This window comes from Vipera ursinii (genome assembly GCF_947247035.1).
Source record: "Vipera ursinii genome assembly, chromosome: 6".
NCBI classification, from domain to species: Eukaryota; Metazoa; Chordata; class Lepidosauria; order Squamata; family Viperidae; genus Vipera; species Vipera ursinii.
The window spans coordinates 46172202-46316380 of NC_139515.1; positions in this window are offsets into that span (position 1 = coordinate 46172202).

Below are 144179 nucleotides of genomic sequence, written 5' to 3' on the forward strand. Positions count from 1 at the left end.
CATAGCAAAAACTCTTTTCCAACAACCCAAGAGACGGCTCTACACATGGATATCACCAGACAGTCAACACAGAAATCAGGTTGACTATATGCTCTGCAGCCAAAGATGGAGAAGCTCTATACAGTCAGTAAAAACAAGACCAGGAGCTGACTGTGGCTCAGACCATGAGCTTCTCGTTGCAAAGTTTAGGCTTAAACTGAAGAAAGTAGGGAAAAGCACTAGGCCAGTCAGGTATGAATTAAATCATATCCCTGTTCAATATACAGTAGAGGTGACAAATAGATTTAAGGAATTAGATCTGATAGACAGAGTGCCTGAAGAACTATGGACAGAGGTTCGCAACATTGTACAAGAGTTAGCAACTAAAACCATCCCAAAGAAAAAGAAATGCAAGAAAGCAAAATGGCTGTCTGAGGAAGCTTTGCAAATAGCTGAGGAAAGGAGGGAAGCAAAAGGCAAGGGAGAAAAAGAAAGATACGCCCAATTGAATGCAGAATTCCAGAGAATAGCTAGAAGAGATAAGAATGCCTTCTTAAATGAATATTTTTTGTTCCTTATAGATTTATATCGGAAGACCATCAGGACCCGATGCTTTCTTATTTTTTTGTTTGTTAATGGCCGTATTCACCTCTGTCATCCTAATTTCTTCATTCAACATATTTTTAATTTCATCTGTAACCTTTGGTAGTGTTGCTTTTTTGAAACATTCCTCCACTTTCTCCTCAATTTCCTGGTTATCTTCCTTGTATAATTTCTCATAGAATTCCTGGGCTATAATTTTTTTCTCCTCTTCTTGATAATGTATTCTCCCTTTGTCATCTCGTAATCTACTAATCCAACTTTTCTCCTTTTGTTTTTTCAATCTATGTGCAAGCCATCGACCAGGTTTATTTGCATTTTCAAAGAAATTCTGTTTTATCTGTTGTCCTAAATTTTCTTTTTCTAAGATGTTAAGTTTGTGTTTAATTAAGTCCATTTGTTGTTTTACATTCTTTTTTATGGTTCTTTTTGTTGTTGTTTATATTCATTTTTATTTTTCCATTTCTTCCACAAACAAATCAACAAATACTGTATACCACAATACATAGATACATACATGTAAGTTTGGGTGCTGCTCGTCCATTTCCCCTTTCACTGTATCCACCCTCCTCCTCTCTCTTTCTTCTTCTTTACTTTCTTTCTCTCTTTCTCCTTTCTTTCCTACTTCCCTCTTCTTCCCCTCCCTCCTCTTTCCCTCACCACTCCCATCCCATTTCTCTCCACTTCTCCTCCTCTTTTCCTCTAACCTTCCTACTTTCCTCCCCCTCCTCTACTCTCTTCCCTCTCTCCTCTCCTTTCTTCCCTCCCATTCCTCTTCTGATGCAATTCAGGGGTAATGTCCGAGCAGCTCCTCTCCTTAGATTTTCAATATCTATATTAGGTATGATAACATTAATTTTCTATTACGTAATATTTCTATAAATCTGACCTTCTCGGTATATACTTCTATAATTTTTTATACTACCTCCAGTTATGCAATACTGTGTCACCTGGGTCTCCCTCCTTATCTCCTTGTTTTTCTTCCATCTAAATTAGTGTTAGCCATCTTTTAAGCATATTCTCTTTTTCACCCACTCATAAAATTTTCCCCAAATTTCATAATACTCTGACTCTGTCTTATCTTTAATTATCATTGTTAATCTATTCATTTCCACACATTCCATTATTTTCCTGATCACCTCTTCTTCTGGAGGAGCATTCAGTGCCTTCCAGTTTTGTGTAAACACAATCCTAGCTGCAGTGCTTATATGAATAATCATATATGTGTTTTCTTTACTATATTTCTCTGGTAAAATACCCAACAGGAATATTTCTGGTCTTAGTTCTATACGTTGTTGTATCATCTTTTCTATCCATGATCTGATTATATTCCAATAGGTTTTAGCTTCTGCACACGTCCACCACATATGATAGAAAGAGCCTGGTATTCGATGACATTTCCGACATTTCATAGATCTGTCCTTAAACAGTTTAGCTAGTCTTTCTGGAGACATATGCCATCTGTAGAACATCTTGTACATATATTCTTTATATGCTGTTGCCATTGTCAGTTTGTAGTTTCTTTCCCATAATTGCTGACATCTATCTAATTCAATCGTATATCCAATCGTCATATCATGAATTGCCAATTCACGTTATCGAATGCTTTCTGCGCATCCAAAAAATCAGTGCCATCTGTTTTTCGGGATGTGTTTCATAATATTCTAATGTGTTTAATATAATTCGCATATTGTCTCTAATCTGTCTTTTGGGCAGGAACCCATTTTGATCCAAATGTATAGATTCGTTTAGGAACTTTTTAAGTTTTTTGGCCATGATTTATGTAAATATTTTACAGTCCACATTCAGCAAGGAAATCGGTCTATAGTTCTTTATTTTCTGTATTTCCATTTCTTCCTTTGGTATCAGGGTAATAAGTGCTTCCGACCACGAATCTGGTATCTTAGCTTCAGAGAGGAGTTCATTATAGAGTTCCAGCATTACAATGTCTAACAATTCCTGCAATGTACTATATAGTTCCGCTGGTAGCCCATCTGGTCCTGGTGTTTTGCCATTCTTTTGTTTTTTAATTGCTTCTGTTAATTCCATTATTGTTATTTTCCCTTCTAATAGCTTTTTAAATTTCTCCAGTACTTTAGGTATCTCTGTTTTTTCCAAGAATTGTTTTATCCTGTCATCTGAAACTGCTTGTTGCTTATATAAATTCTCATAATATTCCCAAGCTATTTTTTTCTTTTCTTCATTCCTGTGTTGTAAAGTCCCCTCGGCATCTTCCAGTTGTTTAATCCATCTCTTCTCTTTCTCCTTTTTAATTTTATACGTCAACCGTCTCCCTGGTTTGTTTGCATGTTCAAAAAAGGTTTGTTTAGCTGCCTTTATTTTCATTGCCACTTCTTCATTTTCTATTAAGTTCATTTTATGCTTGTTCAACTCCATTAAATTTTTTATCTTTTTGTTTTGTGTATCTTTCTGTAATTCTTTCTCAAGAGTCTTATATTCTTCCTCCAGTTTTTCCCTAATTTGTCTTTTCTGTTTATTCTTTTTCCCCATATAAGATATAGCAAGTCCTGTCATGTATGCTTTCACTGTATCCCAGACATTTTGAAGTGAGGTATCTTCTTTTTTGTTTTCCTTGAAGAAGAAAGTCATTTCATTTTCCATATATTGCTGGAAGTCTTTTTCATTCAATACAGTTTGATTTAATGTCCATCTTGTTCTTTTTTTTTGTCCTTTCCATATAATTGTGACTGGGTTGTGGTCCACCCATGTGTTTGTTTCTATGTTTATATTTTGTGTACTTGTGAATAAGTCTATTGATGTCCATATCATATCTATTCTCGACCAGGACAGGTGTCTGTTAGAATAGAATGTATATTGCTTCTTTTCCGGGTATTTTTCTCTCCAAACATCTAATATGTTTAATTCATCCAACATATTATAAAAAGATTTTGGAAGTGTTCTCCTTAGGGTCTTGGTTTTTTTTGTCGTATTATAATCCAGCCTGGCCTTTACGATGGCACTGAAATCTCCAATCATACATATGCTTTCGAATTCCAATTCTATTATTTTCTGGTATAATTTTGAATAGAAATTTTCTTCGTTTTCATTTGGGGCATAAATCGCTACCAATAAAGTTTTTTTACAATTCATAATTACTTCCACCATTCAAATTTGCCCTTCTTTGTCTGAATATATCAATGTAGTTTGTATTGCTTTTTGACTATATACTACCACACCTCTTTTACTCTGATCTGCAAGTGAGGTATATAATTCTCCCAATTTTGGATATTCTAATAGATTTTTATGTTGTTTCTTAATATGAACTTCTTGTAAGCAAATTATGCCCATTTTTAATTTCACCAATTTATTTAATGTTCTTTTTATAGCCGAATTTAGTCCATTTACATTTATCGAAATTGCTTTTATCTCTTCTTCCATGATTATTTATTTGAAGTTTTAGTTGCTCTCGTTATTCTCATCTCTCTTTGCTCTTTTGCCTCTTTTACTCTTGTCCCTTCTCTCAACACCCTTTCCTCCTGTTCTATGCTATACTTACTCCATTGCTTCTCTGTCTCATCTCCTTGCTGTCTGATTACTCTTTCCCCTCTCAGCCTTTCTTCTTCTTGCTGCCCAAAGTATTGTTCATAGAAAAGTTCTGCTTTCTGTAATGTGTCCAGTCTATGTCTCTGTTCTTGCCAATTTATCATTACTCCTGGTATTAACCATCTAAAATTTATCCCTTTTTAAATTAAGCATTTCATCAGAAATTGATATTCCTTTCTTAGGTCTCTCACTCTTCTTGGGATCTGTTTTAACATCACTATCTGTCTTCCTTTGTATTTTATTTTAACATTTCTCAGCTTCTGTAGTATATCTGCCCTTAATGCTTTTTTAGTAAATCTTATATGCACCTCTCTGGGGAGAGTATTTCTTGTTGCATATCTAGTATGTCTTCTAAATATCTCATCTATATCATTAATTACCTTTTCCTTGCTTTTCTCCAATGCTTCTGCTAATATTCCCACCATTACATCTGCTAGGTTCTCTCCCTTTTCTTCTTCAACATTCTGGAATCTTAAATAATAATCAGCTCTATCCATCTCTAAAGCGATAATCATTTTTTCCTGATTCATGTCTGTTAATGTAAGTCAGTTATCAATCTCCTTTAGTCTCTTATCTGTTAATTCAATTCTTTCTTCAGCTTGTTGCAGTCTTTGTTCATTTTTCTCCATCAGTTCTTTGACCTCTTTTAGGTCCTCTTCTAGTTTGCCAATCCCTTCTTTGAAGTCTGTGTATAGAGCCAGTACCATATTTTTCAATTCTATGTTAGATCTATCTTTCTGCATTGTATTGTCCAGTGATTTCTGTGCCACCGGACTCTCTGATATTAGGGCAGCTGTTGCTGGGTGTGTTGTAGTCTTCTTCATTTTCTCCAGTAGTTTGTAATCCAAATGTCGATGGGGTATTATGATCAGAATGTGCTCCAAAAAAATAATAATAAATAAAAAAATAAAAAATAATAAAAAGTACAAAAAATTTCAGTGACAAGAAAAGGTGAGAACAAAGGGAAAAGGAAGGAAAAAGGGAAGGAAAAAGCCAAATATCCTTATATCTAAAAGAAAAAAGAAAAAAAATTAATCCATACAGGTTACACTCTTTGTTCGTTTCAGAATCTCCATGCCTTAGTCCAAAAGAAGAGAAAATCAAAAATATGGTCTCCAAAGTGAAAAACAATCCACCATTCCACAAACTAAAAAACAGACTCTGTAAACTTCTTATCAGTGAGTCCAGCAGATGTCATTGAAGGTCACTTACTCTCCCTTATTCTTTCATAAGCTTCAAGAGTATTCTCAGCCGAGATACTTGATTCATTGCCTTCTTTTGCCTTCCATTGTTGTCTGCTGCTGCAGTTCCGGAAGAGGAGCAGCTTAAAAGTCTGCTCCCCCCCCCACTTATCCATGGCTTCAAATTCTTCTTATTTTTCCCCCACAATTTCCAGCATTTAAGGTCTCTCAATCGTCTCACCCAGGCAGTCCTCCAAACTTACTTTCCAGATCTTCCAAGTGGCCACCCCAGAGTGTGATGGCTCGCAATGGCCGTCTGACAGCTGTTGGTCCAGAAAGCTTCCGTCATCTCTCCAGGAGGTTGCGATCCCTCCTGTGCTGCCAAACTGTACTTCCCCTCTTCACCGTCCCTACAGGATGGCTCTGATCTGTCTGGAACTCAGACAGAACCCCCCAAACAGCTGAAAAGCAACAGTCCTTCGGGAGCTCCCAAAGGATGTGTTGTCCCACCATGGTGCTGGCCCTGCCCCTCCCTTTGTGGTTCTTGTTGGAGTATTGTTTCTAATCTTTTGTATTCCCCTTCTAACATTTTCTGTTGTTTTTTTTTCTCCTTATTGTTTTTCGCAATATATGCTATAGCTACTCCTCTCATAACTGCCTTAGCTGTGTCCCAAAGATTTTGGGCAGAGGTGTCTTCTTTTTTATTTTCTTTGAAGAAGTCCAGTTCACTCTCCATCTTCAGCCTGAAGTCATCTTCTTTTAATATTGACCTTTGTATAGTCCATCTAGATCAGACGTGTCAAACTCGCAACGTTATGTGACGTCGCACGATGTCTTGGAGCTTTTTTCCCATTGCCAGTAATGGGGTGGGCACGGTTTTGTCATGACGCATCCGGCCCACGGGCCGGCAGTTTGACACCCCTGATCTAGATGATTTTTTGTTTACTTAAGGTTAAAGGAATGAAGTATTTGTAAAGAGTGGTATCAACTGAGTAATGTCTCGGGGGTTTGTTTGAATTTATTAATATCATAAAAGTTATAATAGATTAGAGATAGAGGGTAGGGTGGCTGTTGATCTCGATATATCTCCCCAAAATTAGGAAATAGAAAAGGAGGAAGTGGTGGAGGGAGATAGAGGGGGGGAAAGAAGGTGGAATTATCCCATAAATATTATTTTTATAAAAATCTGGTAAAATATGACAAAAATCCTGAACTTAACAAAGATCATTGCAGGATAGAGGGCAGTGCCACAGGGGTTAGGGATGTCTTCAAGCCCTTCTAGTCAGAAGTCCATTGATGACATGCTACAAAGAGAAAGTCAAATTCCTTTAAAAATCTACAAGCTCTTCTGCAAAATATGCAAGAAGCAATGACTAAGAACCATGAAGAGATGAAAAAAAGAGATGAAGAAAGATAGGCCAAGTGAGAAATGATACCGGTGAGCTCAAGGAAAAAAATACAAGAGACTGATGGTAAATTTGAGGTGATCCAACAACAATAAAAAATGAGCAAAGTCTACAGGAAATGGAAGTAAGAATGGAGAAGGAGGAGAAGAAAGTAGAGGAATTAAGCGAAACACTAATCCAGGTGAATAGAGAGTTCGAAACAACAGCGATCTTCCTGGAAGCAGAGAAAGCCGCCCATTACCTGCGCTTTCAAAATGTTAAGGAAAAAAAAGGTGAGGACTTGCCGGATATGATGGCGGACTTAATGGTGAAAGCACTAGGCATAGGAAAAGATGAAATGTTGGCGGAAATAGATGAGACATATAGGATCCAAACTAATTATGCAAGGAGGCATCACCTTCCAAAAGAAGTACATGTGAGATTGGTTAAAGAGCCGCTAGATTATGGAGGACAACAAATAACAATCCTCAAACAAATACCAATGAGAGACTTGAGATGAAGCTACCAATTTTTAACATCGATTAGGTACAATGTGAACTTTAGATGGCTAACTCCAGAAGGCATCCTAGTCATGTGGCAAGATAGAAGGTAAAGATTAGACTCGATAGACAAGGCAGAAGATTTTTATAAGCTCCATTTTAACAATGAAGATGAAATAGAAGACCAAGATGGAGGGGAAATAAGAAAGGGATGCAAGACAGATGCTATAGAAGGGAAGGTACTAGGAACAGAGGATAGAGGAAAGAAATCTGGAGAGACTACAGAGAAATATGAAGGCAGAGACAAAGAAACAAAAGAGATCCGCACAACGAGAAGCACAAGACCCAGATACAAGTAAAATAAAGGAAGAAGAATGTAGAATTTTGTCATTGAATATTAATGGTTTAAACTCGCCAATGAAAAGATGGAAAATCTTCAATAAACTTATTCATCAAAAATTAGATATAATAGCAATTCAAGTTCATATAAAAGAACAACAAACATACCTGTTAGACCAGCCAAAATTAGGAAATATACTTGTATCACTAGACCAACAAAAAAAGAGGGGGGTGGTATTATACGTGAATGAGAAACTGGTAGCTAAACAAATTTATAAAGATAGAGAAGGTAGAATATTTATGGTAGAGGTAGAAATAAATCATAGGAAAGTTGTGATAGTAGAAATATATGCCCTGAATGGAAACCAAGAACAGTTTTTTTAAATGTTACATAACAAGATACGTGATATAGATTACAACGAAATCTCTGTGTTAGGAGACTTCAATGCTATTATCGATAATAATTTGGATTACAAGGGTAACAAGAACAGGAAAAGGAAAAGAAGAATACTACCAAGATCCTTCTTTAAATTGGCCAAAGAACTAAACATTCAGGATATATGGAGAGAATGGAATCGTGAGGCAAGGCAGTATACATACTGCTCTAATCGACATAGCTCGTGGTCTAGGATCTACATGGTGTGGATGTCAAGGGAAATTAACTCTGAAGTTGAAGAAGTGTGTACAGAGAGAAGCACCTGGGCAGACCACAATCCCGTGAAATTTAGCTGGAAAGGGACCAATGTTATTTCTCAAGTGCAACAATACTATAAAGTCCATGTTGTTGATACTACAATGTCCACACTGTGTTCCCTTCATCCTAAAAGTCCAAATGCCAAAATAAACTCAAATGAACCATGAAAACAATGCAATGAACCTTGGGAGAGATGGATTTATTGTAACAATGCAACTAAAAGGTTCTCCACACCTCCCTGGACCTCGTCTGCACTTCCTTAATGAAGATCTATGGAGATTCTCAGTCATCCACGTCAGAGCTGAAGAAGCTTCTTGGATGAGAAGTGAAAAGTTGTCAAAGAAAAACAAGAAAGTCCAGCTTCCTCTTGAAAGCTGGGTTCATTGGGTTCCTCAATGAAGGTACACCGCACATTTTGAGAAATCTTGATATAAAGTATACATTAAAGAAAAGCCATTCAAAGTGCTGTTTGATAGCGATATCATGGAATTATCTCATCCCTTTTTTCTTTCAATATTTTTTGCTGGGACATGGGCAAAAGTACAACAAAAGAGAATTTAAAAAAGCCGACATACAATTGCTTCATAGCCAAATCTAAGGATCTTCTTGCCATTCTCCAATATGGTATATCTTCCTCACTTTCAATACTATTTCTCCTTTAGTTTGACCATCAAAGAAGTGACTTCCTGAAATGGCATCATTCTATTATCTCTCCTTTTCAGTAGTGCTTTTACGCATGTTTTAGGAGCTCTTTTCCAGAAAAATGTTCTATATACGGTACTGTGAACATTGGGATGTGCCTGTTTAGAGAAAGACTCCATTCTTATATGGAGTCACTATATCATTATTGCTGAATTTAGATTAATTTATATAATTATGAAATGTAAGGAACCCATGTTATATAGCTGGATAACAATGCCAAAAACTAAACCATTTTAAATCTTCTTTGATCCAGAACTCTATGTAATCAGTAAATTGATGAGAGGCTGATGAGCTTGCCCCTTTCATATTTAAGGGGAGAGAAATATTTCAAATATGCAAATACAGTCTCTATTCTGTATAATGAATTTCCCACTTTCACAGTAAAATTAGGGAACTCTTCTGTATAATAAAACTCTTCTGTATAATGAGCTTTCCACTTTCATTAGAAAACTCTTGTGTGGACATTTTATTCTTGACAAGACTCCTGCTGATTAGGATTAACCAGTTCTATACTATTTCTAGTCTTCCAATGGCTTTTTCAAGCTGAGGCATGAACCCATGGCTATATTAGGAGGTCTCATAATATAGCCGTTTATATATGTGTTCAATTATTTGGCCACCCATCATACATACATGACTCTGGGTGATGCACAAATATATATATATATACTGTATGTGTGTATATATGTATATGTATGTATGTATGTGTATGGGTGTGTAGGTGTGCATGTACATGTATACATGCAGCCCTACACATATCCAGGAAATGGGCTCTGTCACATACCCAGGGGAATGCAAGGCAAGCAGGGTGGGGTCATCTAATCTCAAGAGAGATGATATTTCAGTGGGAAGATTCCCTGCCAGCCAACAGACCTTAGTCAATGATGCCAGCCATTTGGTTAAGGAAACCAAAATTATGAATGCTAATACTACTTTTATTATAAGATTATAGTAACAGATTCTATCAAGTCTGAATACACTTCCCTTCTCCCTCCTTTTTTCTTCAAGAGAATTAGGGAAAGTCAAGGCTGAGACACTTTCTCAAATTATATTTCTGCCTCAAACTCACATTTTTTTTAACTTGATTGTTATTTTAGTTGTACCTCTTCCTGTTTCTCAAGGTTATTCCTACTGCCCATTACAGATGGTACCCACAATAAGCCATTCCTGCTGGGTGAGATGGGATGGGTAGAAACCATATGTTGTGTATGTAAATAGTTAGCAATAAGCCATAAAAGATATTGCAAACACTGTGCAGCTTTGCAAGGTTTAAAGCGGGAAAATAAGGTGCAATCATTGGACGCCACAACCAAGAGCGGGAAAACAGACTGTTTGTATTGGTTACAGTTCAAACGCTTTCTCTATAAAAGGGTTGCAACATTTGACATTTGACAGTTGACTTTGTGTATTCAATAAACTCGTTCAGTGTTAACTACTCTGAGTCCTCGTCAATTCGAACCAAACAACTGGCGACGAAGGTGGGATCGACAGAGACCAGAGATTAGGAAGAATTGTCGTGAAGGCGGCAAAGTCTGAGCGAGTCACAGTCAACCGAGCGGCCGCGGCAGAATAGGAAAAAAAAAAAAAAATTCTCCGAATGGCGCAAATCGGGTCATTGAAGGAATTTGACCCTAACTTCCCCGAAGATTGGGAAGAATATATTGGTCAGGTCGAAGGATTCCTGTTAGTGAACGGAATCACCGACGACCGAAAAAAGGCAGCGGCACTTTTGACAATTTGCGGCACACCGGTCTACAGAGTCGCTGTCGGGCTGTGCCAGCCACAACCAGTCTCCAGCGTGCCCTATGCCGACCTCCTTGCAAAACTAAAGGTGCATTTTACTCCCCGAAGGTCCGAACTTTTTTGGCGGCGCATCTTCGAGAAGAGAAATCAGAGACCGGGGGAGTCCATACAGAAATTCGTCGCTGCCGTTAGGGAAGCCGCAGTTCGTTGCAAATACGATAATTTAGAAATTAGGATTCGGGACAGAGTTGTGCTAGGCTTACGCGATGAACAATTACAAAACAGAATAATCGCCAAACCTACTGGCGATTTACAGGAAGTGCTCGACGAACTCCTAACGTATGAGTCAACCGGGTATCGCGACCCCCCCCGCAGTAGCATGGCGACAGCACCTGAAATTAACCAAGAGGGCTATGTGGACTGCGGGGAGGTGGATCAGCAGTGGGAGGAAGAGATCGCCGAAGTCTCCAGGCGATTTGGGAAGATGGCACCCAGACAACTTAGAAGCGAAGGGCCCGAACCCGGCCGCCGGCAACAACCCGCAACACCGCAGAGACCACCGACCGGGGCACAACGACCGTGGCGGGACACAGCAACCAGACCGCGCGACAACGACACCCAGAACCGATGCGGCAGCTGTGGCGGCAACCATCCCCGCGCTTCCTGCCGATTCCGCACCGCCAAGTGCAGGGCTTGTGGCAAGACCGGCCACATCCAGGCCATCTGCAGAAACCGCGTCCGGGACTCCCGTCTGAATGAAGTCGATGTGTGGCCAGAGGGTAAGGTAACCCCCAATGTTAGTGGCAAGGAGACCCCTAGATCCCGGGCGAAAGTTTCAAACCCAGGGGAGGTGGCCCGAGTCAATCGCAAAAGGCAGGGAAGGGGGCACAATTTTCCGGACGGAAAATTAAAAATCACAGTCCTTCTGCAAGGGGTTCCTTGCAGAATGGAAATCGACTCTGGGGCTTCAGTGTCGATAATTTCCACTGAAACCCTGAAAAAAATTGAACAACTAAGTGGAAAAAGAATTCCACTTAGCCCAACAAATATTCAACTAATGGACTTTCAAAAAAGTCCAATAATCGTAAAGGGAAAGACCAGCCTTAGAGTTAATTTTAAGGGATTTAAGGGGGTCTTAGATGTGGTAGTTACGGAGGGGAATAGGACTAGCTTAATAGGGCTTAATTGGTTTCCTGCCCTGGGAATTTGGATAGGGGGAATAAATTCTGTGATTAGAAATAAGACCCTCGAATCCGTCTGCAAAGAATTTGCAGACGTATTCGATGGATCTCTAGGCAAGTACAAAGGGCCCCCCATTAATTTTAACCTAGACCCCTCAGTAAATCCAATCAGGCTAAAGGCCCGGAGGGTACCTTTTGCCTTAAAAGAAAAAATCGAGGCCGAGCTCGACCGGCTTGTAGGCCTCGGAGTTTTAGAACCTGTTGAGGGCGGTTTATGGGAGACGCCGATCGTCACACCCCTCAAACCCAATGGGGATGTGAGGATCTGCGCCGACTATAAAGCGACCCTCAACATTGGAATGAAAAAGCATGCTTACCCGGTCCCGACGGTGAAGCAGGTCCTCGCCACGATCCAGGACGCCGCCATCTTCGCCAAGCTCGACTTGGCGCATGCGTACTTACAGTTGACTGTTTCCAAAGAGGCTGCAGAGGCGCAAACAATTGTTACCCACAAGGGGGCGTTCCGAGTCCACAGACTGCAATTTGGGATTGCAGCTGCTCCAGGCATCTTCCAAGAAGTGATGGAGAGGACCTTAAAGGGCATACCTGGAGTATGCCCTTACTTTGATGATGTCCTAATAGCTGGAAAAGATGAAGGAATGTTAGTAGAGCGGCTGGAACAGGTACTGGGTAGATTTAGAAAGGCTGGATTAAAATTAAAAAAGGAAAAGTGTAGCATAGGGGTTAAATCCACTGATTTTTTGGGGTTCAGGATTGACAAAAGCGGAGTCCACCCTACCCCTGAAAAAATTAAAGCAATAAAAGGGGCCCCTGAACCAAGGAACAAGGCTGAGCTACAGGCCTTCCTAGGCTTGGTAAATTTTTATCACACTTTTGTGCCACATAAGGCTGCCATTGCAGAACCACTGCACAGGCTTTTAGATAAGAAGACCCCTTGGCATTGGCAAGACAAGCACAAAGTGAGTTTCCAGACCTTAAAAGATATCCTTTCCAGTAGCTCAACTGTAACCCACTTTATAGAAAATAGACCAATCTACCTGGCGTGCGATGCTTCGCCTTATGGCGTCGGGGCAGTAATCAGCCATTTAGACACCCAGGGAATGCAAAGACCCATTGCTTACTACTCCCGCACACTAACCAAGGCAGAGCGGAACTATGCTCAAATTGACCGGGAAGCTTTAGCCATAGTGGCAGGAGTTAAAAAGTTCCACGACTACCTGTATGGCAGGAACTTTACAATACTGACAGACCACAAACCCCTGCTGGGACTGTTTACCACAGATAAACAGACTCCCCAAATTATGTCTCCCAGGATGCTGAGATGGTCCATTTTCCTCTCAGCATATTCATTTTCCCTCCAATACCGACCAGGTAAAGACATGGGTCATGCAGACGCTCTTAGCAGATTGCCCCTTAGCACAACAGAGGAGGACCCTGCCCCAGTGGGACAAGTAATGTCCCTACAAGATATTCCTGATCTGCCCCTAACTGCTAAAGACATAGCTGAGGCAACCAATAAGGACCCCATCTTAAGGAGAGTAATGGCCTGGGTCATGAGCGGTTGGCCCAACGCCAACCCAGACGTAAAATACAGTCCATTTTTCCGAAGGAAGGATGAACTATCAGTTCATATGGGTTGCTTACTTTGGGGAACTCGTGTAGTAATCCCAGGAATCCACAAATCAGCTATTCTATTTGAATTGCATGAGGGACACCCTGGAATAGTAAGGATGAAGGCCCTAGCTAGGAGTCACTTGTGGTGGCCTGGATTGGACCAAGACATTGAGGAATGCGTTGCCAATTGCCATCTGTGCCAACGTTCCAGGCCTGAACAACAACACATCCGCACACATAAATGGGAGCTAGCTAGGAATCCTTGGTCCAGGATTCATATTGACTTCGCTGGACCTTTCCAGGGGTTAACGTTCCTTGTAGTGGTCGACAGCTACTCTAGATGGCTAGAAGTAGTACCGGTCAGTTCAGTAACAGCAGGCAGAACAATACAGGCATTAAGGGGCCTCTTTGCCACTCACGGGTTGCCGGATTTAATAGTGTCTGATAACGGGCCACAATTCACATCTATTGAATTTCAGGATTTCCTCAAGGCCAACTCGATTAAGCATAAGACTTCTGCACCCTTCCACCCCTCCACCAACGGATTGGCTGAAAGGAACGTGAGGACCACGAAGGACGCGCTTAAAAGAATCATTCGAGGTGACTGGCATCAGAGGCTAGCTGAGTTCTTGTTGGCTCAACACACAACCCCTTGTTCGGCTACAGGGAAAAGTCCAGCTGAAATGAGGTGGGGAAGAAAAATCTTGACCAAGTTGGACAGACTACACCCCGACCGTCTCCAACCAAACATTGAATTAGACATTCCTAACAGAACATTTGAAGTGGGGGACTTGATTTGGGCCAGGAACTACGCCCAAGGGGATAAATGGATTCCTGGGGTGGTAACTGAAATCTTAGGTCCCCTATCATACATCATTGAGGGGGAAGGGAATAGGGTCTGTAAAAGACACATAGACCAGCTGAGGAAAAGATCTAGTGGGTGTGTGCCAGCTGAGGGGGACCAAAGCTCAGTTAGGGCAAACAGTACAGATAACATTAGGCCTGAAAGTGGTGTAGTGGTGGGGCAAGATGACATATTTCCTGATGCCCATCAACAACAATTCAGTCCAATTGATTGGGAAATACCCCTGCGAAGTAGGCCAGTGACAACTGAATCCCAAACACAACCTAATACACAAGGCAGTACATCTGAAGCCAGTAACCCTGAGCCCAGGTCTAGCAGTAACCAGCATAGTAACCAGCAGCCAAGCAGTCAACCAGGAAGTAGGGTCCCTAGCAGCCAAAGTAACAGATACCCTTCTAGAATACATAGGCCACCAAAATACCTAATGGACTTTGTAAAGAAATGACACCAACTGGGGGGTAAGGGGTGTTGTGTATGTAAATAGTTAGCAATAAGCCATAAAAGATATTGCAAACACTGTGCAGCTTTGCAAGGTTTAAAGCGGGAAAATAAGGTGCAATCATTGGACGCCACAACCAAGAGCGGGAAAACAGACTGTTTGTATTGGTTACAGTTCAAACGCTTTCTCTATAAAAGGGTTGCAACATTTGACATTTGACAGTTGACTTTGTGTATTCAATAAACTCGTTCAGTGTTAACTACTCTGAGTCCTCGTCAATTCGAACCAAACACCATATATAGTTAAAGGTGACTACTAGCACCTTGAATTGCAACCAATAGCAAACTGGTAACCAGCGCATCTCATGGAACAGTAGAGTTATATGTACAGAATAACCAGTGTCATTAAGTGCCCATACCACCACATTCTGTACCAGCTGAAGCTTCTAAATGTTCTTCAAGGGCAACCTCATGTAGGTATAATGCCATTAGATGGGACTTCCGGTGGCTCCGCGGCGACGGAGGGAGCCTTCCCGGGCTGCCCGCGGCTCAGCTGGTGTTTTTTCGCCCGAAACAGCGCCGATCAGCTGTTCGGGCGAATCTGAAGCCCCCTCCTCGGGAGAAGAGGAGGGGGTGAGCCCCCAGGTGGGGGTTGAGTTCTCCGGGGCCGCCTGAGCTTGGAGCTTGGGCGGCCGAAGGATTGAACTCCCCCGTAGCCTGGGCTGCTCCCAGCTGACCAGCGTCTCTGCTCCGGACTTTATGGAGCAGAGCCAGGCGTCTGCGACCATCCCTGCTTGAAGGAGAGACTATGAAAGGGAAAGAGCAGGCAGAGCAGTACAAGAGGGAAAGATGAAGAGATGAAGAAGATTTTATTTTACTCTCAAGCTTGATGGATTTTGCTTAAAACTTAAAGTGAAAGTGCGTCACAATTGTAAGTAAAAGATGGCGGCTAAACCTCCCCCTAGAACTTTTCGGAGTGCTGGAAATTCTCCGGTGCAACAACAATCATTGCTGCAGGCGTTGCATTCTCCTGATGTATTGACATCGAAGGATCTTGAAAAACATACCCAGTTAATTTTGGAGTCAATGGGTGTTAAATTTCTACAGATGGAGGAGAAATTGGAGAAATTGGAGCAGAGAATGGAAGAAAGGATGGAACAGAAACTTAGAGAAATGAAGGTAGACATTTTGTCCTCAGTGCAAAAAGTTGCTAAATGTGTGGAGGTGCTGGATGATCAAGTGCAAGACTTGATTCAAAAGAATGCTTTATTAGAAGCAAAAGTATTGGAAATTGAAGATTTAAAAGACAAAATCGACAGTGAACAGAGCTTGGCCCAATTTTATCAGATGCAGTTTGCTGTGAGAATTAGAGGCCTAAAAGAGAATATTAAGGAAGATTTAAAGCAGCTGGTTTCTGAGGCTTTTGAGGGAGTATTGAACCATCCAGCATCTGAATTAAAACAAGGTATGGACAAAGTGTTTCGTGTGAATTCGTGGATTGCTAAACAGAGAAAGTTGCCTAGAGATGTGGTGGTTTATTTTGTAAAAAGAGAAATTAGAGATGAAGTTATACAAGCTGCCTACGATACCAAAGTTGTGATTGATGGTCAACAAGTTTTGGTTCTAAAAGAAATTCCTCCAAAGATTTTAAAGAGAAGGAAGGATTTTATATTTCTTGTGCAAGAGCTCAAGCAAAGAGATATAAGGTTCAGATGGGAGATCCCAGTTGGGTTGAGCTTCATGTATGATGGCAAAAGGTATTGTTTGAGTAATGTGAAGCATGCGCATGATTTTTATAATAATGTCTTGGAAGTAACCCCATCAACACTTCTGGAAGCTGCAGAGGGATCTGGAGAAGGAGAACATCAAGAGGATGAAGATGCACAGATAGACGAGAAGGGTACAGGAGGAGTTCAAGCTGCAACTCTTTTGGATGATCTTAGAGAACAGAGGGTGACGCGTGCTGCCTTAAAACGCTCAAAAAAGAAGAAAAAATAAGACCAGTAGAAATCTATGGAACTTCCACAAAATATTTATAGTTAAGTGGTAGTTGTGTTTTTTAAAAAAAAAAAGTTTTGGGATGCTATGTATGGTAATAGGTTTTGTTTTTTTTTTTAATTTGGAATTAATGGACAACTTACTACAGAGGAAGAGGAAGAAAGTTTTGTGGGTTAATGTGGGTTAATTTGTGTAAGAACTATTTATTAATGTGCAAATGAGAATATGTTAAGGTAATAGTGAATTGTGGAAGAACATAGATGGGAATGATGCTAGTTTCTTTTATTTTAGTTTTTTATATATATTTAGTATTATTAAGGATTGGTTTACTATATACAAGCTAGAGAGTGATGGATTTTAGAGTTTATAATTGTTAGTATATGATTGTTTATGATTGCCTTTTAGATATATACCTTGTATTTTGCTCTGGGAAGTCGGGGGGGGGGAGGGGGGAGGAGGGGAAGTGGAGGGGGGAGGTAGGGGAGGGAGGAGGGGGAGGGGGAGGGGGGGAGATAGGGGGGAGGTAGGGAGGGGAGGAGGGAGGGGGAAGGGGGGTTTTTTTAAAGGGAAATTGTATTTTATAAAACTTTTCAATAAAAAAAAAATGCCATTAGATGGCTATCCACAGTTGAAATAAGACTATAAAATATTAAGGTTTTGCTGCCATGAGGTAAGCTCCACATTTTTTTAGTATATGGCATTACATAGCCATTGAACTCTACAATGCTTTTTACCACAAAGTAATTCTGGCAGCCTAAGATTACTAGTTCACATTGTTCACACACGTGCACTATCCATGGTACATCACAGGAGGCGAACTAGCTTTGCACCAGCTGGCTAGCTGCATTCAAAAAATGTCAAGTCATCCAAGCTTTCTTCTGCCAACCTTGCCTCACATTCCAGGCAGGTCTGGCTCCCACTTCCTCACAGAACACTGCTAGCTTTTTCCAATGGAGTGGTACCTATTTATCTACTTGCATTTTTGCATGCTTTCCAACTATTAAATGAGCAGGAGCTAGTGCAAATGACAGGAGCTCATTCCGCCTTGGGGTGCTGGAACCATTCTAGTGCTGACCATTTCTGGCCGACAAATCCAGAGTCCTTAAGCTGCTGCACCACTGCACACCCTGTGGTAAACCCTACTCTAATTGTGGCTCTAATTCATGTTTGATTAGATTCACTCCTTGTTATCTACCAGTGGCACTCTGTAAACCAGGCGGAAATCTGGCATCCCTGAGAGAGGAGAGGTCACTTGGGCACAATCCAATTCAATCCACAGCCCCAGCTACACTCTCATTTCAGGTGTCTATCATGATATTAGTAGTTTTACAATATGTCATATCTTTTACTAATGATTCCAATATTTTTACTAAAGATAATATTGCAGCTAGGCATTTTCATGGAAACTGCATGCTGGCTTCACCTTTCACTACATCCCCACTGTTTCTTTCCAAATGTGTCCATGCCAGCATAAGGAATAAGCAAAAATAAATTGTTAAATTTGTTTACTCCCACTCTGTAATTTTCCTGCCTTATTTTTGTTCAATTCTGTTTCTCAATCAGGTGTTGTTGTTTTTTAAAAAAATTGAAAAATAGCAAAGATTTGGAAACGGTTTAAAAATAGCAGAAGACACTTGCCACCAACTGTATACATTTTGGTTGGAATTTTTCTATAATATAAAGCATTTTGTATTTGTTCTCAAATATGATGCATTTTAATACATTATGTGAGTTGTGAAAAAAATGAATGTTGATGTATACAGGCAATCATCAGCTTACAACAGCAGTTGGAACCAGAATTACTGTTACTTGAGTGATGCAGTCATAAAGCATGTTGCTTAGCAATTGTAATTCTGGCAGTCCTGCTTCCTATTGTTAAAGAACATGAAGAGGCAAGGTATGTTATAATGCATGTGAAGATTACGTGACTGGTTAAGTGAGGGCCGCAACTTCCAACTTCCCGCTGGCTTTCTCATTGACTTTGTTTGTGGGAAGCCAGCAGGAAACATCAGAAATCACAACTGCATGACTGCAGGTCCCTTTGACATCAAAATTGCAAGCTGGTTGCCAAGTGCCCAAATTATAGTCATGTGACTACAGGGACATTACGACAGCCAAAACTCTGAAAATCATTCATAAGTAACATTTGATCAGCACCATCAAAATTTTGAATACTGAACAAATGGTCATAATTTGAAGATCACCCGTAACTGAGTATCAATTTCTGTATAATTTTAGAAAGTTTCTAAACCAAATGGTCTGAATTCCTATTTTCTGACAGTCAAGAGTCTCCTAGAAAGTTTTGCTTACTTTGAACCATATCTCCCACATGAATGTTCCTTGTGGATCCATTTTCTTTCAGCCATCTATAATTCAATGTTACCTGAGCACTAGATCATTTATGAATACGCCAGTTTCAGCAAAGTTGCTCACCATTTACAGTTTCCATTTACAAAATTGTATCTTACTAATGCATTCATAAGGGAGTTTTAAGGAAAGCAGATGATTGTATAGACTAGATAAACTTTCCTCACATTTACATGAAACTTTGTGCTGCTAATCCTTGACTTAGAAGTTAGTATGTCAATATACATTGCATTGCCCTCATGCCCAAACCCTATTCTGCTCAGAAACACAGTGGAAGGTGGGTGTGTTTTTCCTTCTTTCATTATTTTTAGTTAAAGACATTTAAATCAATATTATGTATTTTTATCAGCATGTACAAAAGGCATTGTTTTGGTCCAGTTTTTTTTTACATCCAGCAAACCAAACATGCCACCAAACTGTTCTGAAAAAAAAGTTGAGCTTTCTATGTCTGTCAGAATTTCTCTATGATATACACAGTGTGAATATATACATACTATAGTTTTGCACAATAATTCAGATGCATTGTACAAAACCATGGCAGAATAATCTATCAGGATCAATAACATGCCTAATATTAGTGCATTGTTGAGTGTTTCAAATTTTATCATGCATGCAAATGTTACACAGCTCATGAAAGCTAAAGTTATTGGATCAATTAACTGGTACAAGAACTATTAGGTAATTTTACATTCAGAACTAAATTTTTGACTATATATTATTCAGAAGCAAAAGTTGAAGTGATTTTCTGTATACAAAAAGTTTACCTGCAGTCTTAAACCACTGCTCTTATATCTTGTTCCCCCCCCCCCAAAAAAAAATCTGAAGCATGGGTTAGCAAGAATGGTTTGACAAGAACATGCCTAAAAATCAGCAAATGCAGATGACAAGTAGCTATGTTTCATTCTGATTTTATTCTGGTTGAAATTTCAAATTTAAAGCCTATTTAGATGGAAAGAAGAGATATGTGGTGGGAAGGAGAGAACAAGATCACAATCATTGTAACATTAAAAACTGAAAATTGTTTCTTTCTCTGTTTTTTTTTCCTTAGGTTTTTAGTGACTGACATTTTGAAAGTATAACAAAAGAAGTGATTTTGTATTAAATAGACAAGCACAGATAGATTTAGCAGCCTGTTGTGAAACTCATACAGCACATTTTTAAAATGCACAGAGGATTTCTTTTGATATTTCAATGAATAATTCATGAAATATGTTGATGAATTAATGTTTTAGTTTGGTACCAAATATTCAAGAATAAGAATGATGGGACATATAAGAAACTGCTTAGATACTGTAACATTACTTGACTCTTTATGTTGCTTTTTAAAATGAAAATTTGGAGCCTAATTCATACTTAAACTCCATGCCACTTCTAAATTGACAATTATATATTAGAAAACACAGCATTATTATCTGAGTAGATGGGTTCATCATGTAGTTTTCTAGGATATTTTTCCATCTTCTTCACCTACCCTCAGCACTAGGATTTCCTAGTGATTCAGACCTAATTTGATTTTTATATATCAATCTAGGTTGGTCAGAGATTAAATTCCATTTTTTAAATGGAATAAAAAGGGTGCATGTATTCTTCAATAAAAAGGGTGCATGTATTCTACAATAAAATTATGAGGAACACTAAAGGAGTAAGACTGAAAGCTGAAATGGATATTAAACTGGTTAGCAAATCCTATTAAGCTTATGCAATGTTGAAGAGTGTTCATGGACATATACATAGCACTAGCCAGCAGATCATTAAGCAAAACACCACTTTTGCCATGGCAGAAGAAAGTCATGTGATCCTAAGAAAAGTTGCAGCTGCTTTAAGAATTGCCTAAAGGTTCCATGTGAAAGTTCATGTGTGCTCCAAACCATGTTTATTCCTTATAATCAGAAATCCTATGCTGCCTTAATTCAATTTCACTTTGAATGAGTTTACTTTTTTTTAAAAGTGCGGTCTAAGTAACACTTGGAGGTCCTCCAGGAGTCCATGAAATAAAAATTGCTTGTCAAATATTGAAGATACTTACAAGAATGTAAAATAATGTCAGTCTTCCCATTCATATTTTATCTGTTAAAATTGTTTTTTTCCAGGCAAAATATTTTATTTATGTGAATATCTAATGGTTTAATACTATTTTATATTATTTACTAAATATTAATATTAAAAATTAACCCATACAAACAAAAGCTCTTTGGGGGTTCCCCATCTATTTTTATACCACTACGAATCCTTCTTTCATGACCTTTAACTGGGCAAAATGGTTCATCCTAAATAAATAGTTCTAAGATGGCGGCGCCTGGAATGGCTGCGGCTGCATTGGGTCTTGAAGGCGAATAGTTTTGGGAGGGATAGTAAGGGCTATAGGCCACATGATCAGGAAGATTTTAATGTGTTTGAGCAACGTGGTGGAACTAAGGTAACATACGACATACGACCGACAATCTTTGCTGGCCTGGCAAGTTTCTAGTTGCTTTGGAACTGTTGGTGAGACCGTTAAAAGTCGTTGGCGCTGTTTGAATTTGTTCTACCAGCAGCAAGATCTGACTGCTGGCCCAGTGATGGATTCTACTGCAAATCAGGGCTATTTCCAGAGGAGGAGAGGACCTGGAGCTTATGGAGCAAAGGAACTGGATGAGGCTGTCGGCAGGCCCAGAGGAAGAGAGAGAGAGGCTTTTGGAGGAGTTGGTGGCGGCGGCAGCTGCGTGCTCCAGGGGCGAAAAGAAGCAAGGCCTCTTAAAGGAAAAGGTGGAAGAGTCAGGATCAGAAGATGGTAGAGGACAGGAAGGCCTGGAGGAATGTTGTCCATAGGGTCGCGATGGGTCGGACACGACTTCGCAGCTAACAACAACAAATGGCGAATTTGTCAATGCCAATGGTGTTCAAGTGGCGCTCCAGTTGTTTTGGGATTGCACCCAAGGTGCCTATTACTATTGATACTACCTTGCTTGCCTTTGCCACAGTCTTTCTATTTCTATTTGTAGGTCTTTGTATTTTGTTATCTTCTCCAGTTCTTTCTCATCTATTCTGCTGTCTCCAGGCACTGCCACATCCAGTATCCAGACTTTTTTTGTCTTTCTTATCGACAATTGTTAAGTCTGGGGTGTTATGTTGCAGGGGCTTGTCTGTTTGAATTCTGAAGTCCCAGAGCAGTTTAACTTTATCATTTTCTATGACTTTCTCTATTTTATGATCCCACCAGTTCTTGCATACAGGCAAATGATATTTCTTGCAGATCTTCCAGTGCACCATTGTTGCTACTTTGTCATGCTACTGCTTGTAGTCAGTCTGTGCAATCTTCTTGCAGCAGCTTACCAGGTGGTCCACTGTTTCTTCAGTTCTTTGCATAGGTGGCACTGTCTGTTGCTGTCTTCTCAATTTTGACTTTGTATGCATTTGTCCTTAAGGCTTGGCCTTGTGCAGCCAGAATTAGTCCCTCGGTCTCTTTCTTCAACTTTCCTTCTCTTAGCCATTGCCAGGTCTTGTTATGATCTGATTTCCCAGCTATTTTTTTAATGTACTGGCCATGTAGTGCTTTGTCTTCCCATGCCTCTATTCTGTTCTTCATTTGGTCTTTCTTGTAAGGCAGTTTGATCTCTCCAGTAGTCAGTAAGCCTTCCTGATATACAAATTTCAGTGCATGTTCATCATTGTCCTTCAGTTATTCTTCCAAAGATATTTTGTCTCCTTCAACCATCTGATGTACTTGCAGCATTCCACGTCCACCTATTTGCCTTGTTAGTCTGTCAATGTCACTGTGTGGTTGAAGGGCATGATTCATTGTCATTATTTTTCTGGTCTTCCTATCCATTGGTTTTAGTTCTGTTTGAGTACAGTCCACTATTCCAGCTGTCTATCTAATGACTGGAATTACTCAGGTGTTGATTGCCTTCACGGTATTTCCTCCATTGAGTTTGGACTTTAAGATCTTCTTCACTCTCTTGATGTATTCACCTCTAATCTTTTTCTTGACTTCAGTGTGCTTGATATTGTCAGCTTGAAGGATACCAAAGTATTTGTAGTAATCTTCCTCATCCAGACTCTTAATGTTATTTTCGTGGGGCATCTTGATTTCTTCAGTTTTCACTATTTTTCCTTATTTGAGAGTAAGTGTGGCACATTTGTCCAAGCCAAACTCCATTGCAATATCTTGGCTATATATACGGACAGTGTTCAGCAGCAATTCTATTTCAGATGATGTTTTTCCATATAGCTTCAGATCATCCATGTAAAGGAGGTGGGATAGTCTGGCAGAAGTTTTTGATGTTTGATAGCCATGTCCTGAGTTGTTCAGTATTGTTGACAGAGGAAACAGTGCAATAACAAATAGTAGTGGTGATAATGAATCTCCTTGAAATATTCCTCTCTTGATATTAACCTCTCCCAGTCTTTCACCATTGACCTGCAACTGTGTCTTCCATTGTGCCATCGATCTTTGCACAAATTTTCTGATATTTCTATTGACTCCTGTTATTTCTAGGCACTTGATTATCCAATCATGTGGCAGAGAGCCAAATGCCTTTTTGTAGTCAATCCATGCCACATTCAGGTTGGTCTTCCTTTTCTTGCAGTTTTCCAAGATCATTTTGTCTATTAGGAGTTATCTTTTGTTCCTCTGCTGTTGGGGCGGTTTCCTTTCTGTTCAGGTGAAAAGAGATTGTTTTCAACTAGATGCTGTTGGACTGCATCAGCTACCACACCAGTTAGCAATTTGAAAGTTGTTGGTAAGCAGGTAATTGGCCTGTAGTTGCCTGCTGTTGCCCCTTTTGTTGGATTTTTCATTATTAGGTAGGTAGGTTTTCCCAGTTGTTAGCCACTTTTCAATTTCTCCTCCTTGTAGTATATTGTTGAACTGCTTGGCAATGAGTGGGTATATAACAGTTAGATGTTTCAACCAAAACCCATGCAGTTCATCTTCACCTGGTGCTGACCAATTTTTGATCTTCCTTGCTCTTTTTTCTACCATTTTTGTTGTTATTACTAGTTCTTTCATTTCAACTTCTGTTTTATTTGCATCCACCTCTTTTAACCAAGCTGCATCCTTGTTGTGTTTCTTTGGATTATCCCATATCTGCTTCTAGAACTGCACTGTTTCTTCCTTGTCAGGTACTGACTGATTCATTGCAGTTTCTCCCTTGATGGATTGGTAGAAATGTTTCTGATTGGATTGAAATTGCAGGTTCTGCCTAAAATTTGCAATTCAAGCTTCATATCCACTGATTTTCCTGGCTATAGCTGTTATTTGCTGCTTTATTATTTCCAGTACTTCCTTGATCTTCCTTGTTTCTAAGTGGTATTTCTTGATTAGGTATTCTTTGGTCTTCTTGTTCTTCAGCTTCTTTTCTTTCATCTGTTCTAGCTTGCTTGCATGTGATCTTAACTTTGTGATCTTATTTTCTAGTCTAAACTTCCATTTTTGTGATGCACTGTTTGTTTTTCTTTGTTGATTTTGTATCCCAGGTATTCCGTTTTAACTGCAGCTGTGCTGTACATTAGTTGATTTGTTTCTTGCAGTGAATTGGTGCTTATACTTGATATTCCAATATTTGCATCTGTTAATGCTTGTGCTAGCTGTTTCTTTGGAAAAAGCTTCAATGCAGGCAGCCTTATTTTGTTGTTTTTGTGCTGTTCTAGATGCTCAGTTATTCTTTCTTTCAATTCTTTTATTTCTTTAGTTAGAGGGCTTTGTTCTTCCTGAGGAAGAGGTGCCTGGTTTCCAAATGAAAACAGTTGTATATCTCTGCTGGATTCCTTCACTGCCAACTCCTCTACATTCTGAATTACTTCTGGCAAGGCTTTGATTTCTTTGCCCTGGGTAAACCTTTGCAGTTTGTGAATACTTTATTTCATATTATAAATTGGCATTGATCTGCTAGTCTCTGTTCTGTTATTTCTGATTCTGGATGTTGTTCTTTCCAGAACTAGTGCATTCATTTTAGATATCCTCTTCTTGTTGGACTTGATCTGCATAACAGATCATTATTTATTTGTTTTCAATCACTGTGTATTTGCAATGGGTAAACACCTTTTCTTCCAATAGTTCTGCAGCTGCTGGCCCTGGTTGCTCAGCTAACAGTCCTGAGTCCTGTAACCCATTTTTTGCCAGATATCCAGGAACTCCAACATCTGGCATGGACCTTGTTAACCCGGGCGACATCCGAGCTGGTATGACATTCTGAAATTTATGTCTCACCATATTTTTTATGGGAGAGACACTCTTTGTCTGACTTTTCTGATGAGACCTGTCCAGAATGGTTGAACCTCAAGCATAGCTCTCATCTTCCTCAGAGTACACAAGCATCACAACCACATCAAGGTAGTGCCTCACTGGGGGATTATTACTATTCATTAAGCATGAACCTCAGTCAACTGAACACTCAAATTGACTGGCACTAGTGGTTGACACGGGTTGCTGCCAGCATCCTAGGTATCAACCAGGTACCTCCTTAAAATGTAAGATGTTCCAAGTAGCACAGTTTTTTGTAGCATTACTGGAGTTATTGTAGGAAGCTGCAACTTCTTGATGTATTTTGCAAAGCTTTTGCACATAGTTCCCAGCGCCCCAGTGACAATGGGTATCACTGTTACACATTTCATCCATAATCACGCAGTTTCGATGGTCAGGTCATGATATTTCACAATTTTTTCCAGTTCTTTTCCTTTGACTCTGGCATCTCCTGGTACAGTGATATCAATCTACTGTATGCTTCCGTTCTCTACGACTGCAATATCTGGCATGTTATGTTCCAAATGGTGATCTATCTGTATTCGGAAGTCCCACAAGATCTTCACCCTCTCATTCTCAACAACTTTTTCCACTCTATGCTCCCATGACTTTTTGGACACAGGCAAGTTGTATTTCTTACACATTGCCCAGTGTATTAATTTAGCAACTCGGTCATGTCTAGCTTTGTAATCAGTTTGCGCGATTTTGCTGCATTCACATATCATTTTATTTTATTTTATTTTAATCCCATTTATATCCCGCCCTTCTCTGAAGACTCAGGGCGGCTTACAATTTAAAGCACAGATCAATGTGCTTAGCAATAGCCTTCATTCTATGTATATGCCTGCTTATTAGGGCTTTCGCCCCCCCCCAAGCAGCATTATTACAAAGTCAGCTTATTGCCCCCAACAGTCCTCATTTTACCTACCTCGGAAGGATGGAAGGCTGAGTCAACCTTGAGCCTGGTGGGATGCGAACCTGCACTAATTGCAGGCAGCTAGTGTTACTTAAGGAGGAATTAGCCCACTGCTCCACCAAGGCTCTTAGATGTGAAACAGTTTCAACTTTGTCATTGCAAAGTCAGCAATTTGGATTGGCAGTGGATTTTTGTATCTTCGCTTTCATGGCATTAGTTTGTAGTGCTTATTCTTGAGCAGCCAGTATTAAGCCTTCCATTTCTTTCTTGATGGTTCGCATCTTAAGCCATGCTCATGTCAAATTGTTATCACATTTTCCTTCAATATTTTTCAAATGCTGTCCATGCAAAGCTTTGGTTTTCCATCTCTTTAATGTGTCATCCAGCCGTTTTTCCTTATATTCTGCCTTTGTTTCTGTTATTTATAATGCTTTCTATTATCACAGCCTGCAGCAATTTTTCTGTACTTTGATTCACATAGTCATTCAAACTTTGTTTTTCTTCTTCTACAGTTTGGTGGATTTGCAGTAGCCCTCTGCCCCCTATTTTTCTTGGCAGGTACAACCCGTCGATGTCACTTCGTGGATGTAGAGTGTAGTGCATATTCAAAAGTTTATGCATTTTCTGGTCTAGGTTTTCCTGTTCAGCTAAAGTCCAGTTGATAATTCCAGCTGGATAGCATATCACTGGGACTGCCCATGTATTAATGGCTTTAATTATGTTTCCAGCATTCAGCTTTGATTTTAATATTTTGCAGACTATCCTGATGTATTCCTTTTGCATTGACTCTTTAACTTTTCCATTCAAGATGTTATCTGCTTCCAATATGCCCAGATATTTGTAACCATCATCCTTTGCTAGTGCTTTCACAATACTTCCATTTCCCAGTTCTATTCTTTCTATTTTTCCCATTTTTCCTCATTGCACGGATAATATAGCATATTTTCCAAGTCCAAAATTCATTTTGATATCGCTGCTAAACAGTTGAACTGCACTGAGTATTGATTTAAGTTCAGTGTGGCTTTTCGCATACAGTTTTAAGTCATCCATGTATAGTATATGGTTTATCTTGCCATGTTGGCTTGAGATGTGATATCCCAGTTTTGTGTTTCATAACATTATTGTCAATGGAATTAATGTGATATTGAACAGTAGTGGTGAAAGTGAGTCCCCTTGGAAGATTCCTCGTCTGATATTGATTTCATCAATGTTTTCCCCTTTTGCTGTTAAGACTGTTTTCCATTTTGCATATTTGCTTTCAAAAATGTACAGACATTTTTGCTGATTCCAAAATTTTCCAAACACGCATTAATCCAGCTATGGGGTAATTAGTCGAATGCCTTCTTGTAATCTATCCATGCAGTATTTAAGTTCATTTTCTGTCATTTTGCATTGTTCTTGTTGTTTTTGTTGTTACCGACCCGTGGCCATTCTGTTTAGGTAAGAAAATTTCTCTGAAACAATGAACCAAGAGATCACATCTTGTCTAGTAATTTTTAAAAGTGGGAAAGGTTTCTGAGAACAAAAAAACTTAAGAAACACTGGATTAAAAGGTTAGGATTAGGTGAATTGATTCTAAGATATTGAAGGATCCTGCTCATGATTTTGCTAAGCCTTTATGCTCTTTTTTTCAGAAATTACGGGAGTGAATGAAGTGGCAGATTATGGGAGAAATATAGGTACCATTCTGATTTTCAGAAAGGAAGAAAAGGAAAAGTTAAGAAACTACACACCTGTCAATCTGACATCAACATCTTAAAAGATTTTAGAGCATAGCATAAAGTGATCAAAATGAAAGCACCTTAAAAACAATGCAGCAACCACCCGAAGTGAGCAGGGATTTTTCAAGATCTGTCAGGTTATCTTCATTTTTTCATTAGGAAATTTTCTTACTAGAAGGTGGAAATTCTACAGTTATATCTTAGGTTCTGCAAAGTATTTGCCAGAATACCCTGTGACATCTCATTAGCATGCTAGACAAGTATGAGCTGAGTCTCATGGAAATTAAATATATGGCTCAAACACTATATTCTATCTGGGATGGTCATCCTCTTCCACCGAGCGTGCAGCTTCGGGAGGGATGCACATGGAGTGGTGAGGGAGGAAGGGGACACCCGCCTAGCCAGCCAGATCAGCCAAATCAACCCTGGAGATCAATGGGGTGACAGATGTCACAGCCAGATCGCCCTCACATCCACGGTGTATTCAAAAATACAATATTTAGTGAATTGCTGTAAAGTTGCAGCCAACAGGTTTATTAATTACTTTGAGATGCTACAAAACTGGATGGAACAACATTTAGAATGATTTTAATAGATTGAAAGGGTTGTTTAAAAAGCAAAATAAAATTAAACAGCGACAAATACAAACTTTAGGAAATGGATATCAAATGTATTTATAGAAGTAGAACGAGAAATAGCTAGTAATAATAGTGAAAATATTATTGTAAAAAATACTTAATTGCAAATGGAGTATGAGTCAACAGTGAGATATGACTACAACTAAGGTACAACCAATTTTGCAGATTCAACTGAAGTAACTTTAGGGTATTTTAGGAGACACAGAAGAGTGTTACTTAGCTAATTAGGAAAGGAGGATAGGCAATCAAAGGGAAGGGATGGCTCCCTCCCCCACCCAGCAGCAGACAATTACCAGCCTGCTGGGAAGAGAAGGTAGAGAAGGGAAGGGCAATGGGGAAGAAGGAGCAATAGCTCAACAACAGGAGTTTCAGAAGATGGCAGTAGTTGACGTTGCTTTAGAAAAAGATCAGAAATGGCAGCAGATGAACGGGAATAAATAAGAACTAGAGACTGTCCTAAGTCAGCTACAGTGAAGATTAGGGGATAGTGAGGCAAACAGCAGATTTGAGAATGGACTTTGGAAGAAGAGAAGATCAGAGTATTAAGGGGACTAGAAGATGAAATCACGGAGGTCAAAGGAATTGTCAAAGAAAGCAGATAAGGTGCGAGAAAAAAAAGCCAGATCAAGCAAATGAACATAAAAATACCCAACAGCAAGAGAGATGAGAGGATCAAAAAGAACGAATGGACCAAAAAAAATGACTGACCCCAAAAAAGTGTTTTTCCCATCTCCTTTTTAGTTGTAATGGTATGTGAGAATGGCCTTTTGCAATAGACCAAAGAGACCTAGTTAAGGGAATGGTCAGATAAAAGGCAGATGCCTTCCCAGCAGGAAAGTGGGCTGGGCAAATGGCTCAGAAGGTCACTAGTTCCATGAGCTGCAAAGGGGATGAGGAGAAATGTACTTTGAGTCTTTGTGTAATTTTACATGAAAAAGTAGAATTGGCTCATCTGACCTTGTTTCCAATCTGGTCTATTTCACAAGCTTGATAGTAAGTGAAGGCGAAGAGCAAGGAATTCATCAGCAAATGGCAAAAGAATAAGGGCTAATTTGCTATAGTCACCATTTAGTCCCTAGGAGTGTGCATGGTCTGGCAGTGACCTCTGTACTGAGAAAAAATTGCAGTCAGTGAATAAATTATTTTCATTCTGGAAATAATGCTAAAGTTTTAATTTGTTTTATAAATTTGTTTTATGAAGACCTGAAAAGTGCTAATAGTAAATTTTGGTTCTATTTACAATCATGTTGATCGTTCTATTATTTTTAATTAGCTTGCCAAGGGAAGAGTTGGAAACTGAATCACTTAGACCCTTAGGCACCATATTAACATGGGTATTATTTAGAGAAAAAAGTGCATAGGGATTGGAAAAAGTCCAGCAGGATGCTTGCATAAACTGGTTAAGAAACCCAGGAGTCTCTGTTTAATATGCTAGAAGTATAATTCCTAAAATATGAAAATAACCATTTCATTTATTCTGTGTTAATTATATCCCACCTCCAATATTGATTCATATTCCAAGCATTACTCTTTAAGAAGCTTTCATACAAATAGGATAAAGTTCATAGAAGGACACAGGAATCAAAGAACAGAAAAATAGTATTTAAAAAACTTAGAATTGTAGCCTTGAAATGAAGAAACTAAAGAGGGATATGAAGCACTATTCAGAATAATGAAAGGCTGTCATTCAGAAGACTTAGTGGCATGCATTGTGACTCAATGGCACAAAGCCTACAACATGACATTGGAACATAATTATGAAAAGTTGGGTTTCCCACTGTGATACATATTTTGCCTTTTTTTTTCATTTTTGAAGTTGTACTATATGCTAATGCAGAGGAGGCCAAAACCTGCATGTTATTGTTCTTAAAAAGGTAAGAAACAGAGTAATGGGTTTAAACTGAAACATGCCAAATCCTAGTTGAATGTTCTAAGAAAGCTTCTGATGAGTACAACTGGATGCTACTCTATTGTATATGCTTTAATTGGCTATCTGCAAAGAGTAGGTTGGAATTGCTGACTTAAATAGTTCCTTTTTAATGTATGATCCTATGATTCTCCAAAAAGAATCATACCTTGAAACCAGCATGATTCTAATATTCTAGTTTCATTCTTTTTTTCTTTTAACCTATACATTTGGTGGAATTTACTTCTCAGTCTCTGTAGGTTTATAAAGTTTGTCTGCAATGTCATATAGTGTACCTGAAACTTAAACTTAACTGAGAATGCAAGAACTTATTTCTAAGTAACACCAGGCTATGTTTGTGCCATTCCCAAATATATCATAAAATGCCACTTTAATAGGCCTGTGCTGTCAAGGTTCTTAAATATGCAAAAGACTGTGAGATGAACCTTTGAATTCTCAGAAGTCCCAGAACCTAGAACACTCAACTTGCCCAATAAATATCTTCTGTACCAAGGCTCCTTGTAAATTCTGTTAGGGTGTATATGTCTTTCTTGTTCTATTGCCATTGAGCTACTGTACAATGATAACAGCTGCATTAAACTACTTTAAACATATAACCAATTCTTTAAAATGTAGTAAAGTGTGTGTGTGTGTGTGTGTGTGTGTGTGTGTGTGTGTAAAACATATACATATACATATATGAATAGTTCATAATGAATTGTCCAAACATTAAAGTGACACTTAAAATCAAGAATGTGGCTTACATTTTGCTTTTGTTTTTCTTTAGTATTTTTGAACTGAAATACTTTGAAATTTGCATCTCATCTAGATTCTAAACAATTCTGGACAAAGTGAAAGGTATTTTTAGCTTCACTCCTTTTAGCTTTTTAAGTTTCACTACTGAAAATGATCTGTCAGTATTGGAATGAGGTTTAAAGTATAGATAGCAGCAACACAACACAAATATCATTCTAGTCACCTAAACTAGCAATTATCCAAAATCATCTACATGGTTACAATTTATAGGAAACTTTGTCTGTTAGCTGGTGGGATTTTTTACTGTTTCTTATTTTTAATGTTTTTCATTTCATGGAGTCTTAAAACTGAACATTCTTTGATAATAGAAGAATCAGACATATTCAGTTGGAATTAGGTTGATTTTACCATTCCTAGCTATCCAAATATTACTACCGGTAATTAAGAAAGTCTCAGGTGATTCCAAATGAAAACTATTATGATTCTCAATTGTTTTTAATTTTTGTATCAATGTTTTAAGTTCCCTGTAAACTGCCCTGAGTCCTTCAGGAAAGGGCGGTATATAAATTCAATAAAATAAAAAATAAAAAAAATAAATTAAAGTAGAAGAAAAGGAAGTGGCTCCTCACTCACTGAGGATGAAATAGGTCCTGGGAAAATTAAGGTTCGAGAATTGCAATATCCAGTCACTCATGAAGAAAACCAGTTCTATCCTTTGTATTTTATTGTGGCTTTCATCTGAAACAAGAAAAAGAGTGTGTTTTTATAATATTTTACAAAATATTATTTTATAAGAATAATCAATCAGGAATAATTACAAAGAGATACAAATACATTAGCATTGCCTCCTGCTAGCAGTGAAGTGAAAAATTGCTACTAAAGAGTGTGCAAAAATATGAAGCATGTATGTGACTAGAACACTAGTGAACTTGAAATATACAACAGATTAAAACTTCAAGGAAATTTTTTAAAGCAATTTTTCTTTTGTTTTCACCAAAAAGCAGTTGGTAAACAAGAAACAACCAATACGTCTTTCAGCAGAAAACTGTATTTCTACTGGACAATTATTGTACAACAGAGTACTGCTTAATTTAAGTCTTTGCCTCTGTTGTAAAGGGTAGATTTTAAGGGAAAAAATAAAACAATTCAGTTTATGCTGCACACCCTCCCTTTATATCTTGAGGCAGTTGGCTAAATCAGCTCTTGTTCAGAGACCCAGCATTTAGGGAATGCTGGCTGCAGTCCCAGTTTTATTTATTTTTATCATTTTACTGCTCATCCTGATTTGATTAACCCTGTTGTTTCTTATTGCTTCCAAACATTATTTTTACTTCCACTTTTAATTCAGATTGCAAGCTAACTCATAAAGAAATGGCAAGGGGAATAGCCAACAAATCTGTTTAGCGGAAAGTACATGTGGAAGTAGATTAAATTAGGCAAACATGCAAGTTGCTAATTTCTGAAGGTAAAAAAGCATACCCTGAGGCAAAACAGATTGAATCAGGACTGGTGGAAGATTCAACAAGAGAGGACATAAGTATTTTTTTTTTAGTTATTCACATGATGTATATGTTATGTAGGCCAAAAAATGTAACAGAAAAATGGAGCACGTTATAATTATTCACTGGTGCAATGGTGACATCCTCAGCCAAAGTGTCATGTTCCTCGTTAATTATGTTGTCACTGGAACCTGCATCAATGTATTTATAGCTAAGTATTTTACAGTTACTGTACTTATAAATTATTCATTATTTTCAGAATGCATTGTTCTTTGATTCCACAGACTATTCTAATAATATTGAAGCATTGGATGAATTCTAGATTTTATCAGATTTCAGTCATTTGGCAACATGATAAAGCTGTTGACTTTTTAAACAACAAATGCTCTAGCAGTCAACAATGGACAGACTTACTCTTGATTTCTTCCTCCGAATTTATTGTCAAGTCTGCATAACCTTTTAGAAATGACCACAAAATGACAAGCAGACTAGGAGGCTGCACTTCAATGAAGAAATACAGAAGGTAAAAATGGTTTGCCAGATCAGGATAGAGCCAAACTTGATCCAGCATTTATTTCGCATAGTAGCCTAAAAGACGTCTCTCAAGCAGAAGACAGACATGTCTCTTTCCCACCATTGTTCCTTGAAACTGGTTATTTGGAAGCATGCTGGTGGTGGAATGTTGCTGAAACTTTCATTTATTCGCCCATTCTAATACAATCTCATTTTCTCTCTCTTCTTTTACTTGTGGCTCTTAAAAGACAATTTTTTTGTCAAATGTCTGAGCTGATTATCTGCTTTTGAATTTAGAATGAAACTGCAGGAAATTAGATGGAAGACTACATGTTTTCCTAGGCCTACGATTTCCTTGCTCCCATGTTGCACAATAAATATATTATCAGCTTTCCGTATGTAAATATCACCCACAACTTCCCAAGGCTAAGTTACTGCCATGTTCATGAATTGAGTCACTCTGTAATGCTTGCAAAAGTCTTTCGTTACTGTTTATTTTTAATCTGACATATGTAGAAATTGTCTCCAAAGAAAAGAATGACTCAGATACAGCCAAGAGAAGAGCCAAAAAATTGGTCACAGGAATTATGAATACAACTTTAAATCACCTGTTTAAACCAGCTTGAAATAGAATAGTATAAGGCAGAAGAGATGGGCTGAAGATAAATTTGTCAAAAATCCCTCATCCCAACCTGTGAAATAACCAACCATTGGTCATTTTGTTAAATAATGAGCTATGAATTTATAGGGAAAAATGTAGACAGAAGTGCCACAAGGTGTTAGGCATATGGTGTTAGCCTACAATGTTGGGTTGAAAATATATTAACCATAATGCTATGTCTTTAAGTGTTAATTGGTCAATGGGTGTGTAAGTGTTCTCATGGCCATAAGAGGAAGCTAGGAATGTAGCTTCTCTCTCTCTCTGAATTCACTGATCTCTATTGTTACTGTTTTTGCTCTGCTGTTAGTTTACTACTGTTGTAACCTGAACTGTGTATTGACCTCTGGACTGGTAAGAAGACTTTGTATTTGGATTACTCTTTGGACTGTTGCTATTGTGTATGATCTTGGACTGTTTATTTTTGACTGTGCATTTTTGTTCTTACACCACCTCAAAAGTAAAATATTTTTTGCTTTTATAACTCAGTGTATTCTTGTGTGACTTTTTCTACTCTCAGTACCATTCCTTGTCTGTGCAACTCTTTGGTAGCACAAGGAGACCTCTGCACAAACAAATTCCTTAACACTGGTTATGGGCCCAGGCCTGTACTGAGAGTTAGTACACACAGTATTCCTAGCTGAGTTTGTGTTTGCTATTTGGTGTAAAATGGCACAGGAACTGTTGTCAGGCATCTCCTGGATAACCCTTAACACAAGGTATCCTGATATCATAAGATATTCCATATATCTGTTCAACCACCTTCATGCTTTTCTCATAAAACTTCAGATTTATGGCTTTCTCTTTTGACCCAGAAGAATCTTACCTGATTCCCTGGTTTGCTGTAGAAAGAGCTTGATAACATATCGAAAGAAACTAAGAAAATGTTCTTTGTATTGCTTTAATGCAGTGCATAAATTCAGAGATATGCAAAGCAGTCCTCAGGATACCCATAAATCCTGACATCTAATTTTATTCTCTTAAAATCAATTTATCAGATGTAAAGGTATCTGTTGTCAAATCAGTAAGATATATTGATCTATGAAAATATAATGTTGAATTCATATATCTATATAACATGTCTGTTTTGTACATATGCAGATTCAGTGTATACTTAGCTCATTTGTATTTTTTTTTAAAAAAACTCATTGTGTTATTTATCTAATTAACCAAATTGTCTCTTTTCTACTATGGGCTTAGAAAGCAGCTTAAAATTGGTAATAAAACAATCTTTAAAACCATCCACCTAGTTAGCCTTCTCCCACTCCTCCATCTCTGTAAAACAGGAATTACTATCCTATCTCATGGCAAGATAAGCATAAGCAAATAATAGACTACAAGACGCTTTCCAATTGCAGGGCCTAAGCTTGTTGCTTTATACCTGATATTTCTAGCATATAGACCAAAATCATATGTTAACATATGTTTTCTTTGGACCAGGAAGAACATGATTGCTCAAGCCTAATTTTCCTCAGAAGAAGTTCTAATAGAAGAGAATAAATGTAGCTCAGGGTTGAACCAAGGAGTCCTTGGTGTTCTTGGAGCCTGGCTGTTCTTCTTGAAGCAGAAAACAATATCTTAATCAGGAAACGACCAAGAAGAAAACTTCACACCTCACCAAAATTGGCACCTAGCTTGCAGCAGGCTACTGTATATAAACAGGGAGCAAATCTCACACTCACTGGCACTGATGATGTTACATAGTTGGGTAAAAAAACATCTGCAAGCAATCAACCTAACTCAGAGAGCACCAAGAACTCTACCTCAGAGGAAGCTTTAAGGATGATAGCATTAAACCTATTTTTCTCTTCTCTGATAGGAAGGATATTCAAGCTCTTTATTCTCTACAGATCCTGAAATTCCAATCTCCAAATCTGTAACTTCTGAATACAAAGCAGCATGGTTGCTTGATAGTGAGATGGGTAGCATATAAACAAACAAACAAACAAATTAAATAAATAAATAAATTTGGACAACTAGGACAAGAAGAAGAAAGCTGAAGACTGCAAGAATACTACCTTTCAAATATGTCACCTTTATGTAAGAGTCTCCTAATATAAGATAGAGCCAGAGAGTCACATTAAAGTGACTCAATATATATTCTTCAATATGTGAGCTGGCAGTAATTTATACTGCATAAATTGTACTGTCCTCAGTGATGATCCCAATTCTGCTTCAGTTAAGACCTGTGACTGGCACTGTCCTTTGTGTTTTAATGTGAGAAGGAATGGATTTCACTAGCTTCATTTCCCTGCATACCACGTATTATATACCAACAGTCACCATTTGCCTTCTGTAAAATGTGGGAAAGGATGGTATATATAAGTGGATGCTTAGAACAGTTGGTTTTGCCACCTGTCAAACTGTCTGGCTAACAGGTGGCAGGCACAGAAGAGTACTGCATCTGTGATCTGTCAGTTGGACTATTGGATTGGTCCTTGTCTAAATGAGTAATAAACAAAGGTCAAAAGCTGACAGGTAATGGAGATAGAGGACAGACAATGGGTGGAGCAGGGGAGAACAAGGAATCTTCAACTAGTGTTTCAATGGAATGGCAGGATTGGCCACAAGCAGTCATGCTGGCAGTCTCCAGAAGTAGTCTGTGGTCAATGTGAAAGTAATATCAGGGGTATTGGGGTGCAAAACATCAACAACCCCCATATTAAAAATAGTAAAAAGTGCAACTACATAAACTCTCTAGGTAAAGGGGTATCCCACACACTGGTGATAGAAACAGTAACACACAGCTAGCAGAACCCAGCTCTCCTTCCTGGTTTAAACTGATCATAAGAAGCAAAGCCCAATTCTCTCTCAAGAGTCCTAGTGCTGGGTTTTGTTGGTCTAGTGATCCCTGAAAATAGTTCCCACATATAAGAGTCTGTGTTAATAAAGTACTTGGAAAGAATCATTCAGGTGTTGTGTGCAGACAACTCTATGGAAGCCCAGATTTCAGGCTTTCCTGCACTCCAAACCAAAATTGCCACTGAAGGCACAAAGGCAGCAACTTGAATTGGCCATCTGGGGCTGAATAAACCCCAGATGCAGGACACATCATTAGTGATCACCTCATCTGTGAAACATGCTAGATTGTGCTAATGGCAATCTCCTTCCAGTTCCTGGAGTATGCCTGCATCGTAATTAAGAGGATGCGAGAATATGCCCATCAGAGAATGTCACTAGGTTCAAAGCCAAGTTGGAGCCAATTTAGTCATCTGAACCTTAGTCTGCCTTTTGGCTACATTTGTTGCCTCTCCTTTACACTGACGGTCTTCTGAATCCCTGATTGTTCTTCCGTGACATCATTGCTACAATCATCTTAGATTTTTCTATTTCAGGTTACTGTGGAGTCTTTAAAAAATGGTTTGCTAGCTAAAGAGTTACCAATGAAAACCAGAGTTTTACATATTGTGGAAAAATTGTATGCCTTCTGAAATTGATTTGGATTTCTCAGATAAATGAGGACAGGCTTGCATGCAGATTGTTACAATGCAATTAATTTTTCTGAAGTTAAAACCTGGTGGCAGGCACCTTTCATTTCTCAGACAAAAATTCATTTTTTTCTCTTTCCCCTCTATTGTTATTTTGTCACACAAGGTATAACTGAAAAAGCCTGGAGGAAAAAGACTTGTATACATATAATCCTATGCACAATTCACAAAGCTCATTTCTCCCAACTCAGGGTTACACTATTTCCTGGCAAAGACATCTGCAGGAAGGCAAATAATGAATTCAACATTGTGCCAATGCTATACAAAATCTGTTCCTTTTGTATATGCATCATAATACACACATATATGAAAGGGGTAGAACTTATGGTATGAGAACACCACACTTTTTTAGATTTTAGATTTTTTTTAGATTTAGATTTAGATTTTATTAGATTTATTTTTGGTCATTTTGAGGTAAGTATCAGATCCCATTAACCTCTTTTCTCCCAAGACATTCATTTAATGAATTAACATTTAAATTGCCCAAACAGTGCAAAGTTAAAGCTTCAGTAAAATTTTCTAGAGACTATAAGCACCTATGTAGCTTCTTTGGACAGACTGAAAAGAGAATATCTTTGCATTTTCATAGCATTTTCCATGGGCCTATAGCTAAGACATGCTATCAGTTTTACAGTTTTGCTCTTTTTGCAGCTATAGGTGGAATTTAAATGGAAGAACTTCCTATGTAAAATTGAATAAATAAACAAGTTCTTACTTTCTGTTCTTCTCTTAGTCACCCCTCGACTACAAAAGAAGCAATAATAGATATCTCTAAAGAAATTAGTTTTGATCAAAACGAAGATCACTATCCACAGTGTCACTTTCCTAGGGATATGTAAGAATTTTAGTGTCACACTGTGATCTCTTGATTTTGTTGCCTTTATGATGCAACAGGAATGCAAAGCAATAGTAACCTACTTGAGTGTAAGTTCTGCTGACCACATTTTGGCTTTTTTCTGTGTGCATTTATACAAGAAAGAAATGTTAATTAATGACTTGGGATTTAATCTGGAAACATTCCTTCTCCCCCTCCCACCCTGACCCTGAACTATTTATTTTCTGTTCTAATGCACTTCAGTCACAATATATGTTGCACAAACTGGGAAAACAGATGCTGCAATGGTTTTCAGGTCATCAATTCAGAACAAGACTGGCAAGGAGATTCATGGGTTTCAGTGTTGTGTCAGCCTGAACCTGAGTGATTTTCTTAAAATAAAATAAAAAGCTGTGAAGTGACTTATTAGATCTGGATAATCTGAAATGTTAATAGATAGTGTGGAAAATAAAATAATTGTTAACACTATTTGTAAGTAGCATCATAATACCCTATCCCTAATTGTAAAACAATTTGTAAAATTGTAAAACAAATTAAAGATTACTGAAAGATAAGAGAGTTGAACTGAATTGAGACTAATCCACCAGGTCATTATGGGATTTGGAATACCAAAGGATTTTCAGATTACAATCTAAAAGTTATATATATATATATTAAAGAGACAAAGTAGGTAATAAATATTTATTCCTAAGGATTAATAGTAAACCTTCTATATACCAGTGCTGGTAATACACAAATCGGCTTTGCAATCCAAATATAACATTCACTCTGCTATGCCTCATTTTTTTAAATGATTTTGTTTCAAACAACTCAATATTTGTCAAAGAGCCATTAAAAGGATAAACATTCTGATAATTAGAATATGACAACATGCTGTGCATGATTCAGAAGAAGCAAAGAATCTACGTAAGACTGAGGGCAAGATGAGGGCAAGGATAGTCTTGTCCATCTTTTTTTTTTTGCTTTTCACATTAAAAAATAAACAAACCCTTAAGCACTTTTTCAACATAGCTGTGAAACTATTAAACAGTGCAAATAACCAGAATCTATGTGTTAATGGTGGAACTACAGTAAACCTGGTATGGGAGAGTAGAAGGAGGAACAATATCACACCTTGTATTCAGAATTAAGAAGTGCTTCAGATTGGCTTCCTGGTTATCATTAAAAGCCAGAGACATATGGGTAAGCCAGCTGCACAACAATACTGCTTTCTCCCAAAAGGAAAGGACTCATACATTCATTATGAGCCAGATAGCCGTGGGTTTACCATCATCCTGGGATTGTACTGGACAAAATCTTGATGAAGTATCATCCATATCATTATAGTAACCTCATAGGAGCCCCATGATGCACTTAAATGCATCACTGCAGGAGATAGATTAATCAGACATCTTTGGTTTCCTTCTATGTGTGTGCATGTATGGGTTTTAAATTGCAAGTTCTTTCCAATCCATTTATGATTTAGTACATCCTTATTTTTTTTAAAAAAAACAAGGAACTGAAGGAACTTCTAAATTAAAAGAGCAGGCTAAATTTAGCAAACATAGCTATTCTTGGTAAGAAAAATTTGAATGTGCACAGTTATTTTTAAGCTCTTAAATATAAATGGCAACTCTTATGCTACTAGCAAAATCAAAGCTATGATTTAAGGGATTCAAAACCCTCTGACTGATGAATTTGGCAGTCTTTCTATCTTTCACATTGTGTATCACATTTTTAGCTGTTTAAGTAGAAATCTGTGAACATTGGTAAACTGATATTAAATTCAATTATATAAGAAAAGATTTAAGGGAAACGTAGTGCTGGAAGATAATGCAAACCCTAGCTGAAAAAAATGGTCCATATAATTTGCAAAAATGCATTGTTTTAGATAGTAACATGAAAAGGGTAGTACTGATGTTCACCAAGCTTTGACAGGAAGCAGAAAAGGAAGGCAGGAAGGAGAAGGAAGGGGAGGAAAAGGAAGACACATGCAAAGCATGAATTCTAAGTGTATCTAACCTTCACTGACTGATTTTATAGCAAATATTTTTTAAAAAAAAACAGTTATTTACTAGGAAGAGTGGCAAGTATGAATCTGCAAACACAAATTGACTTGTCTGGAAAAGTCTAAAAAATAGCAGCTCAGTGACAAGCCATAAAATAATAACTCAATTGCACTGTTTGGAAATGTGAGACTCCCGTACTCAACCTATTCTGCCCCTTCCTCGTGTCGGTAAAGTCATTAAATTTTGCCACTTGAGATCTTTTTTATAGATAACTTTAACCAGCAACTTATTTTCCCACCTACATTAGTAATATTTATACAACTATATGACTGCTCTTTAGAAGGCCAGTTCCTGAAGCTAAAACTCAAAATACTTTGGCCACCTAATGAGAAGGAAGGACTCACTGGAGAAGACCCTAATGCTGGGAAAGATTGAGGGCAATAGAAGAAGGGGACGACAGAGAATGAGGTGGCTGGATGGAGTCACTGAAGCAGTAGGCCTGAGCTTAAATGGACTCCAGAAGATGGTAGAGGACAGGAAGGCCTGGATGAACATTGTCCATGGGGTCGCGATGGGTCGGACATGACTTCGCAGCTAACAACAACAAATGCTCACTGGGCCCAGAGGGCATCAGTGAAGAGGAATGATTCAGTCCTAGGAAAAGGACCACTCAACCCATCTTCTTCAAAAGCTCTGGGAAACCATAAACCATTACTATTTCTCATCTGTACTGAATGTGTTAATATCAGAGTTCCCATTTTAGACAGTTCTGTGGAGCAAGAAGTCAAGCAGACATACTGGCACCCTAAGAGTCACAATGGACGTTAATTTTTCCTGTGTAGATGCCTGTCACTGAATGTTTAACACTGGATTATAAAATATGTTTTTAAAAAAGCATTCATATACTGTATATCTGTGGAGATTTTCCAAAATCTGGTTTAAATTGAGCAATAGCAAACTGATCCACCTCCTTTGGCTTTTAGCTGTTGTTCTGAAGAGTTTCATGTTAAAGAATGAGCTCTGCAAATAGCAAGAAAGCTTTACATTTCCAGGTAACCCAGGCCTCTGATATAGTCAAGCTTAAAGTAACAAAGGGAAGAGCAGAAAAAAAGATTAATATACAGAACTTTCTTGCTGATATCAATGTAGTTTTAAACCATGATTATCTGGACCCGTACCAATCGGGTTTCAGGTCCGGGCACAGCACGGAGACGGCATTGGTCACACTGGTGAATGATCTCTGGCAGGCTCGGGACAGGGGTTGTTCCTCTGTCCTAGTCCTATTAGATCTCTCAGCGGCTTTTGATACCATTGACCATGGTATCCTACTGCGATGTCTCAGGGGGTTGGGAGTGGGAGGCACCGTTTTACGGTGGTTCTCCTCCTATCTCCTGGGCTGCTCACAGTCGGTGTTGATGGGAGAGCAGAGATCCACCCCGAGGCCTCTCGTTTGTGGAGTTCCTCAGGGGTCGGTTCTCTCTCCCCTCCTGTTCAACATCTATATGAAGCCGCTGGGCGAGATCTTTCGTGGTTTCAGGGTGGGGTATCATCAGAATTACCAGGTTGTGTATATAGTTGAGGGGTCACACTACTTTGCACTACAATTTCCATAATGCATCAAGCAAGATATCAAAGAGACATTCATTATTTAACAAATATTTTAAAATATTTTAGGTTTACCCAGTGGGGGGAGATTCAGCCAGTTCTCACCACTTCAGCAGAACCGGTAGCTAATGTATGGCAGTGAAAGTTGGACCATAAAAAAGGCTAAGCGCCAAAGAATTGAGGCCTTTGAACTATGGTGTTGGAGAAGACTCCTGCGAGTCCCTTGGACTGCAAGGCGATCAAACTGGTCAGTCCTAGAGGAGATCAACCCTGACTGCTCTTTAGAAGGCCAGATCCTGAAGTTGAAACTCAAATACTTTGTCCACCTAATGAGAAGGAAGGACTCACTGGAGAAGAGCCTAATGTTGGGAAAGGTTGATGGCAAGAGAAGAAGGGGACGACAGAGAATGAGGTGGCTGGATGGAGTCACTGAAGCAGTAGGCGTGAGCCTAAACGGACTCCAGAAGATGGTAGAGGACAGGAAAGCCTGGAGGAGCATTGTCCATAGGGTCAGACACGACTTCGCAGCTAACAACAACAACAATACAACTATATAATAGTCAAGATGATGAACTAGAACTAAGGAGACAGAGATTTAAGTCCGCCTGGTAGAAACTCAATGGGTGATTTTGGACTAGTTACTATTATTCAGACCCGTTATTATTGTTTAGTTAATATTGTTCAAACCTATCTCATAAGTTTGTTTTCTGTGGAAAAAAAATGAGGAAGGGAATGCTCCATATAAGAATCATTGATGTGCTAGAGAAAAAGCAGAATCTGTCAGGTCCCAAACGGTTCCCTATTTCACTTTTTTTTTAATCCCATTTATATCCCGCCCTTCTCCGAAGACTCAGGGTGGCTTACAATTTAAAGCACAAATCAATGTGCTTAGCAATAGCCTTCATTCTATGTATATGCCTGCTTATTAGGGCTTCCCCCCCCCCAAGCAGCATTATTACAAAGTCAGCTTATTGCCCCCAACAATCTGGGTCCTCATTTTACCTACCTCAGAAGGATGGAAGGCTGAGTCAACCTTGAGCCTGGTGGGATGCGAACCTGCACTAATTGCAGGCAGCTGGTGTTACTTAAGGAGGCATTAGCCCACTGCTCCACCAAGGCTCTTACCTTCCTTCTATCTCTCCATCTTTGGGAACCTGCCATTCTCTTGGGGGAGGGATGAGCCCAGCATTACTTGCATGTTTGTATTTGTTCGCCAGTTCTGTTTCCTTTCCTGATTGCCAGGGGGAGGGGTATGATAGCTTTCCAAACATGATCACAATGAGCCGGTAAAGCCAGTAAATAGCACCCCAAGAACAATGGCTGATTGCCCTGAGATGCCAGCTGATTGGATACAATTCAAATCCCCAAGCGGCTTTGGTGGGATTTGGTGGGATTTTACAGCTTGAGTGACTATACAGTGCTAATGAACTTTTACCTCAGAGCTCACCTTGATTCCCCCACTGTTACTGCTCCCCAAATAAAAGAATCCTGTTTGAAGCAGTGATTGCTTCAAGAGTTCGAATTCTTGGGAGAACAGCTGAAGTAGGTTGCTATAGAATCTATGTACTGAATGTATTTATTTGTTTGTTTATTGAATTGATTGATTGAATGTGTATGGTCACCCATCTAAATTATATGACTCCGAGCAGCCAATAATGCTTAAAAACAGAACAAAAACAATATAACAAAATTCTGAGTAACATAAATGGCACCCAGGAAAAAACTGTGTAATAAACAAGTAATGCAACCATGAAATCGGCTTATCCATACCTCTAGAGCTCCGGGTGCAAACAGCAAAACCAGGTACCGAAGTAAATGAAAGTAGGTGACAAATTATTTCGTGGACATTGTTGTTTCCATTGAGAGGAAATTCTGGGATGCAATGGAATTTTTCTGAAGAACGATGAGAATGATGGCTGGGAGAAAAATTGTTACACCACATCCTGCATGATGCTCTGCTTCCCAGGAATATCTTCTCATGACTTCTAGCACTCTCTGTAACAATCAGCAAATGATCTGAAAAATATATTTCTCTCTCTCATATGCAGTTACACGTATGAATCAGTTTAGACATACATAATCGTTCATCTTAATTAAGGACAATAAGTTGTTTTTATTAATGTAAATGAACATCACTTAAAGCTCCGCAGTAGGCTTGGCTTTGATTAACACAACCATCACGCTCAACTTTTCTTCTTTACAGGTATCAGACCCGTATCATTTATATTTATAGTAGATATATTTATAGTAGACACTTTCAATATATAATCTGACAAGTGCCTTAGCTTTCAAAAACAATTTTGTTATGTAAGAAAGCACCTGCAGACAATTATACATCCAATTAGCTTGTCTTCAGATGTTTTTCCTGTTGCAAGGAAGTGAAGGTACACAACTTTTATATACGCTTCCAGCTATTATCAGTGACTTTAGGATTTTTTTTCTCCCTTCAAAGCAAAAATCAACACCTTGCACATGAGTAGAGAAACATCCCTCTTCCTTCCCAAAAAGTCTCTACTAATGATAAGAGAAAACCTTATCAGACAACAGAAAACTAGCGAAGCTCCAGGAACCCCTAAGAACCTAACTTTATATACCCAAACTTCTTGTTAAACTGAAATACAGATAGGCCTCTATAGCGACTGCCTCATTTACTGTAGCAGCTATTTAGCAATTACACCGGTGATGAAAAAAATAACTTTGTGACTAATCCTCTCATTTATGATCTTCAAAGGTCAGGTCAGCAAAGGAAAGTCACTTAGTGACTAAGTTGCCAATCCCAATTGTGGTCATGAAACGAGGATTACCTGTACAGCATTTCAAAGTTTAAATGCATATGCACATATTATATTTTATGACATAAGGGACAACAGTTTTCTCATATGGACTGCCATGCATGTGGTCAAATTGCAAATGTAGATAATCTGGCTGCAATATAAAATGCCACATATTACAGCTTACTCAAACCGCTATTAGAGGCAAGAAAGCTTCATTTAGGAAGCAAGTGTCTTGACCAATTAAGAAGAACAACAAAGCAGCACAAACTTTGTCAAAATAAGAATGCAAGCATGTATAAAATCACATTGCCGAAAAATCATTAAACCAGAAATTAATTATTCATTTCTCTCAAGAAAACATCTAAAGAACTATTGGATAAAAAGAAAATTAAACTGTTTTAAGTTCAGAAGATTACAGAGATGCTAGAAAATTAATATGAAAAATCACTACAGAAAATATAGCATAAACAAAATTCACCTGGTCATGATTGGCACTTGAAAAAGTAAGATAGATAGTTGTGACAATGGTTTAATTTAACTTGCATTCATTCCAAATTAAAATAGTTGAAATAGAACAAATCAAAAGATACCAGTGGTATCTATACATAAATTCTTGAACCAAGTAGAAGATCAAATAGATTCCTGAGAAACCTAGCAGACAACTTTCTCTCCCAAAAAGTAGAGAAGGGAACTAGGGGATTAGCCATATTGGATTTAATTCTCATAAACAGAGATGAAATGATAGAAAATGTCGAAGCCACAGGAACCTTGGGGGGAAGTGATCATGCAATATTGGAATTCAACATTATGGAAGCACAAGCAATAGAACACAGCCCAACTAGAGTCTTGGACTTTAAAAGAGCTAATTTCAATAAACTTAGAGAGGGCTTGGGAAGAATTCCATGGATGAGAATCCTCAAGGGGAAAACAACTCAAGAAGCTTGGGAAATTTTGAAAAGTGAGATAATAAAGGCCCAGTCTAGTACAATACCAACAAAGAAGAAAAATAACAGCTCTCAAAAGAAACCAGCATGGATGCATAAAGAACTCTCTGATAAATTAAAAGATAAAAAGGACAAGTATAAGAAGTGGAAAGAGGAGCACATAACTAAGGCAGAATATCAGCAAATAGCCCGTGCCTGCAAAAATGAAGTGAGGAAAGCTAAGGCTCAAAATGAACTAAGGCTTGCAAGTAAAGTCAAAAATAACAAAAAAGCTTCTTTCAACATGTAAAAAACAAGAAAAAAGTTAAGGAAATGATTGGTCCATTAGTGGGGGAAAGTGGCAAGAAGGTGACAATTAACAGGGAGAAAGCAGAACTATTTAACTCATTTTTTGCATCTGTCTTTACACAAAGGGAAAAAAACAGTCCAAACTACCAAAACCAGTGCCATAAAAAAAAGAATAGAAATGCAAGTTAAGATAGGCAAGAAAATGGTAAGTGAACACCTGTCCAGCCTAGATGAGTTCAAATCACCAGGACCAGATGGATTACACCCCAAGGTTCTCAAGGAACTGGCAGACGTGATCTCAGAACCACTGAACTATATTTTTCAAAGATCCTGGAGCACTGGGAAACTACCAGAGGACTGGAAGAGAGCTGATGTAGTTCCCATCTTCAAAAAAGGGAAAAAATAGATCCAGGAAACTACAGACCTATCAGCCTGACCTCAATACCTGGGAAGATTCTGGAAAAGATAATCAAACAACAAATCAGCGAACACCTTGATGCAAACAAAGTCATCACTAAAAGTCAACATGGGTTTGTAAAAAACAGATCATGCCAGACAAATCTTATTGCATTCTTTGACCAAGTGACAAAATTAGTGGACCAGAGGAATGCTGTAGATATAATTTACTTGGACTTTAGTAAGGCATTTGATAAAGTAGATCACAACCTACTACTTGATAAGATAGAAAAATGTGGGTTAGATAGCATCACCACCAGATGGATTCGTAGCTGGCTGACAGGCCGTACTCAGTGTGTGGTCCTCAATGGAACTGCATCTACATGGAGGGAAGTGTGTAGTGGGGTGCCCCAGGACTCTGTTCTGGGCCCAGTGCTCTTCAACATCTTCATTAACGATTTGGATGAGGGGATAGATGGGGAACTCATCAAATTTGCAGACGACACCAAGCTGGCTGGAATAGCCAATACTCCAGAAGATAGGCTTAAAATACAGGAGGATCTGGACAGACTCGAACACTGGGCACTATCTAACAAAATGAAATTCAATGGTGAAAAAAGTAAGGTTCTACATTTAGGCAGGAAAAACCAAATGCATAGGTATAGTATAGGTGGTGCCTTGCTCAATAGTAGTAACTGTGAGAGAGATCTCGGAGTCCTAGTGGACAAGCACTTAAATATGAGCCAGCAGTGTGCTGCAGCTACCAAAAAAGCCACCACAGTGCTAGGCTGCATTAACAGAGGGATAGAATCAAGATCAAGTGAAGTATTAATACCACTTTACAATGCTTTGGTAAGGCCACACCTGGAATACTGCATCCAGTTTTGGTCACCATGATGTAAAAAGGATGTTGAGACTCTAGAAAGAGTACAGAGAAGAGCAACAAAGATGATTGGGGGACTGGAAGCTAAAACATATAGGGAACGGTTGCTGGAATTGGGTATGTCTAGTTTAACGAAGAGAAGGGTGAGGGGTGACATGATAGCAGTGTTCCAATATCTAAGGGGCTGCCACAAAGAACAGGGAGTCAAGCTATTCTCCAAAGCACCTGAAAGCAGGATAAGAAACAATGGATGGAAACTAGTCAAGGAAAGAAGCAACCTAGAACTAAGGAGAAACTTCCTGACAGTTAGAACAATTAACCAGTGGAACAACCTGCCTCCCAAAGTGGTGAATGCTCCAACACTGGAAGTTTTTAAGAAGAGACTGGACAGCCATTTGTCTGAAATGGTATAGGGTTTCCTGCCTGAGCAGGGGTTTGGACTAGGTGACCTCCAAGGTCCCTTCCAACTTATTATTATTATTATTATTATTATTATTATTATTATTATTATTATTATTATTATTATTATTATTATTATTATTGAATTATTGACATGTAATACATTGTATTTGTTTGTTTGTTTGTTCTACACTGCTCATCTCAATTAAATGACTCTGGGTGGTTTACAGTTTTAAAAATGTATGACAGTATAACAATCTAAATGAAAACAAAAGTTAAAACAGACTTTACATTTTTTAAAAAATTGAGCTATTGAAAAGTTACAAGGTTGCCCAATATCTAAAGGTTGGAAAGTGTTCTACATTAATTCTATTGATTGTACATATAATATGCCACTATTATAGTGATCTATATAGTCATCTGTGTCATAATTGGAACTCTGGATGACGAACGTAGGATTAAAAACCAGCAGAAATAACAATAAAAAGTGACAAATTATAAGAGCCAAATAAGAACTCACATACACACATATAAGTATTGTTGAAAATATTATTTCTCTGAAGGTAAGTCACTCATCAATAACCTTTTAAGTTTTGTTCAAAGGGGTCAAAAAGCACATGGGTAGGATTGATCTAGCCTCAAATGCACATAATCCATTTTCTATTACCAAAAGTCACCCTCATGAATCTTAGGTGAGTAGAACACAGCGTGGGATCAAAAAATATAGTCTCCATCTCATCATTTCATCCATTTTCCCTACAGATCTTTACTAGTGCTATGACTCCACCAGCAACATGTTTCTTCACCACATCTGGGATATTTCATCAGTACATTTGTCCTGCTAACATTGTATATAAAATTCTAATAATGGGTTTTGTGTTGCGATTTATAAACTATTGAATACAAAATACCACACCAAGTGTTTTTGTTTTGTTTTGTTTTATCCATGAAATATACCTTTATTCAGTTTGGCTAGAGACACAGGTCTGCAACCCGCGGCTCCGGAGCTGCATGCGGCTCTTTCAGCCGTCTCCTGCGGCTCCCAGTCTTCTGCCATGTGCAGTCCCAAAAAAAAAAGTGGGACTAAAAAAGTTCAACCAATCAATTCAAATATGCAGGGTAGGTGCATATCTCGCCTTGGCTCCACTCTTCAGTCAAACCCTGTTCTGCATATGCGCGCATGTACGCGCATGCGCACACATTCTTTTGCGGCTCCCAGTTTTTCCTTTTGTGAGGGAACCGGTTCTGAGTGGCTCTTTCACTGTTTCAGGTTGCTGACCCCTGGGCTAGAGTTACCATTTTTTTGTACTCCTCACATTGCCACTATCTAAAGTGTAATTATTAGCCAGTATTAAATAAAATCAAATAAAATAAGGAAAACATCCACTGAGTGATATAATATCAAGATGCCATCCGTGGCATATTATGCCTGCACAGGTCCTTAAGCAAAATAAAATTTAGGTCTGGTGGAAAATCTGCTACAAATGTAGAGTCCTATTACTAAATAGGATTTTGTGATGCATTGATAGCCATTGATCACAGTTCTTGGCCAGCTTATCTTCCCCAGGACCTATTGGCCAGGAGCTCAGGGCAGCAGATGCAGCAAGGTTAGGTGACTTGCTTCCCAACCCCAACCAGCCATAGTCTTTTATCCTCTAGTGCTGAAGGTAAGTAGATGCCCAGCAAAATCAGTCAGGTTGCTTCAAATGGCTTAAATCTCTTTATCCAAGTAAATCTTATTCGCCACAGACAGGTCTATTGGTTAAAAACTAGACTGTTGAAATTTTTCAATACAACAAATAAAAAATGTTTCAGAGCACATAGGAATGCAAATGTTTTGACCATACATAGCATCTTGATGTAGCTGCATCTTTTTTTTAGCGTACCACTTCTGTATTTTCTTATCTTTCCCTTACATTTGTTTTCAGCTGACCATATAACATGTGTCTCCTTCACCATCCTCATTTTTAAAAGTTTCTTGGATACAAATACTGAATGTGAAAGCTGATTCCAAATTGTAAGCACATCTGCTAGTTCAGATTGCCTGCTGTCAAATCTGTGCTTTCAAACATGGTACATTGAGCATGTATTTGGAAGAACCAGAGGTTTCCTGGCATATTATCAGTTTTGTTCTTCAGGAACCCGTCACTTCATGTGAATTTATTTCTCCTGCACTCTCAAGCTGCACCCTATCCGTTACTGTCTGGACTGCCTATTCATTTTTGAATCTTTTGGCCACCAAAAATATAACCAGCTTAATAGCTTATTTGAAAGATGCTAATTTCTTAAAAACTAGAACTATTTATTTTGGCTTTTAAAAAAAATATCCTTAACTAGATAAAGAGTTATTTTCATCACATAATAACATAAGTATGAACATGGTCAACTGCATGACTTTTGCCTTTATTGCCCTGCTCTGTTAATTGAGTGAAATTATTATTTGCCCCAAGAACAAAAACTCCAAATACATGTAAATTAACTTCAGTAGGAATGAGGGATTAAAAGCTAAGCTTCTATCTGCAGTGGTGGTCCTACATACCATACAGTGGACAATAGGTACAATTGGGCACAAGTGGTTTAACGTCTAATCTTATATGCTGAACAAAATTAACTGACCTCCATTGAAGAGTTGACAGTACTTTTATTGTGTGTCATACCAGCAAACATTAAATGAACTGCATGGTTGTTATTTGCTTTTGTTGACAAATGCAACTGATCCAAACACTACAGCAGTATTTGAGCTATTCAAGATACACCATGCTTTTATTAGAATGATAACCTGTTTTGGCAAAATGATAAATAGCAACCTCGTCTGTGGAAATAAGTTCTGCATGCTCAAATAAACTCACTCCAAGGTAATGTAAATAAGGTTATAGTTTAAATGCATTTAAATTTCAAATTCAGGAGGCCAATGGCATCAGACATAGATGTATGGAAAATGCAATATAAGCTTCCAGTAATAGATTGGCATGAGTAAAGGTTTGTGAATCGATCTTTCCTCCTTCAGTGTAGGGGAAATATTCATCTACTCTTTGGGGGAAACATGAGAGGTTCAGGTGATGGAGAAATTAATGAAAATTACTTTATTTTGTAGCAGATTGAATTGGATCAGAACAATTATACATGCAAATTTCTTTCTCTTTTCTAACGTGGTCCTTGTACAGCTAGTATGGTTGTTAACTGTTCACAAAATTGTATATGCCTATTGTGAACATTCTACTATATAGATATCAGGATTTTTTTCTTAAATGAGAAAAGATCAGTGAAATTTCACAAAAAGATTGCTGCACATTTCTGAATCAAAAGAGAGAAGTTACATAGATAAATTGATGGTTTCCTTCTCTAAATAATAAAGCTGCACTTTTCAACCATACCTATGCTGACAGTGAGAAATGCAAATGCAGAAAATACCCTATATTCCATTCCTTTGTGGGCTGATGTTTAAGTAAGCATGTGTTATCTTTTCTGATATTGCCCTTGGCCAGTACAAGCTTCACTATTTTCCCAACAAATTTCAGGAATGAAATTCACCAGTATTTCAGTCAAGGTTTGGATTGAATATTATAGTAACCCCAAAATTATTGTATGTGTGTGCAACATTCCAGAACTGCTTTATATGTCCAAAATCTCCTGGGTCTACCACTACAGCAAAACAGCCATGCAACTGAGTCCTGAGAATAAATATTTTAATAATTGTGAATAATATTCTGCTAAAAATGGATTTTGCATATATTTTACCATTTTGACTGAGTGCAATGAAAAAGATATATAGAGGCTGGATAGCATAGTAATTAGAATGTCATCTTTGACACAAGAGACCAGGGTTCAAATCCCTGGAAATACCTTTCTTACCTTACCATAGGTATCCTTGGGCACAGACCCCTAACACTTCACCTGCCTGCCTCAAATATGAGAGTGACATGAATTAAGAGTGTCATGACAGCTCAGAACTTACCCACATTAACAAAGTCCATGTCAGATGTTGGGGAAACAGGACAATCTGATGATAAGTGGACTACTGGAACATACAAGGGGAAGACAAGACAATCTGTCAGAATCCATTTATATTTCATTTCTAACTCTCTTTCTGTGCAAACCCAAATCTCACCACCACCACCCCTTAGATTCTGCCATTCCCAAGGAGGAAAGGGAATAAAAATAAAAATTGCCTCCATTTCCTCTCCTTAGATGTAACTTTTTGTTTATCTAGCCTGCCTGTTGCCCCTCACAATAAGATCAATGAAAGGCATTCTCTGTCTCTTATCTTACAAGCAACTAAGAAAGGGGGTGGGGGAATTCTGGTTTGTTTCTCCAGATGGAATGTGAAGGGTAAGGAGTGATTGTGCTAAGAACGGACTGAAACTTGACTGATCCGGAACTGACCAAATGAACTGAAGGGTGGGGTTTTGCTTGAGGACACTTTAAAAATATCGATCTGTGAAGAGATTTTTCAGATCCTGTCTATTATACCTTCTATCATCTATGTCTTAGTAAAAGTTCCTGCTTGGACAATCTTGTCTCCAAGAGTCTTTCTTTCTTAAGATGTGGATTGGAGTGGGTTCTGACACAATCTAGAATTGATGGGATGCTACTATAAAAGTATACCTATGCTGGCAGTGAAAAGCTCAAACTCCCAGGCCTCTGACTGAAGTCCTGAGACTGAGGAAGACACTTATGACACATAAAAGTGAGAAAGGACTATTTTTAGATAGATAGACAGACGGACAGACGGACGGATGGACGGACGGACGGACGGATGGATGGATGGATGGATGGATGGATGGAAGGACGGACGCAGGCAGGCAGGCAGGCAGGCAGGCATGGGATTCTGACACTTATCTTAATTATGAAATGATCAAGAGTTGTATCTTTCAGAAAAATCTTTCTGTGGTTGTATCCTGCCTGGCTTCCCACAGTTCAGCTAAAGCTTAAGAGGTTTTCAAGTGAATTTTCAAGGGAGAAATCTTTCTCTGGGGCTTTTTGAAATCAGGAAATGTGTCCAGCCAGACAAGCTGGATTGAAGAAAATAGTCTATATCAATATCATCAACCCTGGCCACACTATATCATTAATGCACATTCAAACCACAAAAGAAATTTGAAAGAAACTATTCAATAACCTTTCAATATTAATAGCTTTTACTATCCCATATAGTTCACAACTGCTGCCAGCTTATGCTCTATTCTATGGTCAATAACTATGTATAATTGAAATTAGTTGAAGTAAGATGATATAAAATTATTTATTGGATCACATCATAAAAAATGTATTATTATTTTTATTGTTATTGTTGTTGATCACACAGTCAGTCATATTGAGCCCTTCCCAAAGACTGTGAGACAATTTAACAATTCAATTATTTTTAAAAAATAAAATATATATTTTAATTTTTGTCATTCACATTTCATTTTTGTCCCTCCTTTTGCATCCTTTCTTTAATGATTCTATTCAACCATTTCTTTGATATTAGTGTAACTTTTGCCCTGCAACGAGTTGTCCCATAGTGAATTGGCCATGGTGAGTTGATGTAGTTCTCATCTTTAAAAAAAGGGGGGAAAATGGATCCATCAAACTACAGACCTATCAGCCTGACCTCAATACCTGGGAACATTCTGAAAAAACTAAGCAATGAATCAGAAAACACCTAGAGGAAAACAAAGTCATAACCAAAAGCCAACATGGGTTTGTCAGAAGCAGATCATGCCAGACAAATCTTATTGCATTCCTTGACCAGGTGACAAAATTAGTGGACTAGAGGAATATTGTGGACATAATTTACTTGGATTTCAATAAGGTATTTGTAAAGTAGACCACAACCTACTACTTGATAAGACGGGAAAATGTGGGTTAGACAACATCACGACCAGATGGATTCATAGCTGGCTGACCAGTCGTTTTCAGCATGTGGTCCTCAATGGAACTGCATCTACATGGAAGGAAGTGTGCAGTGGGGTGCACAAGGGCTCTGTTCTGGGCCCAGTGCTCTTCAACATCTTCATCAATGATTTGGATGAGGGGACAGATGGGGAACTCATCAAATTTGCAGATGACACCAAGCTGGAAGGAATAGCCAACCTTCCAGAAGATAGGCTTAAGATACAGGAGGATCTTGACAGACTTGAACATTGGTCACTATCTAACAAAATGAAATTCAATGGTGAAAAAAGAAAGGTTCTACATTTAGGCAAGAAAAACCAAATGCACAGGTATAGTATAGGTGGTATCTTGCTCAATAGTAGTAACTGTGAGAGGGATCTCTGAGTCCTAGTGGACAATCACTTAAATATGAGCCAGCAGTGTGCTGAAGCTGCCAAAAAAGCCAACACAGTGCTAGGCTGCATTAACAGAGGGGTAGAATCAGGATCAAGTGAAGTGTTAATATCACTTTACAATGCCTTGGTAAGGCCACATTTGGAAGACTGCATCCAGTTTTGGTCACCACGATGTAAAAAAAGATGTTGAGACTCTAGAAAGAGTACAGAGAAGAGCAACCAAGATGATTAGGTTACTGAAGGCTAAAACATATCAAGAACAGTTGCAAGAATTAATTGGGTATGTCTAGTTTAATTAAAAGAAGGAATATTATTATTATTATTAATTTTATTTGTATACTGCCCTTCTCCCGAAGGACTCAGGGTGGTGAACAGGGCAATACATGTTAAAAAGACAGAATACAAAAATTAAAAAAGATTAAACAAGTGCCCACAACTCTTAAATAAATTAAAACGCATTTAAAAGTAATAAAAACCCAACCCCCTCCCATCAGGCCAGGCCAGCTTGTTCAAAAAGATACGTCTTTAGATCGTGCCGGAAGGAGCGAAGGTCGGGCACCATCCAGAGTGCAACCGGAAGACGGTTCCATAAATCCAGCATGCCCACAGAGAACGCCCTCCCCCTGGGGGCCACCAGTCAGCATTCTTTGACCAGTGGCGCCCTGAGGAGACCCTCTCTGTGGGAGCGTATTGGGCGGAGGGAAGTTGATGCCGGTCGCAGGTGCTCCCCAAGGTATTCTGGACCCATGCCATGTAGGGCTTTGTAGGTCAATACCAGCACCTTGAACCTCACCCGGAAGACAACTGGGAGCCAATGCAGCTCACGGAGCAGAGGTGTAACATGGGAGTATCGGGAGACTCCCAACACAACTCTCGCGGCTGCATTCTGTACCAGTTGGAGCCTCCGAGTGGTCTTCAAGGGCAGCCCCATGTAGAGAGCATTGCAGTAGTCTAAATGAGAGGTCACGAGCGCATGAGTGACCGTACGCAGGGCATCCCGGTCTAGATAGGGCCGCAACTGGCGCACCAGGCGAACCTGGGCAAAGGCCCCCCCTAGTCATGGCCACTATGTGATCTTCCAGAGTAAGCCGTGAATCTAGGAGGACTCCCAAGTTGCGAGCCCTATCTACGGGGGGTAATAGCTCACCCCCCATAGAAAGAGATGGGATATTCTGAATATCCCGGTATGCCGGTATGCACAGCCACTCAGTCTTGTCGGGGTTGAGTTGAAGTCTGTTCCTCCCCATCCAGACCCAAACCGCTTCCAGGCAACGGGACATCACATCGAGGGCATCACTGGGGTGGTTTGGGGTCGAAATAAAAAGCTGGGTATCATCAGTCCAAAACCACGAATGATCTCACCCAGCAGTTTCATGTAGATGTTGAACAGGAGAGGCGAGAGGACCGACCCCTGAGGAACTCCACAAGCGAGAGGTCTCGAGGTCGACCTCTGCCCCCCTGCCAACACTGACTGCGAACGTCCCAGGAGATAGGAGGAGAACCACTGAAAGACTGTGCCTCCAACTCCCAATCCCCTGAGACGCCGCAGCAGGATACCATGGTCGATGGTATCTAACACCGCTGAGAGGTCTAATAGGACTAGGACAGAGGAATGTCCCCTGTCCCGAGCCCTCCAGAGATCATTCACCAGAGCGACCAATGCCGTCTCCGTGCTGTGCCCGGGCCTGAAACCCAATTGGTATGGGTCTAGATAGGGGTGACATGATAGCAGTCCTCCAATATTTGAGGGGCTGCCACAAAGAAAAATGGCTCAACCTATTCTCTAAAGCACTTGAAAGTACTTGAAAGCAGGACAAGAAGCAACAGATGGAAACTAATCAAGGAGAGAAGCAACTTAGAACTAAGGAAAATTTTCCTGACAGTTTGTACAATTAATCAGTGGAACAACTTCCTCCAGAAGTTGTGAATGCTCCAACACTAGAATATTTTAAGAAGAGATTGGGTAACCATTTGTCTGAAATTGTATAGAATTTCCTGCCTGAGCAGGCGATTGCAACAGAAGACCTCCAAAGTCCCTTCCAACTCTATTATTATTGTGGTTGTGGTGGTGGTCCCATGGTGAGCTGATTGTGGTGAGTTGGCTGTGGCGAGTTGGCTGCAGCAAATTATCTAGCTCTATTCTTTGGCCAATAACTATGTATAATTAAAATTAATTAAACTAAGACAATATAAAAGTATTTATCAGATCACATCATAAAAATGTCTTATTATTCTTATGGTTGGTCACAAAGTCAGATCAAGCCCTTTCCAAGGACCAAGGAGGTCTATGACAAATCACTGCTGCCTGTCCAGTCATGTCCAACTCTAGGGGTAGTGTTCATCTTTGTTTCTTAGCTGAGGGAGCCAGTGTTGTCCAAAGACTCTTCCTTGGTCATGTGGCCAGCATGACTATATGCTGAGAAATATGGAATGCTATTATTTTCCCACCAAAGTAGTACCTGTTTATCTACTCACATCTGTGTGCTTTCAAACTGCTAGGTTGACAGGAACTAGGACAAGTAACAGGAACTCACCCCATTGTGTGGTGCTCAGGTCTCGAACCCACCCTGTCACCTTTCCAGCTCAATGTCTTTAACTGCTGAGCCGCCCTGCCCCAATGACTGGAATTGCCCAGGTGTTAATTGCCTGAATGGTATTTCCTCCACTGAGTTTGGGCTTTAAGATCTTCATTCTCATGACATTATTATTCCAATATTGCATAAGCAACAAAGGGTGTCTAAGGATAAGGTTTTTAAATTGCTCATAGTGATATTAAATATACATATTGATTTATTTCTTTGAACCAGACAGAGTTTAGAATTTTGTCTAAATTACTGTGATAGTTTAGCTTTCTTTAAAAAAAATCTTTATTTGCAACAACAAAAGGGTTCAAATTAACAGTTAATGTCATCTATCTATGGGTGCATACATTTTAGTTCACTGGGCATAAATCACATCACCACCTTTTTAGTAGATAACATTTTAGAAACTGTATGCTACCAACAAAATGTGCATTGCTGACTTTAGGGATTTGCACCTGAGTACTTCAGAGTGTAAACAGATTTATTCGGGAGAATTGCACTGAATTAATTGCCTACACTGATCTCATTTTGAAATCCCTAATTTACAGTTTGCTAGCAACTGCTAATTCCGTAATCTAACTAATAAAAATGTATGACTACAAATAAGGTATAAAATGAAACACATGGTATTTCAAATTAGAATTGAAATATTTCAGCACTCTCATTGGTTGATGACATTCAGGTGACACTTTCCAAAAAAAGTCACCCTTGAAAAATGCTCTTCACTGTGCAACAAAAATGTTTTGGGGAAAGCAGTGTTACCCCACCCTCAAAGAACTGTGTGAGGTTTTTTTATCACTTGGATACCAAAGCTTGCCCCATCTTCTGTGCTTACTGAAAAGGTCACTTATAAGTAAAGATAGTACTCTAGGTACCTTCCTATCCCAAGAATCAATGTACCAAAATTTCTGGTTGGATTTTTAATAATTGGGTTAGAAACGCATGGGATGAGAAAGTTATTCTATAGCAACAGTAAAGCCAAATAACTTTAGATTTGTCTGATAATCCTGATTCAGTTCAATGTGAAAAAAATCTAGGCAAGACAACAAGCATGTTCAGGAAATTTTAAACTGCTGAAATATTTTTAAACTTATTTAACACAGGATAGAAGCATAAAGATAGATTGTTCTTTTTTTGTTCTATTAGGTTAAGTTCTATAAGTTTATGACTGTACTTTTCTTTGCAGTCAAGGCTCTAGATTATCCAGTTTAAAGATTTCTTATACTGGTTTACTAGTAAGACTGAATATTTTCATTCCAATATGCAAGCAAAAATACTGTCAAATCTCTGTGAAATTCCCTTGAATCTAATTAACTTAATTGTTAATGGAGGCAAGTGATCAATAGCAGTTACAGAGTGTTGAGTGCTTCCTAAATAGAATCATGGGCTAAACCCAGTGGTGGGATTCAAATATGTGAACAACCAGTTGTCTGTGTGGATGCCGCTTCCAGAAGTCCATTCTGGCCTGGGCAATAAAAAAATAGCTACCGGTTCTGCCGAAGTGGTGAGAACTGGCTGAATCCCCCCCCCACTGGGTAAACCTAAAATATTTTAAAATATTTGTTAAATAATGAATGTCTCTTTGATACCTTGCTTGATGCATTATGGAAATTGTAGTGCAAAGTAGTGTGACCCCTCAACTATATACACAACCTGGTAATTCTGATGATACCCTGAAACCACGAATGATCTCGCCCAGCGGCTTCATATAGGTGTTGAACAGGAGGGGAGAGAGAACCGACCCCTGAGGAACTCCACAAACGAGAGGCCTCGGGGCGGATCTCTGCTGTCCCATCAACAACGACTGCGAGCAGCCCAGGAGATAGGAGGAGAACCACCGTAAAACGGTGCCTTCCACTCCCAGCCCCCTGAGACATCGCAGTAGGATACCATGGTCAATGGTATCAAAAGCTGCTGAGAGATCTAATAGGACTAGGACAGAGGAACAACCCCTGTCCCGAGCCTGCCAGAGATCATTCACCAGTGCGACCAATGCCGTCTCCGTGCTGTGCCCGGGCCTGAAACCCGATTGGTACGGGTCCAGATAATCATGGTTTAAAACTACATTGATATCAGCAAGAAAGTTCTGTATATTAATCTTTTTTTCTGCTCTTCCCTTTGTTACTTTAAGCTTGACTATATCAGAGGCCTGGGTTACCTGGAAATGTAAAGCTTTCTTGCTATTTGCAGAGCTCATTCTTTAACATGAAACTGTTCAGAACAACAGCTAAAAGCCAAAGGAGGTGGGTCAGTTTGCTATTGCTCAATTAAACCAGATTTTGGAAAACCTCCACAGATATACAGTATATGAATGCTTTTTTAAAAACATATTTTATAATCCAGTGTTAAGCATTCAGTGACAGGCATCTACACAGGAAAAATTAACGTCCATTGTGACTCTTAGGGTGCCAGTATGTCTGCTTGACTCCTTGCTCCACAGAACTGTCTAAAATGGGAACTCTGATATTAACACATTCAGTACAGATGAGAAATAGTAATGGTTTATGGTTTCCCAGAGCTTTTGAAGAAGATGGGTTGAGTGGTCCCTTTTCTAGGACTGAATCATTCCTCTTCACTGATGCCCTCTGGGCCCAGTGAGCATTTGTTGTTGTTAGCTGCGAAGTCATGTCCGACCCATCGCGACCCCATGGACAATGTTCCTCCAGGCCTTCCTGTCCTCTACCATCTTCTGGAGTCCATTTAAGCTCACGCCTACTGCTTCAGTGACTCCATCCAGCCACCTCATTCTCTGTCGTCCCCTTCTTCTATTGCCCTCAATCTTTCCCAGCATTAGGTTCTTCTCCAGTGAGTCCTTCCTTCTCATTAAGTGGACAAAGTATTTGAGTTTCAACTTCAGGATCTGGCCTTCTAAAAAGCAGTCAGGGTTGATCTCCTCTAGGACTGACCAGTTTGATCGCCTTGCAGTCCAAGGGTCTCGCAGGAGTCTTCTCCAGCACCATAGTTCAAAGGCCTCAATTCTTTGGTGCTCAGCCTTTTTTATGGTCCAGCTTTCACTGCCATACATTGCAACTGGGAAAACCATGGCCTTGACTATACGCACTTTTGTTGACAGGGTGATGTCTCTGCTTTTTAGTGTGCTGTCTAGATTTGCCATGGCTTTCCTCCCGAGGAGCAAGCGTCTTTTAATTTCTTGGCTGCAGTCCCCATCTGCAGTGATCCTGGAGCCCAGGAAAATAAAATCTGTCACTACCTCCATTTCTTCCCCATCTATTTGCCAGCAATTGAGAGGGCTGGATGCCATGATCTTGGTTTTCTTAATGTTAAGTTTCAACCCAACTTTTGCACTCGCCTTCTTCACCCGCAACAAGAGGCTCTTTAGTTCTTCTTCACTTTCTGCCATTAGAGTGGTATCATCTGCATATCTTAGGTTGTTGATATTTCTTCCGGCAATCTTAATTCCAACTTTTGATTCATCTAGCCCTGCCTTTCTCATGATGTGCTCTGCATATAAGTTAAACAGGCAGGGTGACAGTATACAGCCTTGCCGGACTCCTTTCCCAATTTTGAACCAGTGGTTAAGTTTCCAGTTCTCACTGTTGCTTCTTGACCCGCATATAGGTTTCTCAAGAGAGAAATAAGATGGTCTGGTACTCCCATCTCTTTAAGAACTTTCCACAGTTTGTTGTGATCCACACAATCAAAGGCTTTAGCATAGTCAATGAAGCAGAAGTAGATGTTATTCTGGAACTCCCTAGCTTTCTCCATGATCCAGTGAGCATCACTGCTTGGAAATCAAAAGACAAGACATGGTTCCTGCTCTTCTTCAAATTTCATTTAAGTCTGATTCTCTACTGAACCCTTGATGTCAACCCCATTTTCTATTATTCTATTCTACTATTCCACCCTGTTCCATCATAAGACTTAGGTAAAGTCTTCTCATACTTTTGATGTAGCAGCTGCACAGAAATTAATCAGACGGCAATTCATTCAGAGTAAAAGTAAGGTGAATAACAGCCAGACAGGTAAGTTATAATTTTACAAGCTATACCTGATGGCTACAACTCAAGGACATTCTACCTCTATTACTGAACACTGCTCAATCTTTTTAGGACTGATGCTGCCAACACTGCTAGCTTTTTGGCATTGTCTTTATTGCATTTGGAAAACAGACACTTTTAAGAAGAGAAGGTTCTGTAAATGTAAACTGTGATTCTCTTTATCGCCTTTTATAAATAACAGGGCTTTCAATAGACAATGACTGTATTTTTCAAAATATCCTACATATGCTAAGATGTTTTAAAAGATTTTGAAGTGTTACATTTTAAATATAGCAATATATTTATATTTCGTTGATCTTTCTAAGATTGCCAAAAGCCCTCAAGTGCTGCATTTTTTAAAAAATTAGAATACAGACACACACACACACACACACACATATTAAACAAAACCATTAGAAAACTCAAAAGTAAAAACAGCATTTGTTTTTTTAAAAAAACTGAATTCCTTCTTTTGGTTGCAGAGCACAACCATTTTAAGGAAGATGTGCTCATTCCACAATAACAGATTTCGCCTCTGTTGCTGCATCCTTTACCTTCTTTCACTATCACTCTTTGGGATGCAGAGATTTCCTCTATGCATGTAACACTGGCTCTATAACTTTGGTAGCCATTGCTGAGTGGCTCCTGGGTATGCAATACTGCCTTTGATCCAGTTCTTATCTTTTGCGTATTCAGAAAGGCAAATCTTATTTTAAAAAACTTTCAGAAAACAAACAGGGAATGGTCAGGATAGTTCTTGAACGCAGGCCCCAAAATTAAGCTTGGTTTTGCTCATCCCATTTTCGGACAATTGCAACCCAACAAAATCTTTAACTGCTGACCACAGATTCAGTGATCAACAATGGATGATAAAACCATTCTCCAAATGTACAGAGCCTTGGAAAAAGTATAGCATGAGTTGAGAGAGAAGTTGGGGGGGGCTGCTCTTACCCTGCTTAATAGCATAGATGAGACTCAGAATGCTTGTGAAGTACAAGAGCTGAGAGATGGCTTAGACTTCATTTGGAAATTCTTGCAAAAATAATTTTCTGCTGCCACCTTGTGGCATTACTTGGTTTTTTTTTAGAAAAACAATGTATGGTATTATCAAATGGGATTTTTTAAAAAGTTCCACAAATGGAACATCAATCTTTTATATTTTGAATATGAAAGCAGTTTGTATTTAAAATTCACCTTTCAGAAACATTCAGTTGAGGTGTTGTAAGTGTATGTGCTTGTGTTATAAGTATATACACACATTCTTAAACACAAACACACACACACACTGCCATCACCACCACCTCCAGCTGGCCAGTTTTTGACTGATGAAATTTCATTAAAAGACTTTATTACCACTTTTCTCCTCTTTTTTTTACACTATTTTTTTCTTGTTGGTTGTTGTTAGGGTTGAATGTATGTTTTTTATTTTGTTTGCTTTTTTCTTTGTATTTTACTTTTTATGATAAAATAATAATATTTTTTTAAAAAAGTCTTTGTTACCACCAACTTCTTTGCCATTGCTGGCAAAGGGGTGGGCACGGTTTCACTATGATGCATCCGGCCCACGAGCAGGTAGTTTGACATCCCTGTTTTAGATTTATTTAATCCCATTTATATCCCGCCCTTCTCTGAAGACTCAGGGCGGCTTACAATCTAAGCACAAATCAAATGTGCTTAGCAATAGCCTTCATTCTATGTATATGCCTGCTTATTCGGGCTTTCGGGCCCACCCCCAAGCAGCATTATTACAAAGTCAGCTTATTGCCCCCAACAATCTGGGTCCTCATTTTACCTACCTCGGAAGGATGGAAGGCTGAGTCAACCTTGAGCCTGGTGGGATGCGAACCTGCAATAATTGCAGGCAACTGGTGTTACTTAAGGAGGCATTAGCCCACTGCTCCACCAAGGCTCTTGTATATATACATAGTCTGAAATGAAAGACAGCCCCCCCCCCACTTCAGCCATGTCTATTACATGGCACGCCCACTACTCATCATTGCTGGAGTGGGCGGAGAATGGCTTCAAGTCATTGTTGACTGCTGGTGAGTTTTCTTGGCAAGGTTTTAGAAGTGATTTGCCATTGTCTATTTCCTAGGAGTGAGACAGAGAGTGACCGGCCCAAGGTCACCCAGCTGTTTTTGTGCATAAACCAGACTAGAACTCACAGCCTCTTGGTTTCTCATCTGATAGTTTAACCACTACACCAGTCTTGACTACCTGTCCTCCAAAATAATGTTAAGTCTGATCTCCAGCTACTGAAAGGTATCCATAGCCCTTTTTACAGCTTCTGCACAGGAAGAAAATAATAGAAACTATCTTTAAAATAAAACATAATTTTAAAAAGATATTTTGGAAAGGAGATAAAAATATACTAATTTACCTAAGCCTTTGTTTTCATTCATTCATTTATGTCTTTTGATGTTATAACAATGCCTATTGTTTTACTTTATGTTTGGTTATTGTTAATCTTTATAATATTTTGTGATAATTTATACTGCAGTTGATTTTGCAAGCTAGTTAGTGCTATTAAAGGAATATATAGTAAGTTTCAGAAATAATGTTTTTAAAAATGCAAAGAAATAACTAGTAAAATATGGCTAAAGCATTCTGCAGTGATAACAGTGATAGTGTCAGAACCCATATTCTAAGGGGACTTTTTTTTATCTTTAACTCAGTGTCTACTCTCTCTACATTTCTGGGTTCTGCCACACTCCTGGAAGGGAGGAGGGGGGAAATGCTGGGGTTTATTGCTCTGTCTTCCTTCTGTCACTACACTGTAACACTTTGCTGTTTCTGCATACTTCTCTTGTGAATTATCTCTCCCCTTGATGTCAGCTAGAAAGGGGAGGAAGAAGAAAGGAATGTGCCTCGGCACTGGTTTATCTCCGCATTCGGATGGGAAGGTGCAAAAGCTGACATAATATTGCTACAACCCTGAGACAGCCTGGCATTATCAACTTTTTCCCACAATGAACTTAACACCTGAAGATTGGCGCATTTGAACTGACCAGATGAACTATTGGGGTGTGGTTTGCTGGTGATTCCTTTAACCTATTGATCTGAGCGGGAAACCCTCAGATCTTGTCTATTATGCCTGCTATCAGCTTCTCCTAATAAAAGTTCCTTTTGGAAGAAACTGCTTCCACGAGTTTTGCTTTCTTAGGATGAGGTCTTGAAGTGGGCCCTGACAGATAGTAAATAAAAAGTCAAGGCAAAACCATGATTACAAATGGGAGAGTTTTATCAGTTCAGGCTAATAAACCAATTAACCTACCCTGGCAAAGATATCTCTCAAGTGTAATTCACATGCTGAGAAATGTCTTATTAAATTACTACAATGTGTTTTATGGGAGCTACCTTTGAAAACAGTCTGGAGATATCGCTGACTAATAGACACTTGTTCTGCTAATGTATTGCCATATGGAACATTTTCTAAACCCAGTTCAGAGTGATGCTACATCAGTGTCTTTGTTCTTTGACTATACAACCACTGCGTCCTTACTCAAGAACATATGTAGAATCATTTGTTTCTATCATGAATAAATATTAAAAGAGAGGAAAAATATTTTATAAAAATATAAATTTATCACAGTCATTGCCATTCTACTTGTTCTGTTGAGTTATTTATAACTCTAAGATGGCAGACTGCATTTAGCCCCCACAGCACACTGACCAAAATTTGGTAGAAAAGATATAAAATGATGGAGCAAAACAGAATGAAGACACTCTACCACCTCTTCACATTTCAATTCCATCAGAAGAAACAGTAGTAAAGTGCACCCCGCGTTTGATGGTCCCTAAACTGAATGCCCAATGATCATCTATAAACAGAAAACTAGAGCTGATAATTCCTGAAATCTACTGCTACGTTCCTTGTGGAAAGGTTTCTGAAATATTGCTTTGTATTACTTTAACCAGTGGCTGTGGAATGTTACTGTGTGTTCTAGAGAGAGACTGTAAAAAGACAGATGGGGGTGTTGTTGCTGCATTACATCCAATTTTATTGGTGTTAAAGTAAGCTGCTAAAAGAAAAGATCCATTTTATACCAGTGCTTTTCATATTTAGTATGATTTAAATGTTTAATTACTTCTTGGGTCATTAGGATTTACTCATTCATCATTAATATACTGTAAGTGGCCATGTAATACATTGGCTGTTTTATTATTAGAATTATATCTGTGGGATAAATCTACAAAGTGAGTTTTTTGCAGCCGTTTTCAACAAATGAGTAGTCTTACTGTTAACTATACTGCTTTAAAAAAATCCCATTTTTGTTTTACAAAATTTAGTCATGGATTATTTTAAAACATCAGCCACTATGTAGATCATATTTAATATGATAAGCTTAAATTCTGATCTTAAATCATATCAAAACTACCATAGCTTCCATCAGTTCTTTACAAATAAAAAGAGATTTATCACATTAAGAACTCTTCCAGACAGCCAGTGTTTCTGTTGTCCACACTTTCTGACTGCACAGTTAATTTCTTCGCATGTTAATAGTGCCTGCAGAACCCCGAGAGCAAATCAGACGCTGCCCTTCCAGCCACAGAAGTCCTGTAAGTGCTCATTTTCCAGTCAGTAGGGACTGCCTTATCCCATCCTCTTAATTTTGTATCAAAAGTATCTTCCCCACTCTGTAATAGAGGGAAAACTAAATGTTCCATATTCCTTGGATGATGGGAAGATGCTCAGCCTGTTATGTCCTGTTATCCACTACCACATTGTGATTACAGGAGCTGGGAGGCAGGGTGATCCAGGTGGTCCCTCAAATCACCATGTAGTAGACTGTCCCTTGCAACAGAATCCAGTGCAGTCCTTCCCATTCAGCAGCAAAAGTCACTGCTGGACAAAGTGCATTTCCTGGTAATACTCCACAATTGCAATGAGAACAAACATGGCATGGTGCAAGTTCCCAGTAAAGAGGGGGTGGAATTCAGATTGCCTTCATGTAGCAGCTGCATCCATATCTAGAAAAGTCATAAGAATAAAGCAAAACCTAAGAGCACATTAGTAAACTGTGCTGCATTCAATTACAGGATTCCAAAATGATTCTATGGAACACTACTTCTCGAACCTGGCAACTTTAAGATGTGTGGATTTCAACTTTCAGAATTCATGGCTGGCTGAGGAATCCGGGAGTTAAAATCCACACATCTTAATGTTGCCAAGTTTGCTATACAAAGATAAAAAAATACCATTATTCTTTCTGATTAAGTAAGGTTCCACCAACAATGAACAGCATTTGGCCTGTGCTGCAAGGTTTTCCTTTGCTCTTACCTGCCCAAGCTGCAGCACTGATTTCTATCTCTTTATCTTGGAGATCCCTATTTTCATTTAATTCTGGGATATAATACCAGAAGAGAGAGTGACTATAATGGATGAAGCAGAGAAGACTGTTCCCCTTAGTCAAGCTACTCAAGATGGCACCAAGTGTTGTTTTTGTTAAGTAGCGGGTTCTTTGGCGCAGGAATGAAGACAAGGTAACTGAGTACAGGGAAACTCATAGTTTATTTCATGTAGAATCTGTACTGGCAAATGGCTGCAACTAGCCGCAATATATAATCTAGCCCCTAGGTGGCAGCCAATAGGTTTGAAGCCACCATTGCCACCTAGGGATAGCCAATTATAGCGCTGGAGACTTGTAGTCTGGGTTGCTGGAGAGCCGTTAGCTGCTCCAGCAACCCACATATTACTAATGAGCCCAGTATATAACAGTTTTGTTTGTGAATACAGCACTGTGGTTTATGCCTGCAGCCCACCACCTTGAATGTTTTGAGGCAAAGTGACTGTTCAGCTTTACAGAAAGCTAAAAGGATTATTCTTTTTCTCTTTGAACTGCAATGTCAGGGATCTCATGTGATATTCCAAATGTGTTGCATATCCTTCTTAATCTGAACTGTTACATATGCATGTGTGTTTCTGTGTTGGTGTGTGAGAAAGAGAGGGAGGGAGAGGGAGAGAGAGATGGTGAAAATTTCTGGGCATAGTTCTTTGGTAGCTTGTCTGAAATCTGTAATGGAATTCAGATCCTGGTAAAGCAGGAACTACAGCATCAACAATGTTTTTAATGCTAGCAAAGTTATTAGCATGTTTAAAGAAAAATATGCTTTGTAAAATGTTTTAAAGTACAGGCACATCTCATTTTATTGTGCTTCGCTTTATTGTGTTTTGCAGATACTGCTCTTTTTTACAAGACCCTCCCGCAGCAAAAAGATTATGATTTGCTGAAGGCTGAGAAGATGATTTGCATTTTTTAGCTCTGAGGTATTTTTTAATTAAGGTATCTGCATTGTTGATGTTTTTAGACATAATGCTATTGTACACTTAATAGACTGCAGTATAATGTAAGCATATTTTTTATATGTACTGAGAAACCCCGAAATTCATGTAAATGTCTTTATTGCGATATTCGTATTACTGAGCGGTCCGGAAACGAACCCGCAATATCTCTAAGGAATGCCTGTATATGGCCTGCTGAACAAGATTAATAAGAAGATGAATGTTCTTGCTCATTTGTTTCTGGTCTCTCAGAATTGTTTTAAGATTTCCCATCCACTCTGCCTTCTTCCATGGAAAGATTAATGCTAGAGCTGAAAGAAAGATCACTTCCTCTGATTTAAGCCTTTCCACACACAGTAACTTTAACTTAATTTGTCCTGTGTATAGGTTGTCCTTTTCACTGAGTTGCTGCTACGTACCTGCCTGCTTGCCTTGCCACACTATGCCTTTTATGGGTAAGCAGAGCACTGAACAGAGGGAAAAATAAGGAAAGAAGATGAGAAATAAAAATGAGACTAAATTTATTTTACATGAGCGGCACTGACTATACAAGTAGTCCTGGAGTTACAATCACAACTGAGCCCAACATTTCTGTTGCTAAGCAAGACAGTTGTTAAGTGAGTTTTGTCCCATTTTATGACCTTTCTTGCTACAGTTAAGTGAATCATTTGTTAAGTTAGTAAATTAGTTGTTAAGTGAATCTGGTTTCCCCACTGACTTTGTCAGAAAGTTGCCAAAAATGATTATACGTCCCTGGGACACTAAACCATCATAAATATAGGCCAGTTGCCAAGCATCTGAATTTTAATCACAGGACCAATCACAGAAAAATGGTTACAAAACACTTTTTTCACCACTATTGTAACTTTGAAAAATCACTAAACGAATGGCTGCTTTTTTCATAAGCAGTCAGGCAATCATCAATTGTATTTTAATAATCAAGCAAACAAAAAAGCAACAATACCATTTTAGATAGCTAATAAAGATGATATTGCTGTGTTTTTGAAATTCCCATCAGCAACTCCAGTTAGCAAATTTATAGTTATGTTTCTTCGGTGCTTTCCAAATTGCTATCTTAGTCAGCCTTCAAAGGCAGAGGCTCTCTAGTGCTTAACAGTCTTATCTATTGATGCAATTTATGTGCTACTCAGTTTCAGAAAAGATCCTCTACTTCACACGTGGACAAGCATGTTGCCCAAAAGCATTATTCCTCTGTCAAGTATCTGCCCCTGATGACTTGATTTCTATAAGGGCAACACTCTTCTATTTACAAGAGTCCTTGACTTATAACTGGTTGCTTAGGGACAGTTTGAAGTTATCACAGACCCCCCCCAAAAGCTACTTATGACCTGATTCTGATGCTACCCTCCCATGGTCACAAGGCCACATTTTGGTTGCTAGGCAACTAGCCTGCATTCACTTCTGTTTGCAGCATCTCACAGTAACCTGACTGCGATTTATGAAGTTTTTACTTTCCAGTTTGGGGCAAAAAAATGGCCCATAGTGAACAAACAACCACAGTGTTCACTTAACAATCACAGCATTCTCTTTACAACTAAGGCATTTGCTTAATGACTGCTACAAGAAAAGGTTGTAAAATCCAGTTCATCATGTGATGACCTGCTTTATGACTGTCACAACTTATGACTATAATTGTCAAGCTCAATTACACTCAGGAGTCATGGACTACTTGCAGTGTTAGGGCATATCTTAAAAAGAATGAAACAAATAGATATTCTTTAGTATTAGGACATAGCCGTACACCTGTGTATTTCAAAAATCAGAAACAGGATCATTTTTCAGTGACTGGAGTAAATGATTATTTGTGCCATTGCATTTCAGACCTATTACATTCAGTTGCCAGAGAAAAATCTTGCTTATAAATTGATTTCCTCTAAGTTAATTTAAAGCAAACTAGATGTAAGAGATGACCAGGCTGAGTCTCAAGTCCCTTCACACCCACAAGAGATCTAAGTCCAGCCCACCTTGGATTCTGTTGACTCTTATCTACCATCAATTTGCTTAGACTATTAGCAGTTCAGATTCTTATAGAGATCTTAAGCTTGCAATAAGCCAGTATTCATTTGAAACTCCTTGACTCCTGATTTCCTGTGCTTGATACTAGACTTACCGTTTATAAAAGAGCCTTGGGGCACAGTACTGCAGGCTAATTCTGCTGTCTGCCAGCAGTTTGATCCTGATGGGACTCAAGGTTGACTCAGCCTTCCATCCTCCCGAGGTCAGTAAAATGAGGACTCAGATTGTTGGGGGCAATATGCTGACTCTGTAAACTATTTAGAGAGGGCTGTAAAGCAACATGAAGTGGTATATAAGTCTAAATGCTATAGCTAGTGCTAAAAACAGACTGTATCTCAGATGAGCCAAATGTGATAAAAAAAGAAGAAAAATATTTTAAAATATTCTTACAGTTGTTTTTTTTTCAAACAATACTGATATATACAATTGTGAACCAAATTATAAGATGAATTATAATGAAAAAGTGAACAGGAATAGAGGTACTGGAAAGGCCTGCACTGCCAAATAGAATGATTGGCCTTGAATTCAAATGCTTGCCATTGGTAAATATAATACAAGACAAAAAGAAAAAAAGAAACAATAAAATGCAAGTAATGTGACTATACATTTGGGGTAACCAAATTCAAACGTGTCTGAAACAATAGACGAAGCAACCTGACACTTGCCCATGTTTATTCATTAACTAAATGGAAAAGTGTTGAACTGTGAAAGAACTTTGTTTCATTCTGTCTTCATTCCTGCAGACAATTTCAGTGATTGTCAGCAGATCTTAGACATTTACATGCTTGAGAAAAAGGAATGTACTTCAGATCAGGTTAGCTGTAATTCATAGTCATGAGAAGTTGATCACCAGGAGGCTGAATTGCAGTGTGCTCTGCTTTTTCTAAATAGAAAACCTTGTTCAGATCAGTGACAAATCCATGCTTCACAAATGTATTAGTACTTGAACTAAAGGTTTATCTTTCCGATGTCATATCTTTAAGCTGAGAATAGATACCCAGAACCGTGGGCTGATAGCAAACCCCAATGCTTAGTTTTTAACTTCAGAAATAGAATTTTCCCAGTTTTACAACATGATTTTCTTTTCAAACTTAGAAACTTATGTTTCTAATGATGACACCCATCTATTTTATATTTTTTTAAAAAATTAAACCAAAAGGGGTGAGCAAAGAGATGGAAAATACTGCTCCCTAGTGCCACTATTTAATTACTGCCATACTTTTCTGGCACTTTGTTTCCAAAACCTATAATAGTATCTATCCAAAATAGTTTGATTGAATGGGACTGCCAACTTGATTTAACGTAACCAAAGCAAAAGTTAATACTGCACTATTTGGTTCAAAGGTATGTATTACAATTTGCACGATATTTTTTAACATGTACACATATTCCAACTACATGCTCTTGTTCTGACTCTTAGATACCAAACTCCAGGAAAACTTTTATTTCGGGTGGGGGAATAATAATAGTACATTTTTCTGAAGAGTTATTTAATAGAACAGAGAAAGACTTCTCAAACATGTCATATATTTAATAACATAAGCACGATCCTTCCTGCCCCCTCCAGTTCAAATCTGTAAATAATTTTTTTGACTCTGAAATGAGGAAGGGGGAAAAAGGAGCAGAGAAGTTTATGCAAATGGGGTAGAATTCATCATAACACTAATTCATATAATGTATATAAATAATTTTCCACCAAACTAGGTAATCAAAATGCATTAGTTGCAATCAAATGCTAGGATGGAAAAACTTAAATATGTAAATCTGGAGACAGAGGAAAATTATCTTCCTAATGCTTACCTAATATTATAGAATTCATTTGAAAAGTAGAAAAATGCTAGTTTAAACATTAAATAAAATGGAAACATGAACTTTTAAAAATCTCTCCAAAATTCAGTGGTAGACCACTAACAGTTTTGATGGATTGTTATTGCCATTTGGTTGATGAGATTCTTAAAAGAAATGCAGGAGCAAGGCAACTGGGGCCTTCGTTTGATCTGGATCTGATGAATACAGATGCTTTTGAGTCAAGGATATCTTTGAGAATACACCAAATTAATTTATAAACAGACAGAAAGAACTTGAGAATTGTTTTACAGATCAAATAAAGGGGGGGAAACCAAAACAGTACAGATGAGTGAGAATTTCATTTAATATGCTGTTTTAAGGTAATGTAGTTTCCATCCCATAACTACTAAAGCCAACTGTGCTAAAGCAGAGCAGAAAAAGGCATAAAAAGGAAGACGGGACACTTACTATAGAAAATATCAAGTCTTATGTATATTAATAGTAGTATAAGCTGAGAAAGAAAGAGAAAAAAGAAATAGAACAAGAAAATAAGATACTTGAATATTTGGACAATGGCCAGCAAAGGAAGACAGATCAGGACTATTATTCATCTGCGAAGAAAATCCATTCTAATACATTCCATCAATCTCTGTCTCTCTCTCTCTGTGTGTGTGTGTGTGTGTGTCTGTGTGTGTGTGTCTGTGTCTGTCTGTCTCTCTCTCTCTCTCTCTCTGTCTGTGTGTGTGTGTGTGTGTTAGGGAGAGAGGGATGAAAAAAGAAAAGAGAAAAAAAATATCAGCCATTCCACATTATGTCTTCTCTGTTATGACCCCACCCTCTCGAATAGTATCTCATTAGACATACTAAAAAGTAACATTGACATGTTATATATTGATGTTATTATATGCATAAATACAAAAAATGTTTATATTCAACTTGGTATGTACTGAAAATATTAAAAATTTTATATTTTTAATGTAGACAAAAGGAGATTATTATTGGAAGAAGAGAGGGTCAAGAAATATATTACCAACTAACATATTAATTGGAGAAATTAATTGTTATTGATTGTTTTGAGTACATGAACCCAGACAACACACTGTTCATGAAGCATTAAAGATTGTTATTGTAAAAAATTAATAAAATATATATTTTTTTAAAAATGACATTGACAACCTATGTCCAATATCAAGTCCTGTTTCTTCCAGAAGCAGAAAATTCAGGACTCTAAATTCACAGCTAAATTCAGGACACTAAATTCATTTTCTGTATGGGAATTTTTCACAGGCATTTAGGTAATTATTAACAGAATCGTTTTAACAAAACAACAGAGTTGGAAGGGACCTTGGAGGTCATCTAGTCCAACCTCCTGCTCAAGCAGGAGACCCTATAACATTTCTGACAAGTGGCTATTCAGTCTCTTCTTGAAAGCCCCCAGTGATAGGGCACCCAGAACTTCTGAAGGCAAGCTGTTCCATTGATTGATTGTTCTCACAGTCAGAAAAATTCTCCTTATTTCTAGGTTGAATCTCTCCTTGATCAGTTTCCATCCATTGTTTCTGGACTTTGGGTGCTTTGGAAAATAGGTTGACCCCCTTCTCTCTGTGACAGCCCCTCAAATACTGTATTAGAATACTGCTTTCATGCAGTCCTGGTCCTTCTCTTCCTGGAACTGTTCTTCATATGTTTTACCCTCCAGCCCTCTAATCATATACATTTTAGCCTCCAGGTCCCTAATTCTATCCCAGACATCAAATCTGGGGTAGAATTCTAAATACCTAAAAAGTAGTGAGTTAAATTATAGGCATTTCTAAGAATCATTGTGAGCACAGGCAAGGTGCTTTGAAACACTTGGAATGGGCAGCATAAATGGTAAGTATGATCATATCATCATCTCTGCAACCACACAAATCACATGAATCCTTACAACCAAAGATTGTAACTCATAATATTGTTCCTTGGTCATTCACACCGCTGAAAAGTTTGCAATTTTTGAACAGCTGTAATTTCCATCATGATTTCAGTACAGATAGTTCTTACTTACCAACTGCCTTCCTTAATGACCATTCAAAATTATGACAGTGTTTTAAAAAATCAACTTTGTGGCCAATCCTTACATTTACAACAGGGGTGTCAAACTGCCGGCCCACAGGCCGAATGCATCATAGCAAAACCACACCCACCCCATTGCCGGCAATGGCAAAAAAGTCATGATATGTTGCGACACATCACATGATGTTGCGAGTTTGACACCCCTGATTTACAACCATTGCAGCATTCTGCAGTCACATGATCACCATCTGGATACTTTGGCTTGTAATAAGAGAGTTAATTGGAAAGGCAGAAGTAAAATTGTAAATCACCTAATGCTTTGCTTAACAACTGGATTGCATCATCTACCAACTGAAGAGCTGCTGATCCCAATTCTGAGCAATAAGCAAGGACTACCAGTAGTCTTAATCAAGACAGGAAGTTGCATCAAGAATAAAGGTTATATTTACTTTAACTTTCAATAGCTAGAAATTGTTTAATTTGTATTTGCCCCAGCTGCTGTTAAATATTTTGCAAGTATAATAAATAAAGATAAAAGTGATGTCAAAGATAGTTCCTTCTATATAAAAGGTGTACAGTTTTCTTTAAAACTGGAGATGAACTTTTTCATTCTAATGTTTAGTAGAAAGTCTATAAATGTAAAATGATTGGTCTCTGGACTTTCTCTGACAGAATCTTAATTGGTATTAAGAAGGTGCTAAAGTATCTCATTTATTAAGCAACATCCACATTATTTAAATCCAATTGTGCCATTACTCTTCAGGGAAAATCATTTCTAGTCAATTTCACCACCATATCATTAATCATAAAAGTTCTTTATCTAAAAGGTTAAAGAATATTAAATTCTTACCACCACCCCAAAAAAAGAGTTGTTTGTGTTACTATAGATTTGGGGTTCTAATTGTTTGATTAACTAATTCTATGGCTATGCAAAGCTTTTAATTGAATTTAGCTTTAGTGATGCTTAAGCAAAGTTCTCCTTTGCAAAGATTTGTGACTACCCACCCCTCTTTTTCTAAACTTTTACTTTTTCTTCTTTCCTAAGGAGGAAAACAAGAAGAGGCTCCTGGGATTCTAACACCTTTCTTAAATATCTGATCCATACTCCAACAAGCACATTACTTTCCACCAACTACTTTGTTCAGCATCTTACTTTCTCAGCATATCCTACTTGCTCTTGCTATATTCTCCAACTGCACATGCCTTTCTCCTTTATGCACACAGTATTGCCAGTCCACACCACATACAAACAACTCTACAAATATTCAACATGTTCCTTGCCTATTATTTGAAATTTCTGCCCTTTTACTTGTTTACAGCTAGAAGACAGACAAAGCTTCTTGATGTCTGAAACTGATTTTGGTCCACAGGGGGAAAAGATCCATCAACAAAAGTCTATCAGGGCAACTCACCCCGTCTAATGAGCTGTAGGAATAACCTCGAGAAGCAGGAGAAAAAACCACTCCCAAGACAATGGACAGATGAAGGAAATTGAGTCCAGATCAGAAATGTAATTTGACCAAGTGTCTCAGTAGTATTCAAGAGCACTCAGTCCCTAGAACAGGGCTTTTCAACCTGTGGTACGCATAACACCAGTGGTACTTTAGCACCTGACAGTTGGTACGCGACCCCTAGCCAAGTGTAGCAGGGGAGGGTACCAGCTAAAGCGGCGCTGCACAGAGCTGGAGGAGATCAGCTGGAGCTGCAGAGCTTGGCAGAAGCTCCAGGATCAGCGCACATGGTGACCTAGTAATTGGAGCTTCCAGCGCACCCGAAAGAGAAAAGGAGGAGGAGGGCGGTGAGAAGAGAAAGTATAAAAGGGTCAGGTTTTGGCAAGAGAAGGCGAGAAAGAGTGAGAAGCAGTGAGGAGAGAGAGAATGAGCGGCCTGTTTTGAGAGCAAGGGCGAACAAGCAGACTGTTTCGAAGGAAGGGTGAGTGAGTGAGCGGCATGTTTTCAGGAAAAGGGCAAGTGAGTGGCATGTTTTTGGAAGGGTGAGTGAACAGCATGTTTTTGGGAGGGCGAGCAACCAAGCAGTGTGTTTTCAGAAGGGCGAGTGAGCGAGCAACCTGTTTTGAGAAGGGAGAGTGAGCGAGTGCCATGTTTTTTGGGGAAAGGGTGGGCAAGCAAGCCGGGCAGGAGCCCCAGGATCAGCATGCACTTCTGCAAGGCTATGGAGGCTTGGCAGAAGCCCCAGGACTGGTGCGCACAGCTACAGCTGATCAACATTTCTGCTGAGCCCCAAAGAAGTATTGATCAGCCAGAGCCTGGCGCTGATCCTGGCACTTCTGCTGAGCCCTGACAGCCCTGCAGAAGCGTGATCAGCTGTCAGGGCTCAGCAGAAGTGCCAGGATCAGGGAAGGAAGGAAGGAAGGAAGGAAGGAAGGAAGGAAGGAAGGAAGGAAGGAAGGAAGGAGGGGAGAAAGGAAGGAAGGAGATGGGAATGAGAAAGAGGGAGGCAGGGTGGGAGGGAAAAAGGAAGGAAACTCCCTCCACGCTAACCACAATGCTAATGCAGCCCTCAATGAAATTGAGTTTGACACCCCTGATATAAAAGCTTAAGTGAATCTGGTTTCCCCATTGACTTTGCTTGTCAAAAGGTTGCAAAAGGGGATCACATGACCTTGAGACACTGCAGCCATCATAAATATGAATCAGTTGCCAAGCATCCAAATGTAAATCAGATGACCCTGGGGATGCTGAAACAGTCATAAGTGTGAAAAATGGTCATAAGTCACTCTTTGCAGTGCTGTTGTAACTTCCAACAGTCACTAAGCAGACCATTGTAAGTCGAGAACTACCTGTACTTTATCATTTTTTTCCTTTGGGGGGGTCATCAAGTTTTTGACACCTTGCTAGGCAACTGGTGGTACTCGGATATTGCCATATCCTAAAAGTGGTACAATGGGTGAAAAGGTTAAAAAGCCCTGCCCTAGAACTCTTGAAGATAAAGGGAGGAAGGAGGCAACTATATTGTGACTTGCAAGATTCTGTTACTATAATCTTATAATAAAGTAGTATTAGGATTCATAATTTTGGTTTTCTAGTCTGGTCTGTCTTAAGCCTGACACCTGTCATGGGAGTGGGGACCATTACTTGCTAAGAACTTATACATGTTCATAGAAATAGGTATGCAGTTGTCCACATATTAAATGTGTATGTATTTCAATGATTTATATCTTACCTGTTGAAACTGTATGCAGTTATTTTTTTTGTTATCTTTTAATGCTTTTATTTTTCTGTTGCTATCTTTTAATGCTATCTTTTTGCTGTCTATTAAACACTATGTGAGATTTTAAAATATTCAGTGAAAATCTATCCAACAAGGATAGGTTGTTTCATTTCTATGAAACAATGACAAATTATAGGAATTACTCATTCTCTACTACCTTTACCAAGTGTTAAAGTTTGTGGGCTTCCATAAATCTATGGAAAGAGAAGCTAGGTAGACTAAGACTATATATTTTCAAATGATCAAACTTTACCAGAGTCAGTGACTGATGTGATAGCTGTGATTTTTTTCCTCTTTCAGTAATGACATCTTATCAATTGCAGTTCTTCATCTTCTGATACACAAAAATAGGAAACATACTGAAGACATGCATGTAATTATTATTTAATAATAATATTGATTGATCAATTTTGATTGGCATAGATCAAGGAACTCATCCAAGTTAATGTCTTCCAAGCTAACTGGATAAAGTTATAGTAGATTTTTAAGTAGAGTTCCTTGTCCTTTGAAATTTATCTTAATTTATTGTGATTATATCTACTAGTGTTGCTTATATGAACTTCAAGTTTCATCAAGGCATGTCACTTAACCACTTAGGATTTAATTTTTTTCTTTGACTTTTTTTAAAGTTTGCGAACCTTCAGACTGGCAGTTTTATTGAAATCATTGGGTGAGTTTTCTTCAATCCTTACAAAAAATTCATTACATGTTTTAAACTTTTTTTAATATATAGCAAAATTTGTCTTAAAAGCTGTTATATTTAAAACTGTCCATATCAATAGCCTTTGCTATAGCTATAAAAGCAAATGCCCAACTTTACATAAAGCAAGGAGGTATGACGATGTTGTTCCTGTTATATTCAAAATATTTCAATTCCGTTTCATTGGATAACTCTAGGATGACCAATACCTCTCATCCAAGATGTTGGAGGCATAAAGCCTGAAAATTAGTCGCATCTATAAAAAATATGCATTGTTCTGATAGAACAAGATATGACCAAATTTATCTCAACTTGGACTTCACCAGTTGGTACCAGTCTAATGGCTGTCCTGTTACAGTATAAGTCCATCGCTAAAGAAAATTTCTTTAGTGAGAAAAGGTTAACCTATATAACTTAACTCTTTCAAATGTTCCATTTCCAGGAAAGGTGATCCAGACAGTAAGGCTCATAGTTTCAGATACATATCAATGATACTGAATTTCTAGATACATGTTATTTGTGTTTTCAGTAATATATGGCCCATTTTATCACATTATACTATTTTTGTTTTCAAATTTTATTGCTGTTATTTTTATTTACCACATGAATAATTTTATACACCAGTGTTCACCTTATTTCTATCTTTTTCTCTAAAATAAAGGTTCCAAACATTTTAACTGCATGTTGCACAACAGTTTAATTACTTCTATTGTCTTTTCTGTATAGTTACTAGGGGACATACATTCACAAACAGAATATTTAGACAAAGACCTGCCAGGAAAGATAACTGTCCTTCCCACCTGGATTTCAAGAAGCTAAATTTTTACATTGTGTAGCTTATGTTTCCTGATTTCCAGTATAGCATCAGTAGGATCTTTTAAAATATGTACTGTAAAGTTAGTCATATTGCAATCATAACTTCTTGCTCTTGCTGTTTTCCACTGGGGTTAACATAACATTCTACCATTAATATTCCCATGGCTTATTACAAGACTGTGAAGCCTACCAAATTTGTGGAACTTAAGGGGATCGTATAATTTTATATGTTTTCCAATAACTATTTTATATCTGTACTTGTGTTTCTTAGGATGCATGTCATTCACAATAATTAGAATTATGCAGACTAACTTACAATAGGATAGGAGTAGTTAATCCATGGGCCATATGGGGTCTTTGAACCCTTTATTTTTTGTACTGTGAGGAATGTTTCATACCGATACTGAATTTCACTGAATAAACTACAAAGAACTTCAAGAAGATTTCTCCCCAATTTTGGATGAAAATCAAAGGAAAATGCATACTGTATATATTGGACATATGTAATGTTTACATCCAGCACTGAACTCTGCTTCCCTCCCAAAAAATCAAAGATCAAAGAAGAAATTATTATAATTGAATGAATAGGAAACATTTTGATGATCATGATGATGATGATGATGATGATGATGATTTTTTAAAAAATTGGCTGCCATACTCTCAATGTATAAATGTTGATATGTCAAAATGCAAAAATGCCTTAATTGAATCACAAATGCTAACACATAATCTTTTAACACTTAAACAGACACTTCAGTTAACAGTAGCTCTTGAATCCTTCAAATGTTTTATGTTGCCTTGGCTCCTTTTTATTAATAATGTTAGCAGAATCTAAAACTTTTTTAGTCAGAAATCTAAAGCTCTTTTTTTTAAAGAAATGATATCACTGGATTTGAAAGCAAATAGTTGCATTGTGCTCAAATTTAAGAACAATTATCCATCAATATGAATATACAAGTATTCAATATGCAGAAATATGCTCATAATTTATTGTATAACTGTCAATAAAGTATTTATTGGAATAACCAGATGTCATTGAGAAATTTTATAATAAAACTATTAGATAAATGATTTGACCAGCTTGTTTGCTATCTTCTGGCAATCACAGATTCAGTTTGAAAATTGTAAATATGGTTTGGGTATGTGTTTTGTTTATGTGATACTGATTCCTACTGGATTTATCTATTGTAAGTAGGCTGCTGAAATACTAAGGAAAACATGTATGTGTTTTCTCTTTTCCAGTCCATCTGTCTGAATAGAAGATATCCAAAATATGATGTAACACATTTTGCATAGTTATGCCCAAATAGGTCAGCTGAAGATAAATAAAGTTAAGAAATTGCTCTAAGTTCCTATATTCTTAATGAATTTGCATATGAGATGCATAAGTCTAGAAAAATTTTCATATAGATAGTAGCTACATTTTGAGGAGAATTTTGATTTCTTTGAGGCATAGTGAAAACATCTAAGTAGATTGTGCTAATTCTAAACAGATGCCCCTTTTCTAGTTTAGCGTTTTAAAGTCACATTTAATCTGTTCTTTTTGATGGGTGAGGGGATTAGCAATTGGGTATTTAAGGCACAATGGCAGGTATAGAAGAATTTAAAAATGAAGCTTAGATAATGTGATTGAAGAGCTATTTTCTTGCCCACTCTCATGATCTGGAATCATCCAATCGATGCAAGAAGAATCAAAATTGATAAAAGAAACTTTTTTACACAATTTGAAACTAAACTTTGGATTACTCTGCTATTAAATATGCTGATGGCCACCAATTTAGATCATTTTTATAAAATAAACTAGATGAATTATTTGAAGATCAGGATATTGATTATTATTGCTGTTCATAGCTGTTTATTACATCCTAAATCACAAGCAGCATACCTTCAATATCTACCAGCAACAATGAAAAGTATCAGTTGCTATTTTGTCCATGTTTGGGAGCATCTTTTTTTTATTGAAAAGTTTTACAGTACATTTTATCTTTAACAGTCCCCCCTCCCCCCACCCCTACCTAGCCCTCCCTGTCCCCCCCCATTTCCCCCTCCCACCCACCCCCCCGACTTCCCAGAGCTAAGTACAAGGTATAAAAACAAAGAACAATCATAAACATCCATATGCTAACACCAATAAACTATTAAATCTATCGCTCTCTAGCTCAGATAAGATAACTACAAGCAATATTAATATTACATATAAAAAGAAAAAGAAAAGAAAAAAGAAAGGAAGACTTATTCAAATGCTAAATGAAACTTTTTAGTCCCATATTTGTTCTGGATATAATCAATCCATTTTTTCCACTCCATAATATAACGTTCTTGCGAATGATCTTTCAAATAAGCCGAGATCTTTGCCATTTCCACCAGGTCAGAAACCTTTAGAGTCCATTCTTCTATAGTCGGCAGTTCCTCCTTCTTCCAATATTGACCTATTAAAAGTCTTGCTGCTGTAATTAAATTCAACATCAACTTAGTGTCCACAACAGTGGCATCTGTAATTATACCCAACATAAACAATTGCGGACAAAACTTTATCCTTTGCTTGAAGATCTTCTGCATATTCCACCAAATTTTTATCCAAAAAGCCTTAACCTTTTTGCAAGTTCACCATATATGAAAATATGTTGCATCTTCGCCACCACACCTCCAATATTTTGGCTGGTAGTTCAGATACATACTTGCAAGCTTTTTAGGATCTAAATGCCATCTATAAAACATTTTATAAAAGTTCTCTCTTAGGTTTTGAGCTTGTGTGAATTTTACGTTCCTCACCCAGATCTTTTCCCACGTATCCATTGTAATAACTTCTTGGATATTCTGAGCCCACTTTATCATACAATCTTTAACAAGTTCTGTTTCTGAGTCAATTTCTATCAATGCAAGATATATCCGTTTGATATGTGCTGGACCCTGATTTCTGATTTGCTTTATCAAATTTTCATCAGTCATTGAAAAACCAATTTTCTGATCTTCTTTCCACCTGGCCCGTAACTGAGTATATTGAAACCAAGTTTGAACAATCTTCTCATCTCGCAAGAGATTGTACGGCTTTAAACACCAAACATTTCTTTCCAAGCTTAAAATCTCCTTATATGTAGTCACATCATGTTTGAAACCAACATTTATGTTTTCTATTGCGTGTTTTGGGATTGCCCACAACGGCATCTTGTAGTCTAACTTATGTCTAGACTTCTTCCAAACTCTCAACAATGCCTGTCTTAAAATATGCACTTTAAACACATTATCTACCTTCTTATCATACAACAAATATGCATGCCAACCAAATAACAAGTCATGGCCCTCAAGATTTAATAATCTCTCTTGTGTCAAATTAATCCAATCACTTATTCCTGATAACGCAGCAGCTTCATAATATAATTTAAGATTAGGCATTTGGGAGCATCTTGTAAGTATTGGTTTGGCCTGTGGGACATAGAATTTAGGAGAAGATGGACCCTGATCCAGAATGAATCTTCCTTCCTCTTAGCATATATTCATCAGAGGCCTGGTCTCAATATCCATTTTGGAAAGCAATTTTTAAAGCTATAATGGATTTTCAGGCATTAATAGCCACTATGTATGATCATGCTGGACCAAATTTATTGAGATATGTGACAAATGTTGATTTCTTTGGTGGCCAAATAAACATTTCATATTATTTCTAGATAGGAATGGGGACACCAAAGGGCCCATTTTTTTATTTACTGATATTTTTAAGCAACATGGAAACTGTCATGCATTCATAGAAGCTCTGTTGGGGGGGTTGCTTATATTAGAACAAGATTTTCCTTCTTTCTGAATTAATTCTCTCACCCTGGAGGAATTAAAAGTATAAATCCCTGAGTTGGGCTCTTGTCTGTTCCGTCCATACTTTTTGCTAGCTTTCTTATCTTCTGTTAATTTGGGAAAGGATAAAGAAGAAAATGCAGTTGTGGATAACCTTGAATAGTAAGTGATGCCAAGTCAGGTTTATTACCACTCATCCCAAATCTCTCAGTGATGGTTTCTTTCACTTCTAAATAATAGAGTATTTCAAAAGTTGGGTGTGGGTAGTATACATTTTCTAAATCTCCATGTTTTCAATCTATTGCTCCATCCCTATTTAAAAGAAAGGCTCTTAATTGTAATGATGCCTTACAAAATCCCCCAAAAGGTATTATGTAAAGAGGTTTGCTTACCAATGGCACAGCAGTAGATAATAACTACAGGCAGGAAGGAAACAGGAAGTCAGTAAACATTAAATCAATAGAAAGACAGCTGCTAGATTATTTTAAATGGAATCATTTACTTCTGGCTGGCATTTGCACCATCCCATGCATACCAATCACCTCACAGTCATATTCTTGAACCCAAAAGAAAGGAATTCATGTCCACAAGCAGAGATTGGCTATTCCAAATTGCAGTGGCTGAATTATAGATGCCTGAATCCTGACTCACTCCTGAGCAGTTTGGGGCTCAAGTGGATGGATGAAGGAGGATTTTTTTATATATGTATTATCCTCATGCTGAGATATTATTTTGGTTTGAATGATTTTAGCTCTGAGAAAGCTACATTGATCAATAGCTACAAAACTTGGTTGTATCCAATGTGAATTTACAAGAACAGAAAGCTCTTAAGATCACACACAAGGCTCTGTGGGAATAGAAAAGAATACAGCCAATATAGCAATGCCCTTATATTAATCTAACATAAGACCAAACTTGGAATTATATACACTTTTGATTCCCAGGCCTTGCAAAGGATATTGTAAGGCTTTAAAAAGAATAAAGGGGAAAACAAAGTACAACTCAAGTAAAAAGATAGCTACTGGGATTTTTAAACTTAAAATGAATGCAAGTAAAGGGGAGAGAGAGAGAGAGAGAGAGAGAGAGAGAGAAAGAGAGAGAGAGAGAGAGAGAGAGAGAGAGAGAGAGAGAGAGAGAGAGAGATCGTATATGGATAAAACCCAGCATGCTATGAAAAGAATGAATGCAGAGGTTTTTATTCCCCTCTTATCATTTAGGGTCATCAATTGAAAATAAATTCAGAACAGATGAAAGGAGATACCTGTAATGTATTGGGATTTTACTTGAACTGCTTTCAGGTATCTTTTGAATGCTGCTTAAGGTTGCTCAGTTGGTGTGTCTGTGTAACAGTCGCTGACTAGCCAGACTCCCTGTCTCCAAGAAGATCATTGGATGATTTGGGGTGGGAATGGGTTCCTTTAAACCTATTGGTTGCCCCCTAGTGGCCAACCATATAAGTAGCTGCGCAGAAGCCTCTGATTCAGTTCTGTTCCTGTTTGCCTCAATAAAGCAATGTTCCTGTTTGCAACCTCTTGTCTCGCTTACTGCCTCCAAAGAACTCACTACACAACAATACCTTTCTCCAAGCTTAGCATGGCTAAACTCTGATATATGTTATGATCAGCTACAGTGAGATCTCTATCTACCAGTTTAAATCTTTAGCTAGATAGATTTGAAAGGAGACTAGACAAATTCAGGAGGATTGGGCTACTAATTTTAATGGCTAAATATGACATCTAGAAACATACTTTAAATGCCAGCTGCCAGGAGAATGCCATCTTATTCATGTTTGTAAGGTTCCTCTATATACCTGGTGGCAGTGTTTTTTTTTTTTTGTAAAAGAAAAAGGTGCCGGAACTCACACATGTCATACAAACCACCTTGCCTACCCTACAAGGTTCCATCCAAAATAAAGGTGCCGGAACTCCGTTCTGAGCGTTCTATGACAAAAAAAAGCCCTGCCTGGTGGCCACTGTGTGATACAGAATTAAGGCACTCTCATGCTTAAAACTAGGCTAGTCATTCAAGATTTGCCATTTCTTCAGACTTGCTAGAGTTCTCTGAAGACACCAATATTGTCCAAGAAAAGAGCACCCTTCTCAGAGGACAAAAATGCCTGCAATGTTTGGAGAGTCTTAATTGGTGGAAATTGGGTGCCCCAATTTGATGGAGCAGAATTGTGTTCTGATACCAACCTTGATGTCAGTTTTGCTCCATTTTATGACCTTTTTGCCATAGTTGTTAAACAAATACTGCAGTTGTTAAATGATTCATGTGGTCATTAAATGAATCTGACTCCCCCCCCCATTGATTTTGCTTGTCAGAAGTCATCTGGGAAGGTTACAAATAGTGATCACATGACCTTGGGACAGTTCAACTATCATAAATACATGACAGTTGCCAAATGCCTGATTTTGGTCACATGACTATGGGGATGCTGCAATGAACATACAATGAGTTTGAAAACCAGTTCCTTGATTAGAATATTGTTTTCTGCCTAACTGTATGCAGTACTACTCAGGTCTATATATAAAATCTATACTGGTTCTAATTTAGCACCTGACATTTAAAGTATTCCATTAATTTGAATAGGAATTATTATATACAGTATTACGTGGATTTAATGCAGAAATCTTTAAAAGTAATTACATAAGATCTTAAAGATGAAGCTAGCTGCTGTATCTAACTGCTTTGTTTGTTTAAACTGCTAATATTGCTAAAATGGACCCATTTATTTTCACTGATCTCCCCTTGCCAATATTAAATATGGGCATAAAAACCTGACTTGATTAAATGGCAGTTCAGAACAAACTATTAAAACCTTCTATACTCAAATATTCATCCACTTACTGAAGAATAAGGATACTTAACCTGAGTGCCCTCCAGCCCCTATGTATTTCTCTGGATGTCTCCTGAGCTCCTTTAGAAGTTACTATCAGACCGTAATAATTAATGTGACTATAGGAGAAATTATTAAATACAGAGGGAATGTTCATATTAAAATTGTAAAGAGTGGGCCATAAGGAAATAAAAAGTGAAAAATAGCTGCCAGAATAGCTGCATCTTAAATAAAACCCAAATTTTATTCCATTTCAACTTTAAATTTTATTCCATTGTCTATTCATCTAACTTTGAACTCCTGAGGTTTTTGCAGAAGTATTATGTAAACCTCAAAATCCTTTACTTTCTGCCTCAGAGCTTCACAGTCAGATGTAAAACTTTCACAATTGTATCTGGTGGTATCATTTGATCTCAGGGGGATGAACAAGAAAAGATAATGATGTGTGGATTTAATACGTTTTATGATTTCCAGCTTGCTATAACAGGGCTTTATGCTTGACATACAATGGGTTTACATGTATCTTTCTATCAATAAGTTTTCCTTGCCCAGTTAATAGAAAAAAGAAGAGTCTTTAGGAAATCAGCATGTTTAAAATAAAAATAACTTGTCTTAAAAATCATATATTTATTATTTTATTTATTTTATTTATTTTAATCCCATTTATATCCCGCCCTTCTCTGAAGACTCAGGGCAGCTTACAATTTAAGCACAAACCAATGTGCTTAGCAATAGCCTTCATTCTATGTATATGCCTGCTTATAAGGGCTTTCGCCCCCCCCCCCCAAGCGGCATTATTACAAAGTCAGCTTATTGCCCCCAACAATCTGGGTCCTCATTTTACCTACCTCGGAAGGATGGAAGGCTGAGTCAACCTTGAGCCTGGTGGGACTCGAACCTGCACTAATTGCAGGCAGCTGGTGTTACTTAAGGAGGCATTAGCCCACTGCTCCACCAAGGCTCATTTATTAGGCTAAAAATAAGTTTAAGCGATATCAGGCAACATTATGAAATGGGGTAAATAGTCTTAGCTTTGGTATTGTAGCAGTGTTGAAAAGAAAAATGCATTAAAATGACATTTTTGTTTTAGATTGTGTCAGATACAAAGGATCAGGACCATACCCTAAATTGCAGTTCAAAATTTTATTGCTCAAGCTTATACACAAGAATCTAGTCAATTGAAGTTCAGTACTAAATTGAAACCAGATAAGTGTTAACAGAATTCAAGTGGGTTAGACTTGGAACATTTGCAACAATGTAATGAGTCTAAGCTGATAACATGCTTAATTCCATCCCCTAGCTCTGTCTGCTCTTCTACAGACTGATAGTGAAGGAGGCTGATATAAATGAAAAGGGTGCAAGGTCACTTTTGTAAGAAATCTTTCTGTCGATAGGGGTAATATTCAGCTATCTGTTGCTCTCAATATTCCTTACTGAAAGTCAATAAATTACAAGGTCTGACAGGTTATTCATTCTATCCTTTTGATTTCATTTTGCTTCATCATGTTTTTAGAGTAAGCCATCGTATTTGTTAATCAGAAATTAAATAATAAGTTATTTCAAAATTCTGAAGATATTTAGATCTCACTCCACATAGGAATTCAGAGGTTAAGAATAGGATCATGTGATATGATCTGACATCAGGTGCTATATAATAACTGTATTAATTTTTAAAAGGCAAATATTTTAACTGAAAAACCCAAGTTTGAAATACATATTTTCCCATCATTTAAAATTCTAAATCATTTCTTCACATGTCAAGTATCTTCTTAATCCCATTTATATCCCGCCCTTCTCCGAAGACTCAGGGCGGCTTACAATTTAAAGCACAAATCAATGTGCTTAGCAAGTATGCTTGTTTATTTATTTATTAAAAAGTGCATAATGCCCAAGTCCCAGCAACTTTGGGAGGCTTACAATGATTTAAAACATAAAAAAAACAAAAAAGAAAAATGTCAAGAAAAAAAAAGAAGTTACAGATGGCAGGATAATAAATCAAATGGGTACAGAAAGGGAGGGGGGAAATACAAGGTTAAAAGGAGGCTTCAGTATTCCTCACCAAATATCTGGATGAAGAGCTAGGTCTTCAGGCTTCTTCAGAATGACAGTGACTTCACCTTAGATCTCCAAATTCTAGATTGCATTAATAAAAGTGTATCTATTCCTTGATGTACAAGGAATTATACTTAGTCATATTTAGTTGCCATGGAATTTTTATTATAATAGAGCAGACTTGGCCTTTATTTATATTGTAAATATGTTGCATGGACAAGCAGAAAAGAGAAGAGCTCAGAAGACAGCAATCAGGAAAGACAAAAGTTTTCTGCTTTCCTAAGTATAGTCATCTATGGAAAAATTCAATGATGCTTAGTTTCCCAAACTACAGAAAATCAAGACCATTCTTTGCAACTAGAGGGCAATAGCAAAGGCAATTATATGAAATTGCAATATTGAACAAACTTCCACAGGATTCTTTTTAGAAGTGGCTTAACATTTTATAGGGGTTTCATATAAGGACAGAATCATCAGTATTTTGTGTAGGCTTTTTGTCATAGTTTAATGGGGTAAATAAAAAGAAAATCAGAGAGATTGTTTATGTCTGATGTAATAAATGTATTATTAGATAGCAAAGATTAAGAATAAATTTGTTGGATTGGGTAATATGTCTTTCCCAGACTGGCAACTTGTAACCTTCTCTTTACATGCAGTTCTCCTTTACGGTATAGTAGATTTATAAATATTCAAAATACTTTATATAATCATAGCAATAGAATGATGGGTGATGACTGTGATGATGATGATGATGATATGATGATGATGATTGCAATCATATTTAACACTTTTGCTGCCTTCACTGGGCATCATTAAGTGGGCTACATGCCTTTTTCTCCTATTCATTCAGCAAGTCCACAGAATCTTGCTGCTTTGTCAAAATGACCAAAACTGGCATTAGGTTTCATCACAACCTTTGCCCTTTTTACACATTCATATGATGTCATACCATGCATAAAAAGGAGTGGGGATTGTGTCACAATTGTCATTCTAGTTCCTTGCCCTCATCAATGAATCCTGCTGGTATTCAGCCTAATCTTTTGGTCAAATACAGAAGATGATGATTTAGAACTTCTGGCAAAAGTATTTGGGTTCACTTCTAGCAGATTACTAGATAGGAGAGAGAGATTAGAAAAAGCTGCTTGTTTCAGTGTCTCCACTGCCTTCTGTCTTTTGCAGAAGGCAAAAGAAATTGACTTCATATCCAGATCCAGTAGATAATAACTTTGGAAAATGGTAAGGAGTACCATACATATTGGTGGTTGGACTCAGTTATGGTAGCAATTGATGTACTTTTGGAAGACCAGGTTGGAGATGGACTGTAATGGCAAAAAATTCACAGTAGACTTGATGACATAGACTCAGTCATCATATATATTTTTATTCACCTAGGATTGCAACTTAATTACATTCTGGGTACCATCATGTAATGCCCTGACAGTTCCTCTCTCCACCCAATTCCCCAAACCCATTGCAGTATTTTGACAATTTTGCATGAAATCTCACAATGTTTTGGTGTCCCTGTGTTAGAACTTGTGATATTTTGGTATTCTCACATCAGATCCCATGAGGTTTTGAGGAAAATTAACAGAATCTCCACAGATTAGTCAATGACATGTTGGCTATTTTAATCTTTTAAAACTTTAATTTAAAATTCCACTTCCAGTGCATGTAGCCAAAAAAAGAAAACATCTGCTACTGAATATTTTATAGCACTTAATAGGCTGGATATGCAGTGCTATTATTATAAATGCAAAATGTCAGTATCTTTTATAAAATGCAAATATTTTATATTATTTATAATTTTAGAAAGTGTACAGACACATACATATCAACATGAGGGAAAGAGAAAGCACACAAATGTGACTAAATAAACAAATTTTATTTAAAAAGCATTTTTTTCAGACATGCGTTACAGAGCTGGTAAATAAAGCTAACAAAACACTTCTCTGCAAGAAAAGAGATATTTCAGGATGTAAAATAATTCTTGAAGAACTCTGTAGAATTTTAACCCATGTAAAACACAGATCACATATTGCAACCTATTAGATGTTGAGAATAAAACTCATGTCCTGTCTCATCTGTTATACGAGCAGAAAGAGTAAGAGACTTCTTTATATGTGATAAGACATGGTTATGGTCAAGCAACACCGCACATTCCATTTAACAATGAAACAGTTCAGGATTAGTAAGTTAACACCTGTCTCTAGTTATGGTCATCAGTCATCACTGCTTTGATGTTATTCAGTCCCATTAACCACTATGGAAAGAATGGGCCCATCTGACAGGTTCATCCTTTGTTCCTAGTGGAACTACACAATTTCCATAGATACCTGTGGGGTTTCCCAAGATGATGTGGCAGTTCCATCAACTCTTCTATTTTTGGGAACAGGGAGGCAGCATTAGCCTTAAACCAAATTGGTCCTGAATGGTATTTCCTGATTCACTAAACTTTAGACCTTGGGGACTCCTGGGGTTCAGGAAATGAAGCAATCCAAAAGACCTTTTGTTCCTTGAATTAGAATATTATGGCATAAGATGAAGGATGATTCTGACCACATTTAAGCAATTACTTATATTCAGGCCTATTCCATGGGAATAAGAGTGGTGAAATATCACTATTTCTCTGCTCTTACTGTATGCACAGATTTCTACCAGAGACCTACACTTTATTGTGTAGGTATAGTTGGAATGAACCTATAGGAGTTGTAGGAATTCTGTAATGTTACTCATTGTCACTCACACCGTAGTCACCAATTATTGAACTACATGGATTGCCTTCTATGAGAATTCAGAATTCAGAAGCTAAAACTGGTTCAAAATGTGGTGGTTTTAGTAATTATGGCTGCACCTCATGATATACCTCTACTACAGTTGAAGTCTATCAGTTGGCTTACACATTCATTTCAAAGTGCTGTTTATCAACTTTAAAACTATACATGCTTTGGGGCTTTTTCCCAATAGTATCTGTTTCATCCAAAAAGTTCTAGTAAGGTGAGCTCATAACATGTCACCTTGATTTGAGACTGCAATCTTCAGGGACCACAAAAGCATTCCTTTTTAGACATCGACCCTCTTCTATGGAATTTATCCATCTCAATCTTTGAATGTCCATCTTTCTCATTGCCATCAGAAAATTCATGAAAAAACCCCTCAGGAGGAATTGTTATTATTCTCATGAGTATATCTTCTGGTTTTGTGTTATTTTTTGTGATATTATACTATACAACATATTTATAAATTTGGATAGTAGTGTCTGTATTCCATTTAGACACTGGGGCTGATTGGAGCAGCCTAAAAGCCCTGCAAATAAATGAATTAATACATCAAAGCAATTGTCTGTACACTAGACCAATATTTGTTTTGCCTCATACTTTTGTTATTCATAAGAGGCTATAGCCTTCAACCAGGAAATCTTTTACACTTGAATATCCCTAGTTATCAGATGATTTAATTAACTGTGAAAGAAATAAGCTTCTTGATTCTATATAACCTATCTGTGTTAAGGTAAAGGTAAAGGTTCCCCCGCACATGCGTGCTAGTCGTTTCCGACTCTAGGGGCCGGTGCTCATCTCCGTTTCAAAGCCGAAGAGCCAGCGCTTGTCCGAGGACATCTCCGTGGTCATGTGGCCGGCATGACTAGACGCCAAAGGCGCACGGAACGCTGTTACCTTCCCACCGTAGTGGTCCCTATTTTTCTACTTGCATTTTTACATGCTTTCGAACTGCTAGGTTGGCAGAAGCTGGGACGAGTAACAGGTGCTCACTCTGTTAGGCGGCACTCGGAATTTGACCCGCCAACCTGCCGACCTTCTGATCGACAAGCTCAGCGTCCTAACACACTGAGCCACCGCGTCCCTTCCTATCTGTGTTACCTTAGCATAAATGATTGTTGTTCAGTCTTATGCACAGAAATCTATTTATCAAGACTGTAAAATACTGCACCTCCCTTCAAAATATCTTTATCCATAGCATTCTAATATCTTTCTCAATGTTGTCTTTTCCCTCCTAAAAGTGAATTCTATACAGAATCTGACTAATCATTTGCCCTAAACACTAAACTACAGATTACAGTGTGGAAACAGAACAATTGAGGTATCTCCTACAAACAGAAAGTGGTTAATTTTATAATATTGTTTATGCTGAATTCAAATATGTCTTGGAAGTCTTCAATCAGGCAAGATTTTTGAGTGACATATCACTATACTTTCATAATAGCCTATATTTATAAGTTAACTGAAAGGACAAAAGTGCTACCTAAAAAGAAGCATTGTTTAATCTTCTGCGGAATATCACCTCCTAATCATGTTTCCTAATATTCAACAAGAGTCAGCCAGTCATACTGGGACTCCACTTACCACTTTGACATGTTTGAGCTGTCCTGCTAAAATCATTCACCGTACTCATCAGTGACTCTACTGAGGTTATCAGGGAAAGACCAATGAGAGTCCAAAACATAAACAATGACCTGTTTACACCAGCAGGCCTGGCAGGAGGGTCTGTTCATTCGGCCGCGCCAGCCGGCATTCCTTGAATCAGCTGGCAGGCGGCCGTGGATGGAGGGAGCAGCTGGTGAACAGTAAGTCAGCGTTCCCTTTGTTTATACTGTTCACCTCTACCTGTCTTTTTTGCTCAGGCATAGACATGGCAGAGGGAACACAGGAGGCTGCCCCAGTGGCTGATGAGGGAGAGCCAGCTGGAGCTGCAGCACCTATTGAGGTGGCAGAGCTGGGACAAGCTCAGCCGGTGGTTGGACCTAAGGTACGGGACCCACCACCGGTAGCCAAAGTGGATGATTCCCAGGAGGCAGGGGACCAGACCCATGGAGGGGAATGGTGGTTCAGCCCTGCTCTTGGCCATATGGACCCTAGTCAGGGACAAACATCACAGCCAAAAGGCCCATTAATGGAATGGAGAGAGCGACATCTCACCAACGAGGAGGAGGAGTGGAGTTACTCCACAGTGCTGGGCAGGCAGACTATGGAAATACTCTGGGACAGATTCGGTGAGATTGGATATCAAGAGCCCTTACCATGGCCGGTTCCAGAGGCTGAACACAACATGATGCGGTGGTTGCATACTGAGACCCAGCCTGTTCACTCGGGGTCGTCTCACTTCCGGCTAGCTAGCCCATGGTTCTGGATTCTGCCCGGTCAGGGTACGTCTCAGGGGAGGGGTCCTGCTGCTCACATCCCAGCAGCAACAGCACAGAGTGGTTCTGATGCCAGGCTAACAGCGGATGAAGGACCCACCCGGCAGGCAGCAAGACCATCTGGTGCCTTGGACTGGCAGGCAGTGGGTCCCCGGCATTATGAGACCACTCCATGAGGGCCAGGGCCACAGATGGGTCCATGGGGGTCAGGTGTGGTTTGGGGTCCGCCACCATTGCCCATGTCCTATGACAGGCATCCCGACCACCTGGCTATGTTTTTGAGCCACGCCATCAGCCATCTGGACAGGTATGCCCCGGTTTACTCATCCCAGTGGGCAATGGTGGTGGCAGTGATGGCAAGCCTGCAGGGCGAAGCCGCAGCCTGGGCAGAAGAACTGTACAGTGACCACGCCAGAGAATTGGGTGATGCTGGTTTCTTCCTGGAGGCACTACAGGCACGATTCGAGGATGTCTCCCAGGTCCAAAGAGCCGAGGCTGAGGTGGTGGGTCTCCGACAGCATGGCAGACCCGTTGTTGACTATGTTCGTGAGTTCCGCCAGGTGGCTGGCAAGTTACGCTCATGACCAGAATGCCTTCTGGTCCATCATTTTAGGGCGGGTCTGGATGGGGCTCTTCGCAGGGCATGCATCGTCTGCAGCATCCCAAATAGACTACAAGACTGGTTCCGGGTGACAATAGGGTTGGACGTAGAGTTGCAGGAGTTCCAGGGAAGAATGGAGAGTGTGCCTGGAGGCCGAAGAGCCACTGAGAAGGTAAGGGAGGAAGGACAGAAACTCCCAGCCATAACACCAAAGCCTTCTCGTCCGGAAACTCGGTTGATGATCCGGTGCTTCCGTTGTGATCAGCCAGGACATAGGGTGGCAGAGTGCCCAGTCCCAGTGCCCCGAGCAGTCCCAACAACCCCTGGAACATGCAGCACCCCATCCAGGAGGCCCATGGAATGGACACGAGCTGCACATCAGATGCTGGGCAAAATGCCCAGGGGGTCGTCTCAGACAGTGCTGGAGTCACCAATGGCTGCCAGACATCAACCAATGATCTACATCAGCACTAATGAGCCAGATGAGGATCCCATGGTGAGTGCGCCAGTGTGCCCCTTTGCAATCCCTGTTGTGTTAGTGAGCCCACAGATGGGACGGAAGGGTGCATACTGGGCTTTAATCGACTCGGGTAGTACCCATTGTCTCATTAGTCAAGCGGTGGTGTCCGAGGTGGGCATTAGGATGGAACAGTTAGCCACCCCACTCAGATTCCAGCAGGTAGACGGGTCCCTTCTGGGAGGGGCACCTGTTACCCATGTGTGACGGAGCCTATCCGGATGGAGATGGGGAAGCATTGAGAAACCCTTCGCTTTATAGTAGTACCCACTATGACCGAAGCAGTGATTCTGGGGCTCACCTGGCTCGACAAATGGGGCCCAATGATTTGGTGGGAGAGAGACTATCATCACCTACATATCGGGATGGGACCTCAGCCCCCAGTTCATGACCTCATAAGACCAGAAGGGAAAGCTGAGGGAGAGAGAGCCTGTATGGCAGAGTCTGGACAGGGAGTCCAGGTCCCACGGGTGTACTCCGACCTGGCCGATGTATTCAATGAACAAGAATGTGACATCCTGCCGCCTCATCGACAAACGGACTGCGCCACTGAACTGGAGCCAGGGGTCAAATTACCCAAACCCCGTATGTACACTATGACACCACGGGAGATGGAGGAACTGCGACGGTATATCGATAAAAACCTGGAAAGGGGTTTTATCCAACCGGCTCATTCCTGGATAGTGGCACCTGTCCTGTTTAGGGAGAAGAAGGATGGCTCCCTATGTTTATGTGTTGACTTCCAGGGCATCAATGGGGTGTGTCTGGAACACCTGTACCCCCTTCCCTTGATGAAAGACCTGCTAGCCCATTTAGAAAAGGGAAGGATATTTACAAAGCTAGAATTGAGGGAGGCGTACTACAGGGTGAGAATTAAGAGCGGCGATGAATGGAAGACGGCCTTTAACTGTCCACTCGGCAGCTACCAATTAGGGTGATGCTGATTGGATTGCAAGGGGCTCCTGCGGTATTCATGCAGCTAGTTAATCAGAGTTCTAGTATATTTGGATGACATCCTCATATACACCACCACTATGGAGGAATATGTCATCCTGGTCAGACAGGTGTTGCGAAAATTGCTTCAGGCTCGACTGTACGTGAAGCTACCTAAGTGTGAGTTCCACAGGACCCAGTTGGACTATTTGGGGTACAGAATATCTGAGACAGGGGTGGAGATGGACCCTAAGAAGGTTGAAGCTGTTCTGCAATGGCAGGCACCAGGGACTCATCGCCAGCTACAAAGCTTTCTAGGGTTTGCCAATGTCTATCGGCAATTCATCCCGTCCTTTGCCTCGATTGCCTTGCCTCTTACAGATCTTCTGCACACATGGCAAACAGTGATAAAGCCTCATCCTGGGCAGAAACTAGTGTGGTCCACAGCATGTCAACAGGCTTTTGAGTCTTTAAAGGCCCTGTTTGCCAGGGAACCCATTTTGCTCCACCTGGACCCTGAACTACCATTCATTGTGCAGGCGGACGCTAGCGATGTTGCGGTAGGAGCTGTCCTTCTACAACGGAATAGGCATGGGTCCCTACAACCGTGTGCGTACACTTCCAGGAAGCTGACAAACACCGAACGGGCCTGGGCAATCTGGGAGAAAGAGGCCTTTGCCGTACGTTGGGCTCTTGAGACATGGCGACACCTCCTGGAGGGGGCCAAAGCCCCATTTGAGGTTTGGACCAATCATAAGAATCTAGAGGCATTAGAGACGCCTAGACGCTTGTCGGCAAAACATGTCAGATGGGCTCAATATTTTTGCCGTTTCCAGTTCACCCTGAAGTACGTGCCGGGGGGGAACTTTCTAGCTGACGCGCTCTCCCTTGGTATGACTTCAGGAGTTCATTCTTTTTTTTTTCCTTTTTTTTTCTTTTTGATAGATTCCTGCTTTACGGTTTCCTAAAAGGAGACACTTTTGATGGATTGTGATACAACATTTTTAACTTAATTTGTCATCTCTCATCAATTATCTTATCTGAGGTCCCTCAGAAGGAACTGCCTACTATAGAAGAGTGGACTCTAAAAGTTTCAAACTTGGCAAAAATTTCAGCATACCTGAAAGAACAATCGCAACAGAGATATATTTTGGAATGGAGAAGATGGATTAAATATATTCAGAATAAATATGGGACTAAAAAATTTCATCTAGCATATGAATGAATATTAGAATTATAAGATGTATTATTATTTACCTATGTATAAGGGGAGTTAAAGTGTGATAGGATTTAAAGTGTATTCACAGTTGGTTAGAATATTTTAGTTTAAGCTTGTTAGAGGCAATACCCTGTTTTCAGCTCTGGGAAGTCGGGGGGAGGAGGGAGGGGGGAGGGATGGAGTATACTTAAAATGTACTGTAAAACTTTTCAATAAAAAAATCATTTGGTTGAATTTTTGCCTTAAAATTTCTAGTATTTCAGAAAATCCTTCACAGAGAAAAACTTTGGTTGTAGACATCCCTTTCTTCACATTTCTATAGTGATGAGAACAACGAAGAGAAAGCTAAAACTAGCCAACTTGCCACACTTCCCATCTCTGCAATTAAAACTTGTCTGGATAGAAATAACTGAAGGAGGCTGAAGCAGGGATAAAAAAACCTCAGTTCCATTTTTTAGCCTGCATGTCTCCCAATCATAACATTAACATTTAGTAGTCATACAATATATTGTATACGTGCTGACTTTCTGGGAAGCACAGTATATCTATGCTGTGTATCTAGGAAGGGAGGGAGGAAGGCAAGCAATTTGAAGATGGCACTGGAGTCTGAACTATTTCTTAGAACTTAGCTTAAAGGCTTTAAAGATATTAATAGGTACTGATTGACAGCAGAGGATTGGATATAGACAAATTGTTTAGCTGGATATTGCTATGTGGAGGAAGAAAAAATTGGAAAATCCTGTATGATAGAGACCTGAGTAGCAACATGACTTTTGCACAGAGATTTTGCTTGGTTTGATGACTCTTATATAGACATAGATTGTATGAGAGATTTGGTACCACAAACCAAAGGAGTATTGTTCAATTTAGCTTGTGGTACAGCTACACCTAAACTAAACTACTTATCTGGAACAACAGAAGAAAAGTGAACCTGACCAAGCACAGGTATAAGCCCATGTTTCACCTATGGATTAGTAATAAGGGAGACATTACTTCTCCTTCCTCTATGCCTTGGTATCCAGTTGCCTCATTTATAATGACCATTTCCATTTTAGGAAGGAAAGGAATGTGAAGATGTACACAATTGCAAATGTGTGAATTTGCCATCACATCACATGAGTGTTCAAGCCCAATGATATTTCTTAAGTTGGGGACATTCTGCTGCCTCCTTCAAGCTGGGAAGCACCAACCCATTCCTCAAAAGAGTTAGGCAATACCTTTAGATCCAACTCTATGCACCTCCTCCGGCTAGGAGGGTTTCACTGATCTGAGGAACAGAATATTTCCTAAGATGTTACAGGTTAAACTTATTTCAAATGAAAGGGTAAGACTATGCTTCTTTTATCTTGATTGGTTTCCCTAGTTAGAGTCCAACTCCAAGCAAATCTTAGTGACTTTATCTACCAGAACCTGGAATATTTTTCCAGCAGCCCACTAAATAACTCTGGTTCTTCCACTTCTAGTAAGCAATGACTTATAGTAAAAGAGGGCCACTGGACAACAACCCGTGACAAGGGCAAATAATTGCTTTTTGTTAGATTGCTATTGGTGGAGATAGTTTATTATATTCCTGTAGTAAGCAGAGGAGCAGAGTAGATAGATGACCTATAAGGGGACTTATCCAGTTCATGCATTCTGATTCTTTGAATCAAATGATGATATTATCACATGGTTCCTTTATTTATTCTTCCTGCCTTTTTGCCATTTCACCCATTCCCTAGGATCTTTTTCCACAAAAATACTTTTGTATACTTTTATATGTCTTCTGATAGGCTGATAATAGCTTGTAAAAGTATGTATTGTTCTGACCACGTAAGCAACAATATTCAAAGCTGAACATGAGAATTAGAGGTAATGATTGACATTAGTATACATTCTGTAAGATGTTTAGCAAATCTATAATATTAATACTTCAAACATTTCCTTTGTTAAGTTTAACATTTTTTTGTATTTTAGCACAAGACTGAAGAGATTAGTAAAAAGTTAAGAATTTGTAAAGTACGTTGCATACAAATGTATACAGAGTTATTCTTCCTCCCTTTCTAAAGTATAGTCTACTTTCTGCTCTCATGAATCACAGCTTAAAATAAATTGGCTGATTCTGGTTTTTGAAGTCTCAAGCTGATTGTGATAATGTTTCAAAACACACAATCATTATGGAAGTTGCCAAAGCCCAAATTGCTAGGGAAAAAAAAAGTTCACTAAGCCGGAGATGACCAACTGCATGCAACTGTCTGAGCACCAGATGAAGCTAATTACAGTACTTCACTGCTCTCTAGCAAATGAAAATGTTTTTTAACTGTTGGCTTTTCAGGTGCCAGATGGAGGGAATGAGTCAGAATAATCTAAACCAGGCAATTACTGATAGGGAAGTTTCAGAATGTGAAATTCTAGCTCCAGAAACTTTGTTTATACGAGCCAAAGGATGCCATACTCACATACAGTCCATTATGCTTATCATTGTCCCTGCTAACTCCAACAAAACCCCAGAAACCACTTTTGTTCTCATTAGCTCCAATTAAAACCAGGACTTAGGGTAAAATGATCTAATAATCCTCTACATTTCAGACTATTCGATTCTACTAATTGCTCACTTATGCTCACTTCTTTTGCTTCAACAATGACATAAATGGAAATCAAATTTTAGTTAGTTGTACTGGCAATGAGGAGAGGAAAAAGACAAAGACAGGCAGATCCTGGGCTTATCATTTTATTAAATATAGAGTATTAGCACATTTCCAACCAGTTTGGGGTAATGGTTAGGATACCTGCAAGAAACTGAGAGACTGAAATTCTAGTCCTGCCTTAGGCACAAAGCCATTGGGTGACCAGGGGCCACTTTCTTTCTGCCCCAGGAAACAGGCAATGCCAAACCATTTCTAAGAAACCTTGCAAAGAAAACTGCAGGGACTACTCCAGGCAGTCAGCAAGAGTCAACAGGTTGCAGGGAGAGGAAAGCATTTTTAGGCCCTCCTTCCCTTTTTAAATTGTTTATCTTTGCACAGTCATACATAGGAATCGAAACAAATGCCCTGCTTTCATAGCAAAGTCCAATTAAATGAATCAGGACTTAGAAAAGAGACAGAACAAAGAAATCCTGCAGATTTCTATCTTACTTTTAAATAACTCACTTTTCATGCATGGCCAAAAGTCATTTTCTGAGAAGTTAAATTGTTTCACTTTAAGGATGACACTTCATTAGAGCAACTGTGAAAAGGCTTAATGGAGCTAGTTTTTTAGAAACCTGAAATGCATAAAGTAGAGCCAGCTGCAGTTATCCTTAAAAGTCCAGAGTGAGTATGTGCTCAGCTGCAAAACTTATTTTCATTACCACAACTGTGGTCCCAATCCATTCAGCCAGATTCACACCCGATTTTTCAAACAAGCTTTCTCTGTTAAAGTAAGAGAAAATCTTTTTGTTGATGGCTATTATTAAACAAATAGAAGTGTATACCTGTTGTATGTTACTCATAGATCTGCTAATTGATTATAATCTAATATCCATGCATCATAGCTGATTTAAAGAATTATGAACAAGAGATAGCACTTGCTGATACTTCTAGGTTTGGAAGCTAAGCTGTATTGACCCTGGTTAGTATTTCACTGGCATACTGCAAGGGAATTTCAGGGCTGCAGGCTCAACTGGAAAGTTTAAAACTTCTCCTGAAAGAACTATCAAACCAGTTCATAAACTACTTAGACCAAGTCATAAAGCCCTTTGAAGAGGGTGACTGACATCCCTTTCTTTTATTATTATTATTATTATTATTATTATTATTATTATTATTATTATTATTATTATTATTATTATTAAATTATTATTAATAAACCCCAGTGTGGCACTACCTTGATGTGGTTGTGGAGCTTGTGTACTCTGAGGAAGGTGAGAGCTATGCTTGAGGTTCAACCATTCTGGACAGGTCTCATCAGAGGAGTCAGACAAAGAGTGTTTCTCCCATAAAAAATATGGTGAGACGTAAATTTCAGAATGCCATGCCAGCTCAGATGTCGCCTTGGTTAACAAGGTCCATGCCAGTTGTTGGAGTTCCTGGATATCTGATGAAAAAATGGGTTACAGGACTCAGGACTGTTGGCTGAGCAACCAGGGCCAGCAGCTGCAGAACTACTGGAAGAAAAGGTGTTTACCTGTTGCAGATACACAGTGATTGAAAAAAAAAGAAATAATGATTTGTTATTACAGATCAAGTCCAACAAGAAGAGGATATCTAAAACGAATGCACCAGTTCTGGAAAGAACAATATCCAGAATAAGAAATAACAGAACAGAGACTAGCAGATCAATGCCGATTTATAATACGAAATAAAGTATTCACAGAAACAGAATTGGACGAACTACAAAGGTTTACCCAGGGCAAAGAAATCAAAGCCTTGCCAGAAGTAATTCAGAATGTAGAGGTAAGCCAGGGGGAGTTGGCAGTGAAGGAACCCAGCAGAGATATACAACTGTTCTCATTTGGAAACAGGCACCTCTTCCTCAGGAAGAACAAAGCCCTCTAACTAAAAAATAAAAGAATTGAAACAAAGCATAACTGAGCATCTAGAACAGCACAAAAACAACAGAATAGGGCTGCCTGCATTGAAACGTGTTCCAAAGAAACAGCTAGCACAAGCATTAAAAGATGCAAATACTGCAATATCAAGTATAAGCACCAATTCACTGCAAGAAAGAAACCAACTAATGTACAGCACAGCTGCAGTTACAACTGAATGCCTGGGATGCAAAATCAACAAAAAAAAAAACAGTGCACCACAAAAATGAAAGGTTAGACTAGAAAATAAGATCAGCAAGTTAAGATCACATGCAAGCAAGCTGATGAAAGATGAAAGATTAAAGAAAAGAAGCTGAAGAACAAGAAGACCAAAGAACACCTAATCAAGAAATACCGCTTAGAAACAAGGACGATCAAGGAAGCACTAGAAATAATAAAGCAGCAAATAACAGCTACTGTATAGCCATGAAAATCAGTCGATACAAAGCTCGAATTGCAAATTATAGGCAGAACCTCCAATTTTAATCCAATCAGAAATGTTTCTACCAATCCATCAATGGAGAAACTGCAATGAATCAGTTAGTACCTGACAAGGAAGAAACAGTGCAGTTCTGGAAGCAGATATGGGATAACCCAAAGAAACACAACAAGGATGCAGCTTGGTTAAAAGAGGTGGATGCAAATAAAACAGAAGTTGAAATGAAAGAACTCGTAATAACAACAAAAATGGTAGAAAAAAGAGCAAGGAAGATCAAAAATTGGTCAGCACCAGGTGAAGATGAACTGCATGGGTTTTGGTTGAAACATCTAACTGTTATATACCCACTCATTGCCAAGCAGTTCAACAATATATTACAAGGAGGAGAAATTGAAAAGTGGCTAACAATGGGAAAACCTACCTAATAATGAAAAATCCAACAAAAGGGGCAACACCAGTCAACAACAGGCCAATTACCTGCTTACCAACAACTTTCAAATTGCTAACTGGCATGATAGTTGATGCAGTACAACAGCATCTAGTTGAAAACAATCTCTTTCCACCCAAACAGAAAGGAAACCGCCCCAATAGCAGAGGAACAAAAGATCAACTGCTAATAGACAAAATGATCTTGGAAAACTGCAAGAAAAGGAAGACCAACCCGAATGTGGCATGGATTGACTACAAAAAGGCATTTGACTCTCTGCCACATGATTGGATAATCAAGTGCCTAGAAATAACATGAATCAGGAGAAACATTAGAAAATTTGTGCAAAGATTGATGGCACAATGGAAGACACAGTTGCAGGTCAATAGTAAAAGACTGGGAGAGGTTAATATCAAGAGAGGAATATTTCAAGGAGATTCATTATCACCACTACTATTTGTTATTGCACTGTTTCCTCTGTCAACAATAGTGAATAACTCAAGACATGGCTATCAAACATCAAAAACATCTGCCAGACTATCCCACCTCCTTTACATGGATGATCTGAAGCTGTATGGAAAAACATCATCTGAAATAGAATTGCTGCTGAACACTGTCCATATATACTGTATAGCCAAGATATTGCAATGGAGTTTGGCTTGGACAAATGTGCCACACTTACTCTCAAACAAGGAAAAATAGTAAAAACTGAAGGAATCAAGATCCCTCACAAAAATAACATTAAAAGTCTGGATAAGGAAGATTACTACAAATACTTGGGTATCCTTCAAGCTGACAACATCAAGCACACTGAAGTCAAGAAAAAGATTAGAGAGTGAGTCCAAACTCAATGGAGGAAATACCATGAAGGCAATCAACACCTGGGCAATTCCAGTCATTAGATAGACAGCTGGAATAGTGGACTGGACTCAAGCAGAAATAAAAGCAATGGATAGGAAGACCAGAAAAATAATGACAATGAATCATGCCCTTCATCCACGCAATGACATTAACAGACTCTATGTACCAAGGCAAATAAGTGGATGTGGAATGCTGCAAGTACATCAGATGGTTGAAGAAGAAAAAATGGCTTTGGAAGTATATCTGAAGGACAATGATGAAGATGCACTGAAATTTGTATATCAGGAAGGCTTACTGACTACTGGAGAGACCAAACTGCCTACAAGAAAGACCAAATAAAGAACAGAATAGAGGCATGGGAAGACAAAGCACTACATGGCCAGTACATTAAAAAATAACTGGAAAAGCAGATCATAACAGGACCTGGCAATGACTAAAAGCAGGAAAGTTGAAGAAAGAGACCAAGGGACTAATTCTGGCTGCACAAGGCCAAGCCTTAAGGACAAATGCATACAAAGTCAAGATTGAGAAGACAGCAACAGACAGTAAGTGCTGCCTATGCAAAGAAGCTGAAGAAACAGTGGACCACCTGGTAAGCTGCTGCAAGAAGATTGCACAGACAGACTACAAGCAGCGGCATGACAAAGTAGCAACAATGGTGCATTGGAAGATCTGCAAGAAATATCATTTGCCTGTAAACAAGAACTGGTGGGATCATAAAATAGAGAAAGTCATAGAAAATGATAAAGTTAAACTGCTCTGGGACCTCAGAATTCAAACAGACAAGCCCCTGCAACATAAAGTCTGGATTGTGGACATGGCAGTGCAGGAGACAGCAAAATTGTTCTGTACCAGCCTGCTACCGGCCTTGCAGAAAAGGCAACCCCTTTACAGACGGCAAAAGGCTGGAATACGTCTGCCAAATTTATTACACAAACAAAACATGAAACAAGATACCGGAGCTTTGAAATACTATCGGAGCGGTTGCTTTCAGCAAACCAGCCCTCCCCCAAACATTCCCTTTATAAAGAGTTCAGGGCGTGGCCTCTCTTTGCCTCCTTCCGAGAAGTCCCACAGCCTTCCTCTGCTTGCTCCTACTTGACTGCCTCCTGCGTCGGGCATCCTTGAACAGGGCCAGCTGTGGGTCATCTTCATCCACACTGTCAGGCTCACACAGCTGGGTCTCCACCAGGTTGGAGGGGCCTGGCTGGGGGCTCTGCGGAGCCTCAAAGCCATCATCAGCAAGTTCTTCAACACCCCCCTCCTCCCCCTCATCTGAGTCATCCGACCCAACTGCCGAACCCACAGGCTGACCCTGAATCACAACAAGAATAGACGAGAAAGAACTGGAGAAGATAACAAAATACAAAGACCTACAAATAGAAATAGAAAGACTGTGTCAAAGGCAAGCAAGGTTAGTACCAATAGTAATAGGCACCTTGGGTGCAATCCCAAAACAACTGGAGCACTATTTGAACACCATTGGCATTGACAAATTCACCATTAGTCTATTGCAAAAGGCGGCCTTACTAGGAACTGCTTCCATCCTGTGATGATATCTGTAATACTATCAAACATCCATATCTACCTATCCCAGATCCTTGGTAAGGACTCGATAGGTAGATGCAAATGGCTGTCCAGTCTCTTCTTAAAAACTTCCAGTGTTGGAGCATTCACAGCTTCTGGAGGCAGGATGTTCCACTGGTTAATTGTTCTAACTGTCTTGGAGAATAGTTTGACTCGCTCTTCTTTGTGGCAGCCTCTAAGATATTGGAACACTGCTATCATGTCACCCCTCACCCTTCTCTTCATTAAACTAGACATACCCAATTCCAGCAACCATTCCTTATATGTTTTAGCCTCCAGTCCGCTAATCATCTTTGTTGCTCTTCTCTGTACTCTTTCTAGAGTCTCAACATCTTTTTTACATGGTGGTGACCAAAACTGGATGCAGTATTCCAGGTGTGGCCTTACCAAGGCATTGTAAAGTGGTATTAATACTTCACGTGATCTTGAATCTTGTTAATGCAGCCTAGCACTTTGTTGGCTTTTTTGGCAGCAGCAGCACACTGCTGGCTCATATTTAAGTGATTGTTCACTAGGACTCCGAGATCCCTCTCACCATTACTACTGTTGAGCAAGGTACCACCTATACTATACCCAGTGCTTTTTTTGTAAAAGAAAAAGGTGCCGGAACTCACAAGTTATACAACCCGCCTTGCCTACCCTACAAGGTTCCATCCAAAAAAAGGTGCCAGAACTCCGTTCTGAGTGTTCTATGAGGGAAAAAAAGCCCTGACTATACCTGTACATTTGGTTTTTCCTGCCTAAATGTAGAACCTTACTTTTTTCACCACTGAATTTCATTTTGTTAGATAGCGCCCAGTGTTCAAGTCTGTCCAGATCCCTCTGTATCTTAAGCCTATCTTCTGGAGTGTTGACTATTCCTGCCAGCTTGGTGTCTGTTGCATACTGACATTCTCCCGGCCGCCGAAGAACAAGGAAGCTCCTTGCGGCCGCGTTTGACAGTTGACAGCTGTCAAAAGGCCACCAGAACCAAACACGCATGCGACCCCAAGCCGGCCGTCTCTTCTGATCCTTGTCCAAGACAGTTCAGTGTCATCTGCAAATTTGATGAGTTCCCCATCTATCCCCTCATCCAAATCATTGATGATGACATTGAACAGCACTGGGCCCAGAACAGAGCCCTGGGGCACCCCACTACACACTTCCCTCTATGTAGATGCAATTCCATCGAGGACTGTTCCCCTCCACATTTGCTTTTTTTTTGTTATCCTTGTTCTTTTGTTGTGTGTTCTTTTTATGTTTTTGTATTGATATTTGTTGTAAAATATTTTAACAATTATAAACTGCCCAAAGTCATTGCTGGTTGGTGGCATTTACATTTATTATGATAATTAATATTACAGTCAACCAGATGTTTAGATTGGACTTGACATCTTTGTCCAAATATCTGGAATAGGCAGGATCTGGGGATAGGCATATGTGGTTGCTTCTTACATCTGGGGTATTATGTGACAGATGATATTAAAACTATTGTTGGAGGATGTAAGCAGTTCTAAGTAAAGCTGCCTTTTGCAATTGACTAATGGTGATTTTTGCAGTGCCAATGGGTTTAAGTGGTGTTCCAGATGTTTGGGGATTGCATCTAAGTCATCCATTAATATATGTGCTATCTTTGCTTTCTTTTTCCGCAATCGTTCCTCCTTTATTTGCAACTAGTGATTTTCTATTGTTCTTTCTCTTCTATCCTGCTGTTTCCAAGTACATCCACTATCCAGTCTTTCATTTTTCATACTGACAATTATTACATCTGGGGTGTTATGTGACAGATGCTTGTTGTTCGGAGCCGAGTTTAACTTGAGAACATCTTTATCATTAAACAGTCTTTTAAGTGTGTGATTATAGTGCTGCTTTCCCTTTCCTATGCCTTTGTTTTGGTAATCTTTGAAAAAACTGAACTATTCAAAACTAGAAAAGATGGAATCTTGCTTGTCTCCCCAGCGTTGAATATACAGAAATATATCCAGCTGAGTACTAGCCCAGATTCCTCATTATTGCTAAACTAAAGTGCTGCTTCAGGTAAAAACACAGCTATTACGTTAATGCATTTCAGTCTCATTGGCTTCAGTTGAATTGGACCAAGTCAAGTGTAATGATTCCCGTAGGCTGTGGATTAAGCTATTAGTAGCATTCTTTCCAAAGATACACAAAGTTAGTTGCAACAAAAACATGATGTGATCTATCCAGTACATCTTGGAGTTATCTTCCTGTTCATTTCCCAAGATAAGCAGAACAGAATGTATTTGTATTGTAATTTGTTTTTTTCTGCCACCTTGTGGTGATTATTTATCACAACATTTCTAAGAAAATTGGTACAAATCATGCACTGGATCTGTATTATTGATACCTAAAATTTCTTGCCGCCTCTTCACCCTTCATAGGTTAGTTGATACTCTGAGAAGATTCTGTCAGAGTAGATACCCTGCTGTGGTTGTGCAGCAAGGGCCTTAGAGCACTGACAAATGTTTCTGAACTGAATGAAACTTGGATTCTCATTCGATAACAGGCAAGTACAGGTAGTCCTCAACTTATGACCACAATTGACCTCAAAATGTCTGTGGCTCAGTGAGACAGTTAAGTGAATTTTGCCCCATTTTATGACTTTTCCTGCCACAGCTGTTAAGTGAACCATTGCAAATGTTAAGTTAGTAACATGATTGTTAAGTGAATTTGACTTACACCTTGACTTTGCTTGTCAGAAGGTTGCAAAAGGTGATCACATGATCCTGGGACACTGGAACCGTCATGCATATGAGTCAGTTCCCACGCATCTGAATTTTGATCATGTGACTATGGAGATGCTGCAATGGTCATGTGTCTGAAAACTGTCATAAATATTTTTTTCCACTGCTGTTGTAACTTCAAATGGTCACTAACTGAACTGTTGTAAGTCAAGGACTACCTCTAGTGTCAGTCCACAGTAGCCAGAGTCTGGTAGCACCTTTTTAGGTGATGAAATGACTAAGTGAACTACGATTCATACGGGTTTATGCCTTTTGATAAAACAGTTTAGCCTGAAAAGATGCTACCAGATTTTCTGATTGTAAAAGTGTAAGAAAACAGACTCATGTGTGTATTTTCCCTAATTAGATATTTAACTGATTTTTTAAAATGTCTTTTCTTAGTCAGCAATCAACCTTAAAGATTTCTAATCACTCATTCCAGAATGGTGCCTAAGGTGGCTGTTTTCCATTTTCCTAGAAGTAATTCCATGTCTTAACATTTAGGTGTGTAAAAGAAAAGATTTAATTTTATTCACTTAAAACATTTATACAAAGGCAGGATAAAAAAAATCTAAAACACCATTCCCACTATAATCCAAATTTAACTCTTTTTTCAACATCAGGAATTAAATCTCAGTTTTATTTATGTCATGGCATTTTCTTCTTCATATCAAGATAATACAAATGAGAATCTTTAGAATCCAGAGCTCACATACTTTAAAGTAATTTCCATTGAACTTAGTTCTATTACATTTAATTAAATATTTAAAATAAATACCTGTCATATAATAGTTTCGTTAGTATGCCTGATGTAATTTTGTTATATAATAGCTCAGATTTAAATCAATTTCATTGTTCTATTCCTAATATAAACAGATTCTTTCTTAATATGTCCTAATGTCTGGACATTTAGAACAGCAGCATTGTTAAATCATATAGGAATACAGTTGTTCAGATCCTGAAAGACAAGAATTATAAAAGCATTTCTGAATATTATTCCCAATACTTACTTTTAAAAGAAAATCATCAATTAATTCTCCAACTCCATCTAATTAACTTTTTCTACACTTGATATGTACAACTGAATCTAACAGATGGTACCCAGGTAAATAAAGTGATCATATGTTAAAATTCTATATAAAAGTAACACAGTAAACTTGTAGAGGCCAGCTGGAATCATCTGCATATATATTATGTATTTTTAAAAAATCAGAAAACTCACCATTCTGAAATGATTTAACTTTTCAGTTTACCAACACAGGCTTAGATGTGTTTTCAGACTGAAGCAATGATTTATGTCTTTTTAAACTGGAACATTAAAACTTAATAATAATAATAATAATTTAATTTCTATACCGCCCTTCTCCCGAAGGACTCAGGGCGGTGTACAGGGCAATACAATAAAATACAACATACAAAAATTAAAAAAATATTAAATATTACAGCCCAATTCAATACAATTAATACAATAACATTAAAATACCCCTAAAACCCATCAGACCAGGCTGGCTTGTTCAAACAAATATGTTTTTAGGTCACGTCGGAAGGAGCGCAGGTCGGGAGCCATCCGGAGCTCCACCGGTAAACGGTTCCACAGGTCTGGCGTGCCCACAGAGAACGCCCTCCCCCTGGGGACCGCCAGTTGACACTCTTTGACTGATGGCACCCTAAGGAGGCCCTCTCTGTGGGAGCGCACTGGACGAAGGGAAGTTGATGCCGGCCACAGGTGCTCCTGTAAGTAACCCGGACCCATGCCATTTAGGGCTTTATAGGTCGTAACCAGCATCTTGAATCTTACCCGGAGGACAACCGGAAGCCAATGCAGCTCGCGGAGTAGAGGTGTTACATGGGAGTATCGGGGCACCCCCATCACAACTCTCACGGCTGCATTCTGCACCAGTTGGAGCCTCCGAGTAGTCTTCAAGGGCAGCCCCATGTAGAGAGCATTGCAGTAGTCCAAACGGGAGGTTTGCAATGTGCAAACAAATAATTAAACAGTTACATATTTTTAATCAACATATAACGTTTTAGAATTCTTGTCTCCTCTCATTTTTTTTTCCTAAAAGGTCTCGCCTTTCAATATCATTCAATTTCTATAATTAAATATTTCAATATGTAGCATGTTGCTTGAAGCATGTTCATTTAAGTAAGCAATATAATGAATCAGAGACAGAGAAACATTAACAGAATTGGAAGGGATCTGCAGATCTTCTAGTCCAATATTTCCTCTGAGAAGTCAAAGCAATATGCATAGCATTGTCTCCTCCAATGTTTTCCAACCCTGTAAGGCAGGCATGTCAAACTTGCGATGTCATATGACATCGTGTGACATATTGTGACTTTTTCCCCATTGCAGGCAATGGGGTGGGCGCGGTTTTGGTGTGACACATCCGGCCTGCGGGCTGGCAGTTTGACATGCCTGCTGTAAGGGTAGTTGCATTAAAAGATAGTTGGGCTTTATATAGCTCTTTGTCATAATCAATTACTGGCCAGATGGTCTACAAACTGGTTCATTTTAATAACTGATATGAATTCTGCATGTTGATGACCTAAGCTTGCCTATGCAGGCAAAATAAAAATTCAAAGCCATTTCATTGAAACTATAAGCTGTAATTGTCTCAAGGCCACTTTCATATTTTTATGACAATAATTGGTCAACCGTAGCAAGATTTTCATCCCAACTATTTGGGTACAATTAGAGGTAATTGTATTTGTTGGAATGCTTTTTTTAAAATAAATCATCTTGACTTCATAAAGCAGATAGGCATATAATAGATTTTTCTCTGCAGTCTATTGAAGTGGTCTTGATGTCATCTCCTAGTACTATAGTTTCTGATGTCTTTGAGATTGCTCCAAATACTTGAAGTCCTGCATCTGTCAGGAAGGCTTGCACACAGAAACAGTATGCATGTATGGCTCCACTGTGACTTTTTCTCCATATATTCTAGATATTAGGCCAACAGTAGGAAACTTTTGGAGGGTGTGGCTGGGGATTTGGCCTTAATTATTTGGGAAGGAAAATCCTGCAATTGGCAAAGTGATGTAAAATGAATGAGGCTACATTACATGGTACATAGGGAGTAGATTATTGGGGGGGGCTTGTTTCTCTCTTTCTCTCCACCCAGTTGCAAAGTGGATGTCAACACTGCTAACATTGGATGTTCTTGCTTTGACAATGTATGGAGATGCATCCATTTTCCTTCTTATGTTTTACTATTTGAGTTAGAACTAGATGATACTGGGGGGGAGGAATGTGCATGGGAGTTAGTTAGACATAACAATACAGGAACAGTGTGAGAATTAAGGTTTTTTTGAAATAAGAGATGATAAGAAATGGTGGGTTGGAGAACTGGAGGGAACCCTGCATTTCAAACGAATTGGAGAATGTGATTTATGACTGTTAATTAGAGGAGGGAATTGTGCTTGATAGTATGTGCTTAGGGGAGGGGAATTCAGATTTTGGCTTTGCCTATGTATGTACCAATTCTATGCTACTCGAATAAAGATTCCTTAAGGGAAACAATGACTCGAAATTCTTTGAAGAGTTTGAAGGCTCAGTCTAATACAATACCAACAAAGAAGAAAAATAACAGCTCTCAAAAGAAACCAGCATGGCTGCATAAAGAACTCTCTGATAAATTGAAAGATAAAAAGGACAAGTATAAGAATTGGAAAGAGGGGCACATAACTAAGTCAGAATATCAGCAAATAGCCCGTGCCTGCAAAGATGAAGTGGGGAAAGCTATGGCTCAAAATGAACTAAGGCTTGCGACCAAAGTAAAAAATGACAAAAAATGCTTCTTTCAACATATAAAAAACAAGAAAAAAGTTAAGGAAATGATTGGTCCATTAGTGGGGGAAAGTGGCAAGAAGGTGACAAGCAATAGGGAGAAAGCAGAACTATTTAACTCGTTTTTTGCATCTGTTTTTACACAAAGGGAAAAAACAGTCCAACCTACCAAAACCAGTGCCATAAAAAACAGAATAGAAATGCAAGTTAAGATAGGCAAAAAAATGGTAAGTGAACACCTGTCCAGACTAGACGAGTTCAAATCACCAGGACCAGATGGATTACACCCCAAAGTTCTCAAGGAACTGGCAGACGTGATCTCAGAACCACTGAACTATATTTTTCAAAGATCCTCAAAGATCCTGGAGCACTGGGGATCTACCAGTGATGTAGTTCCCATCTTCAAAAAAGGGAAAAAACAGATCCAGGAAACTACAGACCTATCAGCCTGACCTCAATACCTGGGAATATTCTGGAAAAGATAATCAAACAACAAATCAGCGAACACCTTGATGCAAACAAAGTCATCACTAAAAGTCAACATGGGTTTGTAAAAAACAGATCATGCCAGACAAATCTTATTACATTCTTTGACCAAGTGACAAAATTAGTGGACCAGAGGAATGCTGTAGATATAATTTACTTGGACTTCAGTAAGGCATTTGATAAAGTAGATCACAACCTACTACTTGATAAGATAGAAAAATGTGGGTTAGATAGCATCACCACCAGATGGATTCATAGCTGGCTGACAGGCCGTACTCAGCGTGTGGTCCTCAATGGAACTGCATCTACATGGAAGGAAGTCTGTAGTGGGGTGCCCCAGGGCTCTGTTCTGGGCCCAGTGCTCTTCAATATCTTCATCAACGATTTGGATGAGGGGATAGATGGGGAACTCATCAAATTTACAGACGACACCAAGCTGGCAGGAATAGCCAATACTCCAGAAGATAGGCTTAAAATACAGGAGGATTTGGACAGACTCGAACACTGAGCTCTATCTAACAAAATGAAATTCAATGGTGAAAAAAGTAAGGTTCTACATTTAGGCAGGAAAAATCAAATGCACAGATATAGTATAGGTCAGGGGTGTCAAACTCAATTTCATTGAGGGCCGCATCAGCATTGCAGTTGCCCTCAGGGGGCCAGGTGGGTATGGCCTGGGTGGGCGTGGCCTACTGGGTGGGCGTGGCTAGAGTGCCTATGGCCTCCTGGGTGGGCGTGGCCAGCTCTACATCGTTCGCATCAAGGGTGCCTATGGGGGCCTGGGCAGGAGTGGGACAGATCTGGGGGTCTCTGGCAGAAGGAGGGTCTCTGGGCCAGGGCAAAGGCAGTGGGGGCCGTTCCCTCACTGTTTCCAGGATGGCTTCACGGGCCGCATGAAACCACTTCGCGGGCCGCATCCGGCCCCCGGGCCTTGTGTCTGACATGTCTGGTATAGGTGGTACCTTGCTCAATAGTAGTAACTGTGAGAGGGATCTCGGAGTCCTAGTAGACAATCACTTCAATATGAGCCAACAGAGTGCTGCAGCTACCAAAAAAGCCACCACAGTGCTAGGCTGCATTAACAGAGGGATAGAATCAAGATCAAGTGAAGTACTAATACCACTTTACAATGCTTTGGTAAGGCCACAACTGGAATACTGCATCCAGTTTTGGTCATCACGATGTAAAAAAGATGTTGAGACTCTAGAAAGGGTACAGAGAAGAGCAACAAAGATGATTGGGAGACTGGAGGCTAAAACATATAAGGAATGGTTGCTAGAATTGGGTATGTCTAGTTTAATGAAGAGAAGGACATCCTCGGACAAACGCTGGCTCTTCGGCTTTGAAATGGAGATAAGCACTGGCCTCTAGAGTCGGAAACGACTAGCACGCATGTGCAGGGGAACCTTTACCTTTACCTTTAGTTTAACGAAGAGAAGGGTGAGGGGTGACATGATAGCAATGTTCCAATATCTCAGGGGCTGCCACAAAGAAGAGGGAGTCAAGCTATTCTCCAAAGCACCTGAAAGCAGGACAAGAAGCAATGGATGGAAACTAGTCAAGGAGAGAAGCAACCTAGAACTAAGGAGAAACTTCCTGACAGTTAGAACAATTAACCAGTGGAACAACCTGCTTCCAGAAGTGGAATGCTCCAACCCTGGAAGTTTTTAAGAAGAGACTGGACAGCCATTTGCCTGAAATGGTATAGGGTTTCCTGCCTGAGCAGGGGCTTGGACTAGATGACCTCCAAGGTCCCTTCCAAATTATTATTATTATTATTATTATTATTATTATTATTATTATTATTATTATTATTATTATTATTATTATTATTATTTGGAACCATGACAGTGGAATTGTCTTTCTTTTTAAATTGCTTTAAAACTCCATGTAAAACTATTTTAAAGCCAGTTTTCAAACTTTCCTCCTAAAATTGTGTGAAGCCATCCTAAAAACTTCATAGTAGAAGGGAACTCAAATAGGTCTAAAAACAGCTCCATAGGTGCAAAAATGAAAAATCTATAAAAGCAGTACATGTAAAAATAGAATGAATAAACTACTAATGATGCTTTATTTTTCTTCATGCCATGTGAATTCAAATATATGTGCTTTAGGGGAAAAATACTGAAGGACTGTTTCTATGATTTATTAGTATAGATCTGATAACAGATGGAAATAACATTCACATTCCATTGAAACAAACATACCAAGTTGTTGGTACACTGAGTTTACTATTACAATTAGTGATTGGTAGTAACCTTCCAAAGTTCTTCCCCTACTTAAAAAATTGGGACAATTTTCAGTGCCAGACTGTGGAATTTGTAATCCAATGCATTTGGCGTGTTTCAAATTGGGGAAAACCTGCCTAGGTGGTTGGATCTGAAATAATCTGCATGAAAGAAATACATCCTTAAATGCATCTTGCAGCTCTCTTTGTTAAACCTTTTCCTCAGAGAAGTTTCATATTTTGAATAATTCCATAGTTACATCTTGAAATATTTTATAGAGAGAGGAACTGTCTCAAATAGATAGCTAATTGAATACACTAGACCAGGGGTGTCAAACTCAATTTCATTGAGGGCCGCATCAGCATTGTGGTTGCCCTCAGGGGGCCGGGTGAGTATGGCCTGGGTGGGCGTGGCCTACTGGGTGGGCGTGGCTAGAGTGCATATGGCCTACTGGGTGGGCGTGGCCAGCTCTACATCGTTCGCATCAAGGCTGCCTATGGGGGCCAGGGCAGGAGTGGGACAGATCTGAGGGTCTCTGGCAGAAGGAGGATCTCTGGGCCAGGGACAAGGCAGTGGGGGCCGTTCCCTCACTGTTTCCAGGATGGCTTCGCGGGCCACATGAAACCACTTCGCGGGCCAGATCTGGCTCCCGGGCCTTGTGTTTGACATGTCTGCACTAGACAATCACCAAGGCTATATAAATAATCTTATCTACCACGGCTTCTTAAAATGATATCTTTGATATTAGATATCCAAATATGGTTAGAAAAGCTTCTTCTAAAGGACTGAAAAGTCTTGAATATCAACATGTGTTTGTCTGAGCACAAAGTATTTGACCTTCGATCAGTGTTCTTTTTTGAAGTTAAAGAACGGGTGTTTGTTTTGGTTTTTGCCTTTTTGACATTATTTAAGTCGTTGATTTTCTTAAAAAATCAATTTTATAAAATTGATTGGACTACATGCAGTTAAGCCAAATCAAATCATTTTTTTTATTCCACTCATTTTACAGCAGCCAGTTCCCAAACACAATAACTTCAGAATGTTGGGATTAGCCATGATGATAAATACATAAAAAAGACCCAAGCTACGGTATCTCTTTTTTTTAACAAAACACATCATGACACATTTATGTTATTTGAAATTAGGAAGTACACCCAGTAATGATAATGAACTTTTGAAATTAACCATTAGCTTAACAAAACTGTTCAAAATATATTTTCTGTTTCAAAATGGAAAGTACAGAGTTCTCCAGATAATCCAAAGATATAACTGCAGGCCTTCCATATCATTGACCACACTGACTAGAGGTTCAGAAATGTAAGTTTGATTAAAACTTTTGAGCAGATAAACAGATTGATGTGATTCACTAAAATTCATTGGACGGCGTATCGTTTTTGCAGCATTTCAATTCAATATATTTAAACCTTTGTGGACATAATTTAACAATGTAATAAAAAAAATGAAGGAAGCCCAGGACCTTACTGATCAGAATTACTGTTAATTGTACCACAGGAAGCAGCTAGTGAGGATGGATATATGACTTTTAATGTTATTATACGTGGGAAATATATCCCTTTCTGTGTAGATGGCATATTGGTATTGCAACTAGTAGGATTCCCTATTGCTGGGCTCTAATGGCATTGCCAGAGACTGGAGATAAAGGGAAAATGCTTTCACTACCCATAGATCACAAGATAAGGAAGAAAACTTGTTTGTGTAATGTAATGCTTAAGGATAAATTTGTAAAATATATTAGCAACTGTGTGAATGCATTTGGCTTACCCTATAACTCCCTTTTTTCCATTGGTTTAATGTATCATGTTATATGTTTTCTTCATACAAGGTTTTTAGAGCATTCTTTAGAAGGCCAGATCCTGAGGTTGAAACTCAAATACTTTGTCCACCTAATGAGAAGGAAGGACTCACTGGAGAAGAGCCTAATGCTGGGAAAGATTGAGGGCAAGAGAAGAAGGGGACGACAGAGAATGAGGTGGCTGGATGGAGTCACTGAAGCAGTAGACGTGAGCTTAAATGGACTCCAGAAGATGGTAGAGGACAGGAAGGCCTGGAGGAATGTTGTCCATGGGGTCGTGATGGGTCAGACATGACTTTGCAACTAACAACAACAACAAAAATGCTGACATAAAACAGTGTAGAGCTGTTCTGTACCAGCCTGCTACCGGCCCTGCAGAAAAGGCAGGGACAACCCCTTTTACAAGAAGGCAAGAGGCTGGAATTACGCCTGCCAAATTTATTGCTACAAAAACAAATAGAACAAGACACAAACCAAGAAACAGGAGCTTTTCAAGCGGTTGCCTTCAGCAAACCAGCCCTCCCACGCATTCCCCCTTAAATACAGTTCAGGGCGTGGCTTGTCTCTGCCTCCTTCCGAGGAGCCCCATTGCCTTCCTCTGTTTACTCCTGATTGACTGCCTCCTGCGTCGGGCGTCCTTGAACAGGGCCAGCTGTGGGTCATCTTCATCCACGCTGTCAGGCTCACACAGCTGGGTCTGCGTCGTGACCAGGTGAGAGGGGCCTGGCTGAGGGCTCTCATCAAGCTGTCCAACCCCCTCAGCAAGCTCTTCAACACCCCCCCTCCTCCTCCTCTGAGTCTTCCGACCCAACTTCCGAACCCACAGGCTGACCCTGAATCACAACAAGAGCTGTATTTCCTTGTTTATTTCTTTGCCCTTATCTTAATCTATTTAAAATATTGGAGCACACTGCTTATGATATCCATAATAAAGGTAAGCACATGTTTTATATGTTAGAATTAAAAATATTTAAAAGTTATTGTTTTTCAATGGATTATATCATTCCTTCATTATAAGTGGAGGACAACCATCATAAAGACACTTGTGAGAGGAAGTTATGTAGTGTGATATTAATATATTATTATTTATTATTATTATTATTTATTAAATTTTTATACTGCCCTTCTCCCGAAGGACTCAGGGCGGTGAACAGGGCCTAAATAGTATATGATTTCCTATTCATTGTTTCTTCTTTCAGATTGAAAGATCTGCTAAATAAATCTCAAAAGTATTTTTCAGATCAATGTTGAATTCAGAAAATAAGAATAAAATTGTGTGATATTTCTTTTGGATAATTAAAATTCCTAAAATCAGCTTTTTTAAAATGGAAACAATTGTTAGCATATTTGTGAATTTACTGTATTAGATATATTGCTCTGTGCTCAAAATTATATGATCTAAAGTAAGTCCAAAAGAAGAAAATTGATATTGATTAAAGCAAATGAAACACTAGAGACAAATTAGATAGCAATTGATTAATTGTTTTCAATGCCAGATGACCACATAAATAGATTTTTCTCCATGACCATCTATACCTAGCCTGTTCTTTCAGGTGTCCAATGGCACACTCCTGGCAACTGTAGTTGAATCCATCCACCTTGATACTGTTCATCCTCTTCTTTTCTTTCCTTCCACCATTCCAGCACTAGATTCTTTTCCAAATAGGATCATCATATAATGTGTTTGAAAAGATAGTTTGAATCTGATTAGTTTTGCCTCAAATAAGAATTCTTGGCTGATTTGTTCAATTATCCATCACTTTGTTTTCTTGATTGTCCACAGCATTCTCAAGAGTCTTCTCCAACACCAAAATTGAAGGGCATTAATACTCTTCCTATCTTGCTTCTTCAAAGTCCAACTTTGCAGTAGACTAATCTTTGTAAGCATAGAAACAACATGGCATTTGAATATCTTTTCCAAGACTTTCATGATCTCATAGCGTTCTAACCAGTAGAAATATGCTACTCTGTGGCATATTTCTTGATCACTAGTTCCTGTCTTTTGATGGTTGATCCTAAATGGTAGAAGGTATCCAATAGTATGCTATCTACATTGCCAGTTTTAAGGCTGCTTGTCTACCTGTTGTCATTAGTTTGGTCTTCTTTATATTTCATTTTAATTCCATTTTTTCACTGTGTTCTTTGATTTTTAGTTTTAATGCTTGCAGAAAATTTGTATTTTCAGCTGTCAGGTTAGTGTCATCGACATAGCATTGGTTATTGATGTCTCTTCCTTCAATTTTAAAACCACTGTCCTCTTCTAATCCATCTTTCCTTAATAAATATTCAAAGGCCCTGGTCCCACTTCTTTGCCAATCTATCTAAGCAGAGGGATGGCTGATGAAGTCCAAAAAAGTGCAACAAAATGTATTGTGTATGCTACAAAAAAGTAATTCAACCAATTTCTCTTTTGGTGAGAAAGTGAGGGGAAGGCAGAATTTACAAGATTCTTGTATAATTGTCTATCTCAATATATTGAGATAGTATAGTTCTCAGTATACTTCTCATAGAGTCAGTTTCCTAATCTGGTCTACCATAGGGCTGACCGCTTGTTTTAGAGGATTTGAGCAGTACTATGAGATGAATAGCATTTGAACTCCAATAACAGCAACAAAATATTAAAGATACTACTTCATTCTATAAGAAACACGTACAAAACACGTACCACAAAAATACAAAGAAAGGTTCTGTATAACATCATTCTATTATTTAATGAATTTCCTTATTTGGAGCCATTTCACTGCTCTAACCTTATTCTTCAAGGTTAAAAGAGCTTTTTGATATTGAATGGTATTGAGAAAAGCTGCAATGCTCTATGCCCATGCTATCGCCCCAGTCCTAGGCCTTCAGCTGGATTTTATAAAACCTTTTCACTTTAGGCCTCTGCCACCGTGTGCAAAAAAAAAAAGGTTCAATCAATCAATTTCAACTTCTCACAGGGGGGAAAAAGACCTCGCAAACTTAGAATTGATTGATTGAACTTTTCAGTCCCACCCAGTCTGCCATTACCACCACAGCCAATGGGCCACGCCCACCCAGCACCCAATGATACATAAGTGGGTTTTGGGTTGCAGTTTGGGCACTGAGTCTCTAAAAGGCCCGCCATCACTGCTCTATGCCATTTGTTTACTGATGAATCAACCTCAGCTAACAATAATGAACCTTCTCTGACTGGAGATAACAGTCAACTATGTTGACAAATGCTGGCTAAATTAATTTTCTCCCCCACCTAAAGAATAACTTTTCATGTGTCGAAAATATAATACTGCAGTGACATTTATTAATGTCAGGTTGGGCATTCTTTAATTCCCATACAGAACAAAAGAAGCAGAGTAAAATTATTTGTGTCCCTAATTTGCTGTTAAACATAAATCATATTTTGATTATTGCCATGCCTATATTGTCATTAGTTATTGTTAAAGTTCTCTTTTCACAGATTTTCATTCCTGTAAACCCTGACACTGCATAGAAGATATAAGAAAGGGTCTTCTAACTGGAGTTGATTCTTTTCTGAGACCTTAAACAATATAACACAAAGAATGCCATAATCACACATCTTATCCCTGTAACTCGTAAGCTATGTTTAGTAGCAGTAGACACCGAACACAACACAACCATACTCACTGTTTCTCCTGTTCTTCCTATAAGCAACAGCAGTTAACAATGTTAGTATTTAATTAGTTATTTTATCAAGACCACCTACAAAAATAAAACTAATAAACCTACATCAATCCATACCTCATTAGGCTAGCTGACTGGGGAATCCTAGGAGTTGAAGTCCACAGATCTTAAAGTTGCCAAGGTTGAGAAACACTGCTATAGCATGTTGCTGGGGAAGCTACCAAATTAGAGGACAACTATACATAGCTGAAGACACATTATAGATAGTCTTTGACTTACAACAGTTCATTTAGTGACTGTTCAAAGTTACAACGGCACTGAAAAATGTGACTTATGATCGTTTTTCGTAGTTACAACATTTGCAGCATCCCATGATCATGGGATTGAAATTCAGATGTTTGGCAACTGATTCATATTTATGACAGTTTCTGTGACCTGGGGTCATGTGACAAACTTTTGTGACTGTTATGTACTGGGCTCTTAAGGAATACCACATGGGTTGCTGGAGAGCTGTTAGATGCTCCAGCAACCCATGTGGTATTCGTCAAGAGCCCAGCAACCCAGACTACAAGTCTCCTGTGCTGCAATTGGCTATCTCCAGGCAGCAATGGTTGATTCAAACCTATTGGCTGCCGCCTAGGGGCTAGACTATATATTGCGGCTAGTTGCAGCCTTTTCCCCAGTACAGTTTCTGCACAAAATAAACTATGAGTTCCCTTGTACTCAGCTTCGCGTCTTCATTCCTGCACCAAAGAACCTGCTATTTAACAGTGGCGACGAAGGTGGGATCCTGCTTCAATGATTAAGAGTTGAAGTCTATGAGGGAAAGGCAGTGCATGCCAGAGGGAAAAGGCATTTCCCACCTCTCAAGGTCAGCTAGCAAGCTACGCTAGCGACCTTGTGCTCAGTGGACTCATTCCCTGAGCCTGGAAGCAAGATTCAGAAGAACGCAGGAACCAGCAAGAAAGAATGCAGAAAATAGAAAAACTGCGAGAATTTGACATGAAACACCTGGAGGAATGGCCATCATATTTATCGCAAGTAGAAAACTACCTCAGGGCCAATCAGATCGCAGAAGAAGGACTGAAGGCCGCATTGCTACTCTGCTTGTGCGGCCCAGCAACCTTTGATTTGGCCGAGAAACTTTTCGCGCCAACACCAACTGAAGCGGTCTCCTACGCAGATCTCAAAAAGAAGCTAACTGGGCATTTCCAGCCCAAGATATCTGAAATGGCTTGGCGGTTCAAGTTCAACCAAAGAGTGTAGCTACCCAGTGAATCAGCTTTGGAATTCATAGCAGGCCTAAGGCAGGCTCCAAGCCTATGCAAATTTTCAAATTTAGAAGAGCGACTATGAGACTGGCTCATCTGTGGCCTATGGGACAGAACACTTCAGCAGAGCCTATTTGCTAGGCCAAATTTAACGTTTTCTGAAGCACAAGATGAGGTGATGACCAATGAAGCCACCAGGGGCACAGTTCAAACAGTACAGCCCACCAAATCGACAAAGTTTGAAGAAACGGTCCACCTTGAGGACGCCAAACGCACCAAAGAATTTTCCAAAGAAGAAGAACCTGAAATCAACCGACTCCAAAAGCAACCCAATGCGCAACACCGCAACAGCCACCAGCAAGAGGACAGTTACAAGACAGTTCTCTTACCGAGATGCAAGGGGTGCAGCGGCAACCATTTTCATGCCAATTGCAGATTTCGATCAGCCACGTGCAGAACTTGCGGAAGGACAGGCCTCATCACAGTGGTTTGCAGAGCCCACCGGAGAGACCGACCACCCAAACACCTGTTGGAAGAACCGACTAGGAGAGGTACTGGTGCCCAGGGTCCAGTTAGTGTGGGATTTTTCAGAAGCCGTAGAAATGTATGCCACACCGGGGCTCGATGCCCCCTCAAACCCAAACTTAAGCTCATGGTAGAGCTACAAGGAGTTCCATGTAAGATGGAATTGGACTCTGGCTCTGCAGCCTCACTAATTTCTCAAGACACTTTTAACTTCATGTGTAGGCGCAGTAACAATTGGGCCAAACTAAGACCCTCAGATATAATCCTAACGGACTTTCAAAATGCTCATGTTAAAGTTAAGGGAGAAGCCACTTTGTTGGTAAAGTTTAAAGGGTTTGGGGGGGCACCTGGATGTAATAGTAGTAGGGGGCCAGAGAACGAGTCTCATTGGACTCGATTGGTTTGATGCCTTAGGTATTCAGATTACTGGCATAAACCAGACACAAACTGCAGACCTCGCGTCAGTATGCGAGGAATATGCGGATGTTTTTGATTCAACCCTAGGAACATACACAGGCCTGCCTATCTCATTCAAGCTAGATCCCAACATAGTTCCAATCAGGGTTAAGCCTCATAGGGTCCCCTTTGTCTTAAAACATAAAATTGATTCCGAAATCGATAAGCTTGTAGAACAGGGTGTGTTACAGCCTGTTGATGGTGGGGAGTGGGAAACTCCTATAGTAACTCCACTTAAAGCCAATGGGGAAATTCGCATTTGTGCTGATTATAAATGCACATTGAATAAAGCCCTCAAGCAGCATGCTTATCCGGTTCCAGTGGTCAACCATATTTTAGCCTCGTTGCAAGGGGGTACTATTTTTGCTAAACTTAATTTAGCATAGGCCTATCAGCAATTCCCGGTTGATGAGGCCACAGCCGCGGCTCAAATGATCATGACTCACAGGGGGGCTTTCAAAATTAAACGCTTACAGTTTGGAGTCAGTGTTGCACCAGATACTTTTCAGGGAATCATGGAGCATACAATCAAGGGTATTCAGGTCGTCTGCCCTTATTTTGATGATATTCTTATTACAGCAGAATCCCCAGAAGTGTTGGCCAGGCTTCGCTAAGCATGACTCAAATTAAAAAAGAACAAGTGTAGTATTGGGGTTTCTTCAACAGAATTCCTGGGTTTCCGAATTGATGCTAACAGCATTCACCCCGCTGATCCTAAAGTGAAGGCCATTAAAATGGCTCCTAGGCCCAAATCAAAAGAAGAGCTGCAAGCATTTTTGGGCTTCCTAAATTTTTATCACACATTCCTACTTCTTAAGGCAGCAATAGCAGAGCCCCTTCACAGGCTACTTGACAAAAAAAGCTCCATGGAAATGGACTAACTTACACAAAAAAGTTTCCAGGATTTGAAAGCACTCCTGTCAGAAAAGTCCACTGTAACCCATTACATAGAGTCTAAACCTGTATGTCTTGCATGTGATGCATCTCCCTATGGGGTGGGGGCAGTTTTAAGTCACATAGAAAAAAATGAGAAACAGGTTCCTATAGCATTTTACTCAAACACATTGTCCTCTGCTGAGCGCAACTATGCTCAGATTGACAAAGAGGCCCTAGCCATCGTTGCTGGAATAAAAAAAATTCCATGACTATTTATATGGCAGGGATTTCATGGTCTACACTGACCACAAACCTCTGTTGGGACTTTTCACAACAGACAAACAAACCCCCCACATACTATCTCCAAGAATGCTGTGATGGTCTATTTTCCTATCTGCATACAATTTTAAATTGATTCACAAAACGGGCAAGGAAGTGGGCCATGCTGATGGCCTCAGCAGAATACCACTGCCACTAATGGATCCGGATCCGGCTCCTGCTGCTAGAATATTGTCCATACAGGACATACCTGAGTTCCCCCTCCATGCAGGGGACATTGTTGCTGAAACTGCCACAGATAAAATACTTAGTAGTGTGTTGTCATGGGTATACACGGGATGGTTGGAAAAAAGTCCAGACTCTGAATTTCAAAGCTATTTTGTCAGGAGGCATGAGTTATCTGCCCATAAAGGGTCCATATTATTGGGAAACAGTCATAATTCCCACTTCCCTAAGAGACAGGGTTTTACAATGATTACATGAAGGCCATCCAGGCATTGTCAGAATGAAAGCTTTAGCTAGAAGCTACCTCTGGTGGCCTGGCCTTGATAAGGACATTGAGGCTCAAGTCCATGGTTGTTATACATGCCAGCAATCTAGGCCTGAAATGCCACAGGCTCCAGTTCACAGGTGGGAGGAAACGCACACTCCCTGGTCTAGGGTTCACATAGACTATGCTGGGCCCTTTCAGGGACAGCTCTTCCTTATAGTAGTGGATAGCCACTCCAAATGGCTGGAAGTAATTCCAGTTCCTAACATGACTACTGCTAGGACCATCCAGGTGCTGAGAAAACTCTTTGCCACACATGGGTTGCCAGATATCTTAGTTTCAGACAATGGGGCCCAATTCACTGCTGCTGAATTTCAGGCCTTCCTTAGAGCTAATCTCATCAGACATGCAACATCTGCGCCTTTTCATCCATTTTCTAATGGTCAAACTGAACACATGGTGAGGACAATGAAGGAAGCACTCAAGTGCATTGTCACAGGTGACTGGCATCACAGATTGGCAGATTTTTCACTCTGCCAGCATTCTATGCCCTGCACTGCTACAGGCAAAAGTCCTGAAGAACTACGTTGGGGGAGGCGTTTGATCACTAAACCGGACAGGTTGCATCCAGATAGAGTGGCAGCAGAAGCCTCTCAACCAAAGCCCCCGAGGTGGCTGCACATGGGCAATTGGGTTTGGGCCAGGAACTATGGTCATGGGAATCTGTGGGTTCCTGGTCAAATCACCAAGGCATCCGGACCCCTATCTTATGAAGTGGGGTTGGAGGGAGGGCGAGTTGTCAGACGACACATTGATCAGCTCAGGAAAAGGTTTCCAGAACAGCCACTAAGTGAGGACTGCATCATAAGTCCCTCCCAAGGTCCTCAAACTTGTAGCCAAGCCAGTCCTCACATGGACTATCAGGACTTTTCCTTCTTAACTGAGGTGGAACAGGAAGGAGAACTGGGGAGCCCTGGAATGCAACATAGATCCCCTGAAGGAGCAAGCCAACCTAACTTCAGCAACCTCTGTGCCTACTCTGCTGAACACTCTGACTCTGGGGTGGGCCAACCTGGAGAGGCCAGCCAGAGTGCATTGAATCCCCTTGACTCAGAAGCACAAAGGGACACAAGTCTACCCAGCCCACTGGGTAAGCTGGTAGACCACAAAGTGATGGGAACTCCGAGACGTTCCTCTAGGGCACACAAGTCTCCTTCATATCTTGCAAATTATGTTGTAAAATAAAGAGTATATATTGTTGTAATTCCTGTCTATATTACTGAAACTAGTGCTATGATGTAACTGTCTAAAAGTGCCATGTTCAAGCCTATTCATTCGTTTAATAACATTGTAACATACATTGATTTTTATTTTTTATTATTATTATCACTTTTACTTTAGTGTGTTTGGATAATGAGTCTTGACAATTGTTGAGACTGATCGGTGTTATTATGGTCTGTTCTAAGAGGTGAGGGGTGTTGTGTACTGGGCTCTTGAGGAATACCACGTGTGTTGCTGAAGCAGCTAACGGCTCTCCAGCAACCCAGACTACAAGTCTCCAGTGCTGCAATTGGCTATCTCCAGGCGGCAATGGTTGATTCAAACCCATTGGCTGCCGCCTAGGGGCTAGACTATATATTGCAGCTAGTTGCAGCCTTTTCCCCAGTACAGTGTTTGCACGAAATAAACTATGAGTTACCTTGTACTCAGTTACGCATCTTCATTCCTGCGCCAAAGAACCCCACTATTTAACTGACCTCCTGACAAGCAAAGTCAATGCAGAAGCCAAATTCACTTACTAACCAGCTTATTTTTTTACCTTTGAACATTCAATTCTCAAAACATCTATTTCTTCAAGGTTTAAGAAATAAACATAGAACAGATCCTGAAAACACTGAGAACACAATAAAACTAACATTAAAAAGGGAGCTTAGAAAAATAACTGCCGTATAAGCAAGCTTTAAAATAATAAATAGGATCTTAATATTGAAGAGAAAAAAATATCAATTGTCATAACAATCAAATAGCCTGGCACAGGCAATAACACACCTTCCTCCATTATTCCTTAATATAATTCCAAATAGCAAGGAATTTGTAATTTGGCAAATCTGGCAAATGAGATTAGTGAGCTCAGTTTACTTGCATTAGAAATCTATGTAATTGATACAGACAAAGCACTCAAGCATCCATAACAAATTTCCCCTGGGCTATTTTAAGCCACCACTGACCTTGTTTTGCAACTCTGTCCTCTTATCAGTCACATTCACACATCAGCTTGAATTTCCTAAATCAGTTTCTTATTGAATGTTGTTTATGCTCCTTCCCCATGCAAGCTTGTCAAGGTTTCTCAAAGGTTTTTCAGGCTTCCAGTGAGGGTGTATGTGTATGTGTATTTTTTTTTCTGAGTGCCAATTCTAGTTCACTGAAACTTGTTGGTAAGAGGAAAATTAAAGTTCCAGTCTGGCAAGGACACTGGAAGAACTAAGAAGCATATTAATTACAATTAGGAATCATACAATTCAGACTGGTGATTGTCCAATTACACCTGCAGAAGACAGGCCACAAATTAATTTTCTCCCAAAGAGTTAGTAAAAAAGGTCATTTTATTTTTCTTTCCATCCTTTGAAGACAATGGAAAAAACAGGTATTTGACTAAAATTAAGCTTAAATATTTAATACCACAATTCTAATGCTGCTATATGGTATCCTTGTCTCTTAAAAGAAGGGAAACCTCAGGTTAATTTAAATCATACATTTGATTTAAATTCACAAGCTGTAACATGTAACTTTGGTTTAGTGTGTAACTTTGATGACTATTACCAAAGACATTTAAATAGTCTTGAAAACTACAATTTCCAGGCATACTTTTTCTATCCTTTCTTCCATAGAAGATTCTGTGGAAGTGATGTCACCTCTCTCTGATGAAGGTTTACAGCTCCTAAAGGCTCAAATGTACCATGGAAAAATTCTCCCTGACTCCACACTAATTGGAGAAATCAAGTATCAGAAATACTAAGAGTGTTTTTTTAATTATTGATTTAGCCTGGCATGTCAACTACAATGCTCTTTTGGAGAGATTAGAGCAGGGGTAGGCAACCTTGGCTCTTTTATGACTCAGGGACTTCAACTCCCAGAATTCCTGAGTCAGCATAGCTGACTCAGGAATTCTGGGAGTTGAAGTCCCTGAGTCATAAAAGAGCCGAGGTTGCCTACCCCTGGATTAGACTTAACCTTCAATAATGATGTAATAATGATGAGAAAGCTAAAGTACTATCATACATTTTAAGCAGGATTTGATCAAATGTTTCCCAACTACATGCATTCAGGTCAGTGGTGGGATTCAAATAATTTAATAACCAGTTCTCTTAGCCACAACCCCAGCTAATACTTGGTGGCCTTGCTCCTTTTCCCATATGTACTAATTGGGAAACCAGAGAAATGAAGTGTCTATTCCTGAAATTACCTCTGAGAAGCACCACCTAGTTTTCACTTGAGTGACGTGTTCAAAGGCACCACATCTCCATTTGGTTTCCATCGCTCCTCTCTTGGACTTTCGGGGAGGTTTTTTTTTTCCCCTGCCTGAAAGGAAATTGAACAAGAACCAGATGTGTTCCTGAAAACACAGATTTATCATAACCGATTCACTGAAGTCAATAAAAAATTAGGTATTGTTTCTGCCGAACTGGTGTGAACCAGCTGAATCCCACCACTGATTCAGGTACATACTTTGTGTTTTTATTGAATATATTTTTCTCCTGACCTTCAAGTAAGCTTTCAAAATATACTACAAGCACATTAAAATTATCAAATGATAAATAAACAAGTTCAAATTATATATATATTACTATGTTTGCACTAAATACATGTTTGACAGAGGTAAAAATACACGAGATTTCTCCCCCCCCCAAAAAAAAAAACCCAGCTGAAATACAGTAGTTACAATATATTAGTTGTTGACAGCAAAATAATTTGAATCAGAGTTGGGAACCTATTTCCCTTTAGATATTGATGAATTACTATTGTCAAAATTCATTACTCTTTACCTTCCTGTCTGGGCCATTATAAGACGTATTTTAGCAATATAATCCATGGAGTACAAAGGTCACATTCACTTTTTAAGCATTCTTAAGACTACACTCAAAACTGAATATAATTGAGGAAAAGCAAATAAAGCCACACAAAAAGGGTATAAATAAATGTTTACCAAACATTTATTTTTGCTAACACATTTTTGCTAGTACTACCAAATCCTATGTCTTTAGCCTTCTACTTTACTGAGTAAGCAGGCAAGATAATGAATCATTGGACCTTCACAGAAAGTATAAAATCTTTGAAATTATTTATTTAATACAGAGCAAAACCCACAATTTCTTCAAGTACATTAATTGTGTACTTATGTGCAGTTTTCCTTTCAGGTACTAATTTATTTTGACATTTGTGATTTAAACTCAAATGCAAATACTGATGAACTCAAGCTAAAGTTAAATAAGCTTGTTCTCAAGTGATAGAATACTGTACATTTATACATAGTCCAAGTTCATATTTTAAATTTATATATTAAAAATTGCACATAGTAAAATTAATTTAGTTTAAATAGATCTGCCAATTATAATGTCACACATGTTTTTTCCCTACAATACTTTTTAAATTAATTTATCCTTTCCCAAAAAAAAACCCGTAATAGTTCTTATCGGGAGAATACCTTGTCAGTATATGATTACATTCTGATAGCCTGCTTAAATTTCAAGTGCATCTTTTCCCTAGCCAACCCAAGCTTCTACTTCTGTTGGACAAATAAAGCTAAGTTTTATACAAATAAAATGAAAGTGTCATGTAAATAAGGTCCTCTCTAAGCACTGAAGTATCTTTTCAGAATCAATTCCAAAACACTTTTCAATCCTAGTATGCAGCCTGTTTAAGAATCCTGCATGAAAAATCAAATGTATTATTTGGTATTACTTCAAATATGAACATTTTTCAGGGATAATTACTTAATGCTTTTCTATGTACTGTATAATCTTGCATATAATTTGTCCATAGGTTGATAAGAGCACTGCATAATAAAATGTGCAGAATTTCAAAGATGAAGCATATATACTATAAGGTATATAATAAAAAGTTTCCTTTCTCCTAGTATGAAACTTGGCTAATTAGAGTAAAGCAAAGAATAAATGTTAGCCTTCATTTTTTGTAAATTATTTATCTTTACTTTGTACATATTGCTATGTGAAAACATGAATTCATAGTTTTACACTTACTATACTTTGCTAATGGAGTTAACATGGTTGGTCATTTACAGTATGAGCTTTTGCATGTTATGCTGATGTAGATAATTATGGTTTATTTAATTTACAAAAGGCTTAGCAATAAATGGGTCCTCAATAAATAGACAAAAATCTGCAGTGCAAATTTGAGTTAGTAATTTTAATTCAGTATGCAGAATCCAAATTATACAAGCATCAACATCCCAAAGATGCTTTTTCCAAAAGGCAATTAGACTTTTGTGGTTTTTGAAAACATTTCATTTCTCAACCAAGAAGCTTCTTCAGTTTAGTTTGATTCAAGGAAAATTTATTTGTCAGTGAGTTTATTTATTATGCACATTGTTTGGAACCAATGGATCATTTATTGTCCACAACTTCCTTATTTGCTTCCAAAAGGTCTGTTATTTATTAGTGTGATGAGCAAGGTACCAATCTAGATAAACTTTTGGGTTGATCTAGTAGAGGTCTCTGTACATTCTTATGCTTGGAATCCCACTTGCAATAAAGCAATTGAGCATACCAAATCTAGAGTTGAAAGGAGTTTGCCATTCTAAGTTCTAGAGAAATCAAGTTTAATGAGATACACAGCATATTGGTATAAAATTTTAATAATAGAATAACAGAGTTGGAAGGGACTTTGGTGCTCCTCTAGTCCAACCCCCTGCTTAGGAAGTAAACCCTATACCATTTCAGACAAATGTTTCTCCAATCTCTAATGGTAATGCCACATGTTGTATATTAACACTTTCCTTCACTTAGGTTTAAGAAACCTGAATCTAGGTAGGTATGGAGTATAGGAAATAATGAAAAGTTAAAGCATTGATTTTGAAGTCACTTATTTGTATTAGCTTTTTGAAAGCTGATGATACCAAATTTGAATTAAAAGTGTTCTGAATGCATAGCCTTATTCTCAAAAAATATAATTCATAAACTTCTTTCCTGCTCCAGATATGGAAAAAAAATCTTGCTTTAGTTCATCTCAGCTGAAAAGCCTTGCCTCTCTCCCAAAGTCACAAAACAAATCCAGGCAACATCTCAATTCTGTCACTCTTGTCAACATAAATCTAGTGTGCAAGATTTAAATCATTTATTTCTTACTTCTTGTCTACTTAATTTAGATAATATTTTTGTATAATTAGCAAAGCAGCTAATTTGTTATGGTGGTTAGGACACCAGGCTACACACTGGGAGACCATGAGATGCAGTCCTGCCATGGAGCCAGCTGGGCAACCTTAGGCATCTCTTTCTCTCCCTCTCTCTCTATCCCTCCCTCCCTCCCTCCCCCCCTCTCTGCCAGGAGTCAACATTGATTTGAAGTCACATTCACACAAAACACAATACTGTAGCACAGTAGACAATATCCTGTGTGAAGAATGCTGTAAGAAATGATGCATTGATCTTCATTGTACTGGTATTTCTCTCTGAATTACTTCAAAATTCCTACCACATAAAAATTTAGCCAGCTTGGCACAAACTTTGCTTTTTCATCATATTTTCAGAACCGGAAGCATTTCCATTTATTTTCATCTTTTGTTCTGCCAATTTAGTTCAGGGAAGAAAACACTAAGCTGTTTGCATGTATCATTCAAATGATGTATGGAATTTGATTACAAGCTGCATCAAATCTGTCTCAACAATTCAATGCCCATATAGTAGGACACAAAGAAATGGTAAATGCAGATTGCAATAAATCTTTATCCCTTCTATTTAGTAGGAATATTAGGGTTATTGTTAAGTGTCAGCACTTAAAAATATCATCATTATATCTTTGTGATTTAGTGTCAGTGATTTTAGGTTTTTTTTTTCTTTTTTAGTTTTCTCACTGTAATATACCTGAAACCTTCTAGCATTGTTGTTTTTATGTAGCATTCTTCCACCAGTATTTCTTAGTTCCATTGCTTTTTTTGTAAAACTCACACACGCCATACAACCTGCCTTGCCTACCCTACAAGGTTCCATCCAAAAAAGGTGCCAGAACTCCATTCTGGGTGTTCTATGACAAAAAAAGCCCTGCTTAGTTCTATTAGATTTCAATTTTATGTGGGAGTTAAATGGCAGAGGATCAAGTAAGAAAAGATTGATGTACATGTGCTGATTATTCTAGTGTCAGTGTCACAGATCTTTGATGTTAGAATCCTTGGATTTACAGTAAACTAGTTGAATATCAGGCCAGCTTAAATACTGACATTTATCCCTCTTTTTCTCTCAAAACTTTATAAAAGCCACTGTTCCAGAAACTTAGCAAAAAGAGATAGGTGTGTCTCTTTTTCATCATTACCAGAAATATAATTCAGCTAGACCAAAAGAAGCTGCTTCAGGTTGGGGGCTGCACACTTTAGAAAAAAACCATTAAGATGTTATAATTACACTGGCCCTTCTTACATTTATCATTGTAACAGAGCCCCCAAATGATATATCACACTAGCCAGATGTGTGTTTCAGTGGAGTTTGTAACTGTACAGTCCATAACAGCATGCCCACACAGGTATGGTTCTGTAAAAACAATAGCTTGTTTGCTTGCTTGCTTGCTTGCTTGCTTCCTTGCTTGCTTGCTTGTTTATTTAGAGATCCAGCTCCCTCACAGAGGCCCTCTGGGTCATGCACAAATATTAAAACATAAAAACAATATATGAAATTTACAATTTAAAAAGGAAGTATTGAGTAGTGGGTTTCAGTAGACAAGGATTAGACCAGCATAGTCGCAACATCATTTATTGACTCAAACTAGAACTGGAGAACAGCAGGCAATTGCCTGTAATTTATACTCTGAGCCCACAGGGCCTTAAGTAATCACAATACGTAAAAAAAACACACACCCAAATATGAATGTTCAAAAAGTTTCCCTCCAAACAGTTGAAGTTAACAGTCAGGGTCATCTAAAGGTTAGTTTCATTTTAGTTTCACAAGCCGTTGGAGTTAAGTCAGTTTCACTTTAGCAGGGATTAACATAACTTTATATATATTCAATACATAACAGGAAGGATGGGTTAAAAATTATTATTGAAAGTTAATTAAAAGTTGGGAAGGGCTTTCAGGGCATTGACCAGCCCTACGGCTACATGCTTTTCTGTGACCACCCCAAACAAGGCTGCAGAACTGTAATATATGTTGTTAAGGGGATTTAATAGTAAAACATAAGTTCACAGGTTTGACAGTTCTTTGACAGCTGACAGCTCCACACGCGCGGTTACCGCTGACAGCTACCGATAACAGCTGCGACCTGACAGCTCCACATGCGGTCGGCAGGGATTGGTCGAGCGGAAGCAGCGGGAGAATCCCGGAACAGGGTTGGCCAGGAGTCCGCCAGCGGGACTATATAAGGGGGTTTGAAACGCGCTAAAGTTGTTCCTGAGGAGATGAATAAACAGCTGATCTCACTCAAGCCTGCTGTCCTTTTTCTGACCGGGAACCTGCCGCAACAATACAAGAACCATGTTTTTACACCTTTATGAAAAGCCAGGAGAACTGGGGCCTGCCTCACCTCAGAAGAAGAATGTTCCACAGAGCGGGGCAATGACAGAGAAGGCTCTCTTCCTGGACCCTGCCAGCTTATGCTTTTTCATATCACATAAGTGTTAAAAAAATGCAAAACCTGTTTTTTGTTTATCAGTTCTTACATGAATATTTTTGAAGTGGCTGAGGTTTGTTTTGTTTTGATGCTTTTAGAGAGAAAAAAATAAGAAGTGAATGCATTTCATTTCAAAGTCTACTTGACAAGTTACTTTCTTGTTGATTCCAAGCTGATAACATTATTTTCTTCTGAAATTCTAATTAAAAGTAGAAAAGAGTTGATCAAGCTCTTACAGTGGATGGTGGTGAAGGTTTTCTGAGGAATTGATGTGAAAGAAGCCTCTTTGATCATAACCCTAGAATAGAACTGTTTTAGTAAAATTGGATTACACAACTTAACCACATTTTGGTCCTACTTAAGGTATGTGTTTGTCTCATTTGTCATATGTCCCTCTGTATTCTCTTTCTATCTTTTGTAAATCATAGCTATAAGAACAGGAATATACAGTAGCTTCCAAATTATCCAGCAAAGTGGCTAAAGAATGGAAGCCCAAAGATATTTCTTCAAGTCCAATAGATTAAAACTACTGTCGGCCAAAAACCAAAGCAGCTGCATACATTTTGAGGTTTCCCCATTATAACTTTCTGTGTACTTAAAGCTTTTTGATAACTAAATCTTGAATTGGCTGAAAACGGAGCAGATTGCCTCCAAAATGAAGAGTAGATTGAACTAAATCATGCATGTTTCCCAATGAGGCATGAAAACACAGTGAAAAGCATCCTGCACAAAACCCATTTACAAAAAAAAGTTAAACATACATTATAACATCACAGTGCAAACTCACATTCATTGTACTTGTGTCTCAACTTCAGTCACAAATATATCCTGTAAATCAGGGGTGTCAAACTCAATTTCACTGAGGGCCACATCAGCGTTATGGTTGCCTTCAGGGGGCCGGGTGGGTGTGGCCAAGTGGGCGTGACCGGGTGGGCGTGGCCAGCTCAATGCTGCTCACTCAGCGCAGCTTACTTACTCGAAATGCCTAGGTCAGGAGAGAACAAGTTGCACCAGCTAATTTGATGTGGGGATATCTCATTGCCCCACAAGCTCTTCACCTCCCCAAACATCTGCAGCCAAGCATGTGCAGAGGATGGAAAGGGCCTTCTTCCCAAGCCCAGGCATGATTGGTAGTTTGTTAGCTCAAATGTAGATAGCCTCCTAGTCTCCAAGCTTGGAGAGTGTGTGTGTGTGTGTGTGTGTGTGTGTGTGTGTGTGTGTGTGTTCCTTCTTCTGCCTTGACAGATCTCTGGAGAGCAAGAGGAGGCAGGGAGCAGCACTTCCCAGTCCTGCATGAGGGAGGCTGGCCCTTCTTGAAAGGGAAACCCCATTTCCACTCATGCGTGGAAAGGATGCTGGCTGGTTGGAGCAGCCTTCCCTCATGCAGCTTCCCTGCCACCTTATGCTCCTCTCCAGAGATCTTCCCTCAGCAGCGGCTGGCAAAGTAGCTCGCACACGAAACAAGCCCGGCAGAGGAGCCGGAGCAGCGAGCAAAGACGCCCGGCCTGGATCCTGCAAGGCCCGGCCGAGACGCGTCCCCAGCAGCGGAGCTGCTCCAGCTCCTCTGCCGGGCTTGTTTTGCATGCGAGCTACTTTGCCTGAGGCTGCTGGGGGCGCGTCTCGGCCGGGGCCTTGCAGGATCCGGGCCAGGCACCTCTGCTTGCCCTCAGAAGCACCTGGCCCAGAATTGCATGCGAAAGAAGCCCGGCAGAGGAGCTTCAGCACAGATGCACCCGCGGGAGCTGAGCCGCTTGTCTCCTCGTTCGGGCGCTGCGGAGGGCGAGCCGAGGCACCCGGCCCGATCCTGCAGCGCCCCAGCCCAGAAGCGCCCGCGGGAGCTAAGCCGTTAATCTCATTCGGGTGCTGCGGAGGGCGAGCCGAGGCACCCAGCCTGGATCCTGCAAGGCCTGGCCGAGATGCGCCCCCAGCAGCGGAGCCGCTCCTCACCCTCCGCAGCGCCCGAACGAGATTAACGGCTCAGCTCCCGTGGGCGCGTCTGGGCTAGGGCGCTGCAGGATCGGGCCGGGCGCCTCGGCTCGCCCTCCGCAGCGCCCAAACGAGGAGATTAACGGCTCAGCTCCCGCGGGCACTTTTGGGCTGGGGCGCTGCAGGATCAGGCCGGGCGCCTCGGCTCGCCCTCCGCAGCGCCCGAACGAGGAGATTAATGGCTCAGCTCCCGCGGGCGCGTCTGGGCCGGGGCGTTGCAGGATCGGGCCGGGCGCCTCGGCTCACCCTCCACAGCGCCCGAACGAGGAGATTAACGGCTCAGCTCCCGCGGGCGCCTCTGGGCTGGGGCGCTGCAGGATCGGGCCGGGCGCCTCGGCTCACCCTCCGCAGCGCCCGAACGAGGAGACAAGCAGCTCAGCTCCCGCGGGCGCGTCTGAGCTGGGGCACTGCAGGATCTGGCCGGGCGCCTCGGCTCACCCTCCGCAGCGCCCGAACGAGGAGATGAAACGCCAAAGCATGCCAGCAGAGGTAACAGAGCGGCTCTTTCTCTGGCCTCCTCAAGTCCGCCCCCACCCGCACAGCAAGTAGAAAAAGGTCCCACTCACCTTTCCACTCCTCCTGTTTCTTCCTCCGTTGACTCCACGTGCAGTCCAAAGAAGCAAAGAAGTTTGTAGGCAGTCCCACAAACCAAAGAAGTTCATTCAATCAATTCGAACTTTGAGAGTTGTTTTTTTTTTTGTGAGCAGTTTGAATTGATCGATTGAATTTTTTTAGTCCCACTTTTTTTTTTGGAACTGGGAGGAGGCTGCCTGGGCTCTGGCCAATGAGCTGTTGAGGGGCTAATGAGCTGCAAATGTTGCTGGGCTCCACCAGCACTTGCCTCCTACTGAGCAGGTGCTCAGCCGGGCCAGCGCCAAGGTGGTGGGGGCCGGACCTTTATAATTTCTGGGAGAGTTGTGCGGGCCGGATTCAATCATATGGCGGGCCATTTGTGGCCCGCAGGCCTTGTGTTTGACATGTCTGCTGTAAATCAAGTAGTTTGTCATTTGCTCTCCCCATCCTCTGCAGACATAATTACTCTGACCTCTTTTGGAAAATAAATTTTACTAAACACATTCCTTCCAAAAATTGCCTGATTTGTCTTGCTGATAATTTTTCTAAAGAGTGTTAGCTTGTTATTAAGCCTTAGGGAAAATTTAGTTGAGGTATTAGAACCTGGAGGAATATTGGGGGCAAGTGAGTATGTGGCACTGCAATTGCTTTTTTTAGGTAAAGGTAAAGGTTCCCCCGCACATGCATGCTAGTCGTTTCCGACTCTAGGGACCGGTGCTCATCTCCGTTTCAAAGCCGAAGAGCCAGCGCTTGTCTGAGGACGTCTCCGTGGTCATGTGGCCGGCATGACTTTTTTTAAAGGAAACTCAAAAAAAAAAATGTATTTCAGATTTTTAAAATTTTGAAATTAATATACTCAGAGCAAGGATACTTAGAATCACATGGCAGGAGAGACAAATGGAGGTTAAAAAGGTGAACAATCCTAAAGAAGGATATATTAAAAAGAATAATTACAAACAATATTAATGAGGGGACAAAATAGAGGAAACGTAAGAAACCAAGTGGCTACATATTATATAGTAAATATTTTTAAAAAAAATATGTATATGTCTATATCTATATCTATCTATGTCTATCTCTTTATCTATAGCTATCTATATTTATATTTATATCTATATCTATCTATCTATCTACTTATCTACATATCTATCTACCTATATATCTCTATATCTATATTTATCTATATCTATAGATAGATAGATAGATAGATAGATAGATAGATAGATAGATAGATAGATAGATAGATAGATAGATAGAAAGAAGAGTACATACACTGGTAACAGATAAATGAAAGGTTAGAATAATTTGAGTTTAGTAATTATCAGAAATCATTATGGGTTTGTCAAGAACAAATATTGCCAGACTAACCTTATCTCATTTAGCTCCTAATTCTATTCTGTTTCTGATGAATAACTAAAATGATCAGCAGGTGGCATCTTTTTAACATTAGTTTCATATATTGAAGGTACTTTATATACAGCCAAAAAATTCCATATCTACAGTAAATCTCTTTGTCCATTGTCATCTATTTATTGGCATATATGTATGTGTGTGTGTGTGGATAGATAGATAGATAGATAGATAGATAGATAGATAGATAGATAGATAGATAGATAGATAGATAGATAGACAGACAGACAGACAGACAGACACATATATATACATGTATACGTACACACACACTACAATACAGCAAATGAAAAATTAAGATAAAACCATAATAAAATCACATAATATGAAGCCATAGAATTGCAATGGGATAAATGTTATGATGCAATATGAATAGAATAGAACGGGACAGGACAGGACAGGACAGGACAGGACAGGACAGAGCTGGAAGGGACCTTGGAGGTCTTCTAGTTCAGCCCCCTGGACTAAGGAAGCTAACCATCTAACTGCTTCTGGTGTGGCTGCAATGATTACCCCAGATTCTCTGAGATTTCCTGAGGAGACATTCTAAAACTATATTGTTATAGTCTCTTTATTTAAAGTACCATATTGTTTTATTTAAACTGAATTTGTATATCAGTAATTGTATGACCTCAATAGATGCCATATGCTAAATAAAAAAAATAAAAAATGTTTATTAGATGCAATTTCCATTTAATATAGCATATTTTACATCCAGATGACTGCATATAGGAGAAAACTTCCAATTACCTCTAGCTAATCATATAGTGCAATATTGTCTCTTAATAACCGAAAGACATTCGTATAAAGAACTGAGTGTGATAGAGATAAGATTATGTTCATTTAAGTGCAAATATCCCACCAGCAATTACCTAGTTGCCTATTTTTTTTCTCTTTATGTAGCCTCATATTTGTAACACCCTGAACTAGATGCCTCTTAAACAGAAGTTCCAAACTACTTAGCAATTTACAAAGCACAGCAGAGGTTAAAGATATAAAAAGCAAATATCCACTCCGGAATACAAATGTTCTTTTTCTGGCCTCTATAATCAATTTCTTTCTAGGTCTATGTACAGATTGATAGATTGATTCCATTTAGGCAAGCATTATGGATCTCACTGGTTTCAGTAGGGGTTTTAGGCCTGCATACAGATGGCATCTGGTGACTCAAAGTGGGACAATGGTTATGCACATTTAATCTTTCAATATAGCACAGGATAAAAGCAATCTCAGGGTTTGGTTTTGTTTTTGCTTGTCCATTTTCTTTCCTGGTCTTTTCTCCTCTTTGCTGTAAGATTGTAGGTTACCAACCAAGACTAAGTGGATAATAGTTGACCTGGGAGAACTTGAACTGCCTTGTTTTATGCTTTCTTGCTTTGAATGTAAATATATGAAATCCTAGCTATTCTAAAATCTTCCTTTTCCAGTTCAATATAGACAATTAGACAAACCCTTCCATATATATTTCATTATTTTGTACAATATGTGAAAGAAATCACAATGTATGGTGCAAATGAACATTATGAAGATAGAGCAAATACATAGTATTTAAGCATTCATAGCTTAATAAAACTGAAATTGATAAAAAAAAAAGTTCCTGCATCTACTTTTGTACTATTTATATTCATTTTTACTGCAAAAGCATAAGTCTGCAAAACGTACAGGACATGATAAATTGCTCTCATAAATGGGATATAGCCATGTAAATTAACTTGGCTCAGGAAAATAAAATGAAAAAAAAAATAACAATTACACTTTTCAGGCCTTTCCAATTTGTTTGAGAAAAATCAATCAGTCTGGCAGTTAGTTTTGCATGTTTATCACTTCTGTACAAATAATCTAGAATTTCTAAAGGTGATAAAGATGGTGTCCTATTAGAATGTATCTTCATTTAAGTAGCACCTGTGGGCTGAAAGCAGCATCAGGACGCAAGCTCCACCCCTTTTCTAAATAGGGGGGCCCAGAGGGGTAGACTCACACATGGCTCAGAGGGGTAGACTTTGCTGCGTGACACCACAAGAGCCTGAAGGTTATGATGCTTCATTGGTTATACTTTTAAACATCAACAAATTTAAGCTGAAATATTAGTTGCAAGTTGGAATTTAGGCCAGTGAATCCATCCCTAACTCAAGAAACAAATTCAAATTAAACACCCACAATAGAAAGTTGCCCAGATCCTATCTAGCCACATGTGATACACTCATGACCATCTGTGTGGGTGTTTGGTTTCTCTTAGAACTATTTTTACAGTGAGGAAACTTTCGCTAAAATTCAACTAGAATCTTTCTTTTTTCACACTGATTTATTGATTTATTCAATATCTTCTAGGCCAGGGGTCAGCAACCTGAAACAGTGAAAGAGCCACTCGGAACCGGTTCCCTCACAAAAGGAAAAACTGCCGCAAAAAATGTGTGCGCATGTACGTACATGCGCACATGCGCAGAACAGGGTTTGACTGAAGAGTGGAGCCAAGGCAAGATATGCACCTACCCTGCATATTTGAATTGATTGGTTGAACTTTTTTAGTCCCACTTTTTTTTTTTTGACTGCACATGGCAGAGGACTGGGAGCCGCATGTGGCTCCGGAGCCGCGGGTTGCAGACCTGTGTTCTAGGCCATCCAACCCCAAAATTAGTCTGGATGACTTGCAAAGTTAAAATCTACCACACATAAATATAACTACTGGTAACAGTGCACATAACACAGCAATTATTTAAAGGAACAGAACCATCCTTTCACATTTTTCTCTAGCTTAAGAGGCCTGCCTCACCATCCTAACCCAAGGCCTGAGGGGAAAGCCAAGTTTTTAAATAATGTATTTCTTCATTTAAATTGACAGTAAGATAGAAAAGAATGTGGAATGTATAAGAATGGAAGAGGAGGAAATGTTTTGCATTGTATGAAGTTAAGTATCCTAAAAGCTACTAAAAGAAGAAATTTGACCTAATTAATTTGACTTAATGACTGTGATTGAGATTATGATAGTTGATTGTGATAGTTGCATACAAAATTTTGTTACTGTTAAAATATAAATGACAAGGGCCAAATGAATGTCACTTCCTGCTTTTTATATTCCTACATTGGATTTTCCTTAAAAGTATACAATTTTGAATACAGTTAATTAACAGGCCCACTAGTCTGAATTAAATTTCTGATGATATACTACAACTAATCTTTTAAAGACTTTTACCTATTCCATGGAATTACATGCATAGACTTACTGGAACCATAATTCCTTATAACAGGGGTGCACAACCTTTTTGAGTCTGAGGACTAGCATTGACTGCAGTGGCTTCAGAGGTTTCAGCAGTGGAGGGAGGGGGGAATGTGAGCACAACCTAAATCCCACACATGCACAAATGAAGCTTTGCACACTCACCTGCAACTTTGGTGACCCAATTCCCAACAGACCGCAGCTCGGTAGCAGTCCACGGCCCAGGGGTTGGGACCCCTACCTTATAATATCTCCTGTAGGTCTCAGGTATTCCAAAATGGCAAATGCTGTAGAATTACACAGAGCTATTGAATAAAGAAAATCCACATTAGGCGATTTCAATAGGCTTCTAAAGTTTCTCATGTATTCATGAGGGCTAGATATTTTTTTAAAAAATAACACTTTTAAAAAGCTTTTCTATACATGATAACTGAATCACATATAGTTAAAATCATTGATGTGTTAGTTCATCGTTCATCTATTTGTCATAACCTTTTCACAGAAAATGCTTCTGTGCATCCGAAGAACATGAAGTCTTTGCTACAACCTACATCAGCTATAACAGCTCAAGTCTAGCATTGCAAAAATGCCTCAGGCTTCAGGAAACCTTTCCCCTGTCATGGATTAAAGGGAAAGTATATGTATAAAATGTCAACATCAAAGCTGCCCAAAATTATCGCACAGGCTTTCAGTGGCTTAGGAGATTCTACCTGACTACTACTACTTTCTTTGGTTAAAGAATGGTAAAAATTATAGCTACATATACTTCATCATTGTAATATCAGAAAGCAACAGTAATGATAGAAGAGGACAATCTGATTTAAAGATGGCAGATTCTGGTTGAAAGTTAGGAGGGGGAATGCTTCTTAACAGAAGGAACAATGATTACACTGCCATTATTATTAACAATTATGAAAATTGCTGGTAGGCTCCCTCCATTGGATGCTTGAGGTAGAAGCTGGAGGCCAATCTATTTTGGATTCCTGCACTGAGTGAACATTTGATTGTGCTGGGCTATGTGAACCCTTCAGCTATATGATTCTGTGAAATCCATATATTTGCTACTTTTATTAAAATATACAAATTAGACATCATTCTTCTTTTGAGTTACCTTATATTGTGTTAGTATATTAGGATTTTTTTAAAAAAAAAATCATGGCTAGGAGGTCACAGTCTGGAAAATGCCAAGTGATTCAGGGTCTCCACGATGGCCTGAGAGCACTCAATATCGTTCCATAGGATGTATTCACCTAATATGTATACCTTGATTAAAGATAGTTCTTGACTTACAACCACAACTGAGTCCAAAATTTCTGTTGCTAAGTGAAACATTTAACTGAGTTTCCCCCTATTTTACAACCTTTTTTGCCACAGTTGTTAAGTGAATAATAATAATAATAATAATAATAATAATAATAATAATAATAAGAAGAAGAAGAAGAAGAAGAAGAAGAAGAAGAAGAAGAAGAAGAAGAAGAAGAAGAAGAAGAAGAAGTAGTAGTTGAAGGGACCTTTTGAGGTCTTCTAGTCCAACCCCCTGCTCAGGCAGGAAACCCTATACCATTTCAGGCAAATGGCTGTCCAGTCTCTTCTTAAAAACTTCCAGTGTTGGAGCATTCACCACTTCTGGAAGCAGGTTGTTCCACTGGTTAATTGGTCTAACTGTCAGGAAGTTTCTCCTTAGTTCTAGGTTGCTTCTCTCCTTGACTAGTTTCCATCCGTTGCTTCTTGTCCTGCTTTCAGGTGCTTTGGAGAATAGCTTGACTGCAGTTGTTTTTGATAACATAATTGTTAAGTGAATTGGACTTCTCCATTGACTTTGCTTGTCCAAAGGCCACGAAAAGTGATCACATGACCCAGGGACATTGTGACCGTCATAAATATGAGTCAGTTGCAAGTGTATGAATTCTGATCACCAACCATCGATATGCTACAATGATTGTAAGTGTGAAAAATTGTCATAAGTCACTTTTTTCAGTGCCATTGAAACATTGAACAATCACTAAACTGTTTTGTAAGTCGAGGACTACCTGTACTGAATTGTCCATATTTTGAATTTACACAACAAACTGAACAAACAGGCTGGGTTCCAAATTGCAAAACACTGAACTACAAAATACTGTAGTTTAACAGTTTAACAAAATTCAGGCAAGAATGGTTGTCTCATAAAAAATATATCCCAATGCAAGGAAAAATTTAAATATCAGGAATATGTATTTTAGGACTTAAAACAGAAACTAATGACAAGTATTTGTCAAAATTCGCTTTCCCTCTCTGTTCAGTAACAGAGGAGTCAGCAGGCCCGTATTTACACAATTTACACAAATATGAGCTGCCACTGCTGTGGCTACTGCCTGTAGATGGTCTTGTGTTACGCTGAAACAGGAAATAAGATTTGTCCCGTGTTTGGGACCTAAGCAAGTGCATTCTAAATACTTACTGTAACAAACATTTAAAACACACACACACACATATGTGTGTGTGTGTGTGTGTGTGTGTGTGTGTGTGTAAATTACTAACAAAGAATTAAGGAAGACTGATATGCATTTCAAACTTATTAGTTTTCATCAGTCAGCCATACCCTTCTGAGATTCGAACCTGGGCTGATTGCACATTAGGCAGTTGTTTTTACCTTTCGAGCCACAGGATCTCTCTCGCTTTGTTAGCTTTAGAAGCAAGGGGAGATATGTGTCAAATACTTGTTAACTATTTAGATTACCTTGCTAGGCCCCAAACATGGGGCAAATCTTTATTTCCTGTTTCAGCCTATCTTGAAGGCCATATAAGGTTCGAATCTCAGATAAAGGGTATGACTGACTTATGAGAACATAAAGAGTTCGAAATGATCATCTCAGCCTCCCAAAATTCTTTATTAGCAATTTGAATAATTTGCATGTGTGTGTGTGTGTGTGTGTGTGTGTGTGTGTGTGTGTAAACAATTTTTATGTTTCAGAATTATGACTTTGTCCCTGAAACATGATGTTACAACACTATAATGTCATTCAGGATATGCAGTGCCTGATAGCTAACCCATTAATTTCTTATTTGACTTCCAAACTTGTCGAAGGATAGATTATGTTTCTATCAGGCCCTGAGCTATTTCCCTAACCTCTAAACAAAAATAGGAATGTTAGTATCAGATTTCTCACACCGAAACATAAGAACTGTGTTTTCTATGATCCATAATGGCCACAAAGAGTGGTGAAACAACTATCACCAGTCTAATGGATTCTCAGTAATATTTAATTAATGATTTTTTTTGGATGCTACATACAACCTTTTAGTAGTGAAGAAATAATGTGTCCTAATTTACTAATGTCCTAATGTCCTAACAAATATACTTGGGAGGGAAGGAAAAAGCTGGCAGAATAGCTGTTGCAAAGTTATTTCAGGTTATTTGAGTTAATACTTAGACTCCAGAATAAAATAAAATAGTTCTGGATTAGGAACAGTTAAACTTGTTTCTCAGATCTCCCTGCTGTGATTTTTCACTAACAGCACTATGTGATACTTTTTTCTCAATATAACACCACAGTGGTTGATCTTTTATTGCTTTAAATACCATGAAGCCTTCCTACCCAGGTAGATAGCAAGCTAAAATTGTAAAAGTATCAAATAGTTCACTCAGATCACATTTTTTCCATTCATCACAACCCTTTGCACAGTACATTTAGATAATTATACATTTACAAAATATTTGTTTTATCATGGCTACCTGATGGGACTTTCTGACCGTCTCAAAGAGGAAAGAATTGCAATCTTTTCAGGATAGATCAACATAATTTTACTTACACATTACAGTTACTATAGTTAATACTCTCAAAGACAAAATGAATGAAAGAAAATTTTAAACTTACGGTATTTAGCAAATGCACACAAAAAAAAAAATCAAAAGAAGGCACCAAGTTTGTTTGCTTTATTTTTGAACAAAATGTTATATTGCCTTATATACAACTAAACGGACTGGTGTATAATACAGTATACAATCAAAATTCAAAATATATTAATTAAAAAGAATCATAATATTGACTAAATCAATCAATCTAAAATTAACTAAGGCTAGTCCAATAACTCTTAACATCCAACAATTTCTTGGATTGGCTTAAGCATCCTCATTAATCAACAATGTAAAATCAGAAGGAGCTCCAGGAGCAAATTGCGATAGATGTCTGCCTCTTGGACTTCATCCTCTTTGTTTCTTATAATCTAAGAACCTAAAGATATTTTATTCCAAGGACATTGTCCCAAAGCTAAAAAGAGAGAAAAGCAATGAAGGCCTTTTAGGTAATAGTGCAGCTATTGTGAAATCACATTCCACAGACCATTTTAAAAGAATGAAAATGCATGATAAAATAGTCAAAAACAGTATCACTTTTCTCCCAATCCCTTCATAGCTAATTTAGAACAATAGTTTGTCTTTTTATAGTGACAATGATATTCACAGAAAGCCTAAGATTTCCACCTGAGTATAAGACCAAATACATCCATTTAATAACTAATAAAGATGAATAATTTTAAAATTAATACTATCTGCATTTTTGGATGCTATCTATATGAATAATTTCTATTAGAGCCATGGTGGTGCAGTGGTTAGAATGCAGTATTGCAGGCTCACTCTGCCAAACGCCAATAAGTAAATCCTGATTGACTCAAGGTTGATTCAGTGTCCCATCCTTCCAAGGTTGATAAAATGAGGACCCAGATTGTTGGGGGCAATATGCTGACTCTGTAAACGACATAGAGAGGACTATAAAGTAGTACATCAGTCTAAGTGCTATTGCTATTGCTATTCTATTGTATGAATCAATTTGATGTGAATGGGAGATTTGATATTATAAAAACATATTGTTTAATTTGAGTTTGCAATATGATATCTGAGGAGATCAGATTCAATTTCTCTAATTTAAGACTCATAGATTATAATATGAAAATATAAAAATGCCTATAGAAAGATCATGTTTTGGCAAAACAGACTGAGGAACAGGAGGGTGTTTTTAGGACAAGTTGCTAAGTTTCTGACAAGTTTCATCAGGACACGTTCAATGGTTTTACTGCAGGTTTTTTTAAAACATAATCCTGTATTTTTTAAAGGCAAAGTTAACATGAATAAAGGCAGCACAGCGCAACAGCTACCAAGCTGTCCATCAAAAAGCTTGTAGAAAGATTGTGCTGAATCACTACAAAAAGTATCTTATTCTAAATTGAAAATAAAAAAATTGCAAAAATTGTTTTTTAAAAGTAAACCTTTGACTTACCAGGTGCTTATGTAAACTGTCAGGCTTGGCATAATGCTAAAGAATTCTTGTTAACTTGGCCTTGCATTGTGTAACTTTGCTGCCTCTGATTACTGGGGCTTTTTGGGCTGGCCACAGACGGTGCATAGCTACAGGTGAAACTCAAAAAATTAGAATATTGTGCAAAAGTTCATTTATTTCAGTAATGCAACTTAAAAGGGGAAACTAATATATGAGATAGACTCATTACATGCAAAGCAAGATAGTTCAAGCCATGATTTGTCATAATTGTGATGATTATGGCTTACAGCTCATGAAAACCCCAAATCCACATTCTCAGAAAATTAGAATATTGTGAAAAGGTGCAATATTCTAGGCTCAAAGTGTCCCACTCTAATCAGCTAATTAAGCCATAACACCTGCAAAGGGTTCCTGAGCCTTTAAATGGTCTCTCAGTCTGGTTCAGTAGGAATCACAATCATGGGGAAGACTGCTGACCTGACAGTTGTGCAGAAAACCATCATTGACACCCTCCATAAGGAGGGAAAGCCTCAAAACATAATTGCAAAAGAAGTTGGATGTTCCCAAAGTGCTGTATCAAAGCACATTAATAGAAAGTTATGTGGAAGGGGAAAGTGTGGAAGAAAAAGGTGCACAAGCAGCAGGGATGACCGCAGTCTGGAGAGGATTGTCAGGAAAAGGCCATTCAAAAGTGTTGGGGACTTTCACAAGGAGTGGACTGAGGCTGGAGTCAGTGCATCAAGAGCCACCACACAGAGACGGATCCTGGACATGGGCTTCAAATGTCATATTCCTCTTGTCAAGCCACTCTTGAACAACAAACAATGTCAGAAGCGTTTTACCTGGGCTAAAGTAAAACAGACCTGGTCTGTTGCTCAGTGGTCCAAAGTCCTCTTTTCTGATGAGAGCAACTTTTGCATCTCATTTGGAAACCAAGGACCCAGAGTCTGGAGGAAAAATGGAGAGGCACACACTGCAAGATTCTTGAAGTCCAGTGTGAAGTTTCCACAGTCTGTGTTGATTTGGGGAGCCATGTCATCTGCTGGTGTTGGTCCACTGTGCTTCATTAAGTCCAGGGTCAACGCAGCCATCTACCAGGAGATTTTGGAGCACTTCATGCTTCCTTCCGCAGATGAGCTTTATGGGGATGCTGACTTCATTTTCCAGCAGGACTTGGCACCTGCCCACACTGCCAAAAGCACCAAAACCTGGTTCAATGACCGTGGAATTACTGTACTTGATTGGCCAGCAAACTCGCCTGACCTGAATCCCATAGAGAATCTATGGGGCATTGCCAAGAGAAAGATGAGAGACATGAGACTGAACAATGCAGAATAGATGAAGGCCGCTATTGAAGCATCCTGGTCTTCCATAACACCTCAGCAGTGCCACAGGCTGATAGCTTCCATGCCACGCCGCATTGAGGCAGTAATTGCTGCAAAAGGGGCTCAAACCAAGTACTGAGTACATATGCATGCTTATACTTTTCAGACGTCCAGTATTGTTCTATGTACACTCCTTGTTTTATTGATTGCATGTAATATTCTAATTTTCTGAGATTGTGGATTTGGGGTGTTCATGAGCTGTAAGCCATAATCATCACAATTATGACAAATCATGGCTTGAACTATCTTGCTTTGCATGTAATGAGTCTATCTCATATATTAGTTTCCCCTTTTAAGTTGCATTACCGAAATAAATGAACTTTTGCACGATATTCTAATTTTTTGAGTTTCACCTGTATATTGCAAACTGAGACTCAGCGTAAGCAGGACACATTGGCATACTTTGGTTCTCTTGATCAGGGATTAGACTATGACAGAGCCTAATGAATATTTTGAAATGAAAATATTTTGTTGATTTGTTAGCAAAGAGAGCAGAAGCAGAATGATGTGATGAGATACAATGTCACAGAGAAAAAGGCATTTGTAACCTTACAGTTCCCACTTCTTTAAACCAATAAAGGTTTGGACAGGAAACAATAAGTCTTAATATGGCACTACTAATCTATCATCAAAGGGCATGACCTTGC